Source organism: Coregonus clupeaformis, chromosome 1 (assembly GCF_020615455.1).
Source record: "Coregonus clupeaformis isolate EN_2021a chromosome 1, ASM2061545v1, whole genome shotgun sequence".
NCBI classification, from domain to species: domain Eukaryota; kingdom Metazoa; phylum Chordata; class Actinopteri; order Salmoniformes; family Salmonidae; genus Coregonus; species Coregonus clupeaformis.
Window position 1 is genome coordinate 33,699,513 of NC_059192.1, and position 144,179 is coordinate 33,843,691.

The 144,179-nt window shown below is 42.8% G+C and overlaps 3 protein-coding genes and 3 long non-coding RNA genes across 9 annotated transcripts; 2 read left to right on the top strand and 4 right to left on the bottom strand.

Moving 5' to 3' along the window:
* Positions 1–7,765: 7,765 nt before the first annotated feature.
* Positions 7,766–59,393, bottom strand: LOC121567117. Its single transcript, XM_045219978.1, has 28 exons — positions 59,313–59,393; positions 55,881–55,907; positions 55,365–55,565; positions 55,005–55,204; positions 48,883–48,922; positions 45,387–45,413; positions 44,870–45,071; positions 42,903–43,102; positions 42,205–42,244; positions 33,332–33,358; positions 32,816–33,016; positions 30,854–31,053; positions 30,156–30,195; positions 26,658–26,684; positions 26,139–26,339; positions 24,173–24,372; positions 23,475–23,514; positions 19,976–20,002; positions 19,460–19,660; positions 19,100–19,299; positions 18,519–18,593; positions 17,771–17,810; positions 14,256–14,282; positions 13,740–13,940; positions 13,380–13,579; positions 11,143–11,182; positions 9,404–9,466; positions 7,766–8,124 (listed from the first exon to the last, which is right to left on the bottom strand). The coding sequence occupies exons 7-27, from the start codon at positions 45,012–45,014 to the stop codon at positions 9,435–9,437; spliced, it is 2,364 nt and encodes a 787-aa protein (XP_045075913.1). The 5' UTR covers positions 45,015–45,071; positions 45,387–45,413; positions 48,883–48,922; positions 55,005–55,204; positions 55,365–55,565; positions 55,881–55,907; positions 59,313–59,393; the 3' UTR covers positions 7,766–8,124; positions 9,404–9,434.
* A 484-nt stretch (positions 59,394–59,877) lies between these two features.
* LOC123489334 lies at positions 59,878–61,109 on the top strand. Its single transcript, XR_006660532.1, has 4 exons — positions 59,878–59,963; positions 60,207–60,315; positions 60,446–60,620; positions 60,810–61,109. It is a non-coding gene; the product is annotated as an uncharacterized LOC123489334 (long non-coding RNA).
* Positions 61,110–72,155: 11,046 nt separating this feature from the next.
* LOC121567153 lies at positions 72,156–82,165 on the bottom strand. 2 transcript variants are annotated; one of them, XR_006001059.1, is made up of 3 exons: positions 81,729–82,165; positions 79,960–81,398; positions 72,156–72,668 (listed from the first exon to the last, which is right to left on the bottom strand). It is a non-coding gene; the product is annotated as an uncharacterized LOC121567153 (long non-coding RNA). The 2 variants fall into 2 exon arrangements; XR_006001060.1 differs by having other exon boundaries at positions 79,960–80,030; positions 80,244–82,165.
* On the bottom strand, positions 75,929–76,563 carry LOC123489635. The gene is made up of 3 exons (XR_006660580.1): positions 76,553–76,563; positions 76,212–76,370; positions 75,929–75,970 (listed from the first exon to the last, which is right to left on the bottom strand). It is a non-coding gene; the product is annotated as an uncharacterized LOC123489635 (long non-coding RNA).
* Positions 82,166–82,269: 104 nt separating the features above from the next.
* LOC121567133 lies at positions 82,270–86,293 on the bottom strand. Of its 3 annotated transcripts, none has more exons than XM_041877086.1 (10): positions 86,128–86,293; positions 85,904–85,930; positions 85,413–85,622; positions 85,124–85,323; positions 84,553–84,565; positions 84,255–84,464; positions 83,966–84,165; positions 83,396–83,411; positions 83,098–83,307; positions 82,270–83,008 (listed from the first exon to the last, which is right to left on the bottom strand). In XM_041877086.1, exons 2-10 carry the CDS (start codon positions 85,923–85,925, stop codon positions 82,803–82,805), a joined length of 1,287 nt encoding a protein of 428 aa, XP_041733020.1. In that variant the 5' UTR covers positions 85,926–85,930; positions 86,128–86,293; the 3' UTR covers positions 82,270–82,802. The 3 variants fall into 3 exon arrangements, with proteins under 3 accessions (XP_041733020.1, XP_041733015.1, XP_041733009.1); XM_041877081.1 differs by having other exon boundaries at positions 83,396–83,408; positions 84,553–84,568; XM_041877075.1 differs by having other exon boundaries at positions 84,553–84,568.
* A 17,330-nt stretch (positions 86,294–103,623) lies between these two features.
* LOC121582356 (heparan sulfate glucosamine 3-O-sulfotransferase 2-like) lies at positions 103,624–120,989 on the top strand. Its single transcript, XM_041898093.1, has 2 exons — positions 103,624–104,144; positions 120,146–120,989. Exons 1-2 carry the CDS (start codon positions 103,624–103,626, stop codon positions 120,762–120,764), a joined length of 1,140 nt encoding a protein of 379 aa, XP_041754027.1. The 3' UTR covers positions 120,765–120,989.
* The last annotated feature ends 23,190 nt before the right edge of the window (positions 120,990–144,179 follow it).

Consider the following 144,179-nt stretch of genomic DNA (forward strand, 5'->3'; position numbering starts at 1 on the left):
GATGTTTTGTATTTCATTTTGTGATACTGTTTTTACTGTTCTACTGTTTTTGTTTGTATGAGCTGCACTGATTCAAATTCCAATCAACTCTGTTGATATGGCAACTGCAAGATTTACAGTTATGTCAGTTGGTGTAAATTAAATTAAATAAATGTAATGTCTTGTATATTTCCATGCTTTATTTCTGTTAAGAACTTTATCCTTGAGTGTGATTATTTCAGTAACTGCTACTTTGCTTTTGCTCTGATCACCCAATAAATATGTAAGAATAAAGTTACAAATGAAAGTGCTATTTTTTGGATAACTTTGCTGCCCTTATTTCCTAGGGATATGTATACTCCCAACACATATCAATTCATTAAATTGGACAGCTGGCAAAGATGTTCACTGATTCATCAATTTACAGAACTCAATGAATTCACTAACAATTAATTTGTTTTATTGTAACATACAGTACCAGTGCCAAGAGTGTGTAAAGCTGTCATCAAGGCAAAGGGTGGCTACTTTGAAGAATCTCAAATATAACATATACAGTGGGGAAAAAAAGTATTTAGTCAGCCACCAATTGTGCAAGTTCTCCCACTTAAAAAGATGAGAGAGGCCTGTAATTTTCATCATAGGTACACGTCAACTATGACAGACAAAATTAGAAAAAAAATCCAGAAAATCACATTGTAGGATTTTTAATGAATTTATTTGCAAATTATGGTGGAAAATAAGTATTTGGTCAATAACAAAAGTTTCTCAATACTTTGTTATATACCCTTTGTTGGCAATGACACAGGTCAAACGTTTTCTGTAAGTCTTCACAAGGTTTTCACACACTGTTGCTGGTATTTTGGCCCATTCCTCCATGCAGATCTCCTCTAGAGTAGTGATGTTTTGGGGCTGTCGCTGGGCAACACGGACTTTCAACTCCCTCCAAAGATTTTCTATGGGGTTGAGATCTGGAGACTGGCTAGGCCACTCCAGGACCTTGAAATGCTTCTTACGAAGCCACTCCTTCGTTGCCCGGGCGGTGTGTTTGGGATCATTGTCATGCTGAAAGACCCAGCCACGTTTCATCTTCAATGCCCTTGCTGATGGAAGGAGGTTTTCACTCAAAATCTCACGATACATGGCCCCATTCATTCTTTCCTTTACACAGATCAGTCGTCCTGGTCCCTTTGCAGAAAAACAGCCCCAAAGCATGATGTTTCCACCCCCATGCTTCACAGTAGGTATGGTGTTCTTTGGATGCAACTCAGCATTCTTTGTCCTCCAAACACGACGAGTTGAGTTTTTACCAAAAAGTTATATTTTGGTTTCATCTGACCATATGACATCCCAATCCTCTTCTGGATCATCCAAATGCACTCTAGCAAACTTCAGACGGGCCTGGACATGTACTGGCTTAAGCAGGGGGACACGTCTGGCACTGCAGGATTTGAGTCCCTGGCGGCGTAGTGTGTTACTGATGGTAGGCTTTGTTACTTTGGTCCCAGCTCTCTACAGGTCATTCACTAGGTCCCCCCGTGTGGTTCTGGGATTTTTGCTCACCGTTCTTGTGTTCATTTTGACCCCACGGGGTGAGATCTTGCGTGGAGCCCCAGATCGAGGGAGATTATCAGTGGTCTTGTATGTCTTCCATTTCCTAATAATTGCTCCCACAGTTGATTTCTTCAAACCAAGCTGCTAACCTATTGCAGATTCAGTCTTCCCAGCCTGGTGCAGGTCTACAATTTTGTTTCTGGTGTCCTTTGACAGCTCTTTGGTCTTGGCCATAGTGGAGTTTGGAGTGTGACTGTTTGAGGTTGTGGACAGGTGTCTTTTATACTGATAACAAGTTCAAACAGGTGCCATTAATACAGGTAACGAGTGGAGGACAGAGGAGCCTCTTAAAGAAGAAGTTACAGGTCTGTGAGAGCCAGAAATCTTGCTTGTTTGTAGGTGACCAAATACTTATTTTCCACCATAATTTGCAAATAAATTCATAAAAAATCCTACAATGTGATTTTCTGGATTTTTTTTTCTCAATTTGTCTGTCATAGTTGACGTTTACAGGCCTCTCATCTTTTTAAGTGGGAGAACTTGCACAATTGGTGGCTGACTAAATACTTTTTTTCCCCCACTGTATTTGGATTTGTTTAACACTTTTTTGGTTACTACATGATTCCATATGTGTTATTTCATAGTTTTGATGTCTTCACTATTATTCTACAATGTAGAACATAGTACAAATAAAGAAAAACTCTGGAATGAGTAGGTGTGTCCAAACTTTTGACTGGTACTGTACTTAAGTATCAAAAGTAAATGTAATTGCTAAAATATACTTAAGTATCAAATGTAAAAGTATAAGTCACTTCAAATTCCTTATATTAAGCCAACCAGAAGGCACCATTTTCTTGTTTTTTAAATTTACGGATAGCCAGGGGCACACTCCAACACTCAGACATCATTTACAAACAAAGCATGTGTTTAGTGAGTCCACGAGATCAGAGGCAGTAGGGATGGCCAGGGATGTTCTCTTGATAAGTGTGTGAATTATACAATTTTCCTGTCCTTCTAAGCATTGAAAATGTAAAGAGTACAGGGAAAATGAATGGAGTAAAAAGTACATTCTTTTCTTTAGGAATGTAGTGAAGTAAAAGTAGTCCAAAACATAAATAGTAAAGTAAAGTACAGATACCACAAAAAACTACTTAAGTAGTACTTTAAAGTATTTTTACTTAAGTACTTTACACCACTGGAGGTGAGTGACCTCTGAACTTTCTCACTGACTGCCACACTGAAAGCAGTGTGTAGGTCACACTGTATTTTTTGTAATTTGCATTCAATTTAGCTGATAGTCCTTGCTCATCCAACAGGACATGTGTTACACACAGGTTTATCAGCATTAGAGACAACGACTATAGAAAGTACAGTACTTTGCTCCCTGTGGAGCATAATGCAGCAACAAGCCCTTCCATTGCCTGATGGTCCTTCGTAAAAAATGTTTAGCTTCCCCCCAAGACAGGCTAATGGTCTTTAATCCTTTGTGGTTGAATCAGAATTGCGGTTAAAGTTTAAAAGATATCAACACCATGTTGTCCTGACAAATTTGGTAAAGGCCAGTTAAAGGTAGGCTCAACAAAGTATTCCATTCAGAAACCAGATCATACAGACATAGCATTACTTTAATTTATACATTTATTCTTACAAATGTATGGGGTGATCACATCAGGGCAAAAGCAAAGTAGCAGTTACTGAAATGATCACACTCGAGGATAAAGTTCTTAACAGAAAGAGCATAGAAAATACACAAGACACATGAAATAATAAATTATATTTAATTCACACCAGCTGACACAACTGTAACTCTTGTGATTGCCATAGCAACATAGTTGATTGGGATTTGTTTCAGTGCAGCTCATACAAAAACATTAGACAGTAAAAACAATATGACAAAATAAAATACAAAAAAACATCCATTAAAGCATTCATATTTGATGATCGAAGGCCTCTGTACATACTAGTGACAAGTTGGAGGAAGCTACTAGACTATTGAGACGCAAGCACAGTGTTGGTCCTTAAGGTGAGGAGGTGTTGAAGGTGCCTCCCGGGGGTCGGCGGGAGGCGAAGGGAGAGAAGTCCTTGCGGGCGAACATGAAGACGTTGCTCGGTTTTCGTATTAACAGGAACTGCAAGAAGTCAGCCATCATGGCGTGGAGTTCCGGGTGCTGCCACAGGTACGAGGCATGCTCCGCCTTCAACTCCTCCTGTAACACACACACGTCAGTCAGGTCATGTTGGAAACTTAGGAGTTGGTGGTTTAAGGGTAAGGGGCTCCTCCCACACCAGACGCCTCTTCTCAAACACTGGCTTATCATCCCTCAACTCTGACACACAACACACAAACATGTAAATAGGGGAACATTCCTAATAGTGTGTGTGTGTGTGTGTGTGTGTGTATGTGTGTACCTGTGTGTATTTGGAGCGGGAGCAGCAGGGGCCTCATGTTGACATGAGAGCCCACCTGCACTCAGCTAACCAGGTGCCTAAACAGGAACAGGATATGACATCACGCAGGGAGAAAGAGATGGTGGGAGCAGTGGTGCCCTGTATGTCACAGGTTCCCTTGGTGTAGGCCGGGTTACTGTAAAAGCACTTTGTGACAACTGCTGATGTAAAAAAAAATTGCTTGATTGATTAAGTAGAAGTGATGTCCACTTACCTGTCAGGTAGGAAGTAGCAATGCCAACACTGCCAAGTGGCTGGGATGTCCTCCACTGAGTCCACCCTCCTCTCCTCTCCACCCCAAACACCTCCACTACTTCCACTCCCACCGTCTGCTGTCCGCCGTCTGCACCCCAGCTCCCTCTGACCACAGTTTGACGTGTTGGCCCACCAGACTCTTCGCACATTTGGGCGGAAGTGTCTGGGAACGAGATTAAATCAAACACAACTGACAGCACACATCAACTTCATAGAACAGTGAACACACTCGTATCTCTCACAAAAAACACACACTTTTGTGAGTATTATGAGTAGGACAAAAACAACGGAGACACACATGCACGCACAAACATTATGTGGAGGTTGAGATGTGTGTGTCCTGGTAAAAGGGGAGGAAGGTCATGTTTTTCAAGATGTTCTTCCTCAGAGGGAGCAGAAGCAGCAGGCTAGAGCCCTCACTCACTAACCCCTTCAGAGAGGACAGAGGGTACGACACAGTCTGCATCCTCACTTCCTACACACACACACACACACACACACACAGGCTAGAGCCTTCAGATACATACCCTCTAACAGAGCACATCGGGAAACACTCACTCTGCCCCCTTACCTCACACATACACACACCACACAGACACATGCACACACACACACCCAAACAAATATACAGAAATACTTCTCATAAGATTCTTGGTGCAGACTTTAAGCCTTTCTATGTGGAAATGATGACCGTGTGTGTGTGTACTCATCCATTCCTGTGTGTGTGTTCCCTGTAGGAAGTGGTCTAACTGCTGCAGCAGCTCCATGTCTATGGATGTTCTTCTCTACTGAACATGTGTAGGATGTGATTGTAAGGGACTGTAATCCTGCATCCAGCGTCTCTATGGAGAATAAAGATTCTACACACAGAGTCAAATACAAAGTCAATTTAGTTAATCGCACATAACACACTGTCCCTGTCCCTCTAAACAAAGAGGGAAATATGTCATTACATTCTAGTACAGTGGTATTCAACTCTTACCCTATGAGGTCCAGAGCCTGCTGGTTCTGTTCTACCTGATAATTAATTGCACCCACCTGGTGTCTCAGGTCCAAATCAGTCCCTGATTAGAAAGGAACAATGAAAAAAGGCAGTGGAACTGGCTTCCAGGTCCAGAGTATAGTTTGAGCGCTCTAGTATATACAAAGCCATACCATGCAAGGCAGGGAATGGCAGAAGTGTTGTGCCTGCCTATATGTGCAGGTGTAGTGGTGGCCATACGCAGGAATACGCAGTATGGCCACCTATTTCTCTACAGATAAACTCACCTATACTCACTAGTTACCATTGAGAATTATTGAAAGATTGAACGACCCATCTTAATTCCTTTCATCTCTGCCATTATTAGGTGGAGGGAATGACCACCTATAGATAGCTACCTACACCATATAGACAATTGTTGATAATTAAAGCTGCAACATGTAACTTTCTGAGCGACCCAACAAAATTCACATAAAAATGTGAGTTATAGATCTGTCATTCTCATTGAAAGCATCATCCCTGTGCCCAAGAAAGGGAAAGTAACTGAACTGAATGACTAGTAGCACTCACTTCCATCATCATGAAGTGCTTCGAGAGGCTAGTCAAAAGACCATATCACCTCTAAGCTCATTACAAAGTTCACGGCCCTGGGTCTGAACTCCTCTCTATGCAACTGGGTCCTGGACTTCCTGACGGGCCGCCCCCAGGTGGTGAAGGTAGGCAACATTACCTCGTCCACACTGATCCTCAACACGGGGGCCCCACAAGGGTGCGTCCTCAGTCCCCTCCTGTAGTCCCTGTATACCCACAACTGCGTGGACTTACACAGTTCCAACATTACGTTTGCTAACGACACGACAGTAGTAGTAGGCCTGATCACCAACAACGACGAGACGGCCTACAGGGAGGAGGTAGGCACTCTGACGGCGTGGTGCCAGGTAAACAACCTCTCCCTGAAAGTTAGCAAAACAAAGGAGCTGATTGTTTACTTCAGCAGGAACCAGGCTGTACACGCCCCCATCCTCATCAACGGGGACCGCCGTGGAGATGGTCAATAACTTCAAATTCCTTTGTCGTACACATCTTAGAGAAGCTGAAATGGTCTAACCACACGGACACCATAGTGAAGAAGGCACCACCGCTGCCTCTTCAGAGGGTGATGCGTGCAGCCGAACACACCATTGGGTGCACACTGTCTGCCCTACGAGACAGACCAACAGTTTCTACCCCCAGACCATCAGGCTGCTGAATAGCCACCACTAGTCAGCTATCTGCTCCCCCCTCCCCCTGCCACTCCCCCTATGGACACCCCCTCCCTCGCTACCCCCCATGGACATTTCCCCCACATCCTCACTTACCTTACCTGCTGCTCACCCTATGGACATCCCACCCCCTCAACAGTCTTTACTCTGCCTCCACACATATGGACATGTATTTATTCATCACTGCCACAGTTGCTGTTATGTATATATTGCTATTTATATTGTTGTTTTTTATTACCATTTGTATTATTTTATTTCACTTAGTCCTGCATGTTGGAGCTCGAAGCCTAAGATTTTCACTGTACCCTGAAATCACACCTGCAACCCTGTACATGTGACTATTAAACAATCAAGTCTAAGAAGCGGTGGATCTGTTCTATGTGCGCTATTTCTATGCTTCCTGTTTTTAAGTTGAGTTTTTGCTTCTTTTACTAACGGTTTTGTACACCAGCTTCAAACAGCTGAAAATACAATATTTTTGGTTATGGAAAATATATTTCACAGGAGTTTAGATGGTACACTGATTCTCTACACTATACTTGCTTGTTTTGTCACATAAACTGAAATTAGGCGAACTATTAGAATTTTAGCAACCAGGAAATGGCGGAGCATTTCTGCTTAGTGCATCTTTAATTCATACTCACCTGATGGCAGAGCAAGGGTGATGGTCAAAACTTGGTATGTCAAGCCGTGTTAGCTGGGGCTGGATAGTCTTGAACGATCCTTGTACAGTGTACAGATAAACAGACACGCACACACACCTGTTTGGTATGATAGCTAGCTAGCTTTAGCCTTTAGCTCGATGCTTGGTGGCTTTTAATATAAACTCCCTGTCTTGTCTGTCAGTAAAGTCACCAAGCATTGAAGGAAGGCAGTTAACTAGTTAACTAACTAACATTCCTTGTTAGTGGCACTTATTTATAACTAACCTGGCGAAAGCTAGCTAGCTGGAGCGATGGTCAAGTAGCATCAGAGAGAGTCACACAGCTTTTACTTTAAAAAGAGCTAGCACACCTATCCTGTTGCAGCCCCTCCTCTCTACACCCACACCGTCACTGTTCATTAATTCAAATCTTGTGGACGACATAAGAAAAATTTGTAAGGATATTGATTAAACGAACCGTACACTGATCAAATACTTAACTTTTAAGTACTTTAATACACATATACAGTAAGTGAATTGGTCCCAATACTTTTGGTCCCCTAAAATGGATGAAAATACACTCAAATTAAAGTCCTCAGACAATTTAATTTCATAATACATTTTATTTTCCAAAGACATGGCTGATTAGGCTCACGTGATAACATAATCTTTTAGATTTCAGTTCGTTCCTCATTGACATCAAGAGTATATGACACATTAGTGCAACTCTGATAAAAACAAAAGTTTACTGAACAACAATAAACGAATGAACCATTTACATCTTAAAATGATACAAGGCCACGACCATATTCACAATGTGATATATGTAACTGTAGAATATATCCTTTATGGGTAACACATTATTAAATGGGTATACATGAGAATTTATGACATCCGACATCAATGCTTATAGACACCTTCATGAGCGTTGAATTTACACCTGCATTCAGGATTCTTCTCCAAACTTTTCACTGATTATCTCGTGTAAGGCTAAGGATATGTTTCTGTGAAAGTTACAAAGAAACGATGACTATACAGACCATTCACCCATTTACTGTTTGATATACACTGAGTGTACAAAACATTAGGAACACCTGCTCTTTCCATGACATAGCTTTCACCTGGATTCACCTGGTCACTCTATGATCCCTTATTGATGTCACTTGTTAAATCCACTTCAATCAGTGTAGATGAAGGGGAGGAGACAGGTTAAATGATTTTTAAGCCTTGAGACATGGACTGTGTATGTGTGCCATTCAGAGGGTGAATGGGATAGACAAAAGATTGAAGTGCCTTTGAACGGGGTATGGTAGTAGGTGCCAGGCCCACCGGTTTGAGTATGTCAAGAACTGCTGCTCTGCTGGGTTTTTCATGCTCAACAGTTTCCCGTGTTTGTATCAAGAATGGTCCACCACCCAAAGGACATCCAGCCAACTTGACACAACTGTGGGAAGCACTGGAGTCAACATGGGCCAGCATCCCTGTGGAATGCTTTCGACACCTTGTAGAGTCCATGCCCCGACGAATTGAGGCTGTTCTGAGAGCAAAAGCGGGTGCAACTCAATATTAGGAAGGTGTTCTTAATGTTTTGTACACTCAGTGTATACAGTAGCTGATAACATCTGAAATTGTCAGGATATTACCATCTTATTGTATATAAGTGCAATTGTTTTGTTATAGAGTATAGGCCTACTTCATGTTTCATACTTAAGAGACAAACATGCACCACAAAATGTGTGACACCAAGCAAGAGGCTTTCAGAGAGCTGGATATGGAGCCCAGGGGTGTATTAATTATGCAGATAATTTTTTGTGGGGGCTGAGAGTTTCCTTTTGCGAGGGTGGAGACTTCGCAAACTGGAACTCCCAATTTCTAACAGGTGTGGACCCAGAACTTAATCACGCAGCTGACCAAATTAGCAAGATTTTACTTCTGGGTTAACTGAGATTAGACTGCTCTAAGGAGTGACTACAATCCACACAGTCACTGCCAAGAAACGCTTATGTTAGCATTTTCAAACTAAAACGTTATTTTGATCTGCATAAAGTGTCTGAAGTTTCACATCACAACAATGTGACTGTTTTGGAATAAAATGGTCAGTGTACAAAACATTAATAGACTGACCAGATGAATCCAGGTGAAAGCTTTGATCCCTTATTGATGTCACTTTTTAAAACCCCCCGCCCCTCCACATGCACAGAGCAGTCGAAGTTTAAGCACCACCTTCACCCAATCCTGTTACATACAAATAATCAGCGACGAAAACCCAAACAATGGACCTACTGCTGCTCTTTATCCTGTACATTCCATCCCGTCACAACCGATTCTTCGGTTTAGGTGCAGAATCTGTCCAGGAGAGATTAAGATCAGTCCATAGACCGCTTAGGATATCTCAGTACATTATTTTGCTGAACCCTCTCATTACGTATAAATGAAAGAGTTACTACTTTTAAAGGCCCAGTAAAGGTGGCGCAAAAACAAAGTAATGTGTGAAAATAGTCTGCGGTTAAAAGACTGAAGCACTTGAAGCATTTAAAGGTTATACATGTAACATTTCTACCTGCAAATCATACATGTAACATTTCTACCTCAATCACATATCAGTAGTAATGAAGGAATACAAATCTGCTCGAGGAAAACTGGGCGGTCCGGCCAGCTGTTGTGTGTAGGCTACATCTCCCTGTTTTATGATTAGTTTGCATTTGCGAGGTTGACAACATCAGTAAAACATTCATATTACAACTCTTCGTCAATTCCTTGCAACAGTTTTATTTACATCCTGTGTGGTCTGCTTATTCTATAACCATTGATATGTTCTAGGCTATTTTGAGACCTTAAGGAGCATCAGGTACTGCTGGAATGTCTACCAATGGCATGTCCATCCTTTTGTGAGAAATTACACACTGGTCACTCAAAACATTTATAAAGTATTTATAAAGTATAAATAGCGCACATTTTAGATGATGCAATGCAAAAAGACTTAACTAATTATTAGTAAATGGTTGATAAGGACCTACAGTATATTAAACATAATATGGATGGCATATTGATTAAAGAATTATGAATAAACGATTTACTAATTATAAAAGCTTTATACCACAGCATTATTGAATACTCATTTCTGATTGGCTAGAAGGTCATTCTAGAATGGACATTAAAACCAGATAACGGGTCAGTTGGAAAAGATATCGGGACACCTTGCAATCATGACGCAATATGCGCCTACACATGCAGACCGTACTGACAATAGTATCTTCTGGTCGGGGTAGATTTGTTAAAGGACTGGTTGCACGCACGATAGACTGTATACTGTATACTCAACAAAAATATAAACGCAACATGCAAAGTGTTGGTCCCATGTTTCATGAGCTGAAATAAAAGATCCCAGAAATTTTACATATGCCCAAAAATATTATTTCTCTCAAAGTTTGAGCACACATTTTTAAAGATCCCTCTTAAGTAGCATTTCTGCTTTACCAAGATAATCCATCCACCTGACAGGTGTGGCATATCATGAAGCTGATTAAACAGCATGATCATTACACCGTACTCTCTACAAAGTTACAGAAAGCTAAACCAACAACTACACAAACTGAAATTGCATACATTGTAAACGAAGGTCCAACGAAGCAAAACTTAGCTAGCTAGATAGCATTGATTTGTTAGGCTTCATCTATTACTATAGGCCTATGTGTGAAATTAGTTTTGATATAGTTTAGGTGTAGTTTCGATGGGCCATTGTCAGATGGCAGTAAACTGTTGGGTTGGGGAAAAGAGGAATGGGGAAAATTGACTTGCCCTCCCTCCTAAAACTGCTTATAACACAAACTCTGTTGGTGATATCAAGATTCTAACAACGACGGTGTGTTGAATAGACTTATTTAGGAAAAGACAAAGACGGGGGTGACATGACTTAAAAAATGGCAGAGTAATTAAAATGTTTAATTCATATGAAATCAAAAATGACTTACTTGTTTGTACTTGTTTGGAAAAAATCACTGAGATTTATAGATCAGACTCACCAGTCATCTTGCTTCTCCCTTCAGTCATCAGATCCTGTACCTGATGTTATGAGATGACAAAGGACATGCAAATTCTGTGTTGGGACATTAGGCGAAAATGCAAGGCAGCTGAGTTGATACTACATGTATGACATGGGGCAGCAGGTAGCTTAGTGCTTAAGAGCGTTGTGCCAGTAACCGAAAGGTTGCTGGTTCTAATCCCCGAGCCGACTAGGTGAAAAATCTGTCGATGTGCCCTTGAGCAAGGCACTTAACCCTGTAAGTCGCTCTGGATAAGAGCGTCTGATAAATGACTATAAATGTAAAAATGTAAAATGTATGATAGTACAGTATGAGAAATTCTGGAAATTCTTCTGTAACAGTGTTTATAATTAAAAAATGATTATGTGAATATTAAAAGTCTGTCTCACCAAGTTCAATGTTTTTATTTTTTGTAACCTCCATTTGTCTGTGACTTTGCTTTATCCGATTCTACTTCTCTTCTAGTACAGTGCATTGGGAAAGTATTCAGACCCCTTGACTTTTTTCACATTTTGTTACGTTACAGCCTTATTCTAAAAATGATTAAATAAACAATTGGCCTCATCAATCTGCACCCAATGCCCCATAATGACAAAGCAAAAACAGGATTTTAGAAATGTTTGCTAATTTATGAAAAAGAAAAAACAGATAAAAAAACTGCTGTTTCATTTTCTCATTAAGTTGTTTTGTGGCATCAAATACAGTAAAAAAAAACTAACATTTAACTAGCAACCATTACTCTAAGACTATCAGAACCCGGCACTTGGTGCGAGTGGCAGGAACAGGCCGGGCCGGGCTGGCGACGCGCACCGTAGGCTTGGTGCGAGGGGCAGGAACAGGCCGGGCTGGGCTGGCGACGCGCACCGTAGGCTTGGTGCGAAGAGCAGGAACAGGCCGGGCCGGGCTGGCGACGCGCACCGTAGGCTTGGTGCGAGGGGCAGGAACAGGCCGGGCTGGGCTGGCGACGCGCACCGTAGGCTTGGTGCGAGGAGCAGGAACAGGCCGGGCCGAGCTGGCGACGCGCACCGTAGGCTTGGTGCGAGGAGCAGGAACAGGCCGGGCCGGGCTGGCGACGCGCACCGTAGGCTTGGTGCGAGGGGCAGGAACAGGCCGGGCTGGGCTGGCGACGCGCACCGTAGGCTTGGTGCGAGGAGCAGGAACAGGCCGGGCCGAGCTGGCGACGCGCACCGTAGGCTTGGTGCGAGGAGCAGGAACAGGCCGGGCCGGGCTGGCGACGCGCACCGTAGGCTTGGTGCGAGGGGCAGGAACAGGCCGGGCCAGGCTGGCGAAGCGCACCATCAACTTAGTGCGGGGAGCAGGAACGGGCCGGACCGGACTGGTGACGCACACCACTTGCTTGGTGTGAGGAGCGGGACTGGGTTTCGTCATAACCCTCCGCTCCCTCAGCTGCCTACATAGATCCTCTCGCCGTGCCTCTACTCTCACCTTCTCCCTTATCGCCTCCAATAGCTCCACCCTCTGCACCATTAACTCCTGCTCCCTCTGCACCAATAGCCCCCTTAACCTGGTGGCCTCCTCACCTAACCTCCTAATACGCCCTGTAGCTGCCTCCTGCTGCCCCGTCGCCCATGCCGTGTGCCCCCCCCTAAAAATGTTTTGGGGTTGCCTCTCGTCCGTCCGACGACGACCCTGTTGACGCCGTTGCTCCTCTCTCCGTCGCGCCTCTACCGTCTCCCTCCATGGACGGCGATCCATCCCGGCCTGGATTTCCTCCCAGGTCCAGGACCCCTGCCCGTCCATTATCTGCTCCCACTTCCAGGCTGCCTGCTCCTGGACACGCTGCTTGGTCCTGGTATGGTGGGATCTTCTGTCACGATCGTCGAAGGGAGTAGACCAAGGCGCAGCGTGAGATTTGTACATCTTATTTAATTAAAGTGCACACACGAATAAACAAAACAACAAACGATACGTGAAGTCCACGGTACAAACACAAAACCAACTGGAACAAGATCCCACAACTATTGTGGGAAAACAGCCTGTATAAATATGGCTCCCAATCAGAGACAACCAGCTACAGCTGACACTCGTTGCCTCTGATTGGGAACCACTCTGGCCAACACAGAAATACAATACTAGACTGTGACATAGAACAAGAACACATAGAAACTACACACCCTGGCTCAACATATAGAGTCCCCAGAGCCAGGGTGTGACAGTACCCTTAGTACATGTAGGTTGTTGGTAGGGTAAATTACCTTTGGCTGTATGTTTAGACTCCTCCAAATCGTAGCGACTGCTTCTTTATTGCGAGGACAGTCCAGTAGTCCATGGTTCTCATGGAACAGACAGTCCACTGTTAGTATATCATGTCTGGTCACCAGTCTGCTACTGTTAGGTACTGTGCAGTCTGGGTTGAAGTAATGATGCAGCACCACCAGAACAACACGTTTACCAGCTGTTTAGAAAGTGACAATAAAATGTTTAGCATGAGAAAAAGCTAACAAATAAAGCATTCAGATAATTAGCCTCTTGCTAGATACATAGGTCAACACTGACATGGATTTGATATAAAACATTTCAGATACGCAGTATATGTCAATAACTTTGCTTCTTACTTGGTATCTCCTTCAGTGCTGCTTCAATATCAGTCCCAGCACGACTGACGATAGGACAGAAAGTCATGATGACATCACTCTCCTCCAGGGTCCTCACTTCAGTAAAGTCTCGTTGCATGGTGAGTTGTTTCAAAAAGTCCTTATGAGAAGCCAAGGTATTGCCACTAACAACAGTGAAGAATTTTCTCATCCTTGGATTACCTGCAACAGGATATTAAAGATGGAACCTTTATTGTTAATTCCATGACCTTCATCATTAGTGCAGCTGGTTTATGTAAAAAAGGTGGCGTATCAGCTCGGCTACTTTTTGTAACAACATACAACTTTATAACTGACATATTTTGATGAAATGTTAGACCACACATCGACCTTCATATGATGGGCACACTTACAGATATTTTGCTCACATTCTAAGTGTAAGCACTGCAAAAGCTCACTATGAAGGAGTTTTTGATCAAGTACATTTAAGCAAGAAAAAACCCCAATGGCATCTGAGAACGTAACATGTTGACTTACTATGAACACTGGACTCTGCCATTTTGCCTGTATAAAAAAAAGTTTGAAATCATTACTACACACATCATTAGGTTACTTAGTAGTATTATTTTTGTTCTATTTTCTCCTTCCCAGTAAAAATTGACTGTATTAAAATTAGAATGTTGTGTTTATTTTTGGAAATTGAAAGTAATACTTCTTGGGCTCTATTTTATGCATGCTCATTTGCAATTTCGACCTGTTAAAGCTGTCACTCTTCTGTTTTCAAACCCTAGCGCCAGGATTGGTAATTTACCTGTTTTATATGAGCTTGCTTGCGCTGAGGTGTGAGGGGTGGCATTATCTGACGTGTGTCCTTAAAAACGCTTGCATATGGAACAAGAGGGATGTGCTTTTTGTACCAGTAAAGCTTGTATTTAGAAACATAAAAAACTAAATGTTTTTGATAAAACATTTATTAAAAAACCAAGCATAGCCTCCACTCCTCTCAATAAAGGCTTTTTTTTTGGTCCTGCCCAATGCATTCGCCAAGTAGACAAGACTATCATAAAGGGTTTGGCACATCAGACCACTTTCAAATAAATCTTTATTAAAAGATCAAGTTTGGGGCCATCCTATTTTCATCTATCTAGGCTAATCTACATTATTTTAGCCAGATCCTGTTATTATTTTGAATGTGCGTAAAAACTCCTCCATGTAGGCTATATGCTCATCATGGAAGAAGAGATGAGACGATCCGGTGACACTCATATTTAAAAACAATTATGTTATTTTCCTGTAAGAATTGCTTGTATTCCGTTTCGATTGAGCCCTTGTAGGCTACCCTTACCCTACTATAACGAAAGCTAGTTTCAACAGCAATGCATCTGGTGTCTTTCTTATCCTGGCCATCCATTAGCCAAGTAGCCTATCCATAAAAGGTTTCTAAATGGTCTACTCGTGAAGCTTTTGTATTATTCACAATTCACACTGTAGGCCTACCTGCAGTGCATAGGATACTCCATTCGGCTTGTATCCATCCACATTTCAAAAGAGCGCCTCTTTTCTGGTTACCAAAGACACACTCCTCCAAACATATTGAAATTATTCAGTCTTCTAACACCATATCATCGGTAGGCTATATCTAGCCCATTCATAGACGCTAACTACCTTTAGCGCCTATTGACAATAGTATCCTCTGGTCGGGGTAGTTTTGTTAAAGGACTGGTTGCACGCACGATATACTGCACACTCAACAAAAATATAAACACAACATGTAAAGTGTTGGTCCCATGTTTCATGTGCTGAAATAAAAGATCCCAGAAATTTTACATATGCCCAGAAAGCTTATTTCTCTCAAAGTTTGAGCACACATTTTTTAAGATCCCTGTTTGGGAGCATTTCTGCTTTGCCAAGATAATCCATCCACCTGACAGGTGTGGTACAGTGGGGAGAACAAGTATTTCATACACTGCCGATTTTACAGGTTTTCCTACTTACAAAGCATGTAGAGGTCTGTCATTTTTATCATAGCTACACTTCAACTGTGAGAGACGGAATCCAAAACAAAAATCCAGAAAATCACATTGTATGATTTTTAATTATTTTGCATTTTATTGCATGACATAAGTATTTGATCACCTACCAACCAGTAAGAATTCCGGCTCTCACAGACCTGTTCGTTTTTCTTTAAGAAGCCCTCCTGTTCTTCACTCATTACCTGTATTAACTGCACCTGTTTGAACTCGTTACCTGTATAAAAGATACCTGTCCACACACTCAAACAGACTCCAACCTCTCCACAATGGCCAAGACCAGAGAGCTGTGTAAGGACATCAGGGATAAAATTGTAGACCTGCACAAGGTTGGGATGGGCTACAGGACAATAGGCAAGCAGCTTGGTGAGAAGGCAACAACTGTTGGTGCAATTATTAGAAAATGGAAGAAGTTCAAGATGACGGTCAATCACCCTCGGTCTGGGGCTCCATGCAAGATCTCACCTCGTGGGGCATCAATGATCATGAGGAAGGTGAGGGATGAGCCCAGAACTACACGGCAGGACCTGGTCAATGACCTGAAGAGAGCTGGGACCACAGTCTCAAAGAAAACCATTAGTAACACACTACGCCGTCATGGATTAAAATCCTGCAGCGCACGCAAGGTCCCCCTGCTCAAGCCAGCGCATGTCCAGGCCCGTCTGATGTTTGCCAATGACCATCTGGGTGATCCAGAGGAGGAATGGGAGAAGGTCTTGTGGTCTGATCAGATAAAAATTGAGCTTTTTGGTCTAAACTCCACTCGCCGTGTTTGGAGGAAGAAGAAGGATGAGTACAACCCCAAGAACACCATCCCAACCGTGAAGCATGGAGGTGGAAACATCATTCTTTGGGGATGCTTTTCTGCAAAGGGGACAGGACGACTGCACCGTATTGAGGGGAGGATGGATGGGGCCATGTATTGCGAGATCTTGGCCAACAACCTCCTTCCCTCAGTAAGAGCATTGAAGATGGGTCGTGGCTGGGTCTTCCAGCATGACAACGACCCGAAACACACAGCCAGGGCAACTAAGGAGTGGCTCCGTAAGAAGCATCTCAAGATCCTGGAGTGGCCTAGCCAGTCTCCAGACCTGAACCCAATAGAAAATCTTTGGAGGGGAGCTGAAAGTCCGTATTGCCCAGCGACAGCCCCGACACCTGAAGGATCTGGAGAAGGTCTGTATGGAGGAGTGGGCCAAAATCCCTGCTGCAGTGTGTGCAAACCTGGTCAAGACCTACAGGAAACATATGATCTCTGTAATTGCAAACAAAGGTTTCTGTACCAAATATTAAGTTCTGCTTTTCTGATGTATCAAATACTTATGTCATGCAATAAAATGAAAATTAATTACTTAAAAATCATACAATGTGATTTTCTAAATGTTTGTTTTAGATTCCGTCTCTCACAGTTGAAGTGTACCTATGATAAAAATTACAGACCTCTACATGCTTTGTAAGTAGGAAAACCTGCAAAATCGACAGTGTATCAAATACTTGTTCTCCCCACTGTATATCATGAAGCTGATTAAACAGCATGCTCATTACACCGTACTTTCTACAAAGTTACAGAAAGCTAAACCAACAACTACACAAACTGAAATAGCATACATTGTAAACGAAGGTCCAACGAAGCAAAACTTAGCTAGCTAGATAGCATTGATTTGTTAGGCTTCATCTATTACTATAGGCCTATGTGTGAAATTAGTTTTGATATAGTTTAGGTGTAGTTTCGATGGGCCATTGTCAGATGGCAGTAAACTGTTGGGTTGGGGAAAAGAGGAATGGGGGAAATTGACTTGCCCTCCTTCCTAAAACTGCTTATAACACAAACTCTGTTGGTGATATCAAGATTCTAACAACGATGGTGTGTTGAATATACTTATTTAGGAAAAGACAAACTACGGGGGTGACATGACTTAAAAAATGGCAGAGTAATTAAAATGTTTAATTCATATGAAATCAAAAATGACAGTCTCTGCACTTGTTTGGAAAAAATCACTGAGATTTATAGATCAGACTCACCAGTCATCTTGCTTCTCCATTCAGTCATCCGATCCTGTACCTGATGTTATGAGATGACAAAGGACATGCAAATTCTGTGTTGGGACATTAGGCGAAAATGCAAGGCAGCTGAGGTGATACTACATGTATGATAGTACAGTATGAGAAATTATGGAAATTCTACTGTAACAGTGTTTATAATTAAATAATGATTATGTGATTATTAAAAGTCTGTCTCACCATGTTCAATGTTTAAATTTTTTGTAACCTCCATTTATCTGTGACTTTGCTTTATCCGATTCTACTTCTCTTCTAGTACAGTGCATTGGGAAAGTATTCAGACCCCTTGACCTTTTTCACATTTTGTTACGTTACAGCCTTATTCTAAAATTTATTAAATAAATTCTACACACAATCTACACACAATGCCACATAATGACGAAGTAAAAACAGGTTTTTAGAAATTGTTGCTAATTTATAAAATATAAAAACAGATAAAAAACAGCGGTTTGATTTTCTCATTCAGTTGTTTTGTGGCATCAAATACAGTAAAAAAAACTAACATTTAACTAGCAACCATTACTCTAAGACTATCAGAAACCAACTAGTAAAATGTTTTTGGGAAATCAGTTCTTCTCCATATTTGTATACTGTATAGGTGATATGAAACATTTGAATGGGTCAATAAAAAAACATTACAAAAGCATGCGTGGGAAGTATGAGAGAAATGTACCCTCAGTACATGTAGGTTGTTGGTAGGGTAAATTACCTTTGACTGTATGTTTAGACTCCTCCAAATCGTAGCAACTGCTTCTTTATTCTGAGGAAAGTCCAGTAGTCTCTGCTTCTCATGGAACAGACAGTCCATTGTTAGTATATCATGTCTGGTCTAGTACAGTGCATTGGGAAAGTATTCAGACCCCTTGACCTTTTTCACATTTTGTTACGTTACAGCCTTATTCTAAAATTGATTAAATAAACAATTTTCCTCGTCAATCTGCACACAATGCCCGATAATGACAAAGCAAAAACAGGTTTTAGACATTTTTGCTAATTTATGAAAAAGAAAAAACAGATAAAAAACTGCTGTTTCATTTTCTCATTAAGTTGTTTTGTGGCATCAAATACAGTAAAAAAAACTAACATTTAACCAGCAACCATTACTCTAAGACTATCAGAACCCGACTAGTAAAATGTTTTTGGGAAATATGTGCTTCTTCATATTTGTATACTGTATAGGTGATTTGAAACATTTGAATGGGTCAATAAAAAAACATTACAAAAGTATGCATGGGGAGTATGAGAGAAATGTACCCTTAGTACATGTAGGTTGTTGGTAGGGTAAATTACCTTTGGCTGTATGTTTAGACTCCTCCAAATCGTAGCGACTGCTTCTTTATTGCGAGGACAGTCCAGTAGTCCATGGTTCTCATGGAACAGACAGTCCACTGTTAGTATATCATGTCTGGTCACCAGTCTGCTACTGTTAGGTACTGTGCAGTCTGGGTTGAAGGAATAATGCAGCACCACCAAAACAACACGTTTACCAGCTGTTTAGAAAGTGACAATAAAATGTTTAGCATGAGAAAAAGCTAACAAATAAAGCATTCAGATAATTAGCCTCTTGCTAGATACATAGGTCAACACTGACATGGATTTGATATAAAACATTTCAGATACGCAGTATATGTCAATAACTTTGCTTCTTACTTGGTATCTCCTGCAGTGCTGCTTCAATATCAGTCCCAGCATGACTGACGATAGGACAGAAAGTCATGATGACATCACTCTCCTCCAGGGTCCTCACTTCAGTAAAGTCTCGTTGCATAGTGAGTTGTTTCAAAAAGTCCTTATGAGAAGCCAAGGTATTGCCACTAACAACAGTGAAGAATTTTCTCATCCTTGGATTACCTGCAACAGGATATTAAAGATGGAACCTGTATTGTTAATTCCATGACCTTGATCATTAGTGCAGCTGGTTTATGTAAAAAAGGTGGCGTATCAGCTCGGCTACTTTTTGTAACAACATACAACTTTATAATTGACATATTTTGATGAAATGTTAGACCACACATCGACCTTCATATGATGGGCACAATCACAGATATTTTGCTCACATTCTAAGTGTAAGCACTTCAAAAGCTCACTATGAAGGAGTTTTTGATAAAGTACATTTAAGCAAGAAAAAAACCCAATGCCATCTGAGAAAGTAACATGTTGACTTACCATGAACACTGGACTCTGCCATTTTGCCTGTATAAAAAAAAGTTTGAAATCATTACTACACACATCATTAGGTTACTTAGTAGTATTATTTTTGTTATATTTTCTCCTTCCCAGTAAAAATTGTCTGTATTAAAATTGGAATGTTGTGTTTATTTTTGGAAATTGAAAGTAATACTTCTTGGGCTCTATTTTATGCATGCTCATTTGCAATTTCGAACTGTTAAAGCTGTCACTCTTCTGTTTTCAAACCCTAGCGCCAGGATTGGTGATTTACCTGTTTTATATGAGCTTGCTTGCGCTGAGGTGTGAGGGGTGGCAATATCTGACGTGTGTCCTTAAGAACGCTTGCATATGGAACAAGAGGGATGTGTTTTTTGTACCAGTAAAGCTTGTATTTAGAAACATAAAAAACTAAATGTTTTTGATAAAACATTTATTAAAAAACCAAGCATAGCCTCCACTCCTCTCAATAAAGGCGTTTTTTTTTGTCCTGCCCAATGCATTCGCCAAGTAGTCAAGACTATCATAAAGGGTTTGGCACATCAGGCCACTTTCAAATAAATCTTTATTAAAAGATCAAGTTTGGGGCCATCCTATTTTCATCTATCTAGGCTAATCTACATTATTTTAGCCAGATCCTGTTATTATTTTGAATGTGCGTAAAAACTCCTCCATGTAGGCTATATGCTCATCATGGAAGAAGAGATGAGATGATCCGGTGACACTCATATTTAAAAACAATTATGTTATTTTCCTGTAAGAATTGCTTGTATTCCGTTTCGATTGAGCCCTTGTAGGCTACCCTTACCCTACTATAACGAAAGCTAGTTTCAACAGCAATGCGTCTGGTGTCTTTCTTATCCTGGCCATCCATTAGCCAAGTAGCCTATCCATAAAATGTTTCTAAATGGTCTACTCGTGAGGCTTTTGTATTACTCACAATTCACACACTGTAGGCCTACCTGCAGTGCATAGGATACTCCATTCGGCTTGTATCCATCCCCATTTCAAAAGAGCACCTCTTGTCCGGTTACCAAAGACACACTCCTCCAAACATATTGAAATTATTCAGTCTTATAACACCATATCATCGGTAGGCTATATCTAGCCAATTCATAGACGCTAACTACCTTTAGCGCCTATTGACAATAGTATCCTCTGGTCGGGGTAGTTTTGTTAAAGGACTGGTTGCACGCACGATATACTGCACACTCAACAAAAACATAAACGCAACATGTAAAGTGTTGGTCCCATGTTTCATGAGCTGAAATAAAAGATCCCCGAAATTTTACATATGCCCAGAAAGCTTATTTCTTTCAAAGTTTGAGCACACATTTTTAAAGATCCCTGTTTGGGAGCATTTCTGCTTTGCCAAGATAATCCATCCACCTGACAGGTGTGGTACAGTGGGGAGAACAAGTATTTCATACACTGCCGATTTTACAGGTTTTCCTACTTACAAAGCATGTAGAGGTCTGTCATTTTTATCATAGCTACACTTCAACTGTGAGAGACGGAATCTAAAACAAAAATCCAGAAAATCACATTGTATGATTTTTAAGTAATTAATTTGCATTTTATTGCATGACATAAGTATTTGATCACCTACCAACCAGTAAGAATTCCGGCTCTCACAGACCTGTTCGTTTTTCTTTAAGAAGCCCTCCTGTTCTTCACTCATTACCTGTATTAACTGCACCTGTTCGAACTCGTTACCTGTATAAAAGATACCTGTCCACACACTCAATCAAACAGACTCCAACCTCTCCACAATGGCCAAGACCAGAGAGCTGTGTAAGGACATCAGGGATAAAATTGTAGACCTGCACAAGGTTGGGATGGGCTACAGGACAATAGGCAAGCAGCTTGGTGAGAAGGCAACAACTGTTGGTGCAATTATTAGAAAATGGAAGAAGTTCAAGATGACGGTCAATCACCCTCGGTCTGGGGCTCCATGCAAGATCTCACCTCGTGGGGCATTAATGATCATGAGGAAGGTGAGGGATATGCCCAGAACTACACGGCAGGACCTGGTCAATGACCTGAAGAGAGCTGGGACCACAGTCTCAAAGAAAACCATTAGTAACACACTACGCCGTCATGGATTAAAATCCTGCAGCGCACGCAAGGTCCCCCTGCTCAAGCCAGCGCATGTCCAGGCCCGTCTGATGTTTGCCAATGACCATCTGGATGATCCAGAGGAGGAATGGGAGAAGGTCTTGTGGTCTGATGAGACAAAAATTGAGCTTTTGGTCTAAACTCTACTCGCCGTGTTTGGAGGAAGAAGAAGGATGAGTACAACCCCAAGAACACCATCCCAACCGTGAAGCATGGAGGTGGAAACATCATTCTTTGGGGATGCTTTTCTGCAAAGGGGACAGGACGACTGCACCGTATTGAGGGGAGGATGGATGGGGCCATGTATTGCGAGATCTTGGCCAACAACTTCCTTCCCTCAGTAAGAGCATTGAAGATGGGTCGTGGCTGGGTCTTCCAGCATGACAACGACCCGAAACACACAGCCAGGGCAACTAAGGAGTGGCTCCGTAAGAAGCATCTCAAGATCCTGGAGTTTAGCTTTAAATCTTTGGAGGGAGCTGAAAGTCCGTATTGCCCAGCGACAGCCCCCGACACCTGAAGGATCTGGAGAAGGTCTGTATGGAGGAGTGGGCCAAAATCCCTGCTGCAGTGTGTGTGCAAACCTGGTCAAGACCTACAGGAAACATATGATCTCTGTAATTGCAAACAAAGGTTTCTGTACCAAATATTAAGTTCTGCTTTTCTGATGTATCAAACACTTATGTCATGCAATAAAATGCAAATTAATTACTTAAAAATCATACAATGTGATTTTCTAAATTTTTGTTTTAGATTCCGTCTCTCACAGTTGAAGTGTACCTATGATAAAAATTACAGACCTCTACATGCTTTGTAAGTAGGAAAACCTGCAAAATCGACAGTGTATCAAATACTTGTTCTCCCCACTGTATATCATGAAGCTGATTAAACAGCATGCTCATTACACCGTACTTTCTACAAAGTTACAGAAAGCTAAACCAACAACTACACAAACTGAAATAGCATACATTGTAAACAAAGGTCCAACGAAGAAAAACTTAGCTAGCTAGATAGTATTGATTTGTTAGGCTTCATCTATTACTATAGGCCTATGTGTGAAATTAGTTTTGATATAGTTTAGGTGTAGTTTCGATGGGCCATTGTCAGATGGCAGTAAACTGTTGGGTTGGGGAAAAGAGGAATGGGGGAAATTGACTTGCCCTCCCTCCTAAAACTGCTTATAACACAAACTCTGTTGGTGATATCAAGATTCTAACAACGATGGTGTGTTGAATAGACTTATTTAGGAAAAGACAAAGACGGGGGTGACATGACTTAAAAAATGGCAGAGTAATTAAAATGTTTAATTCATATGAAATCAAAAATGACAGTCTCTGCACTTGTTTGGAAAAAATCACTGAGATGTATAAATCAGACTCACCAGTCATCTTGCTTCTCCCTTCAGTCATCAGATCCTGTACCTGATGTTATGAGATGACAAAGGACATGCAAATTCTGTGTTGGGACATTAGGCGAAAATGCAAGGCAGCTGAGTTGATACTACATGTATGACATGGGGCGGCAGGTAGCTTAGTGGTTAAGAGCGTTGTGCCAGTAACCGAAAGGTCGCTGGTTCTAATCCCTAAGCCGACTAGGTGAAAAAATCTGTCGATGTGCCCTTGAGCAAGGCACTTAACCCTAATTGCTCCTGTAAGTCGCTCTGGATAAGAGCGTCTGCTAAATGACTATAAATGTAAAAATGTAAAATGTATTCAATTAAATAAAATACAATCTACACACAATGCCACATAATGACGAAGCAAAAACAAGTTTTTAGAAATTGTTGCTAATTTATAAAATATAAAAACAGATAAAAAACAGCGGTTTGATTTTCTCATTCAGTTGTATTGTGGCATCAAATACAGTAAAAACTAACATTTAACTAGCAACCATTACTCTAAGACTATCAGACTCTGACTAATAAAACATTTAGGTGAAATCTGTGCTCCATATTTGTATACTGTATAGGTGATATGAAACATTTGAATGGGTCAATAAAAAAACATTACAAAAGTATGCATGGGGAGTATGAGAGAAATGTACCCTTAGTACATGTAGGTTGTTGGTAGGGTAAATTACCTTTGGCTGTATGTTTAGACTCCTCCAAATCGTAGCGACTGCTTCTTTATTGCGAGGACAGTCCAGTAGTCCATGGTTCTCATGGAACAGACAGTCCACTGTTAGTATATCATGTCTGGTCACCAGTATGCTACTGTTAGTTACTGTGCAGTCTGGGTTGAAGGAATGATGCAGCACCACCAAAACAACACGTTTACCAGCTGTTTAGAAAGTGACAATAAAATGTTTAGCATGAGAAAAAGCTAACAAATAAAGCATTCAGATAATTAGCCTCTTGCTAGATACATACAGTGAGGGAAAAAAGTATTTGATCCCCTGCTGATTTTGTACGTTTGCCCACTGACAAAGAAATGATCAGTCTATAGTTTTAATGGTAGGTTTATTTGAACAGTGAGAGACAGAATAACAACAAAAAAATCCAGAAAAACGCATGTCAAAAATGTTATAAATTGATTTGCATTTTAATGAGGGAAATAAGTATTTGACCCCCTCTCAATCAGAAAGATTTCTGGCTCCCAGGTGTCTTTTATACAGGTAACAAGCTGAGATTAGGAGCACACTCTTAAAGGGAGTGCTCCTAATCTCAGCTTGTTACCTGTATAAAAGACACCTGTCCACAGAAGCAATCAATCAATCAGATTCCAAACTCTACACCATGGCCAAGACCAAAGAGCTCTCCAAGGATGTCAGGGACAAGATTGTAGACCCTACACAAGGCTGGAATGGGCTACAAGACCATCGCCAAGCAGCTTGGTGAGAAGGTGACAACAGTTGGTGCGATTATTCGCAAATGGAAGAAACACAAAAGAACTGTCAATCTCCCTCGGCCTGGGGCTCCATGCAAGTTCTCACCTCGTGGAGTTGCAATGATCATGAGAACGGTGAGGAATCAGCCCAGAACTACACGGGAGGATCTTGTCAGTAATCTCAAGACAGCTGGGACCATAGTCACCAAGAAAACAATTGGTAACACACTACGCCGTGAAGGACTGAAATCCTGCAGCGCCCGCAAGGTTCCCCTGCTCAAGAAAGCACATATACAGGCCCGTATGAAGTTTGCCAATGAACATCTGAATGATTCAGAGGAGAACTGGGTGAAAGTGTTGTGGTCAGATGAGACCAAAATCGAGCTCTTTGGCATCAACTCAACTCGCCGTGTTTGGAGGAGGAGGAATGCTGCCTATGACCCCAAGAACACCATCCCCACCGTCAAACATGGAGGTGGAAACATGCTTTGGGGGGGGGGTTCTGCTAAGGGGACAGGACAACTTCACCGCATCAAAGGGACGATGGACGGGGCCATGTACCGTCAAATCTTGGGTGAGAACCTCCTTCCCTCAGCCAGGGCATTGAAAATGGGTCGTGGATGGGTATTCCAGCATGACCATTACCCAAAACACACGGCCAAGGCAACAAAGGAGTGGCTCAGGAAGAAGCACATTAAGGCCCTGGAGTGGCCTAGCCAGTCTCCAGACCTTAATCCCATAGAAAATCTGTGGAGGGAGCTGAAGGTTAGAGTTGCCAAACGTCAGCCTCGAAACCTTAATGACTTGGAGAAGATCTGCAAAGAGGAGTGGGATAAAATCCCTCCTGAGATGTGTGCAAACCTGGTGGCCAAGTACAAGAAACGTCTGACCTCTGTGATTGCCAACAAGGGTTTTACAACCAAGTACTAAGTCATGTTTTGCAGAGGGGTCAAATACTTATTTCCCTCATTAAAATGCAAATCAATTTATAACATTTTTGACATGCATTTTTCTGGATTTTTTTGTTGTTATTCTGTCTCTCACTGTTCAAATAAACCTACCATTAAAATTATAGACTGATCATGTCTTTGTCAGTGGGCAAATGTACAAAATCAGCAGGGGATCAAATACTTTTTTCCCTCACTGTAGGTCAACACTGACATGGATTTGATATAAAACATTTCAGATACGCAGTATATGTCAATAACTTTGCTTCTTACTTGGTATCTCCTTCAGTGCTGCTTCAATATCAGTCCCAGCACGACTGACGATAGGACAGAAAGTCATGATGACATCACTCTCCTCCAGGGTCCTCACTTCAGTAAAGTCTTGTTGCATGGTGAGTTGTTTCAAAAAGTCCTCATGAGAAGCCAAGGTATTGCCACTAACAACAGTGAAGAATTTTCTCATCCTTGGATTACCTGCAACAGGATATTACAGATGGAACCTGTATTGTTAATTCCATGACCTTGATCATTAGTGCAGCTGGTTTATGTAAAAAAGGTGGCGTATCAGCTCGGCTACTTTTTTGTAACAACATACAACTTTATAACTGACATATTTTGATGAAATGTTAGACCACACATCGACCTTCATATGATGGGCACACTTACAGATATTTTGCTCACATTCTAAGTGTAAGCACTGCAAAAGCTCACTATGAAGGAGTTTTTGATCAAGTATATTTAAGCAAGAAAAAAACCCCCAATGGCATCTGAGAAAGTAACATGTTGACTTACTATGAAAACTGGACTCTGCCATTTTGCCTGTATAAAAAAAAAGTTTGAAATCATTACTACACACATCATTAGGTTACTTAGTAGTATTATTTTTGTTCTATTTTCTCCTTCCCAGTAAAAATTGACTGTATTAAAATTAGAATGTTGTGTTTATTTTTGGAAATTGAAAGTAATACTTCTTGGGCTCTATTTTATGCATGCTCATTTGCAATTTCGACCTGTTAATGCTGTCACTCTTCTGTTTTCAAACCCTAGCGCCAGGATTGGTAATTTACCTGTTTTATATGAGCTTGCTTGCGCTGAGGTGTGAGGAGTGGCATTATCTGACGTGTGTCCTTAAAAACGCTTGCATATGGAACAAGAGGGATGTGCTTTTTGTACCAGTAAAGCTCGTATTTAGAAACAAAAAAAACTAAATGTTTATGATAAAACATTTATTTAAAAAACAAGCATAGCCTCCACTCCTCTCAATAAAGGCGCTTTTTTTGTCCTGCCCAATGCATTCGCCAAGTAGACAAGACTATCATAAAGGGTTTGGCACATCAGACCACTTTCAAATAAATCTTTATTAAAAGATCAAGTTTGGGGCCATCCTATTTTCATCTATCTAGGCTAATCTACATTATTTTAGCCAGATCCTGTTATTATTTTGAATGTGCGTAAAAACTCCTCCATGTAGGCTATTTGCTCATCATGGAAGAAGAGATGAGATGATCCGGTGACACTCATATTTAAAAACAATTATGTTATTTTCCTGTAAGAATTGCTTGTATTCCATTTCGATTGAGCCCTTGTAGGCTACCCTTACCCTACTATAACGAAAGCTAGATTCAAAAGCAATGCGTCTGGTGTCTTTCTTATCCTGGCCATCCATTAGCCAAGTAGCGTATCCATAAAAGGTTTCTAAATGGTCTACTCGTGAGGCTTTTGTATTACTCACAATTCACACACTGTAGGCCTACCTGCAGTGCATAGGATACTCCATTCGGCTTGTATCCATCCCCATTTCAAAAGAGCACCTCTTGTCCGGTTACCAAAGACACACTCCTCCAAACATATTGAAATTATTCAGTCTTATAACACCATATCATCGGTAGGCTATATCTAGCCAATTCATAGACGCTAACTACCTTTAGCGCCTATTGACAATAGTATCCTCTGGTCGGGGTAGTTTTGTTAAAGGACTGGTTGCACGCACGATATACTGCACACTCAACAAAAAACATAAACGCAACATGTAAAGTGTTGGTCCCATGTTTCATGAGCTGAAATAAAAGATCCCCGAAATTTTACATATGCCCAGAAAGCTTATTTCTTTCAAAGTTTGAGCACACATTTTTAAAGATCCCTGTTTGGGAGCATTTCTGCTTTGCCAAGATAATCCATCCACCTGACAGGTGTGGTACAGTGGGGAGAACAAGTATTTCATACACTGCCGATTTTACAGGTTTTCCTACTTACAAAGCATGTAGAGGTCTGTCATTTTTATCATAGCTACACTTCAACTGTGAGAGACGGAATCTAAAACAAAAATCCAGAAAATCACATTGTATGATTTTTAAGTAATTAATTTGCATTTTATTGCATGACATAAGTATTTGATCACCTACCAACCAGTAAGAATTCCGGCTCTCACAGACCTGTTCGTTTTTCTTTAAGAAGCCCTCCTGTTCTTCACTCATTACCTGTATTAACTGCACCTGTTCGAACTCGTTACCTGTATAAAAGATACCTGTCCACACACTCAATCAAACAGACTCCAACCTCTCCACAATGGCCAAGACCAGAGAGCTGTGTAAGGACATCAGGGATAAAATTGTAGACCTGCACAAGGTTGGGATGGGCTACAGGACAATAGGCAAGCAGCTTGGTGAGAAGGCAACAACTGTTGGTGCAATTATTAGAAAATGGAAGAAGTTCAAGATGACGGTCAATCACCCTCGGTCTGGGGCTCCATGCAAGATCTCACCTCGTGGGGCATTAATGATCATGAGGAAGGTGAGGGATATGCCCAGAACTACACGGCAGGACCTGGTCAATGACCTGAAGAGAGCTGGGACCACAGTCTCAAAGAAAACCATTAGTAACACACTACGCCGTCATGGATTAAAATCCTGCAGCGCACGCAAGGTCCCCCTGCTCAAGCCAGCGCATGTCCAGGCCCGTCTGAAGTTTGCCAATGACCATCTGGATGATCCAGAGGAGGAATGGGAGAAGGTCTTGTGGTCTGATGAGACAAAAATTGAGCTTTTTGGTCTAAACTCTACTCGCCGTGTTTGGAGGAAGAAGAAGGATGAGTACAACCCCAAGAACACCATCCCAACCGTGAAGCATGGAGGTGGAAACATCATTCTTTGGGGATGCTTTTCTGCAAAGGGGACAGGACGACTGCACCGTATTGAGGGGAGGATGGATGGGGCCATGTATTGCGAGATCTTGGCCAACAACTTCCTTCCCTCAGTAAGAGCATTGAAGATGGGTCGTGGCTGGGTCTTCCAGCATGACAACGACCCGAAACACACAGCCAGGGCAACTAAGGAGTGGCTCCGTAAGAAGCATCTCAAGATCCTGGAGTTTAGCTTTAAATCTTTGGAGGGAGCTGAAAGTCCGTATTGCCCAGCGACAGCCCCGACACCTGAAGGATCTGGAGAAGGTCTGTATGGAGGAGTGGGCCAAAATCCCTGCTGCAGTGTGTGCAAACCTGGTCAAGACCTACAGGAAACATATGATCTCTGTAATTGCAAACAAAGGTTTCTGTACCAAATATTAAGTTCTGCTTTTCTGATGTATCAAACACTTATGTCATGCAATAAAATGCAAATTAATTACTTAAAAATCATACAATGTGATTTTCTAAATTTTTGTTTTAGATTCCGTCTCTCACAGTTGAAGTGTACCTATGATAAAAATTACAGACCTCTACATGCTTTGTAAGTAGGAAAACCTGCAAAATCGACAGTGTATCAAATACTTGTTCTCCCCACTGTATATCATGAAGCTGATTAAACAGCATGCTCATTACACCGTACTTTCTACAAAGTTACAGAAAGCTAAACCAACAACTACACAAACTGAAATAGCATACATTGTAAACAAAGGTCCAACGAAGAAAAACTTAGCTAGCTAGATAGTATTGATTTGTTAGGCTTCATCTATTACTATAGGCCTATGTGTGAAATTAGTTTTGATATAGTTTAGGTGTAGTTTCGATGGGCCATTGTCAGATGGCAGTAAACTGTTGGGTTGGGGAAAAGAGGAATGGGGGAAATTGACTTGCCCTCCCTCCTAAAACTGCTTATAACACAAACTCTGTTGGTGATATCAAGATTCTAACAACGATGGTGTGTTGAATAGACTTATTTAGGAAAAGACAAAGACGGGGGTGACATGACTTAAAAAATGGCAGAGTAATTAAAATGTTTAATTCATATGAAATCAAAAATGACAGTCTCTGCACTTGTTTGGAAAAAATCACTGAGATGTATAAATCAGACTCACCAGTCATCTTGCTTCTCCCTTCAGTCATCAGATCCTGTACCTGATGTTATGAGATGACAAAGGACATGCAAATTCTGTGTTGGGACATTAGGCGAAAATGCAAGGCAGCTGAGTTGATACTACATGTATGACATGGGGCGGCAGGTAGCTTAGTGGTTAAGAGCGTTGTGCCAGTAACCGAAAGGTCGCTGGTTCTAATCCCTAAGCCGACTAGGTGAAAAATCTGTCGATGTGCCCTTGAGCAAGGCACTTAACCCTAATTGCTCCTGTAAGTCGCTCTGGATAAGAGCGTCTGCTAAATGACTATAAATGTAAAAATGTAAAATGTATTCAATTAAATAAAATACAATCTACACACAATGCCACATAATGACGAAGCAAAAACAGGTTTTTAGAAATTGTTGCTAATTTATAAAATATAAAAACAGATAAAAAACAGCGGTTTGATTTTCTCATTCAGTTGTATTGTGGCATCAAATACAGTAAAAAACTAACATTTAACTAGCAACCATTACTCTAAGACTATCAGACTCTGACTAATAAAACATTTAGGTGAAATCTGTGCTCCATATTTGTATACTGTATAGGTGATATGAAACATTTGAATGGGTCAATAAAAAAACATTACAAAAGTATGCATGGGGAGTATGAGAGAAATGTACCCTTAGTACATGTAGGTTGTTGGTAGGGTAAATTACCTTTGGCTGTATGTTTAGACTCCTCCAAATCGTAGCGACTGCTTCTTTATTGCGAGGACAGTCCAGTAGTCCATGGTTCTCATGGAACAGACAGTCCACTGTTAGTATATCATGTCTGGTCACCAGTATGCTACTGTTAGTTACTGTGCAGTCTGGGTTGAAGGAATGATGCAGCACCACCAAAACAACACGTTTACCAGCTGTTTAGAAAGTGACAATAAAATGTTTAGCATGAGAAAAAGCTAACAAATAAAGCATTCAGATAATTAGCCTCTTGCTAGATACATACAGTGAGGGAAAAAAGTATTTGATCCCCTGCTGATTTTGTACGTTTGCCCACTGACAAAGAAATGATCAGTCTATAGTTTTAATGGTAGGTTTATTTGAACAGTGAGAGACAGAATAACAACAAAAAAATCCAGAAAAACGCATGTCAAAAATGTTATAAATTGATTTGCATTTTAATGAGGGAAATAAGTATTTGACCCCCTCTCAATCAGAAAGATTTCTGGCTCCCAGGTGTCTTTTATACAGGTAACAAGCTGAGATTAGGAGCACACTCTTAAAGGGAGTGCTCCTAATCTCAGCTTGTTACCTGTATAAAAGACACCTGTCCACAGAAGCAATCAATCAATCAGATTCCAAACTCTACACCATGGCCAAGACCAAAGAGCTCTCCAAGGATGTCAGGGACAAGATTGTAGACCTACACAAGGCTGGAATGGGCTACAAGACCATCGCCAAGCAGCTTGGTGAGAAGGTGACAACAGTTGGTGCGATTATTCGCAAATGGAAGAAACACAAAAGAACTGTCAATCTCCCTCGGCCTGGGGCTCCATGCAAGTTCTCACCTCGTGGAGTTGCAATGATCATGAGAACGGTGAGGAATCAGCCCAGAACTACACGGGAGGATCTTGTCAGTAATCTCAAGACAGCTGGGACCATAGTCACCAAGAAAACAATTGGTAACACACTACGCCGTGAAGGACTGAAATCCTGCAGCGCCCGCAAGGTTCCCCTGCTCAAGAAAGCACATATACAGGCCCGTATGAAGTTTGCCAATGAACATCTGAATGATTCAGAGGAGAACTGGGTGAAAGTGTTGTGGTCAGATGAGACCAAAATCGAGCTCTTTGGCATCAACTCAACTCGCCGTGTTTGGAGGAGGAGGAATGCTGCCTATGACCCCAAGAACACCATCCCCACCGTCAAACATGGAGGTGGAAACATGCTTTGGGGGGTTCTGCTAAGGGGACAGGACAACTTCACCGCATCAAAGGGACGATGGACGGGGCCATGTACCGTCAAATCTTGGGTGAGAACCTCCTTCCCTCAGCCAGGGCATTGAAAATGGGTCGTGGATGGGTATTCCAGCATGACCATTACCCAAAACACACGGCCAAGGCAACAAAGGAGTGGCTCAGGAAGAAGCACATTAAGGCCCTGGAGTGGCCTAGCCAGTCTCCAGACCTTAATCCCATAGAAAATCTGTGGAGGGAGCTGAAGGTTAGAGTTGCCAAAGCGTCAGCCTCGAAACCTTAATGACTTGGAGAAGATCTGCAAAGAGGAGTGGGATAAAATCCCTCCTGAGATGTGTGCAAACCTGGTGGCCAAGTACAAGAAACGTCTGACCTCTGTGATTGCCAACAAGGGTTTTACAACCAAGTACTAAGTCATGTTTTGCAGAGGGGTCAAATACTTATTTCCCTCATTAAAATGCAAATCAATTTATAACATTTTTGACATGCATTTTTCTGGATTTTTTTGTTGTTATTCTGTCTCTCACTGTTCAAATAAACCTACCATTAAAATTATAGACTGATCATGTCTTTGTCAGTGGGCAAATGTACAAAATCAGCAGGGGATCAAATACTTTTTTCCCTCACTGTAGGTCAACACTGACGTGGATTTGATATAAAACATTTCAGATACGCAGTATATGTCAATAACTTTGCTTCTTACTTGGTATCTCCTTCAGTGCTGCTTCAATATCAGTCCCAGCACGACTGAGGATAGGACAGAAAGTCATGATGACATCACTCTCCTCCAGGGTCCTCACTTCAGTAAAGTCTTGTTGCATGGTGAGTTGTTTCAAAAAGTCCTCATGAGAAGCCAAGGTATTGCCACTAACAACAGTGAAGAATTTTCTCATCCTTGGATTACCTGCAACAGGATATTACAGATGGAACCTGTATTGTTAATTCCATGACCTTGATCATTAGTGCAGCTGGTTTATGTAAAAAAGGTGGCGTATCAGCTCGGCTACTTTTTGTAACAACATACAACTTTATAACTGACATATTTTGATGAAATGTTAGACCACACATCGACCTTCATATGATGGGCACACTTACAGATATTTTGCTCACATTCTAAGTGTAAGCACTGCAAAAGCTCACTATGAAGGAGTTTTTGATCAAGTATATTTAAGCAAGAAAAAACCCCAATGGCATCTGAGAAAGTAACATGTTGACTTACTATGAAAACTGGACTCTGCCATTTTGCCTGTATAAAAAAAAAGTTTGAAATCATTACTACACACATCATTAGGTTACTTAGTAGTATTATTTTTGTTCTATTTTCTCCTTCCCAGTAAAAATTGACTGTATTAAAATTAGAATGTTGTGTTTATTTTTGGAAATTGAAAGTAATACTTCTTGGGCTCTATTTTATGCATGCTCATTTGCAATTTCGACCTGTTAATGCTGTCACTCTTCTGTTTTCAAACCCTAGCGCCAGGATTGGTAATTTACCTGTTTTATATGAGCTTGCTTGCGCTGAGGTGTGAGGAGTGGCATTATCTGACGTGTGTCCTTAAAAACGCTTGCATATGGAACAAGAGGGATGTGCTTTTTGTACCAGTAAAGCTCGTATTTAGAAACAAAAAAACTAAATGTTTATGATAAAACATTTATTTAAAAAACAAGCATAGCCTCCACTCCTCTCAATAAAGGCGCTTTTTTTGTCCTGCCCAATGCATTCGCCAAGTAGACAAGACTATCATAAAGGGTTTGGCACATCAGACCACTTTCAAATAAATCTTTATTAAAAGATCAAGTTTGGGGCCATCCTATTTTCATCTATCTAGGCTAATCTACATTATTTTAGCCAGATCCTGTTATTATTTTGAATGTGCGTAAAAACTCCTCCATGTAGGCTATTTGCTCATCATGGAAGAAGAGATGAGATGATCCGGTGACACTCATATTTAAAAACAATTATGTTATTTTCCTGTAAGAATTGCTTGTATTCCATTTCGATTGAGCCCTTGTAGGCTACCCCTTACCCTACTATAACGAAAGCTAGATTCAAAAGCAATGCGTCTGGTGTCTTTCTTATCCTGGCCATCCATTAGCCAAGTAGCGTATCCATAAAAGGTTTCTAAATGGTCTACTCGTGAGGCTTTTGTATTACTCACAATTCACACACTGTAGGCCTACCTGCAGTGCATAGGGATACTCCATTCGGCTTGTATCCATCCCCATTTCAAAAGAGCACCTCTTGTCCGGTTACCAAAGACACACTCCTCCAAACATATTGAAATTATTCAGTCTTATAACACCATATCATCGGTAGGCTATATCTAGCCAATTCATAGACGCTAACTACCTTTAGCGCCTATTGACAATAGTATCCTCTGGTCGGGGTAGTTTTGTTAAAGGACTGGTTGCACGCACGATATACTGCACACTCAACAAAAACATAAACGCAACATGTAAAGTGTTGGTCCCATGTTTCATGAGCTGAAATAAAAGATCCCCGAAATTTTACATATGCCCAGAAAGCTTATTTCTTTCAAAGTTTGAGCACACATTTTTAAAGATCCCTGTTTGGGAGCATTTCTGCTTTGCCAAGATAATCCATCCACCTGACAGGTGTGGTACAGTGGGGAGAACAAGTATTTCATACACTGCCGATTTTACAGGTTTTCCTACTTACAAAGCATGTAGAGGTCTGTCATTTTTATCATAGCTACACTTCAACTGTGAGAGACGGAATCTAAAACAAAAATCCAGAAAATCACATTGTATGATTTTTAAGTAATTAATTTGCATTTTATTGCATGACATAATGTAACGATCCCGGCTGTCTGAGTCGGGGTCTGGTCGTAATCTCCAGTTTCCCGAGGGTTCGGGAACGCTCCGGGGAGCGCTCTGGTTTCCGCACCTGCTTCCTATTAGCAATCTGCACACCTGGGCCTAATCAGCACCTTTCTTAGGCTCTGGCCCAACATCCAGTTCCTGCCGGATCGTTAGCCATGAACAGTAGGTGTATCTGTGTATCAGTTCAGAGTATCTAGCGTGAGTTTTGTTATTTTGTACTTTGTTGAGTTTTTGTGTCCTTACCTCCGTTTTTGTTCCACCTGCAGTCACACGTCCGGAACCTTCACCCCACCTCTGCCTGATGGTCGGCGGCTGCCGAGCCATCACTGGACCTATACTGCACCCCCAACTACTCATCCACGCCGCCCGCTCTGTCCCTGGATTATTCTGCACCTTTTGTTGTATCCGAATAAACCCTCACTTTCGTTCAACTCTCCTTGTCCTGGTCTGCTTCTGGGTTCTGGCTGAGGGAACTGTGACAGAACGATCCGGCCAAATATGAACCCAGCGGACCTGGACTCTGTTCGCCATGCCATTACCCAGCAGGAGAAGATGTTGGGCCATCATAGCATGGTACTACAGGAGATCGCGTTGTCAGTTCGGAACCTTTCTACCGGCCTGACGGAGGTCCAGAACCAACGCCAGTGTCCGGTGGAGGACCCACTACCGGTTTCACCCATCTCGCCTGCCGCTTCTGAAGTTGTGTCCCTCCGTGAGCCCAAGGTGCCGACGCCGGATAAGTATGAGGGGGAGCTGGGAAGATGCCGTTCCTTCCTTATGCAGTGTGGATTAGTGTTCGATCTACAGCCCTACTCTTATGCCACTGACAAGGCTAGGATAGCCTTTTTGATTGAGTTGCTGCGTGGTCGAGCGCTGGAGTGGGCTTCTGCCGTTTGGGAACGACAGGATCCCTGCATGGCTTCATACCAGGGGTTCACGGCCGAGATGAGGAAGCTCTTCGACCATTCCGTCCGAGGGAGGGACGCAGCTAGGCGTCTGTTTTCTCTTCACCAAGGAACTCGCAGCGTGGCCGACTTCGTGATCGAGTTCAAGACGTTGGCTGTGGAGAGTGGATGGAACGAGGAGTCTTTGCAAGCGGCCTTTTACCAGGGCCTGTCGGAGCAGCTCAAGGATGAGTTGATCTCCTATCCGGAGCCTAGTGACCTGGACAGCTTGGTAGCCTTGTCTATTCGGGTGGATAATCGAGTCCGAGAGCGAAGGAGGGAGAAGCAATGGGGTCCGTCCAATCGATCAGCTTCTCAGTTCCCAGTCGGGTCGGGTGGTGGACCAGAACACGTCGATCATTCTCCACCACAGAGGAGTAGTGGAGAGGACCTCTCTCCCGATTCTGAACCCATGCAAGTGGGGCGGCACGGGTTAACCAAGGAGGAGCGTCAACATAGACGTAGGACCAACTGCTGCCTCTACTGTGGTCGCTCGGGACATTACATCTCCACTTGCTCCCTGCGGTCGTCAAACTGCCCGGCTCGCTAAAGTTGGGAGGACTTTTAGCGAGCCAGTTTCAACCTCTCAGTACCTCTGTCAGACCCCGCTTCCCGGCTACCCTTGTGAACAGGAATCAGAGCTTAGCGCTTAACGCTTTTATCGATTCAGGTGCCGATGGAAGCTTTCTTGATGCCGAGTTGGTGGAACAGCTGGGGCTTTCCAAGGAGCAATTGCCGGAAGCCATTGAAGCGACCACTCTGAACGGCAGTAGTCTGGCACGTATCACGATGAGGACTGAACCGGTTAAGATGCGGTTGTCAGGGAATCATTCTGAGATGATTTCATTTTTCATTCTGCCGTCTTCCCATGTTCCTCTGGTCCTTGGATACCCCTGGCTGAAGGAACACAATCCCACGTTCGATTGGGTGACGGGCAAGGTAACGAGTTGGAGCCTGGATTGTCATGCTAACTGTCTCAAGACTGCCTGCCCCCATTCGGTTCCCAGTCAGGTGATTGAGGCTAAACCTCCAGATTTGTCCCTGGTTCCCGAGACATATCACGATTTGGGGGAAGTTTTCAGTAAGCAGAAGGCTCTGTCACTCCCTCCCCACCGACCATATGATTGTGCCATCAACCTGGTCCCTGGAGCTGTCTACCCCAAGGGAAGGTTATACAGTATCTCCCGACCTGAACGGGAGGCGTTGGAGACCTACATCAAGGAGTCCCTAGCTGCTGGTCTCGTTCGTCCCTCGTCATCACCCCCTGGGGGCAGGATTCTTCTTTGTGGGTAAGAAGGATGGCTCTCTTCGACCATGTATTGATTATCGGGGGTTGAATGACATCACGGTCAAGAACAAGTATCCCCTGCCCTTGATGAGTTCTGCCTTCGACTCCTTACAGGGTGCTACGGTGTTCACCAAGTTAGACCTACGCAATGCGTATCACCTGGTCCGGATCAGAGAGGGGGACGAGTGGTTGACGGGTTTCAATACACCGATGGGGCACTTCGAGTATCAGGTGATGCCGTTTGGACTGACCAATGCTCCCGCGGTATTCCAGAGTATGGTGAACGACGTCCTGAGAGATATGATCGGTCTCTTCGTGTTTGTTTACCTGGATGACATTCTGATCTTCTCGAAGGAACCTTCCGACCACGTCCAGCATGTCCGGCAGGTTCTGCAGCGATTATTGGAGAATCGCCTGTTCGTGAAGGCCGAGAAGTGCGAGTTTCACGCCCACACGACATCCTTTCTCGGGTACATCATCTCCAGGGGTGAGATTAGGATGGACCAGGAGAAGGTTAGAGCGGTTCTGGAATGGGCCCAGCCCGGTACGAGATTGCAGCTCCAGAGATTTTTGGGGTTTGCGAATTTCTACCGCAGATTCATCCGGGATTACAGCCGTGTGGCCGCTCCATTAACTGCCTTGACTTCCAGCATCAGGACCTTCAAGTGGAATCCGGAGGCGGATCGAGCGTTTCTGGATTTGAAGAGGCGATTCACCAACGCACCGATTCTCTCTCAACCGGACACGGCCCGTCAGTTCGTTGTTGAAGTGGACGCGTCTGATGTGGGAGTTGGCGCCATCCTGTCGCAGCGATGCTCCACGGACAGTAAACTCCATCCCTGCGCCTACTACTCGTCGCCTTTCACCTGCGGAGAGGAATTACGATGTGGGTAACCGGGAGCTTCTCGCGGTGAAACTTGCCTTGGAGGAGTGGCGCCACTGGTTGGAGGGGGCGGAGCAACCGTTTATTGTCTGGACTGACCACAAGAATCTTGCTTACGTGCAATCGGCTAAACGTCTCAACTCCCGTCAGGCCAGGTGGGCGTTGTTTTTCGGACGATTCAAGTTTGTCCTGACGTTCCGACCTGGATCTAAGAACGGCAAGGCGGACGCCTTGTCCCGGATGTTCTCCAAGACGGAGGAGAGTGGGTCCAAGACCGAGACTATTCTCCCCCGGAACTGCGTCGTGGGAGCAGTTATGTGGAAGATTGAGGAGGAGGTGCTGGCGGCCCTTCGGACTCAGCCCGGTCCCGGTAACGGTCCACCCGGTCGGTTGTTTGTGCCTGAGTCGGTTCGTCCTGCTGTCCTCAAATGGTCCCACGCCAGCAAGATGGCTTGTCACCCCGGCGTGGCTCGGACTATGGCGTTTCTTCGCAGACGTTTTTGGTGGCCTGCCATGGCCGAGGATACTCGGGGTTTTGTTGCTGCCTGTCCAGTGTGTGCGCAGAATAAGAGTACCAATCGGCCCAGCTCTGGACTACTTCATCCCCTTCCTATTCCCCGGGCGTCCATGGTCGCATCTGGCCCTGGACTTCGTCACGGGGTTGCCCGCTTCTGAGGGGAACACGGTCGTTCTGACTATCGTGGACAGATTCAGCAAGTTCGCCCACTTTGTGCCTATTGCCAAGCTTCCCTCTGCCTCGGAGACGTCCGAGATCCTGGTTAGGGAGGTTTTCAGGGTCCACGGTTTGCCCAGTGATATCGTTTCCGACCGTGGCCCTCAGTTTACCTCTGCTGTCTGGAAGTCCTTCTGTTTGGCCATTGGAGCTACAGTCAGTCTCACATCTGGTTTTCACCCCCAATCCAATGGTCAGGCGGAGAGAGCCAACCAGAAGATGGAATCCACGCTACGCTGTCTGGTCTCTTCCAACCCCACCTCCTGGGCCTCTCAGTTGCCTTGGGTTGAGTATGCCCACAATACTCTCCCTACATCTGCCACTGGGATGTCTCCCTTCCAGTGCCTGTATGGCTACCAACCTCCCCTGTTCCCTTCTCAGGAGAAGGAGCTCTCAGTGCCTTCTGTTCAGGCCCATATTCGGCGTTGCCACCGGACCTGGCATCGGGCCAGAAAGGCACTCCTTAGAGGTTCGGACCGGTATCAGCTCCAGGCGAATCGTCGCCGGATCCCCGCTCCCACCTATACCATCGGAGATAGGGTTTGGTTGGCCACACGGGATCTTCCGTTACGGACTGAGTCTAGGAAGTTGTTACCGAAGTTTATTGGTCCGTTTGTGGTGGAGAAGGTGATCAATCCAGTGGCAGTGCGACTCAAACTACCGAGGACGCTCAGAGTCCATCCCACCTTTCATGTCTCCTGCCTCAAGCCTGTCTTCCTCAGCCCTCTGTTGCCTCCTCCGCCTCCTCCTCCTCCTCCTCGGATGATCGGAGGTGGTCCTGCCTACACGGTGCGTCGCATTATGGATTCCAGACGGCGGGGCCGGGGTTTCCAGTATCTCGTGGACTGGGAGGGGTATGGTCCTGAAGAGAGGAGTTGGATTCGCGGCGACAGGTCCTAGATGCGGATCTCATCAGGGACTTTACCGCCTCCATCCTGGCGCTCCGGGAGTCCGCCCGGTGGCGTTCGTCCGGAGGGGGGTACTGTAACGATCCCGGCTGTCTGAGTCGGGGTCTGGTCGTAATCTCCAGTTTCCCGAGGGTTCGGGGAACGCTCCGGGGAGCGCTCTGGTTTCCGCACCTGCTTCCTATTAGCAATCTGCACACCTGGGCCTAATCAGCACCTTTCTTAGGCTCTGGCCCAACATCCAGTTCCTGCCGGATCGTTAGCCATGAACAGTAGGTGTATCTGTGTATCAGTTCAGAGTATCTAGCGTGAGTTTTGTTATTTTGTACTTTGTTGAGTTTTTGTGTCCTTACCTCCGTTTTTGTTCCACCTGCAGTCACACGTCCGGAACCTTCACCCCACCTCTGCCTGATGGTCGGCGGCTGCCGAGCCATCACTGGACCTATACTGCACCCCCAACTACTCATCCACGCCGCCCGCTCTGTCCCTGGATTATTCTGCACCTTTTGTTGTATCCGAATAAACCCTCACTTTCGTTCAACTCTCCTTGTCCTGGTCTGCTTCTGGGTTCTGGCTGAGGGAACTGTGACACATAAGTATTTGATCACCTACCAACCAGTAAGAATTCCGGCTCTCACAGACCTGTTCGTTTTTCTTTAAGAAGCCCTCCTGTTCTTCACTCATTACCTGTATTAACTGCACCTGTTCGAACTCGTTACCTGTATAAAAGATACCTGTCCACACACTCAATCAAACAGACTCCAACCTCTCCACAATGGCCAAGACCAGAGAGCTGTGTAAGGACATCAGGGATAAAATTGTAGACCTGCACAAGGTTGGGATGGGCTACAGGACAATAGGCAAGCAGCTTGGTGAGAAGGCAACAACTGTTGGTGCAATTATTAGAAAATGGAAGAAGTTCAAGATGACGGTCAATCACCCTCGGTCTGGGGCTCCATGCAAGATCTCACCTCGTGGGGCATTAATGATCATGAGGAAGGTGAGGGATATGCCCAGAACTACACGGCAGGACCTGGTCAATGACCTGAAGAGAGCTGGGACCACAGTCTCAAAGAAAACCATTAGTAACACACTACGCCGTCATGGATTAAAATCCTGCAGCGCACGCAAGGTCCCCCTGCTCAAGCCAGCGCATGTCCAGGCCCGTCTGAAGTTTGCCAATGACCATCTGGATGATCCAGAGGAGGAATGGGAGAAGGTCTTGTGGTCTGATGAGACAAAAATTGAGCTTTTTGGTCTAAACTCTACTCGCCGTGTTTGGAGGAAGAAGAAGGATGAGTACAACCCCAAGAACACCATCCCAACCGTGAAGCATGGAGGTGGAAACATCATTCTTTGGGGATGCTTTTCTGCAAAGGGGACAGGACGACTGCACCGTATTGAGGGGAGGATGGATGGGGCCATGTATTGCGAGATCTTGGCCAACAACTTCCTTCCCTCAGTAAGAGCATTGAAGATGGGTCGTGGCTGGGTCTTCCAGCATGACAACGACCCGAAACACACAGCCAGGGCAACTAAGGAGTGGCTCCGTAAGAAGCATCTCAAGATCCTGGAGTTTAGCTTTAAATCTTTGGAGGGAGCTGAAAGTCCGTATTGCCCAGCGACAGCCCCGACACCTGAAGGATCTGGAGAAGGTATGGAGGAGTGGGCCAAAATCCCTGCTGCAGTGTGTGCAAACCTGGTCAAGACCTACAGGAAACATATGATCTCTGTAATTGCAAACAAAGGTTTCTGTACCAAATATTAAGTTCTGCTTTTCTGATGTATCAAACACTTATGTCATGCAATAAAATGCAAATTAATTACTTAAAAATCATACAATGTGATTTTCTAAATTTTTGTTTTAGATTCCGTCTCTCACAGTTGAAGTGTACCTATGATAAAAATTACAGACCTCTACATGCTTTGTAAGTAGGAAAACCTGCAAAATCGACAGTGTATCAAATACTTGTTCTCCCCACTGTATATCATGAAGCTGATTAAACAGCATGCTCATTACACCGTACTTTCTACAAAGTTACAGAAAGCTAAACCAACAACTACACAAACTGAAATAGCATACATTGTAAACAAAGGTCCAACGAAGAAAAACTTAGCTAGCTAGATAGCATTGATTTGTTAGGCTTCATCTATTACTATAGGCCTATGTGTGAAATTAGTTTTGATATAGTTTAGGTGTAGTTTCGATGGGCCATTGTCAGATGGCAGTAAACTGTTGGGTTGGGGAAAAGAGGAATGGGGGAAATTGACTTGCCCTCCCTCCTAAAACTGCTTATAACACAAACTCTGTTGGTGATATCAAGATTCTAACAACGATGGTGTGTTGAATAGACTTATTTAGGAAAAGACAAAGACGGGGTGACATGACTTAAAAAATGGCAGAGTAATTAAAATGTTTAATTCATATGAAATCAAAAATGACAGTCTCTGCACTTGTTTGGAAAAAATCACTGAGATGTATAAATCAGACTCACCAGTCATCTTGCTTCTCCCTTCAGTCATCAGATCCTGTACCTGATGTTATGAGATGACAAAGGACATGCAAATTCTGTGTTGGGACATTAGGCGAAAATGCAAGGCAGCTGAGTTGATACTACATGTATGACATGGGGCGGCAGGTAGCTTAGTGGTTAAGAGCGTTGTGCCAGTAACCGAAAGGTCGCTGGTTCTAATCCCTAAGCCGACTAGGTGAAAAATCTGTCGATGTGCCCTTGAGCAAGGCACTTAACCCTAATTGCTCCTGTAAGTCGCTCTGGATAAGAGCGTCTGCTAAATGACTATAAATGTAAAAATGTAAAATGTATTCAATAAAATAAAATACAATCTACACACAATGCCACATAATGACGAAGCAAAAACAGGTTTTTAGAAATTGTTGCTAATTTATAAAATATAAAAACAGATAAAAAACAGCGGTTTGATTTTCTCATTCAGTTGTATTGTGGCATCAAATACAGTAAAAAACTAACATTTAACTAGCAACCATTACTCTAAGACTATCAGACTCTGACTAATAAAACATTTAGGTGAAATCTGTGCTCCATATTTGTATACTGTATAGGTGATATGAAACATTTGAATGGGTCAATAAAAAAACATTACAAAAGTATGCATGGGGAGTATGAGAGAAATGTACCCTTAGTACATGTAGGTTGTTGGTAGGGTAAATTACCTTTGGCTGTATGTTTAGACTCCTCCAAATCGTAGCGACTGCTTCTTTATTGCGAGGACAGTCCAGTAGTCCATGGTTCTCATGGAACAGACAGTCCACTGTTAGTATATCATGTCTGGTCACCAGTATGCTACTGTTAGGTACTGTGCAGTCTGGGTTGAAGGAATGATGCAGCACCACCAAAACAACACGTTTACCAGCTGTTTAGAAAGTGACAATAAAATGTTTAGCATGAGAAAAAGCTAACAAATAAAGCATTCAGATAATTAGCCTCTTGCTAGATACATACAGTGAGGGAAAAAAGTATTTGATCCCCTGCTGATTTTGTACGTTTGCCCACTGACAAAGAAATGATCAGTCTATAGTTTTAATGGTAGGTTTATTTGAACAGTGAGAGACAGAATAACAACAAAAAAATCCAGAAAAACGCATGTCAAAAATGTTATAAATTGATTTGCATTTTAATGAGGGAAATAAGTATTTGACCCCCTCTCAATCAGAAAGATTTCTGGCTCCCAGGTGTCTTTTATACAGGTAACAAGCTGAGATTAGGAGCACACTCTTAAAGGGAGTGCTCCTAATCTCAGCTTGTTACCTGTATAAAAGACACCTGTCCACAGAAGCAATCAATCAATCAGATTCCAAACTCTACACCATGGCCAAGACCAAAGAGCTCTCCAAGGATGTCAGGGACAAGATTGTAGACCTACACAAGGCTGGAATGGGCTACAAGACCATCGCCAAGCAGCTTGGTGAGAAGGTGACAACAGTTGGTGTGATTATTCGCAAATGGAAGAAACACAAAAGAACTGTCAATCTCCCTCGGCCTGGGGCTCCATGCAAGTTCTCACCTCGTGGAGTTGCAATGATCATGAGAACGGTGAGGAATCAGCCCAGAACTACACGGGAGGATCTTGTCAGTAATCTCAAGACAGCTGGGACCATAGTCACCAAGAAAACAATTGGTAACACACTACGCCGTGAAGGACTGAAATCCTGCAGCGCCCGCAAGGTTCCCCTGCTCAAGAAAGCACATATACAGGCCCGTATGAAGTTTGCCAATGAACATCTGAATGATTCAGAGGAGAACTGGGTGAAAGTGTTGTGGTCAGATGAGACCAAAATCGAGCTCTTTGGCATCAACTCAACTCGCCGTGTTTGGAGGAGGAGGAATGCTGCCTATGACCCCAAGAACACCATCCCCACCGTCAAACATGGAGGTGGAAACATGCTTTGGGGGGGGGGTTCTGCTAAGGGGACAGGACAACTTCACCGCATCAAAGGGACGATGGACGGGGCCATGTACCGTCAAATCTTGGGTGAGAACCTCCTTCCCTCAGCCAGGGTATTGAAAATGGGTCGTGGATGGGTATTCCAGCATGACAATTACCCAAAACACACGGCCAAGGCAACAACGGAGTGGCTCAGGAAGAAGCACATTAAGGCCCTGGAGTGGCCTAGCCAGTCTCCAGACCTTAATCCCATAGAAAATCTGTGGAGGGAGCTGAAGGTTAGAGTTGCCAAACGTCAGCCTCGAAACCTTAATGACTTGGAGAAGATCTGCAAAGAGGAGTGGGATAAAATCCCTCCTGAGATGTGTGCAAACCTGGTGGCCAAGTACAAGAAACGTCTGACCTCTGTGATTGCCAACAAGGGTTTTACAACCAAGTACTAAGTCATGTTTTGCAGAGGGGTCAAATACTTATTTCCCTCATTAAAATGCAAATCAATTTATAACATTTTTGACATGCATTTTTCTGGATTTTTTTGTTGTTATTCTGTCTCTCACTGTTCAAATAAACCTACCATTAAAATTATAGACTGATCATGTCTTTGTCAGTGGGCAAATGTACAAAATCAGCAGGGGATCAAATACTTTTTTTCCCCTCACTGTAGGTCAACACTGACATGGATTTGATATAAAACATTTCAGATACGCAGTATATGTCAATAACTTTGCTTCTTACTTGGTATCTCCTTCAGTGCTGCTTCAATATCAGTCCCAGCACGACTGACGATAGGACAGAAAGTCATGATGACATCACTCTCCTCCAGGGTCCTCACTTCAGTAAAGTCTTGTTGCATGGTGAGTTGTTTCAAAAAAGTCCTCATGAGAAGCCAAGGTATTGCCACTAACAACAGTGAAGAATTTTCTCATCCTTGGATTACCTGCAACAGGATATTACAGATGGAACCTGTATTGTTAATTCCATGACCTTGATCATTAGTGCAGCTGGTTTATGTAAAAAAGGTGGCGTATCAGCTCGGCTACTTTTTGTAACAACATACAACTTTATAACTGACATATTTTGATGAAATGTTAGACCACACATCGACCTTCATATGATGGGCACACTTACAGATATTTTGCTCACATTCTAAGTGTAAGCACTGCAAAAGCTCACTATGAAGGAGTTTTTGATCAAGTATATTTAAGCAAGAAAAAACCCCAATGGCATCTGAGAAAGTAACATGTTGACTTACTATGAAAACTGGACTCTGCCATTTTGCCTGTATAAAAAAAAGTTTGAAATCATTACTACACACATCATTAGGTTACTTAGTAGTATTATTTTTGTTCTATTTTCTCCTTCCCAGTAAAAATTGACTGTATTAAAATTAGAATGTTGTGTTTATTTTTGGAAATTGAAAGTAATACTTCTTGGGCTCTATTTTATGCATGCTCATTTGCAATTTCGACCTGTTAATGCTGTCACTCTTCTGTTTTCAAACCCTAGCGCCAGGATTGGTAATTTACCTGTTTTATATGAGCTTGCTTGCGCTGAGGTGTGAGGAGTGGCATTATCTGACGTGTGTCCTTAAAAACGCTTGCATATGGAACAAGAGGGATGTGCTTTTTGTACCAGTAAAGCTCGTATTTAGAAACAAAAAAACTAAATGTTTATGATAAAACATTTATTTAAAAAACAAGCATAGCCTCCACTCCTCTCAATAAAGGCGCTTTTTTTGTCCTGCCCAATGCATTCGCCAAGTAGACAAGACTATCATAAAGGGTTTGGCACATCAGACCACTTTCAAATAAATCTTTATTAAAAAGATCAAGTTTGGGGCCATCCTATTTTCATCTATCTAGGCTAATCTACATTATTTTAGCCAGATCCTGTTATTATTTTGAATGTGCGTAAAAACTCCTCCATGTAGGCTATTTGCTCATCATGGAAGAAGAGATGAGATGATCCGGTGACACTCATATTTAAAAACAATTATGTTATTTTCCTGTAAGAATTGCTTGTATTCCATTTCGATTGAGCCCTTGTAGGCTACCCTTACCCTACTATAACGAAAGCTAGATTCAAAAGCAATGCGTCTGGTGTCTTTCTTATCCTGGCCATCCATTAGCCAAGTAGCGTATCCATAAAAGGTTTCTAAATGGTCTACTCGTGAGGCTTTTGTATTACTCACAATTCACACACTGTAGGCCTACCTGCAGTGCATAGGATACTCCATTCGGCTTGTATCCATCCCCATTTCAAAAGAGCACCTCTTGTCCGGTTACCAAAGACACACTCCTCCAAACATATTGAAATTATTCAGTCTTATAACACCATATCATCGGTAGGCTATATCTAGCCCATTCATAGACGCTAACTACCTTTAGCGCCTATTGACAATAGTATCCTCTGGTCGGGGTAGTTTTGTTAAAGGACTGGTTGCACGCACGATATACTGCACACTCAACAAAAACATAAACGCAACATGTAAAGTGTTGGTCCCATGTTTCATGAGCTGAAATAAAAGATCCCCGAAATTTTACATATGCCCAGAAAGCTTATTTCTTTCAAAGTTTGAGCACACATTTTTAAAGATCCCTGTTTGGGAGCATTTCTGCTTTGCCAAGATAATCCATCCACCTGACAGGTGTGGTACAGTGGGGAGAACAAGTATTTCATACACTACTGATTTTACAGGTTTTCCTACTTACAAAGCATGTAGAGGTCTGTCATTTTTATCATAGCTACACTTCAACTGTGAGAGACGGAATCTAAAACAAAAATCCAGAAAATCACATTGTATGATTTTTAAGTAATTAATTTGCATTTTATTGCATGACATAAGTATTTGATCACCTACCAACCAGTAAGAATTCCGGCTCTCACAGACCTGTTCGTTTTTCTTTAAGAAGCCCTCCTGTTCTTCACTCATTACCTGTATTAACTGCACCTGTTCGAACTCGTTACCTGTATAAAAGATACCTGTCCACACACTCAATCAAACAGACTCCAACCTCTCCACAATGGCCAAGACCAGAGAGCTGTGTAAGGACATCAGGGATAAAATTGTAGACCTGCACAAGGTTGGGATGGGCTACAGGACAATAGGCAAGCAGCTTGGTGAGAAGGCAACAACTGTTGGTGCAATTATTAGAAAATGGAAGAAGTTCAAGATGACGGTCAATCACCCTCGGTCTGGGGCTCCATGCAAGATCTCACCTCGTGGGGCATCAATGATCATGAGGAAGGTGAGGGATATGCCCAGAACTACACGGCAGGACCTGGTCAATGACCTGAAGAGAGCTGGGACCACAGTCTCAAAGAAAACCATTAGTAACACACTACGCCGTCATGGATTAAAATCCTGCAGCGCATGCAAGGTCCCCCTGCTCAAGCCAGCGCATGTCCAGGCCCGTCTGAAGTTTGCCAATGACCATCTGGATGATCCAGAGGAGGAATGGGAGAAGGTCTTGTGGTCTGATGAGACAAAAATTGAGCTTTTTGGTCTAAACTCCACTCGCCGTGTTTGGAGGAAGAAGAAGGATGAGTACAACCCCAAGAACACCATCCCAACCGTGAAGCATGGAGGTGGAAACATCATTCTTTGGGGATGCTTTTCTGCAAAGGAGACAGGACGACTGCACCGTATTGAGGGGAGGATGGATGGGGCCATGTATTGCGAGATCTTGGCCAACAACCTCCTTCCCTCAGTAAGAGCATTGAAGATGGGTCGTGGCTGGGTCTTCCAGCATGACAACAACCCGAAACACACAGCCAGGGCAACTAAGGAGTGGCTCCGTAAGAAGCATCTCAAGATCCTGGAGTTTAGCTTTAAATCTTTGGAGGGAGCTGAAAGTCCGTATTGCCCAGCGACAGCCCCGACACCTGAAGGATCTGGAGAAGGTCTGTATGGAGGAGTGGGCCAAAATCCCTGCTGCAGTGTGTGCAAACCTGGTCAAGACCTACAGGAAACATATGATCTCTGTAATTGCAAACAAAGGTTTCTGTACCAAATATTAAGTTCTGCTTTTCTGATGTATCAAATACTTATGTCATGCAATAAAATGAAAATTAATTACTTAAAAATCATACAATGTGATTTTCTAAATTTTTGTTTTAGATTCCGTCTCTCACAGTTGAAGTGTACCTATGATAAAAATTACAGACCTCTACATGCTTTGTAAGTAGGAAAACCTGCAAAATCGACAGTGTATCAAATACTTGTTCTCCCCACTGTATATCATGAAGCTGATTAAACAGCATGCTCATTACACCGTACTTTCTACAAAGTTACAGAAAGCTAAACCAACAAGTACACAAACTGAAATAGCATACATTGTAAACGAAGGTCCAACGAAGAAAAACTTAGCTAGCTAGATAGCATTGATTTGTTAGGCTTCATCTATTACTATAGGCCTATGTGTGAAATTAGTTTTTATATAGTTTAGGTGTAGTTTCGATGGGCCATTGTCAGATGGCAGTAAACTGTTGGGTTGGGGAAAAGAGGAATGGGGGAAATTGACTTGCCCTCCCTCCTAAAACTGCTTATAACACAAACTCTGTTGGTGATATCAAGATTCTAACAACGATGGTGTGTTGAATAGACTTATTTAGGAAAAGACAAAGAGGGGGGTGACATGACTTAAAAAATGGCAGAGTAATTAAAATGTTTAATTCATATGAAATCAAAAATGACAGTCTCTGCACTTGTTTGGAAAAAATCACTGAGATTTATAGATCAGACTCACCAGTCATCTTGCTTCTCCCTTCAGTCATCAGATCCTGTACCTGATGTTATGAGATGACAAAGGACATGCAAATTCTGTGTTGGGACATTAGGCGAAAATGCAAGGCAGCTGAGGTGATACTACATGTATGATAGTAGAGTATGAGAAATTATGGAAATTCTACTGTAACAGTGTTTATAATTAAATAATGATTATGTGATTATTAAAAGTCTGTCTCACCATGTTCAATGTTTTAATTTTTTGTAACCTCCATTTATCTGTGACTTTGCTTTATCCGATTCTACTTCTCTTCTAGTACAGTGCATTGGGAAAGTATTCAGACCCCTTGACCTTTTTCACATTTTGTTACGTTACAGCCTTATTCTAAAATTGATTAAATAAATTCTACACACAATCTACACACAATGCCACATAATGACGAAGCAAAAACAGGTTTTTAGAAATTGTTGCTAATTTATAAAATATAAAAACAGATAAAAAACAGCGGTTTGATTTTCTCATTCAGTTGTTTTGTGGCATCAAATACAGTAAAAAAAACTAACATTTAACTAGCAACCATTACTCTAAGACTATCAGAAACCAACTAGTAAAATGTTTTTGGGAAATCAGTTCTTCTCCATATTTGTATACTGTATAGGTGATATGAAACATTTGAATGGGTCAATAAAAAAACATTACAAAAGCATGTGTGGGAAGTATGAGAGAAATGTACCCTCAGTACATGTAGGTTGTTGGTAGGGTAAATTACCTTTGGCTGTATGTTTAGACTCCTCCTAAACGTAGCGAATGCTTCATTATTCTGAGGAAAGTCCAGTAGTCTCCGCTTCTCATGGAACAGACAGTCAATTGTTAGTATATCATGTCTGGTCTAGTACAGTGCATTGGGAAAGTATTCAGACCCCTTGACCTTTTTCACATTTTGTTACGTTACAGCCTTATTCTAAAATTGATTAAATAAACAATTTTCCTCGTCAATCTGCACACAATGCCCGATAATGACAAAGCAAAAACAGGTTTTAGACATTTTTGCTCATTTATAACAAATAAAAAACAGAAATACCTTATTTACATAAGTATTCAGACCCTTTGCTATGAGACTCGAAATTGAGCTCAGGTGCATCCTGTTTCCAATGATAATCCTTGAGATGTTTCTACAACTTCATTGGAGTCCACCTGTGGTAAATTCAATTGATTGGACATGATTTGGAAAGGCACACACTCGTCTATATAAGGTCCCACAGTTGACAGTGCATGTCAGAGCAAAAACCAAGCCATGAGGTCGAAGGAATTGTCCATAGAGCTCTGAGGCAGGATTGTGTCGAGGCACAGATCTGGGGAAGGGTACCAACAAATATTTTGCAGCATTGAAGGTCCCCAAGAACGCAGTAGCCTCCATCATTCTTAAATGGAAGATGTTTCGAACCACCAAGACTCTTCCAAGAGCTGGCCGCCCGTCCAAACTGAGCAATCGGGAGAAAAGGGCCTTGGTCAGGGAGGTGAACAAAAACCTGATGGTCACTCTGACAGAGCTCCAGAGTTCCTCTGTGGAGATGGGAGAAGCTTCCAGATGGAGAACCATCAATGCAGCACTCCACCAATCAGGCCATTATGGTAGAGTGGCCAGACGGAAGCATCTCCTCAGTAAGAGGGACATGACAGACCGCTTGGAGTTTGCCAAAAGGCACCTAATGGACTCTCAGACCATGAGAAACAAGATTCTCTGGTCTGATGAAACCAAGATTGAACTCTTTGGCCTGAATACCAAGTGTCAGGTCTGGAGGAAACCTGGCACCATCCCTACGGTGAAGCATGGTGGTGGCAGCATCATGCTGTGGGGATGTTTTTCAGCGGCAGGGACTGGGAGACTAGTCAGGATCAAGAGAAAGATGAACAGAGCAAAGTACAGAGAGATCCTTGATCAAAACCTGCTTCAGCACGCTCAGGACCTCAGACTGGGGTGAAGGTTCACCTTCCAACAGGACAACGACCATAAGCACACAGCCAAGACAACGCAGGAGTGGCTTCGGGACATGTCTCTGAATGTCCTTGAGTGGCCCAGCCAGAGCCCGGACTTGGGACTTGAACCCGATCGAACATCTCTGGAGAGACCTGAAAATAGCTGTGCAGCGATGCTCCCCATCCAACCTGACAGAGCTTGAGAGGATCTGCAGAGAATAAATGGGATAAACTCCCCAAATACAGGTGTGCCAAGAATGTAGATTCATACCCAAGAAGACTTGAGGTTGTAATCGCTGCCAAAGGCGCTTCAACAAAGTACTGAGTAATAGGGTCTGAATGCTTATGTAAATGTCATATTTCATTATTTATTTTTATATAAAAATATAAAAAAATATAAAAAGCTGTAGTTTGTCTTTATCTTTTAGCTGTTCATGTTGTTTTCTGTTTAGTTCATCTATCTCCTTTAGTAGTGTTTCCTTATGTTCAACTTCCTGTTTGCTCTTTTCTAGGTCACAGTCTCTTTTCTGCAGTTGAACTCTGCACTTCTGTAGTTCTTTTTCCAGTGCCTCAACTTGCTTCTTACTATTCTCCAGCTCACTAGCAGTGCTTATGTCATCCAGTTTTGTGTCTTTGTCCCGAAGCTGTTTGAATTTCTCATTCAGGTGTTTTGTGGCATCAAATACAGTAAAAAACTCACATTTAACTAGCAACCATTACTCTAAGCCTATCAGACTCTGACTAATAAAACATTTTGGTGAAATCTGTGCTTCTCCATATTTGTATACTGTATAGGTGATATGAAACATTTGAATGGGTCAATAAAAAAACATTACTAAAGTATGCATGGGGAGTATGAGAGAAATGTACCCTCAGTACATGTAGGTTGTTGGTAGGGTAAATTACCTTTGGCTGTATGTTTAGACTCCTCCAAATCATAGCGACTGCTTCTTTATTGCGAGGACAGTCCAGTAGTCCATGGTTCTCATGGAACAGACAGTCCACTGTTAGTATATCATGTCTGGTCACCAGTCTGCTACTGTTAGGTACTGTGCAGTCTGGGTTGAAGGAATGATGCAGCACCACCAAAACAACACGTTTACCAGCTGTTTAGAAAGTGACAATAAAATGTTTAGCATGAGAAAAAGCTAACAAATAAAGCATTCAGATAATTAGCCTCTTGCTAGATACATAGGTCAACACTGACATGGATTTGATATAAAACATTTCAGATACGCAGTATATGTCAATAACTTTGCTTCTTACTTGGTATCTCCTGCAGTGCTGCTTCAATATCAGTCCCAGCATGACTGACGATAGGACAGAACGTCATGATGACATCACTCTCCTCCAGGGTCCTCACTTCAGTAAAGTCTTGTTGCATGGTGAGTTGTTTCAAAAAGTCCTTATGAGAAGCCAAGGTATTGCCACTAACAACAGTGAAGAATTTTCTCATCCTTGGATTACCTGCAACAGGATATTACATATGGAACCTGTATTGTTAATTCCATGACCTTGATCATTAGTGCAGCTGGTTTATGTTTGAAATCATTACTACACACATCATTAGGTTACTTAGTAGTATTATTTTTGTTCTATTTTCTCCTTCCCAGTAAAAATTGACTGTATTAAAATTAGAATGTTGTGTTTATTTTTGGAAATTGAAAGTAATACTTCTTGGGCTCTATTTTATGCATGCTCCTTTGCAATTTCGACCTGTTAAAGCTGTCACTCTTCTGTTTTCAAACCCTAGCGCCAGGATTGGTAATTTACCTGTTTTATATGAGCTTGCTTGCGCTGAGGTGTGAGGAGTGGCATTATCTGACGTGTGTCCTTAAAAACGCTTGCATATGGAACAAGAGGGATGTGCTTTTTGTACCAGTAAAGCTCGTATTTAGAAACAAAAAAAAACTAAATGTTTATGATAAAACATTTATTAAAAAACCAAGCATAGCCTCCACTCCTCTCAATAAAGGCGCTTTTTTTGTCCTGCCCAATGCATTCGCCAAGTAGACAAAACTATCATAAAGGGTTTGGCACATCAGACCACTTTCAAATAAATCTTTATTAAAAGATCAAGTTTGGGGCCATCCTATTTTCATCTATCTAGGCTAATCTACATTATTTTAGCCAGATCCTGTTATTATTATGAATGTGCGTAAAAACTTCTCCATGTAGGCTATATGCTCATCATGGAAGAAGAGATGAGATGATCCGGTGACACTCATATTTAAAAACAATTATGTTATTTTCCTGTAAGAATTGCTTGTATTCCGTTTCGATTGAGCCCTTGTAGGCTACCCTTACCCTACTATAACGAAAGCTAGTTTCAACAGCAATGCATCTGGTGTCTTTCTTATCCTGGCCATCCATTAGCCAAGTAGCCTATCCATAAAATGTTTCTAAATGGTCTACTTGTGAAGCCTTTGTATTGTTCACAATTCACACACTGTAGGCCTACCTGCAGTGCATAGGATACTCCATTAGGCTTGTATCCATCCCCATTTCAAAAGAGCGCCTCTTGTCCGGTTACCAAAGACACACTCCTCCAAACATATTGAAATTATTCAGTCTTATAACACCATATCATCGGTAGGCTATATCTAGCCCATTCATAGACGCTAACTACCTTTAGCGCCTATTGACAATAGTATCCTCTGGTCGGGGTAGTTTTGTTAAAGGACTGGTTGCACGCACGATATACTGCACACTCAACAAAAATACAAACACAACATGTAAAGTGTTGGTCCCATGTTTCATGAGCTGAAATAAAAGATCCCAGAAATTTTACATATGCCCAGAAAGCTTATTTCTCTCAAAGTTTGAGCACACATTTTTAAAGATCCCTGTTAGGGAGCATTTCTGCTTTGCCAAGATAATCCATCCACCTGACAGGTGTGGTATATCATGAAGCTGATTAAACAGCATGCTCATTACACCGTACTTTCTACAAAGTTACAGAAAGCTAAACCAACAACTACACAAACTGAAATAGCATACATTGTAAACGATGGTCCAACGAAGCAAAACTTAGCTAGCTAGATAGCATTGATTTGTTAGGCTTCATCTATTACTATAGGCCTATGTGTGAAATTAGTTTTGATATAGTTTAGGTGTAGTTTCGATGGGCCATTGTCAGATGGCAGTAAACTGTTGGGTTGGGGAAAAGAGGAATGGGGGAAATTGACTTGCCTTCCCTCCTAAAACTGCTTATAACACAAACTCTGTTGGTGATATCAAGATTCTAACAACGATGGTGTGTTGAATAGACTTATTTAGGAAAAGACAAAGAGGGGGGTGACATGACTTAAAAAATGGCAGAGTAATTAAAATGTTTAATTCATATGAAATCAAAAATGACAGTCTCTGACCTTGTTTGGAAAAAATCACTGAAATGTATAGATCAGACTCACCAGTCATCTTGCTTCTCAATTTAGTAATCAGATCCTGTACCTGATGTTATGAGATGACAAAGGACATGCAAATTCTGTGTTGGGACATTAGGCGAAAATGCAAGGCAGCTGAGGTGATACTACATGTATGATAGTAGAGTATGAGAAATTATGGAAATTCTACTGTAACAGTGTTTATAATTAAATAATGATTATGTGATTATTAAAAGTCTGTCTCACCATGTTCAATGTTTTAATTTTTTGTAACCTCCATTTATCTGTGACTTTGCTTTATCCGATTCTACTTCTCTTCTAGTACAGTGCATTGGGAAAGTATTCAGACCCCTTTACTTTTTTCACATTTTGTTACGTTACAGCCTTATTCTAAAATTGATTAAATAAACAATTTTCCTCATCAATCTGCACCCAATGCCCCATAATGACAAAGCAAAAACAGGATTTTAGACATGTTTGCTAATTTATAAAAAAGAAAAAACAGATAAAAACTGCTGTTTCATTTTCTCATTAAGTTGTTTTGTGGCATCAAATACAGTAAAAAAAAACTAACATTTAACTAGCAACCATTACTCTAAGACTATCAGACTCTGACTAATAAAACATTTTGGTGAAATCTGTGCTTCTCCATATTTGTATACTGTATAGGTGATATGAAACATTTGAATGGGTCAATAAAAAAACATTACAAAAGTATGCATGGGGAGTATGAGAGAAATGTACCCTCAGTACATGTAGGTTGTTGGTAGGGTAAATTACCTTTGGCTGTATGTTTAGACTCCTCCAAATCGTAGCGACTGCTTCTTTATTGCGAGGACAGTCCAGTAGTCCATGGTTCTCATGGAACAGACAGTCCACTGTTAGTATATCATGACTGGTCACCAGTCTGCTACTGTTAGGTACTGTGCAGTCTGGGTTGAAGGAATGATGCAGCACCACCAAAACAACACGTTTACCAGCTGTTTAGAAAGTGACAATAAAATGTTTAGCATGAGAAAAAGCTAACAAATAAAGCATTCAGATAATTAGCCTCTTGCTAGATACATAGGTCAACACTGACATGGATTTGATATAAAACATTTCAGATACGCAGTATATGTCAATAACTTTGCTTCTTACTTGGTATCTCCTTCAGTGCTGCTTCAATATCAATCCCAGCACGACTGACGATAGGACAGAAAGTCATGATGACATCACTCTCCTCCAGGGTCCTCACTTCAGTAAAGTCTTGTTGCATGGTGAGTTGTTTCAAAAAGTCCTTATGAGAATCCAAGGTAATGCCACTAACAACAGTGAAGAATTTTCTCATCCTTGGATTACCTGCAACAGGATATTACAGATGGAACCTGTATTGTTAATTCCATGACCTTGATCATTAGTGCAGCTGGTTTATGTAAAAAAGGTGGCGCATCAGCTCGGCTACTTTTTGTAACAACATACAACTTTATAATTGACATATTTTGATGAAATGTTAGACCACACATCGACCTTCATATGATGGGCACACTTACAGATATTTTGCTCACATTCTAAGTGTAAGCACTGCAAAAGATCACTATGAAGGAGTTTTTGATCAAGTACATTTAAGCAAGAAAAAACCCCAATGGCATCTGAGAAAGTAACATGTTGACTTACTATGAACACTGGACTCTGCCATTTTGCCTGTATAAAAAAAAGTTTGAAATCATTACTACACACATCATTAGGTTACTTAGTAGTATTATTTTTGTTCTATTTTCTCCTTCCCAGTAAAAATTGACTGTATTAAAATTAGAATGTTGTGTTTATTTTTGGAAATTGAAAGTAATACTTCTTGGGCTGTATTTTATGCATGCTCATTTGCAATTTCGACCTGTTAAAGCTGTCACTCTTCTGTTTTCAAACCCTAGCGCCAGGATTGGTAATTTACCTGTTTTATATGAGCTTGCTTGCGCTGAGGTGTGAGGGGTGGCATTATCTGACGTGTGTCCTTAAAAACGCTTGCATATGGAACAAGAGGGATGTGCATTTTGTACCAGTAAAGCTTGTATTTAGAAACATAAAAAACTAAATGTTTTTGATAAAACATTTATTAAAAAACCAAGCATAGCCTCCACTCCTCTCAATAAAGGCGTTTTTTTTGGTCCTGCCCAATGCATTCGCCAAGTAGTCAAGACTATCATAAAGGGTTTGGCACATCAGACCACTTTCAAATAAATCTTTATTAAAAGATCAAGTTTGGGGCCATCCTATTTTCATCTATCTAGGCTAATCTACATTATTTTAGCCAGATCCTGTTATTATTTTGAATGTGCGAAAAAATTCCTCCATGTAGGCTATATGCTCATCATGGAAGAAGAGATGAGATGATCAAGTGACACTCATATTTAAAAACAATTATGTTATTTTCCTGTAAGAATAGCTTGTATTCCGTTTCGATTGAGCCCTTGTAGGCTACCCTTACCCTACTATAACAAAAGCTAGTTTCAACAGCAATGCGTCTGGTGTCTTTCTTATCCTGGCCATCCATTAGCCAAGTAGCCTATCCATAAAAGGTTTCTAAATGGTCTACTCGTGAAGCTTTTGTATTATTCACAATTCACACACTGTAGGCCTACCTGCAGTGCATAGGATACTCCATTCGGCTTGTATCCATCCCCATTTCAAAAGAGCTCCTCTTGTCCGGTTACCAAAGACACATTCCTCCAAACATATTGAAATTATTCAGTCTTATAACACCATTTCATCGGTAGGCTATATCTAGCCCATTCATAGACGCTAACTACCTTTAGCGCCTATTGACAATAGTATCCTCTCGTCGGGGTAGTTTTGTTAAAGGACTGGTTGCACGCACGATATACTGCATACTCAACAAAAACATAAACGTAACATGTAAAGTGTTGGTCCCATGTTTCATGAGCTGAAATAAAAGATCCCCGAAATTTTCCATATGTCCAAAAAGCTTATTTCTCTCAATGTTTGAACACACATTTTTAAAGATCCCTGTTAGGGATCATTTCTGATTTGCCAAGATAATCCATCCACCTGACAGGTGTGGCATATCAAGAAGCTGAATAAACAGCATGATCATTACACAGGTACCCCCTGTGCTGGGGACAATAAAAGGCCACTTTAAAATGTGCAGTTTTGTCACACAACACAATGCCACAGATGTCTCATAAGCCGCCTCCAACGTCGTTTTAGAGAATTTGTCAGGGTAACCAGAAGTGGTCTTGTGATAATTGTTTGTGTTTCTGCTCGTCAGAGGGAGCAGGCGCTCCGCGTTAAAACGAATGTGGGCAAGAGATTATTTTGCGCTGGTGATTACTGGGATAGCAGTAAATGTAAAAGTTGACCAACTGAAGGGGAAGATTCCCGGTGTTTGTGATGCTCGTCGTTTGGTGCGAGGCAGACAGGGTGGCGTGAGTGGTGAAACAGAAGAGTCATTGTCTGTTCTTTTGAGTTTTGATGTTGAGTCTTTGCCCGACAAAGTGATGTTAGGATATATAAGTTATCCTGTAAGAGCTTTTGTGCCGAATACATTACGTTGTTACAGGTGGTGTCAAGCTTATGGGCATGTGGTAGCAGTGTGTAGGAGAAGTGTGCATAAGGGCATGAGACAAAGGAATGTGTATCATTGGGGAAAGTAGTTGAATGTGTTAATTGTAGGGGTGGCCATGCGGCTGGGGATCAGAAATATCCCATGCGAGACAGGCAGGTTGAGGTTTCCAGGGTAAGAGTAGTGAAGAAGTTGTCATATGCTGAGGCAGTGAAGAAAGTAGAGGAAGATGGGTCAAGGGGGAGTGGTGAGAGTAGTAGATATGCACCAGTACAGAGGGATAGGCCAACAAGTGATATATGTTTCAGTAAGATTGGATTTTTAGCATTTATAGCAATGGTTATTAATTGTACTGCAGGGATGGAATGTAAGCCAAAGAAAATGGAGGTTGTGGTGGCAGCTGCAAAGAGGTATTTGGGTTTGCGAGACTTGACATCAGAAGAGTTACAGGGAGAGTTAAGTGGTGATGTTCCATCATTTCAGGTTGAGGGCATGAGGTAGGAATGAATATATTTAAATAGTGGAGTAGGGTTGTGTTAATTATTAATAATATTTTTTGAATTTGTGAGTCTAGTGTTAGATGGTAGGGTATTTCTTTATTTTATTTTTACATTTACATTTTAGTCATTTAGCAGACGCTCTTATCCAGAGCGACTTACAGTTAGTGAATACATTTTTTTTTATACTGGCCCCCCGTGGGAATCGAACCCTCAACCCTGGCGTTGCAAACGCCATGCTCTATCAACTGAGCTACATCCCTGCCGGCCATTCCCTCCCCTACTCTGGACGACGCTGGGCCAATTGTGCGCCGCCCATGAGTCTCCCGGTCGCGGCCGGCTGCGACAGAGCCTGGATTCGAACCAGGATCTCTAGTGGCACAGTTAGCACTGCGATGCAGTGCCTTAGACCACCGCACCACTCAGGAGACTCTAAAAAAAAAAAATGTAAATGTAATTTTTCAAGCAACATATAAGGGAGTTGTACTCCAGTCTAGCAGGTGGCGGTAATGTAACAAATTGGATGCCAACCGCCGTTAAACCTCATTGAAGAAGAAGAATGCGGGTTGCCGACACCCCACAGGCAAATATTTTCAGCCGGTAGGCGGGTAGACACTGTAATAGGTTTCTGAGTGAGCATAGGCGCTTCTTTGCGTTTTTGGTGGGACTGGGAAAAAATGCCAGGACATGCTTTTAAAATAATGATTCTGTTCAGAAACAGTATAGATCACTTTCGTTCGCGGTTCTGATTCTGTTCCTCAAAATATCATTATTTTCCGGTTTTCGGTTCAGGGATGTTCGAGGGTTCGAACACAGGAATGTGAGATGAACGTACACCCCAATTAGGCTGATATAATTCCTCATTATTTCGGTTAATGATTTTCAATTTGAACGTCATTATTTCTATATAGCCTAAATTTTCTCGTTTAGAACTACTAACGCAAGTGGGACTGTACGGCTTCCGGACAATGACAAGAGCAGCTGCGCTAAGATTTACCATTGTGTTAGGTTTGTGAAAATAGAGACCCTTACCTTTAATGGTCTTCCACATCAGATTAAAAATAGCTGATTTATATCTACATCAATGTATGACAGTCATAGAAAACAACTATCCCTTCATAAGACAATATCTAAACCACCTTCATCCAAGGACAAGTCTGACCGAAACACACTTTTACTTTCGCTTTTCCACAAAACCTCAGCAGGCTAAACTGGTCCCTGTGCATATGCATATGAAAACCAAAACGAAAATTGGATAACAACTCGTTTCCTCGTTTATGGTTTCCAAATCTAGTAACAGATAACAAATAAAGACTAAATGTACCAAACATTTTTTGGGGGTTCATCCCTGGAAGTACACACACTCTAATATAATATTATTGGTGCATAGCGGGTGTGTGTCCAGTCTGGGTTAAACTGCAGTGTCGGCAGCACAGAGAAAGGATTAGACATTTGTGTGACAGGAAGCTAAAAATAGTAATGTTAGCTAAGATGCCTAATTTATCAATTAGCATGCCAATAGAACGAACTCAACAACAACTGAACAAAGTTGGCTTGCACTACCTGCTAGCTAGCATTAGCCGGCTAACGTTAAGTAACTGAATAGCTAACAAGCTGGCTAACTGACTAGCTAGCATCTGAGCAGATCATCATGAACTTCATCCAGTTACATCAGCCAATACAGTACGTTAAAATCAGCCTTTTTATTGGTGTGGGTATAATTTACAAACCTCTTTTCCTGCTTAATGAAAGGCAGATGTAGAAAAGGAATAATGATTAGGATACTTAATTAATTGCTATGACAATTGGCATACTTTTCTGAATGTATACTTACCACCTTTCAGGACGGCTGATGATCAATGATAAGGAGAAAGTCTGATATTACTGATTCCCCCCACACTCTCTCTCCCTCTCTCTCATTCACAGGACCATTCACATAGTCCAGTCACTCAGCCCTATCCAGAAGCTCTCAATGTACTACACTACTTCCTCCTACAATACCCTGATGAGAAGCAAAAAGCCTGGCCCCATGACTGTAAGTTTGCATATCTCTCTAATGTACCCTACCGTGCTGAGACAATCTGACTCTAGAACAGTATTACACTATTTTAAAACGGAATTCTCAACAGTGATTATTGATCTCTCTCTCTCTGCCACCCTCACAGTTCACTCACTCAGATGGTATGTAGGCTGGTTGATGGCACCTACAGGCCTGTTTTGAGGGACAACTGGACAGAACATAACAGAATGCTTGGACCTCAGCTGAAACCCTCCTCTCCTTCCCCATATTTCAAGGAAAGCCCCTTCTTTACACTTCCTGTTTGGCATAATGCTCTCAAGGTATGTCTCTTTCTCATGTTGTGTGGTATTACCTATCAATGACTCCTAGACACTTTCACATAGTTTGCCTCTGAATTGGTGTCCACGTCAGGCTATTTACTTGTTACCTGTGTGTTAGAATACTTTGTCCATTTCACATAATTTTAATGACCCCCTCCACTGCCACATGCTCTCTGTCTTTTTCTCCAGGATACATTAGGGGAAGTTGCTTTGCTGTTGGCACCAATCCCACGCTGCCAGGCTGTCGGACAACATCAACGACTTTATACCCCTCATCCTCAACGCAGTCATATTTTTAGACCTATTTTCAACTTTAGTATGCAAAATGTTCTGGCTGCTGCCATAGGATATAGTAATTACAAACGTGTACAGTGGTGTGAGTAGGGCTTAGGTATAAAAGCTCTCGTATGGTGTTTGTCATTAGAATTTTGGTGGGCACTATGCTGCTCAAAAGGTTCCATGGCCACAATAAAGCTAGATTAGGAATCAGAATGTCATGGGAATTTCCTACCACAATTAATTTAGCCAGGAAAACAGAGGACCTACTGCCTGATGCCTCTGGATCTACAGATAGATACAGAGAAGATATTGGCTCAACACTCACCTTCCAATCGGTGTTGGCAACTTGATAGCATTGGAAATGACACCCTTCAAGTACTGAGCAAATGTCCAAATTAATGAAATGCCTTTAATTTGCATTGCGAATCTTGCTTTGATGGTTGTTATCAATAGTACGAATGTATCAGTGGTAACGAATTACAGCAGCAGTATTTTCTGATCCAGCAGATGGCAGTAAGTTACCTTCAATAACTGAGCAGCCCAAATGAGTATGGGCAGGGTGTAGGAGGTTTAGGCTTGAGATCCAAAGGCCTTGAATTCACACAAAATGTGCCAATAATCCAGGGTTTCCCAAACTCAAGGGGTGCACATTTTGGTTTTTGCCCTAGCACTACACAGCTGATTCAAATAATCATCAAGCTTTGATCATTTGAATCAGCTTTGTAGTGTTAGGGCAAAAAACAAAATGTGCACCGAGTTTGGGAAACACTGCTACAAATCGAGCAGCTTGAGTGCCATTACTCAGTGTTGAAGTCATTAAACCCACATTTCTGAAACGATTTACTTGCTGTGCTCTGCTCACTATACTATCAACCTAAAGTGCAACACATCCTCTTGTTTCATAAAAATAAATATGAACACAGAGCAGTTTACAAGCTACATGTAAAATATAACATCAGAATTGAACACCTTCCCTTATATATACATTGTTTTTTTAAGTGACTATGCCAAATGAGAGAAAGAGCTCTAAACCTACGTTGGAAACACTTATGACATACAGTGGGGAGAACAAGTATTTGATACACTGCCGATTTTGCAGGTTTTCCTACTTACAGTTGGGGAAAAAAGTATTTAGTCAGCCACCAATTGTGCAAGTTCTCCCACTTAAAAAGATGAGAGAGGCCTGTAATTTTCATCATAGGTACACGTCAACTATGACAGACATTTACCAAATTATTCATTTACCAAATTATGGTGGAAAATAAGTATTTGGTCAATAACAAAAGTTTCTCAATACTTTGTTATATACCCTTTGTTGGCAATGACACAGGTCAAACGTTTTCTGTAAGTCTTCACAAGGTTTTCACACACTGTTGCTGGTATTTTGGCCCATTCCTCCATGCAGATCTCCTCTAGAGCAGTGATGTTTTGGGGCTGTCGCTGGGCAACACGGACTTTCAACTCCCTCCAAAGATTTTCTATGGGGTTGAGATCTGGAGACTGGCTAGGCCACTCCAGGACCTTGAAATGCTTCTTACGAAGCCACTCCTTCGATGCCCGGGCGGTGTGTATGGGATCATTGTCATGCTGAAAGACCCAGCCACGTTTCATCTTCAATGCCCTTGCTGATGGAAGGAGGTTTTCACTCAAAATCTCACGATACATGGCCCCATTCATTCTTTCCTTTGTATGGTGTTCTTTGGATGCAACTCAGCATTCTTTGTCCTCCAAACACGACGAGTTGAGTTTTTACCAAAAAGGTCTATTTTGGTTTCATCTGACCATATGACATTCTCCCAATCCTCTTCTGGATCATCCAAATGCACTCTAGCAAACTTCAGACGGGCCTGGACATGTACTTAAGCAGGGGGACACGTCTGGCACTGCAGGATTTGAGTCCCTGGCGGCGTAGTGTGTTACTGATGGTAGGCTTTGTTACTTTGGTCCCAGCTCTCTGCAGGTCATTCACTAGGTCCCGCCGTGTGGTTCTGGGATTTTTGCTCACCGTTCTTGTGATCATTTTGACCCCACGGGGTGAGATCTTGCGTGGAGCCCCAGATCGAGGGAGATTATCAGTGGTCTTGTATGTCTTCCATTTCCTAATAATTGCTCCCACAGTTGATTTCTTCAAACCAAGCTGCTTACCTATTGCAGATTCAGTCTTCCCAGCCTGGTGCAGGTCTACAATTTTGTTTCTGGTGTCCTTTGACAGCTCTTTGGTCTTGGCCATAGTGGAGTTTGGAGTGTGACTGTTTGAGGTTGTGGACAGGTGTCTTTTATACTGATAACAAGTTCAAACAGGTGCCATTAATACAGGTAACGAGTGGAGGACAGAGGAGCCTCTTAAAGAAGAAGTTACAGGTCTGTGAGAGCCAGAAATCTTGCTTGTTTGTAGGTGACCAAATACTTATTTTCCACCATAATTTGCAAATAAATTCATTAAAAATCCTACAATGTGATTTTCTGGATTTTTTTCCCTCAATGTGTCTGTCATAGTTGACGTGTACCTATGATGAAAATTACAGGCCTGTCTCATCTTTTTAAGTGGGAGAACTTGCACAATTGGTGGCTGACTAAATACTGTTTTTCCCCACTGTACAAAGCATGTAGAGGTCTGTAATTTTGATCATAGGTACACTTCAACTGTGAGAGACGGAATCTAAAACAAAAATCCAGAAAATCACATTGTATGATTTTAAGTAATTAATTTGCTTTTTATTGCATGACATAAGTATTTGATACACCAGAAAAGCAGAACTTAATATTTGGTACAGAAACCTTTGTTTGCAATTACAGAGATCATACGTTTCCTGTAGGTCTTGACCAGGTTTGCACACACTGCAGCAGGGATTTTGGCCCACTCCTCCATACAGACCTTCTCCAGATCCTTCAGGTTTCGGGGTTGTCACTGGGCAATACAGACTTTCAGCTCCCTCCAAATATTTTCTATTGGGTTCAGGTCTGGAGACTGGCTAGGCCACTCCAGGACCTTGAGATGCTTCTTACGGAGCCACTCCTTAGTTGCCCTGGCTGTGTGTTTCGGGTCGTTGTCATGCTGGACGACCCATCTTCAATGCTCTTACTGAGGGAAGGAGGTTGTTGGCCAAGATCTTGCGATACATGGCCCCATCCATCCTCCCCTCAATACGGTGCAGTCGTCCTGTCCCCTTTGCAGAAAAGCATCCCCAAAGAATGATGTTTCCACCTCCATGCTTCACGGTTGGGATGGTGTTCTTGGGGTTGTACTCATCCTTCTTTTTCCTCCAAACACGGCGAGTGGAGTTTAGACCAAAAAGCTCTATTTTTGTCTCATCAGACCACATGACCTTCTCCCATTCCTCCTCTGGATCATCCAAATGGTCATTGGCAAACTTCAGACGGGCCTGGACATGCGCTGGCTTGAGCAGGGGGACCTTGCGTGCGCTGCAGGATTTTAATCCATGACGGCGTAGTGTTACTAATGGTTTTCTTTGAGACTGTGGTCCCAGCTCTCTTCAGGTCATTGACCAGGTCCTGCCGTGTAGTTCTGGGCTGATCCCTCACCTTCCTCATGATCATTGATGCCCCACGAGGTGAGATCTTGCATGGGGCCCCAGACCGAGGGTGATTGACCGTCATCTTGAACTTCTTCCATTTTCTAATAATTGCGCCAACAGTTGTTGCCTTCTCACCAAGCTGCTTGCCTATTGTCCTGTAGCCCATCCCAGCCTTGTGCAGGTCTACAATTGTATCCCTGATGTCCTTACACAGCTCTCTGGTCTTGGCCATTGTGGAGAGGTTGGAGTCTGTTTGATTGAGTGTGTGGACAGGTGTCTTTTATACAGGTAACGAGTTCAAACAGGTTCAGTTAATACAGGTAATGAGTGGAGAACAGGAGGGCTTCTTAAAGAAAAACTAACAGGGCTGTGAGAGCCGGAATTCTTACTGGTTGGTAGGTGATCAAATACTTATGTCATGCAATAAAATGCAAATTAATTACTTAAAAATTATACAATGTGATTTTCTGGATTTTTGTTTTAGATTCCGTCTCTCACAGTTGAAGTGTACCTATGATAAAAATGACAGACCTCTACATGCTTTGTAAGTAGGAAAACCTACAAAATCGGCAGTGTATCAAATACTTGTTCTCCCCACTGTATGTATTAATCATAACAGATAATGGCAATGCACCATTCTACACATATCTACGAGTGATATCAATGCTATGACAATACATCTTGATATGGCCTATAGTGGTGACAGACTGTACTGTTAAACAACGCTGAGAGTGAAAGACTACTGTAGATGTAGCTTCAGCCAACTCACTGTAGTTAGCCAGTACATTAGTCTAGGTTACACTGTGCTGGCATTGTTTCAAAGCTTTTATGCTCTCTATTAACCTGATTTGAAGTTTAACTGTGGTACAATCATACACCGAGTCCACTCTGATATGGAATAAGGGTTTATTAGACACATACATGAGTAAGTCACTAGTAGTGTAGTAAGTCATACATGAGTAAGTAGCACACGCAAACTACAACTGTGCTCCCTGCTAGCTGTGCTGAAGCACCAATTTGAACTGCTCTCGGACTCACATATTGCTGTTCACTGGACCTTATGATCACTCAGCTGCACAGCTGATGCCTGCTGGACTGTTCCTTTACACGGTACCCTGTCCTGTTTAGTCTTAGCCCAAACGTTATCACTATTTCCAGTTGTGTCTTAGCTCTCTCTAATAACACCTGTGACTGCTTTATGCCTCTCTCCCATGTCAATTATGCCTTGCCTATTGCTGTTTGGGTTAGTTCTTATTATACAATTTCACTGTAGAACCCCTAGTCCCTCTCAAACTGCCTCATATAGTTCCTTTGTTCCTCCCCCCATACACGCCGAGACCGGCTCAATCGATGCCTCCAATGACGCTATCTCTTTCATTGTTACCCAACGCTTAGGGTTACCTGAACTGTACTCATATCCTTCCATATCCTTTTCTGTACATAATGCCCTGAATCTTTTCTACAACGCCCGGAGAACTGCCCCCTTTATTCTATGTACCCAACGCACTAGAAGACCAGTTCTTAAAGCCTTTAGTCGTATCCTTATTCTAGTCCTCCTCTGTTCCTCTGGTGATGTAGAGGCTAACCCAGGCCCTGCAGCCCCCAGTATCACTCCTACTCCCCAGGAGCTATCATTTGTTGACTTCTGTAACCGTAAAAGTCTTGGTTTTCTGCACATAAATATCAGAAGCCTCCTTCCTAAGTTTGAGTTATTCACTGCGTTAGCACACTCCGCCAACCCTGATGTTCTAGCAGTGTCTGAATCCTGGCTTAGGAAGGCCACCAAAAATTCTGAAATTTCCATCCCCAACTATAACATTTTCCGTCTAGATAGAACTGCCAAAGGGGGTGGAGTTGCAATCTACTGTAGAGATAGCCTGCAGAGCTCCATCATACTATCCAGGTCTGTGCCCAAACAGTTTGAGCTTCTACTTCTAAAAATCCACCTTTCCAGAAATACATCTCTCACTGTTGCCGCTTGCTACAGACCCCCCTCAGCCCCCAGCTGTGCCCTGGACACCATACCTACTGCTCTCTCCTCGTCTGACCATGTGTTCTCGCATACCCCGAGAGCATCTGGTCAGAGGGGTGGTGGCTCAGGAATCCTCATCTCTCCCAAGTGGTCATTCTCAATTTTTCCCCTAACCCATCTGTCTATCTCCTCATTTGAATTCCACGCTGTCACAGTCACTAGCCCATTTAAGCTTAATATCCTTGTCATCTATCGCCCTCCAGGTTCCCTTGGAGAGTTCATCAATGAGCTTGACGCCTTGATTAGTTCCTTTCCTGAGGATGGCTCACCCTTCACAGTTTTGGGGGATTTCAACCTCCCTACGTCTACATTTGACTCATTTCTCTCTGCCTCCTTCTTTCCACTCCTCTCCTCTTTTGACCTCACCCTCTCACCGTCCCCCCTACTCACAAGGCAGGCAATACGCTTGACTTCATCTTTACTAGATGTTGCTCTTCTACTAATCTCACTGCAACTCCCCTCCATGTCTCCGACCACTACTTTGTATCCTTTTCTCTCTCGCTCTCCTCCAACACTACTCACTCTGCCCCTACACAGATGGTAACGCGCCGCCGCAACCTTCGCTCTCTCTCTCCCACTACTCTCTCCTCTTCCATCCTATCATCTCTTCCCTCTGCTCAATCCTTCTCCCTCCAATCTCCTGATTCTGCCTCCTCAACCCTCCTCTCCTCCCTTTCTGCATCCTTTGACTCCCTGTGTCCCCTATCCTCCCGGCCGGCCTCGGTCCTCCCCTCCAGCTCCGTGGCTTGATGACTCATTGCGAGCTCACAGAACAGAGCTCCGGGCAGCTGAGCGGAAATGGAAGAAAACTAAACTCCCTGCCGACCTGGCATCTTTTCACTCCCTCCTCTCTACATTTTCTTCATCTGTTTCTGCTGCTAAGGCCACTTTCTACCACTCTAAATTCCAAGCATCTGCCTCTAACCCTAGGAAGCTCTTTGCCACATTCTCCTCATTGCTGAATCCCCCCCCACCTCCTCCCTCTCTGTGGATGACTTCGTCAACCACTTTGAAAAGAAGGTTGACGACATCCGATCCTCGTTTGTTAAGTCTAATGACACTGCTGGTCCTGCTCACACTGCCCTACCCTATGCTTTGACTTCTTTCTCCCCTCTCTCTCCAGATAAAATCTTGCGACTAGTGACTGCAGGCCGCCCAACAACCTGCCCGCTTGACCCCATCCCCTCCTCTCTTCTCCAGACCATCTCCGGTGACCTTCTCCCCTACCTCACCTCGCTGATCAACTCATCCTTGACCGCTGGCCATGTCCCTTCCGTCTTCAAGAGAGCGAGAGTTGCACCCCTTCTCAAAAAACCAACACTCGATCCCACTGATGTCAACAACTACAGACCAGTATCCCTTCTTTCTTTTCTTTCCAAAACTATTGAGCGTGCCGTCTTTAGCCAACTCTCTTGCTATCTCTCTCAGAATGACCTTCTTGATCCAAACCAGTCAGGTTTCAGGACTGGTCATTCAACTGAGACTGCTCTTCTCTGTGTCACGGAGGCTCTCCCGCACTGCTAAAGCTAACTCTCTCTCCTCTGCTCTTGTCCTTCTAGACCTGTCTGCTGCCTTTGATACTGTGAACCATCAGATCCTCCTCTCCACCCTCTCCGAGCTGGGCATCTCCGGCGCGGCTCACTCCTGGTTGCGTCCTACCTGACCGGTCGCTCCTACCAAGTGGCGTGGCGAGAAGCTGTCTCCGCACCACGTGCTCTCACCACTGGTGTCCCCCAGGGCTCAGTTCTAGGCCCTCTCCTTTTCTCCCTATACACCAAGTCACTTGGCTCTGTCATATCCTCACATGGCCTCTCCTATCATTGCTACGCTGACGATACACAACTAATCTTCTCCTTTCCCCCTTCTGATAACCAGGTGGCGAATCGCATCTCTGCATGTCTGGCCGACATATCAGTATGGATGACGGATCACCACCTCAAGCTGAACCCTGGCAAGACGGAGCTGCTCTTCCTCCCGGGGAAGGACTGCCCGTTCCATGATCTCGCCATCACGGTTGACAACTCCGTTGTGTCCTCCTCCCAGAGTGCGAAGAGCCTTGGCGTGACCCTGGACAACACCCTGTCGTTCTCCGCTAACATCAAGGCGGTGACCCGATCCTGCAGGTTCATGCTCTACAACATTCGGAGTACGACCCTGCCTTACACAGGAAGCGGCACAGGTCCTAATCCAGGCACTTGTCATCTCCCGTCTGGATTACTGCAACTCGCTGTTGGCTGGGCTCCCTGCCTGTGCCATTAAACCCCTACAACTCATCCAGAATGCCGCAGCCCGTCTGGTGTTCAACCTTCCCAAGTTCTCTCACGTCACCCCCCTCCTCCGCACACTCCACTGGCTTCCAGTTGAAGCTCGCATCCGTTACAAGACCATGGTGCTTGCCTATGGAGCAGTGAGGGGAACGGCACCTCCGTACCTTCAGGCTCTGATCAGTCCCTACACCCAACCGAGGGCATTGCGTTCATCCACCTCTGGCCTGCTGGCTCCCCTTCCTCTGCGGAAGCATAGTTCCCGCTCAGCCCAGTCAAAACTGTTCGCTGCTCTGGCACCCCAATGGTGGAACAAGCTCCCTCACGACGCCAGGACAGCGGAGTCACTCACCACCTTCCGGAGACATTTGAAACCCCACCTCTTTAAGGAATACCTGGGATAGGATGAAGTAATCCGTCTAGCCCCCCCCCCAAAAAAAAAAATAATATAAAAAAAAAAAAAAAAAAAAAAATGTCATTGTAAAGTGGTTAACCCACTGGCTATAGGGTGAATGCACCAATTTGTAAGTCGCTCTGGATAAGAGCGTCTGCTAAATGACTTAAATGTAAATGTAATATGTGAATTGATTGCCCCCCATCTATCCTCAGAGTTCGTACTGCTTGGTGACCTAAATTGGGATATGTTTAACACCCCGGCCATCCTACAATCTAAACTAGATGCCCTCAATCTCACACAAATTATCAACGAACCTACCAGGTACAACCCTAAATCCGTAAACATGGGTACCCTCATAGATATCATCCTGACTAACTTACCCTCTAAATACACCTCCGCTGTCTTCAACCAGGATCTCAGCGATCACTGCCTTATTGCCTGCGTCCGTAACGGGTCCGCGGTCAAACGACCACCCCTCATCACTGTCAAACGCTCCCAAAAACACTTCAGCGAGCAGGCCTTCCTAATTGACCTGGCCCAGGTATCCTGGAAGGATATAGATCTCATTCCGTCAGTAGAGGATGCCTGGTTGTTCTTTAAAAGTAATTTCCTCTCAATCTTAAATAGACATGCCCCATTCAAAAAATACAGAACTAAGAACAGATATAGCCCCTGGTTCTCCTCAGACTTGACTGCCCTTGACCAGCACAAAAACATCCTGTGGCGTACTGCATTAGCATCAAATAGCCCCCGCGATATGCAACTTTTCAGGGAAGTTAGGAACCAATATACACAAGCAGTTAGGAAAGCAAAGGCTAACTTTTTCAAACAGAAATTTGCATCCTGTAGCACTAACTCCAAAAAGTTTTGGGACACTGTAAAGTCCATGGAAAATAAGAGCACTTCCTCCCAGCTGCCCACTGCACTGAGGCTAGGAAACACTATCACCACCGATAAAGCTACAATAATCGAGAATTTCAACAAGCATTTTGCTACGGCTGGCCATGCTTTCCACCTGGCTACCACTACCCCGGCCACCAGCTCTGCACCCTCCGCTGCAACTTGCCCATGCCCCCCCCGTTTCTCCTTCACACAAATCCAGACAGCTGATGTTCTAAAAGAGCTGCAAAATCTGGACCCCTACAAATCATCTGGGCTAGACAATCTGGACCCTTTCTTTCTAAAACTAGCCGCCGAAATTGTCGCAACCCCTATTACTAGCCTGTTCAACCTCTCTTTCGTAACGTCTGAGATCCCCAGAGATTGGAAAGCTGCCGCGGTCATCCCCCTCTTCAAAGGGGGTGACACTCTAGATCCAAACTGTTACAGACCCATATCCATCCTGCCCTGCCTTTCAAAAGTTTTTGAAAGCCAAGTCAACAAACAGATCACCGACCATTTCGAATCCCACCGTACCTTCTCCGCTATGCAATCCGGTTTCCGAGCTGGTCATGGGTGCACTTCAGCCACGCTCAAGGTCCTAAACGATATTATAACCGCGATCGATAATAGACAGTACTGTGCAGCCGTTTTCATTGACCTGGCCAAGGCTTTCGACTCTGTCAACCACCGCATTCTTATTGGCAGACTAAATAGCCTTGGTTTCTCAAATGACTGCCTCGCCTGGTTCACCAACTACTTCTCAGATAGAGTTCAATGTGTCAAATCGGAGGGCCTGTTGTCTGGACCTATGGCAGTCTATATGGGGGTGCCACAGGGTTCAATTATTGGGCCGACTCTTTTCTCTGTGTATATCAATGACGTCGCTCTTGCTGCTGGTGACTCAGATCCACCTCTACGCAGACGACACCATTTTGTATACATCTGGCCCTTCATTGGACACTGTGTTAACAAACCTCCAAACGAGCTTCAATTCCATACAACACTCCTTCAGTTGCCTCCAACTGCTCTTAAAACACTAGTAAAACTAAATGCATGCTCTTCAACCGAACGCTGCTTGCACCCGCCCACCCGACTAGAATCACTACTCTCGACGGGTCTGACCTAGAGTATGTGGACAACTACAAATATCTAGGTGTCTGGTTAGACTGTAAACTCTCCTTCCAGACTCACATTAAGAATCTCCAATGCAAAGTTAAATCTAGAATCGGTTTCCTATTTCGCAACAAAGCCTCCTTCACTCATGCTGCCAAACATGCCCTCGTAAAACTGACTATCCTACCGATCCTTGACTTCGGCGATGTCATTTACAAAATAGCCTCCAACACTCTACTCAGCAAATTGGATGTTGTCTATCACAGTGCCATCCGTTTTGTCTCCAAAGCCCCATATAATACCCACCACTGTGACCTGTACGCTCTTGTTGGCTGGTCCTCACTACATATTCGTCGCCAAACCCACTGGCTCCAGGCCATCTATAAATCACTGCTAGGCAAATCCCCGCCTTATCTTAGCTCATTGGTCACCATAGCAACACCCACCCGTAGTCTGCGCTCCAGCGAGTATATCTCACTGGTCATCCCCAAAGCCAACACCTCCTTTGGCCGCAATTCCTTCCAGTTCTCTGCTGCCAATGACTGGAACAAATTGCAAAAATCTCTGAAGCTGGAGACACTTATCTCCCTCACTAACTTTAAGCATCAGTTGTCAGAGCACCTTACCGATCACTGCACCTGTACACAGCCCATCTGAAATTAGCCCGCCCAACTACCTCATCCCTATATTGTTATTTATTTTGCTCATTTGTACCCCAGTATCTCTATTTGCACATCATCTCTTGCACATCTATCATTACAGTGTTAATACTAATTGTAATTATTTTGCACTATAGCCTATTTTATTGCCTTACCTCCATAACTTGCTAAATTTGCACACTGTATATTATATGTATTTCTGTTGTATTTTTGACTTTGTTTTGTTTTACCCCATATGTAACTCTGTGTTGTTGTTTTTATCGCACTGCTTTGCTTTATCTTGGCCAGGTCGCAGTTGTAAATGAGAACTTGTTCTCAACTGGTTTACCTGGTTAAATAAAGGTGAAATAAATAAAAATAAAAAATAAAGTATTTGTCAGAGCTAACAAGCCACAACTGAATGACGTATGTCATTTTGTTTCTAAACTCAATGAAAACAACAAACAGGGCACTGGTCGATCTACACACATCTGCAAGTGATATCACTGAGCTGTGACAATGCATCTTGTTATGGCCTATAATGGAACATATTGACTACTGCCAAACAAATGTTGTTTTCTACTGTAGCTGTAGAACTGTAGCCTATTGTGTGATTAACTTTCAGAAACATTAACACTGGAAAAAATGGTTTAGAAAAATTTAAAGGTAGAAGATCCTTCATCACTGCCAGGGCTGCCCCCAGACCGACCACGCGCTGAGTTTCTGGTGGACCTTCTCCCTGGCACTTTAGGCACTGATGAGTTCTGTGCCCACTCTCTCCCACAGGCCTGGCAACCCTGGCCTGTGGGGCCAGTCATTGGGCCATACTTTTTGCTTCTCATCAGGGTGTTGTAGAAGGAAGTAGTATAGGACCTTGAGAGCTTCTGGATAGGGCTGAGTGACTGGACTGTGAATGAGAGAGAGGGAGTATGTGGGAAATCAGTAATCAAGTAATATCAGACTTTCGCTTTATGGAACGCTGTCTGGGTCTTTGCGTGTCAAAAAATACACTTTTAATTTGACACGTCAAATAATACAATTATATTATAGAATGTTGTGTGTGCTGAATTTGCATGTGCAAGCCAAGCGCCACCACTACGATCAGTAGCACTGTCAAACCTGTACAAAAAAAGTCAGCAAACAAGCACACACCGGCCACCAACCATGTTTACAATAGAGCGTTGGTAATAATGCATTATTTGTTCGACCGAATGGGAAAACGTCTGTGTGAGCATTTGAAATAAGATCAGGATCAAACGAGCAGGATCAAAAATGTTTGCAAATATCTTTGATACAGATGTTATTAGCAAATTCTGGGGTAGCTAGCTAGCTTTAGCTTGGTAACGTTACCTAGCTAGCACCAATGCAACTAACGTTAGCCTGAAAACAATTACCAATAGAAACTGCAGTCATTTTCAATATTCTTAGCAATGATTTAGGAATCCATGTAAGTATTAGCTAGGTAGCCACTTGAAATTGAACTTAAGTACATGAAAATAACTAGCTAGCCAGCTACTTAACCATGTTGCCCAAAGCTAACGTTAAAAGCAGCCAGTAAACTTCATCTGGCTGGTGAGGCTTGACCGGACCGGGTTATGTGTTGGGAAAATAGCCACAATAGTGGAATTTGCGGTTCCACAATAGTGGAATTTGCCTTCAAAATAAAAGTACCTCTTTGAAAGTGACGCAGAAGGTTACAATTGGTGAAATCATTCAATATTTAGACTAGATAATGTTAAACAAGGTTGGAATGTGGAGCAATGAAATGGGGTATCAGTCTACTCAGTGACACCCACAGAAGACAACTGTGAAGAGTTTATTCAAATATTAGCGTTGTAGCTCTTATCGCGGGACTGCGACTGTGTGAAACCACCTCACAGTCAGCCTATTGTGCGTATTGACATTCATATTGCACTGTGCAGCCTTACCTAAGGATTGGGGATAAATTAAATGGGATGTCTGTCTACTCAGTACCAAGATCTTTTTTCCCAATGTCCTCCTCAGAGTTATCAGACTCCCAAAACATCCAGGTTGTATCGTTTTCCCTCTGGAATATTGTTCAATATACATAGTAGGGTGACTGGTACAATAAATGTGGCTCAATTCACAGTGGTTTCAGAGTCCCGTAATAAGAGCTATGACGCTACTTTTCTCTGGGTGTCACTGAGTAGACTGATACCCCATGTCATTGATCCATAATCCATTGGTAAGGTTGTACAGTGAAATGCATATGCCCTCAATGCAATTCTAAAGTCTAATACATCCAGTGTGATTTCAACAGATTTTTGTCAAATTAACAAATCATTTTATTTTGTTGAATTTATATAACAATACAACCTCGGTTATCATGGCGTAATTCCACTATTTGTATTAATAGGCCCTTTTCACGTGACGTCAGACAACTTCCGTTCTGCCGCGATGCAGGTTATGTTTACATCCGGTGTCGCTTAGGAACGCTTAGCTAGTAGCACATCATTATGGAGTTCACCCAGTCCCTTTCACATCTGCCACCAATACGACTTAACGACGTAGAACGACTTGCTGACAAGTGGTCCCTTACTTCAAGATCGAAGCTTGATAAAGGCTACAAGTTCTTCGTTGAAGGTTACCTGTTTGATTATGAAGGTACGTGTTTATCTTTATTTAGCTTAAATTAGCCCTATGCTAGCGAAGGTTATGAGCTGACGAGTTTCTGTTTTGCAGCCTCTTTTTAATATTACTGCTGTTTGTATCGACCGTAAGATAAGAGTCAGTAATGTATTAATGGCTAATGCCGCGCCCTTTCTTAATTGTGTTATATACTGTATATCTATGTATTGAAATACAAATTTTGAAAAGGATTGCGATGTTGTAAATGCTCTTACCAAAATCAAAAAGGATTGGAAGCAGTTGCTTGCAAACATATATTTAATAGTTCCATCAGTGCCATGACACATAAGCACATAACATGGTTAATAGTTGGATATTTTTACAATATATCACATTAGGTTCATTAATAGCTATGAAAAAGTTATTACCCTTAACAAAAACATACAGTATAACATTAGATCAATTAAATTACCAACAAAGTTAATTCATATTTACATTTTTTTGTACATACAATACAGTAATATAAAAGTACTTCTATTTACAGCCCATCTAGCTTACTCAGGAAATATACAACTTCCAGTTGACAAAAACATCAGACTGGTTTGTCTCCTTTAATGTCAAGAGGTCCCTGATAGTTCGACATGAGGCAGCAGATGGCCCACAGCTGATTCACTGAACCCACTGTGGAAAGAGGAACAAGCCCATCCCAGATATGGTACTCCTTCACCCTCCGTATGGCCCTCTCGACTAAAATCCTCAGCCGGGCGATGGCCTGGGTCTTAAGAGTGTCCTCCCTGCTGAGCTGAGGAGATTTTTTCAGTGGAGGGATGACGAGTGTTGCCCCCACTTCTGACAACATCCTCTCGATCAGGAAACCCTTGTCCGCCATTAATTCATCTCCGGGCTGAAGTAAATGCAAGATCTGACATTTCCGTGTTATTTCCATGTCGGAGATGGAGCCTGTGTAGAGCTTTGATACAAATGTGATAACACCACATGGAGCTACACCAATCAGCCCTTTAAAGGTGGTGTGATTTTTGTAGCTCGAAAAGGTTTCTGACTGTAGTGAGAGGGAGGATGGTGTTTCACAGCGGATCTCGGTGCAGTCTACTATAACTCTCACCTGAGGGCAGTAGAGCTTGAACTTATCAGGCATTGTGGCCTGCACCTGCTCTCTTGTCATCCACACCGGCAGTGAGCCAAGAACCTGGTAAAGGTAGCTAGTCCATGTTAAAATGATGCGGCTAACTGTGGACAGGCTGACCTCAAAGATGGTAGACAAGGTTTTCTCCTGAAGCCCAGCTGCAACACGACACAGAAACATAAATAGTTCATCAATAAGTGGAAGTTTTCGGTGAGGGCTAGGTGTCACATGTGCCGTTTGCTGTGCCTTAGACCAGTATACAAGCCGTGAAGCAGAGGGATAAACAGAATCCCAAAACACAGTGAAGACCTCCTTTGAGCTGAATCGTGTGTAGTAGCGATAGTCCTCATCTGTGACACAAAAATTAAAAAGGAGTGGATGCTGCTTCTTAACTGTCAGGTGCTGGATCTCAATTTCTAGGGACAACACTTGCAGCTCCAACTCTCGAATTCTTTGAGTAGCACTGTCCAGTTTACCTTAAGGGGAAGAAAAAGCATACATGTTGGTAGGTTAGTTATTACTCATCTATCCCATCCCATTTTCAATAAATAAAACTGAAGAAGCTTCTAAGATGGATGAGGTTTAAAACGCCAAGTCTTTTCACAGAGAGACCAGTTACTCCAAATCGTAGTATAAAATAGTATTTTTACTTAACTGCCATATACTTTTACTTTTTTTCCAAAAAGATACATGGTTACTCTTATTTGTAATACTAACCAGGAGAAGGACGGCAGGCATAGTCGTGATCGTTTGTCACTGCAGGCAAAGCACCCTCTGTGCTGTCAGGCATCTCATGATCAGAATCATCCAGGACAGCAACACCAAGACGCTTTCTTGCTCGCTGGTAAACTGACTCCCGAGCTTGTGAGCCGCCTCCTATATGTGTGAAATTAACCATATGCTTGTCATGATACATTTTGGTAATCACTTTTCAGTCCCTAAAATGACAAAATGTAGCAGCTATATTGCATCAGGATTAAATTATTAAACATTTTGTACAAGTAATATATTATTGGATTACAGTAGTATTACGTTTAACGCTGTCTACCTATCCTTACCCCAATCATTCCAGTGGAATCTAGACGGCACTGATCCCTGTTTAATACGGATCCGTCCACTGGCCGATGTGTATCTATCCTCAGGGGGGAAAGTGCTGACTGCAAACAAAGGTGCTCCCACGAAGAATCTTAAAACTTGGTCCCTCATCTCTCCTGATCGCCCTCACCCAACGGGCACGTATTTCTCCATCAACAGGGAAATCGTGAAAACTCAGATACGGGAATTTCTGTTTGTTGTTTGAACAAAATGGTACACTGCAATAGCATCTTCTCGAAGATTGTGCCATGCTTCGGTGTTGGATGGGATACTGTTGCGATACAGACACCGAGAGAAAAGAAACAGCTAAATTAACATTCAGCTTTGACCAGGAATCAATATTTATCTAGCTATCATGCACAACAGTATTTGAATAGGTGAGTTACTATACATTCATGAATAAACTAACTGCCTAACAAAGGGTTAGATAGCTAGCTAAGTAAACTTGTTACATTACAGCCAGGCAGCAATGTAACGCTACCTTTAACGTTATCGGTATCTGGTACTAAGTTGTTGTTAGCTAACGTTAGCCCACTTTTAAGTAACTAAGGCAGTGAACAATTATGAATTAACAATAACGTTAGCAAGTTACAAACCATTGCATATACGTAAACATTATTACTCTTAACTTTACTAATTTAACTTAAACGTACCTTTTGGAATTTCTTCAAGTAGCTAGCTTGCTAGTTAGTGGTCAACAGTTGTATTTTCGTTGAGAAGTCTCAGGTTACGGGCGAACGGAAGTGAAGTTAACCTGCTACGCGGAAAGGCGGAAGTTAGATGACGTCATCGTGAAAAGGGCCTATTTGCGTCACTGTCAATGACATCATTTTATTTTGAAGGCTAACCGCAAATTCCACTATTGTGGCTAATCCTTATTGTGGCTAGCTTCACATAGATGGGTCCGGCCAGTGGCGGTTCTAGACACATTTTACTAGGGGGGCCAAGGAGGGGCCAGTGTTTAATCAGGGGGGCACACATAAAAAAACTGGCAACACATGATATTCAAAGATTATAAACTTTATTTTACTTTAAAATCATATGACATTTATTATAACACGTATTTTGTACAAGAGTGCAGATGCAAGAGAGATAGTGCCATAAAAATGAAAAAATAAAAAAATAAAAATAAAATAAAAAGTACAGGGTACAAATACAGGGTTCATATTCAATGTGAACAAAACTCCAGGATACAACAAAGGGTACAACAATGTGCCATTTCCTATTTATGGAAGCCCCACTACTGTGGACAGTTGATTCCACATTTTGTTTTAAGAAAGAAAACTTTCTGAGTGATTTATAAACAAAACACACTACCCTGTATCCATTTAGGTAAAATAAACCAAATCAGAAAAGAAATTCAATTCAAAGAGGCTTTACTAGCATGACCATATTGACATACAGTATTGCTAAAGCACATAAACAGGGAAACGTGTTACACATTAACATCCAGTAGTCCAATAGGATGCAGACAATAAACATTAAGTTAACATTCGTTTAAAAGCAACAATCATGTCAACACAATGTAGCAATATGAACAACACTGATGGATATCAGCAACAACATGAAAACAAGAATATTACAGGTGTCTGTGTGTGTGTGTGTGTGTGTCTGTGTCTTTGTGTACTTCACTGTCAGTTGATGAGCAGGTGTACAAAAAAGGCTTTACAACATATATGGGCAAGTCCATTTAGGACAGCACATTTCCACCATAGTTCACATTAGGAAAAAATGACAGCATGAATGCTCACTAAACAAACATATACTACATATACCTTTTTATACACATTTTTTTTCAGTAATTTTTTAAGAGTGAAAGGGAAGTAAGCAATCGCTCATCATAGGATCATACATATTTCAGTTACAATATTAGTTACAATATTAGTGTTAGTTAGATCATCATGTCAAAGCTGGACCTGCAAAGTCTGAACGACACAAGTGTGCAATGATTGGAGTGATTTTGTTTCTTTTTTTCTTGCTTTGCTTGTTTTCAAAAGGAAAAATCATAGTTGGTAAAAAATAAAATAAACTTTCGTTGAAAGGTATCACACTGTATAATTTACAAATATCTAAAGAGGTTTAGTGGATGCCATAAAACATCTGTGGAGCTTGAAGATTTGTAGTACATACATGTTTGGCAGAGATAATTCAAAAGAATAAAATCATAAACTCTATCTAACTTTTTTGTTTGCTGGGGCAAAAAAATGACTTTATGTCCCTTCCTCGTTTCATGATAACTATTAGAAGAAGAAAAAACGTAGGGGCATGCATTACATTTTGTTACCTAACCATCCCTCCCTACTTAACACTGGCAGATAACCTGTTGATTACTTTACTAAAAATGTATTTGTTATCGCGATGCAACAGCCAAGACGGATGAAGTTACGTGGTTAACATCACAACATTGTGTAGACCTAGCAAGGATAGCCTACTAACATTTGGATATTTGCTTCTGCTTCGATGAGTTTGCTTAGATATGATTACATTTCTAAACAAATCGAGACCAGACATTTAAAAACTTGATTTGATTTATGTGTGAGGAACAAAAGGAACATGTAGGCTATGTGCAAGAACAACAAGTCACTTATGATATTAAATCGTTTTGCTTACCTTCGACCTTCGGGTGCGCCACTCTAATTTACCCGTGTAGAACGTTGCCGTGTAGAGCGTTGCATTAGTTCCGCTTTTGGCGCTCGCGTGTAAAATAGTTATAAATTCATAATTTTTTATTTGGTCAGCACGGGGGGCCACAGGGGTGGCCAGGGACATTTCCAGGCCTCCCCCGGCCTCCGTGTAAAACCGCCACTGGGTCCGGCCATCATTAATCAAACAGTTTTATAAATTAGGGGTATTTTAGATGATGACACCTAGCTAGATAGTTAGCTAGCTAACTATAGCTACTGAAACAGATTGTCATTTAGCTATGTTTTTGGGGAAGAACATTGTTTGCATCAATCAGCTAACGTTAGCTAGCTTTTTTTATGACCAGCACTGTCCAGAGCTTGGGGAAGTGCCCGAGACAAAACTTTACCAGCGTCATAGCATACGTATCGATGAGTCGTTGTGACAAATGAAATACGAGTGATGGTGTAATCAATGTGTAATAACTGCGTAAAATAGTCAAATAGTGTTATTTGACGTGTATCTTTTTTGACACGCAAAGACCCAAACGGCGTTCCATATCTCTGTATCATTGATCATCAGCCCCCCTGAAAGGTGGTTGGTATACATTCAGAAAAGCAGGCCAATGGTCGTAGCAATTCATGTAGTAGTCTCACCATTATGCCTTTTCTACATCTGCCTTTCAGTTAGCAGGAAAGGAGGTTTGTGAATTATAGCCACACCAATAAAAAGGATGATTTTAACTTACTGTATTGGCTGATGTAACTGGATGAAGATCTGCTCAGATGTCATAGTGTGTCCTTCTCCTGCGGGCACATTCTGAACTCACACACACAAACACACAATATCAGCATTGACTGTAGCTTAACTGGACATTGTTGTATTGAGTGTGTAAGAAATTGCTATGTAAAGGGCCAGATATGTAACCATGTACAGTAACTGCAGTTAATTGTTAGCCTACTCAGTCAATAAGCACCAGCCAGACAGAAGATCTAGCTAAGTTAGCTACAGAAAGTAATGTACAAATCTCACCTTTCTGCAGCAGCTACCTCGCTTTGGCCGGGCCGCTTCATCTTGTAGCAGCAGGTTGAGGGACTAACGTTAACTTATTTCCACTAGCTAGCTACAACTACCTAGCATGAGGGAGTAACTTACTTCCACTAGCTAGCATGACTATAGCCATAGCCAGGTAGGGCTAGCTACTGTAGCTAGCAAGCCTGCTAGCTAGTCAGCACTAACACAGATAGAACAATGAGGTTTAGTTATAAAGATCTTTGGCAGTAACGTTAGCCGGCTAATGCTAGCTAGCCAGGTAGTGCAAGTCAACTTTGTTCAGTTGTTGTTGAGTTCGTTCTATTGGCATGCTAATAGATAAGTTAGGCATCTTAGCTAAAATTACTATTTTTAGTAATGTCTGATCCTTTCTCTGTGCTGCCGACACTGCAGCTCAACCCAGACTGTAAACACAACTGCTATGCATCTTTAATATTATATTACGGGGCGTGTACTTCCAGTTATGAACAAAAAATATGTAATAATAATTGGATACATTATCAGTCCTCATATTTTTGACCTATCTGAGGTTGTTTTAAGCGATTACACTTAATGCAGTAAAAACATGTATCCACCTGATGGCACTAAAGCTCTTACTGTGTAGCAAAGAAGGTGCAACGTTCCATTGGTGATTTTGTAATTGACTGTCAGTAAACATTGTGACTACAGTAAACACCCAGGGTCACACTCCACACGCCACACTCCACTTAGAGAGTTGGTGCTGAAAACTTGGACAGTGAATTTTCTCATAAATTCCTCATGAGAACCCAATTATTACTAGCCACAGTAGTGAAATGTACTATCCCTGGACTTTCAGAGAGATACATAGAATGTGAGTGTAGCAAAGCTAAGAGCGGGTCACACTCTTTAGCCTTGCTAACTCTGTCAGATCAGCTCACCCAGAAACAGAACCTAAAGAGGAATCTGATAAACCCTAATCTTATTTCACAATAACCACTTTGGGGTGGTTTCCCTGTGATCAATCTCAAAGTGAAAATCCTGCTTGATATATAGGATGTTGGAAATTATTCCAATATAGATTTGAATGAGTAATTGGCAGATGTGGTAATAACACCTGTAGGTAGACATAGTGCCTGCTTACACATATTTAAAGAGAGTTGAATGTTGACCCACCTGGATAAAAACACATGGAATGGACACTGTGTCAAAGTCATATTTCAACGTACCTCATGTAGAACATCAATGACATTTTTCTTTGTATCTGCAAAAAGTGTTCAACCCTGTTGCTCTGAGGTTTAAGGTTTGGGACGAGATATAAAAAGCGGGGAAAATACGTTGATTTTGTACTTTAGAAACAGGTGCGGTCTTCAAGTATCAATTTTAAGAAAAATTTTAAGAAAAAGTTAGACATGGTAGCACAGCGTAATGGTAAATTGAGCAATCTACAGCGGCCTTGTTGAAGATTTCTCATTCAAGACGCTAACCATAATCAACACTGCTTACCTTTAATAATTTGTTGTGATTGTTATCAGGGGTCCTACCATGGGATTGGAGAAGAAGGGATCTAAAACTAGATAGGGTGTTAATAACTTTTCAGAAAATAATCTACATTACAGTGCTCTTATTACTGTGTAAATACAGTGTAACAAGTAGCCTATTGTAATTACTCATTGTTACACTGTACTGACCCTGTATTTAGGCTTAGGGTAAAGGTTATCATCAGTGTTAGGGCTAGGTTTAGGTTTACTGCTGTAAGTATTACGATACTTGTTACACTGTACTTACAGCAGTAATTACACAGTAATAAGGGCACTGTAATGTAAAGTTTTGCCTTATCTTGCAAAATGTTTAACACCGCAAATGAAGATAATTGACCATAAGGCTGACCCAACAGCTTAGTGTTTTGAAGCGCCTAGATTGTTTAACAAAATCCTTGAGCTTTTCTGACCCATAGTAGATAATAATAATAATAATAATAATAATAATAATAATAATAATTCAAATAGTTACTTCACATTTTTTAAATTGTATTTGCAAGATGTCATCAGCATACTAAGATTTTATTTCAGATGACTTCAGGTTTCAATCAATACACATTCAACAGGGAAAACTTTTTGATTACTTTTACAATTGTTTTTGTTGTTATTGTTTATTGTTCAGTATATTCAACTCATGTCAGTTAAACTCAATACAATATCAATATACAATTCATTGCATCCCTTCAATAGTCATTTTGTTTTCCACAAGTTGATTGAAAGAAGTGCTTATACAATTCAATCAAACATTGAGCTGAATATAATTTTCCTGGGACTGTCTGGGAGTGGTCTGAGCGGGGAGGGGAAACTGAAAACTAGCTGTCATTGGCAGAGAAGTTTGAAACTCCCTTTCTTATTGGTCTATTAATTAATTTATGTCGCCAGGCAGGCCAAAACTTCATCCCACCCAAACAGGCGGAAATTTCAGGCAGTCTTTTCAAACAGTTCTTACACTAAAAGGGTATTATCATTTTTTACAAATTCTTAAATGGCGAGGGGCAAGTGCGGTGCTAAATAACTCAAAGTGGACTATACGTTGTAACTATACCTTTGGTTGTACGTTTAGCCTCTTCAGAATCATACCGACTGCTTCTTTATTGCGAGGACAGTCCAGAAGTCCTCTGTGATTAAATAGACAGTCCACTGTGAGTATTACCTCACCCCTGGTCACTAGTCTGCTGCTGTCAGGTATAGTGGAGTCTGGGTTGAATGTGTCATGCAGCACCACCAGAACGACAGGTTTACCAGCTGTCAAGAGAGTGAGGGATGAACAAAGTTAGTTTAAGAACTCTAACAAATAATGCATGTATTCAGGTAATTAGCCTCTTGATACATACCTAGGTATTCTGAGACCACCTCCAGTTGTATATCAAGATCAAGAGGTCCAAGGTGACTGACGATAGGACAGATCATCATGATGACATCACTCTCCGCTACTGACACTTCAGTACAGTTTCCTCGGACAATGAGTTGTCTTATCAAGTCCTTATCAGAATTGAAAGTATCACCTACGACACAGGTGCATAATTTCCCCATCCTTGGCTCACCTGCAAGAGGATATCTCTGTTTCGTTAAAAATGAAACCTTTGTTATTGTGCAATTCATCATATTAATTTTATTTAGAGCAGCATTTACCGTCTGTGAATTCCTGCTGCAACAGAGAGAGAGAAGTTAAGAAATTAATTATTAGTATAGTATTCGATTCTACATTGTGCTGAACATGGATTTCTAAACCGATATTTAACTAGGCAAGTCAGTTAAAGATCCAATGCAGCATTTGTTTTTTATCTCAATATCAAATAATTTCTGGGTAACAATTAAGTACCTTATTGTGATTGTTTTCAATTAAAATGGTCAAAAATAAACAAAAATAGCTTCTTAGCAAAGAGCTATTTCTCAAGCAAGAATTTTGCTAGGACTGTCTGGGAGTGGTCTGAGTGGGGAGGTGAAAACTGAAAACTAACTGTTATAGGCAGAGAGGTTTGGTACTCTCATTCTTATTGGTCTATTAACTACTTTACCACCTGGTGATGTCACCAGGCAAGCCAAAACTCCATCCCACCAAAACAGGCGGAAATTTCAGGCTGCCTTTTCAAACAGCTCTTACACTAAAAGGGCATTATCATAATTTTCACAAATTCTTAAATGGCGAGGGGCAAGTGCGGTGCTAAATAACTCAAAGTGGACTATACGTTGTAACTATACCTTTGGTTGTACGTTTAGCCTCTTCAGAATCATACCGACTGCTTCTTTATTGCGAGGACAGTCCAGAAGTCCTCTGTGATTAAATAGACAGTCCACTGTGAGTATTACCTCACCCCTGGTCACTAGTCTGCTGCTGTCAGGTATAGTGGAGTCTGGGTTGAAAGTGTCATGCAGCACCACCAGAACGACAGGTTTACCAGCTGTCAAGAGAGTGAGGGATGAACAAAGTTAGTTTAAGAACTCTAACAAATAAAGCATGTATTCAGGTAATTAGCCTCTTGATACATACCTAGGTATTCTGAGACCACCTCCAGTTGTATATCAAGATCAAGAGGTCCAAGGTGACTGACGATAGGACAGATCATCATGATGACATCACTCTCCGCTACTGACACTTCAGTACAGTTTCCTCGGACAATGAGTTGTCTTATCAAGTCCTTATCAGAATTGAAAGTATCACCTACGACACAGGTGCATAATTTCCCCATCCTTGGCTCACCTGCAAGAGGATATCTCTGTTTCGTTAAAAATGAAACCTTTGTTATTGTGCAATTCATCATATTAATTTTATTTAGAGCAGTATTTACCTTCTGTGAATTCCTGCTGCAACAGAGAGAGAGAAGTTAAGAAATTAATTATTAGTATAGTATTCGATTCTACATTGTGCTGAACATGGATTTCTAAACCGATATTTAACTAGGCAAGTCAGTTAAAGGTCCAATGCAGCAGTTGTTTTTTTATCTCAATATCAAATAATTTCTGGGTAACAATTAAGTACCTTATTGTGATTGTTTTCAATTAAAATGGTCAAAAATAAACAAAAATAGCTTCTTAGCAAAGAGCTATTTCTCAAGCAAGAATTTTGCTAGGACTGTCTGGGAGTGGTCTGAGTGGGGAGGTGAAAACTGAAAACTAACTGTTATAGGCAGAGAGGTTTGGTACTCTCATTCTTATTGGTCTATTAACTACTTTACCACCTGGTGATGTCACCAGGCAAGCCAAAACTCCATCCCACCAAAACAGGCGGAAATTTCAGGCTGCCTTTTCAAACAGCTCTTACACTAAAAGGGCATTATCATAATTTTCGCAAATTCTTAAATGGCGAAGGGCAAGTGCGGTGCTAAATAACTCAAAGTGGACTATACGTTGTAACTATACCTTTGGTTGTACGTTTAGCCTCTTCAGAATCATACCGACTGCTTCTTTATTGCGAGGACAGTCCAGAAGTCCTCTGTGATTAAATAGACAGTCCACTGTGAGTATTACCTCACCCCTGGTCACTAGTCTGCTGCTGTCAGGTATAGTGGAGTCTGGGTTGAAAGTGTCATGCAGCACCACCAGAACGACAGGTTTACCAGCTGTCAAGAGAGTGAGGGATGAACAAAGTTAGTTTAAGAACTCTAACAAATAAAGCATGTATTCAGGTAATTAGCCTCTTGATACATACCTAGGTATTCTGAGACCACCTCCAGTTGTATATCAAGATCAAGAGGTCCAAGGTGACTGACGATAGGACAGATCATCATGATGACATCACTCTCCGCTACTGACACTTCAGTACAGTTTCCTCGGACAATGAGTTGTCTTATCAAGTCCTTATCAGAATTGAAAGTATCACCTATGACACAGGTGCATAATTTCCCCATCCTTGACTTACCTGCAAGAGGATATCTGTTTTATTAAACAATTATTTTTTACTTCATGACCTTGCTTTTTGGCGCTGACAGAGTTGACTATATGTGAAGGTGTGTCCTGTTGGGCTCCATTTTTACAGGAAACTATGTTATTTAACAGTTTGAGACTCAACAACAATCCCATGTCTGCTCCAAATCTATAAGCCTATGACATAGATCTACTGACTAAACTGTGGTTTGTATATACGACATTAATACAAGAAAAGCAACCAATAACTCCTGAGAAAGTAACGTGTTGACTTACTATGAACACTGGACTCTGCCATTTTGCCTGCATAAAAAAAGTTGGAAACCATAACTACACACATCATTAAGCTACTTTTCTATTAATCATATTCTCTATTTCTCTCAAGTGCAAAAACACATACTGTGTATATCCTGTGTATCTCTCTCTTCAGTACTCTTTGTTTTATGATATAAATGTTTGTTTATTTTGGGAAAGTTAAAGTGTCAGATATACCGTCTTACCTTACTCGTCAAAACTGCCACTTCAGATAAAAAAATATCAGATAAATTAATATCAATAGCAATGCGTAATAGTCATTAAAAACACACAAACTTCTCTCCAGATGTGCCGTATGACTATACAGAAAATATGTTTTTCACTTTCATTTCACAAAACCTCAGGGCTTAACTCCGCCCCTTCTTTCTCTCTTAGAAGGGGACTGTACATGACGTGTTTGCACTCAACATTTTTTATTATGTCTTCAAAATAAAAGTACCACCCTTTCCCTACTTGGAGTAAACTAGCGACCAACAATGCTTAGGCCTCTACTTCCAGCTTATACCTACTATCTACATTTTATGGACACAGTCAATTTTACAATAATTATATTTTGTTTGTTTTTTCTCCTGAACTTCCTCTACTCTCAACCTCTCCGATCATTTTCATGATGTCCATCCGGTTCGCTTTTATATGCCATATCCATAACTGTCACGCCCTGGCTCTGGGGAGGCTTGTATGTTGAGCCAGGGTGTGAGTGTTCTTTGTGTTTCTAGTTCATGTATGTCTATGTTGGCCAGAGTGGTTCTCAATCAGAGGCAACGAGTGTCAGCTGTTGCTGGTTGTCTCTGATTGGGAACCATATTTAGACAGGCTGTGTTCCCACAGTGTTTGTGGGATCTTGTTCCTATTAGGTTTGTGTTTAAACCGAGGACGTCACGTTATCGTTTTGTTCGTGTGATTACTCATATAATAAAAATATGTTCACCTTCCACGCTGCGCCTTGGTCCTCTGTTCCCGACGATCGTGACAGAAGATCCCACCAAAACTGGACCAAGCAGCGTGTCCAGGGGCCATCGCCAGGGGATCTCAGCGGATCTCCTGTGCCACCTCGACTGGGTCAAGCTGTGTAGGAGGAGAGAGGCTGGAGTTGGAAGCAGAAGAGCGAAGTTGGGCGAGAACTATGGAGGCCTGGTCCACGAGGAGGAGAGACACCCAGAAATTTTTTTAGGGGGGCTCACGCCGTGGGACGACGGGCAGCAGGAGGCCGCGATGGAGCGGTTAGTAGAGGAGGCCGCCAGGTTACGGGGGCCACTGGTCACAAAAGGGGAGGAAAGTGTAGAGGCACGGCGAGAGGTACTGGGGTGTGTTACCAGTCCAGTCCGGCCCGTTCCTGATCCCCGCGTAGGGGCCAGTGGTGTGTGTCCCTAGTACGGTCCGGCCTGTTCCTGTCCCTCGCACCGAGCCTGTGGTGCGCGTTGCCAGCCCGGTTCGGCCCGTCCCTGCTCCCCGCACCAAGGCAATGGTGCGCGTCGTCAGCCCGGTCCGGCCTGTTCCTGCTCCCCAAACCAAGCCAATGGTGCGCGTCGCCAGCCCGGCCCGGCCTGTTCCTGCTCCCCGCACCAAGCCAATGGTGCGCGTCGCCAGCCCGGCCCGGCCTGTTCCTGCTCCCCGCACCAAGCCTATGGTGCGCGTCGCCGGCCCGGCCTGTTCCTGCTCCCCGCACCAAGCCAATGGTGCGCGTCGCCAGCCCGGCCCGGCCTGTTCCTGCTCCCCGCACCAAGCCTATGGTGCGCGTCGCAAGCCCGGCCCGGCCTGTTCCTGCTCCCCGCAACAGGCCAATGGTGCGCGTCGCCAGCCCGGTCCGGCCCGCTCCTGCTCCCCGCACCAAGCCAATGGTGCGCGTCGCCAGCCCGGTCCGGCCCGCTCCTGCTCCCTGCACCAAGCCTATGGTGAGCGTCGCCAGCCCGGTCCGGCCCGTTCCTGCTCCCCACACCAAGCCAGTGGTGTGCGTCGTCCAGTCCGGCACGGCCCGTGCCTGTTCCACCGGTGCCTGGTCCGGCACCGGTCAGCTGCTTCACGCCGGAGCTAGAGCAATCCGCTCCACCAGTGTGCAGTCCAGCTCCGGCCAGCGGGGCCAGACCGGACCAGGGGTACTTTGGGGGGTTGGAGAGGGAGTGGGGATCAGGCCCGGAGCCGGATCCGCCGCCAAGGCGGAGTGCCCACCCGGTCCCTCCCCTGTGGTGTTTGGTTGGCGCGGCCGGAGTCCGCGCCTTTGGGGAGTACTGTCACGCCCTGGCTCTGGGGACTCTAGTATGTTGAGCCAGGGTGTGAGTTTTCATTTGTGTTCGTTCTAGTATTGTGTTTCTATGTTGGCCAGTGTGGTTCTCAATCAGAGGCAACGTGAATCAGCTGTTGCTTGTTGTCTCTGATTGGGAACCATACTTAGTCAGCCTGTTTCCCACAGTATGGTGTGGGATCTTGTTCCTTTTGGTTTGTGTTTGTACCGTAGGACTTCACGTATCGTTTGTTGTTTTGTTCGTGTAACATTAATAAAAAGCATGTTCACCTTCCACGCTGCGCCTTGGTCCTCCTCTGTATACGACGATCGTGACAATAACTGTGCTCTTTCACAAAAGCTCCCAACCTACAACCTATATATGTCACGGATTCAGCCGAGGCTGCTCCTCCTCCTTGCTCGGGCAGGCTTCGGCGTTCGTCGTCCCCGGAGTACTAGCTGCTGCCGATCGACGTTTCGGTGTTTGTCTTCTTTGGTCTTTATTGTTTACACCTGTTTCCCATTATGTTGGATTGTATTCCCTATATTAACCCCTGTCTCTCATTTGGTTATTTTGTGTGTGGTTGTTCGGTTGTCATTCGGGCAGTTTCTCGTATGTACGGGTCTTTGTGTTTTCCTCCCTGTTTTGGAGTTTTGTTGTGTAGTGTATGGAGATTATGACTTTGCTAATGTTTTTAAGTGGAACCTGAGAGGATGTTTATTCAGTTTCAGAGGGAGTTGTTTTAGAGTGACGCCCCATAGAACAGAGGGAGTCTGTGTGTTGTAGACAGGGGATTGGACAGTAGAGGGAGCCACCCATATTTTGGAAAAAATTATAAGTACTGGGTTTAAACAGACAGCGACTTGTATTTAAAACACTGCTCTCCGGGTGATCATGACATCTGTAAACTTATGCTGAAATCTTGTGATATGAATAAAACTTATGATCAAAGTTCAGTATAAGCGGACTCCTTTGTTTAACAGCATAATTAGCAACATTGACTCGACACTACAGTTGTTTTGTATGTTTATTTTACTGTGTTCAGTAAAGAACGTTGCCAGCCGCTCTGTGTCCTGCATTTGACTTCGCTAACCGCATACACGTCGCTTGACAATATACTTATTATGGACACAGTATGCTTACATTATTAGTTATCTTGTTATTATTTGTTGTTAGTTGTTATTAGTCCCATCCTTCAATTCCATTCAACATCACCCATCTATCTTTTAACACCATCCATATAGGATTTATATTTGCCATATATATTTCAACTGTACTGTGATGTCTTACAAAAGTCCTGAACCTTTCCATTCTCATTGTTTCTACAGATTGTGAATTGAAAATATATTTTTTTGCTATAAGTATTACTATGTTATTGATCGATTGACTATGACTTTTCAGATCACCCAGTAATGCTATCTGCAAGGTTAGCTCCAGGTAAATATTGCAATCCTTTAGCCATTCCTGGACCTGTGTCCAAAAACAAGCTACAAATGGACAGAAGATTGTATCCCCCATATAAATAACATTCTATTGGTAGCAAGAATTTTATATAATATTTTAAATTGAAAGATTCTAAGTTTTGAATCCGGTGTCATTTTGCGTATCAGTTCATAAACACTATGCCATGGGATCGGTACGTCAAAAATCTCTTCCCAACTATTTTGCAATCTATATGGGACGGCTGTCAATCCTTTGGTCCTTAAATGAAACGGATATACTTTTTTATTGATCACAGTTTTCCTTAACCAATTATGTTCTTTAATGCAAGGCTGACAGACAAGTTCCTTACTTTCTCCCCCTTCCACTTTCCTCTTCCATTTTTGCGGTAAGGCTGCAATTATTTGGTTGTAATTTTGGGTAGAGCAGACATTTCCATATGTTTTTGTTAGCTGCATGTGCGACATAACTCCACCAGTCCTACCGATGATATCATTTACGAAGATTATACCTTTTTTAAACATTTTGTCAAAAAAATAAGTTGTTTTGTCAATTAGTATATTTGAGTTCAACCACAATATTTGTTGCATTATTTGTTCTGTCGTTTCTGGAGGATTAAATTGAAATTGCAACCAACTTTCTATGGCTTGTTTTAGAAATAGTGATATTTGGGAGATTATTTCATTTTCAAATAACTGAAAGTGAGTGGTTGTAATCTGAATAAAGGAAAAAAGGCCATTCTTGAACATTGGGTGAGACAATCTTACTAATTTGCTAGAGAACCAGTTCGGATTTAAGTATAACTTTTGTATGACTGAAGCTTTTAGTGATAAGTCTAATGCTTTAATATTTAATAATTTCTGTCCTCTGAATTCATATTCATTATACAAATAGGCCCGTTTAATTTTGTCAGGCTTGCCGTTCAAAATAAAATGGAATATTTTTTTCTCATATAATTTAAAAAACTGTTCGCTAGGCGTAGGCAAGACCATAAGCAAATAGGTAAACTGGGATAATACTAAAGAGTTAATCAGGGTGATTTTTCCACAAATTGACAGGTATTTACCTTTCCATGGTAGCAAGATCTATTTTTGCTAACTTTCTATTAAAATGTATTGAAGTGAGATCATTTATTTCCTTTGGGACATGTATTCTGAGTATATCCACATCACCATCAGACCATTTTATTGGTAAACTACATGGTAATGTAAAAATTGTATTTTTTAGTGATCCAATACGTAATATAGTACATTTGTCATAATTTGGTTGTAATCCAGAGAAGTTAGAAAATGTATCTAGATCCTCTATGAGGCTGTGGAGGGATTCTAGTTGTGGATTTAAAAGAAAACATGAATCATCAGCGTACAATGACACCAGCATACAATGACACCTTTAAGCCCTGGATTTCTAATCCCCTGATATTATTGTTGGATCTGATTTTAATAGCTAACATCTCGATGGCCACAATAAATAGATATGCCGATAGTGGACAACCTTGTTTCACTCCTCTTGACAGTTTAAAACTTTCTGAGAAATAGCCATTATTTACTATTTTACACCATTTTATAAGAGATTCATTTTATAAGAGATTCTCCTAAATTGAAATGCTCCAGGCATTTATATATAAACCCCAGTCGTACTTTATCAAATGCCTTTTCGAAGTCTGCAATGAATAGCAGGCCTGGTTTCCCAGATTTTCCACAATGTCCTATTGTTTCCAATACTTGCCTTATATTATCTCCAATGTATCTTCCATGTAAAAAACCTGTCTGATTAGAATGAATAATATCCGACAATACCTTTTTAATTCTATGTGCTGTACATTTTGCTAGAATCTTTGCATCACAGCACTGAAGTGTAAGGGGCCTCCAATTTTTCAAATGGACTTGATCCCTATATGTTCCACTTGTATCCTGTTTCAGTAATAATGAGATCATTCCTTCTTCTTGAGATAATATACCATTTACATAGGAGTGGTTAAAACATTCTAATAACGGTCCTCTTAGTATATCAAAAAAGGTTTGGTATACCTCGACTGGTATGCCATCCAACCCTGGAGTTTTCCCGGACTTAAAGTCTTTAATTGCATCCAGAGGTTCCTCCTCTGTAATTTCACCTTCACATGAGTCTTTCTATATGGCTGTTAATTTTACATTATCAATAAAAAAAAATCTCTACAATTAGCTTCAGTTAGAGGAGATGGAAGCGACTGAAACGAAAACATATGCTTAAAGTACTTTGTTTCCCCCTTCAAAATATAATTTGGTGAATCATGGGTTACTCCGTCAATTGTCAATTGTGCATCAGGTGCATCTTGCTAGCTGTCACTCATTTAGCGAGGGGCTGAAGCTCATTTTTCTGGAAAATGGCGCAGCACCGCTTCAAGAAATAGTCGCTTTCAATCTAGGAATTTCGTGGCTAATTGAGGTAAAACAGTAATTCTTCTCATAGATTATGTAAGTATGAACTACACATTGACACATCCAGCTCAAAGCGGGAGGTTGAAAAAATACTCAAAAGTTACGGCGCATGTCTTTAACCAACTATGAGGAAGAATCTTTTACTACCCAAGTTTCATCTTTAGGGAACAGAAACCCACCTTGTGATTAGACTTTGTAAACATAATAGTTTAACATTCATTCACAAGTTCTAGGCCCATTTATAGGAAACAATGGGGAGGCAGATATAAAACAAACAAGCAACGTTTAAATGAATAAAGGTTTAGATTTGCTTGCTTGAAACAGGCTACAGTAAAACACATCGACACAAATTACTTTCACTGGATGCCGCTAGTGATAGTGTTTTCACAAAGACAACTTAATTGACAGAGTTCACGAAAATGAACAAAAACAGTGACTTTGCAAACTTCTAAATGAAAGGAAGAGAAAACAGTTTGCCATTGCATTTACAAATAAACAGTGATTATTAATAGAAATACTAATTAATATACTTCAAGACAATCATCTTAAGGGGGGGCTTTCAAAGTCAAATCACAAACACAAACCAACTGGAAACAATTGAAAACAAAATGGCATTACTGTAGTGGCATAATTTTACAAAAACATTTGAAATGTTGTCAAATTTTAAGAAAACAAGCACTGATACAAATCAACAAACATACCTTCAATACATTATTGACCATGCTCCAAATATTTATTCTCAAATAGACTGCATGGTCCCCAAAAGGTTTGCCCTCACATAAACAATAGAATTGCACTGCAACGACTCAGCACAGACTACACTGGACCTTCAGGAGATCATGGCTAGAAGGCATCCAGCTTTTGTCAAATTAACGTCAGATTTGACTTCTCGTAGCAGGTTAGGAGAACTTACGTAGCAGGTTAGTAGAACTTACGTAGCAGGTTAGGATAATTAACATAGCAGGTTAGGAGAGTTAGGTTAAGGTTAGGAAAAGGGTTAGAGTTAGCTAAAAAGCAAAAACGTTCAACTTTTGACATTTATTTGACAAAAGCTGGATCCCTTCTAGCCATGACCCCTTGGAACAAAGCTCTCACAAGGGTTATTTTAACCACTTTTACATATTCACCACTAATTAGGGTCCCCTGGGAAACTAAGGTCCTTACGCAGTCACACTAGCCCTGATGAGTAGGCCTTAGTCCACCTGCAAATAGTGCATAACACTCAGAGGACCGGAGTAGCTCTGTGGCGGCTGTAGACTCTTCTACAATGACAAATAAAGCAGCAGCCTGTAGGGACAATTATCTGCAGATACCGTTCTCATTTGGATCAGGCAGAATTTCAATTACAAAACCATTCAGTCTGAACTAGGATCAGCCAGCCACTACTAGACACACTGCTCTATACCCCTGAGATTGCAATATTTGTAAAGTCAAATTGTATGTTTTCTATTTCACTTAATTTAGTCATTAATATTCAAATACTTACTTAAATAGTTCATTTGACTGACACATTGTATGAAACCCCTTTAGATTCAAATTCAAGTATTTTTTATAATACAATCATATTTTGTCAGGGTATTTAAGGGCTAAGTGTCTGATCAGATTTGGTGGAGTGATCAGATACTGCCTCCAGGCTGACCTTAGTATGATAAACGTGTGAGGTGATGTTGAATGAATCCTCAGACTACAAATATATTGATAAAGTAGATTGATAGAATCGTCATGTTTCAGCATATCTATAATGTAAACATTGCGTCAGTGTATTTATAAGTGCTGAGTGTCTGATCAGATTTGGGAGGGGGTAATCAAATAGACGCTGCCCCCCAGGCTGACTGTTAGTCTGATAAATGGGCGGTTGTGACACAACACAGTGCACGCTCAGCAGCGGTGATTATAACATTTAATCACCAGCCCGTATCGCCACGCTGACACAGTCCAGACAGGCTTCTCGCGCTGAGGGTATGATTTACACGCCTCTGCCTGGGAGAAAAACTCATTCAGGAGACGGATTGCTGAGCGAGCCTCTCCGACCGGGCCTATAAATCATTCTTTAATCAAAGAGCCCTGAGATTGGGCGGCGTGGACACCTACGGGAGCACAGTTGACACCTCAACTCCTCCCTGCTCTGGAGCAGCTCTCCCCTGATCGTTTGCTTTTCTCCTCTGGTTTCTTATCTGGCTATATGTATCAGTCATCTGGGGAGAAGACTGACCAGGATGTGGATGATGTGGATGTGGTGCCCCCCACTCACTAACCTCCAGAGGGATGTCCGGGAACAGTGTGTGGGTGAGGTCACTTCAAATCAAATCAAATGTTATTTGTCACATACACATGTTTAGCAGATGTTATTGCGGGTGTAGCGAAATGCTTGTGTTTCTAGTTCCAACAGTGCAGTATATCTAACAATTCACAACAATACACACAATACACACAATCTAAAAGTAAAAGAATGGAATTAAGAAATATATAAATATAGGATGAGCAATATCGGAGTGGCATAGACTAAAATAAAGTAGAATAGAATACAGTATATCCATATGAGATGAGTAAAGCAAAAATATGTAAACATTATTAGAGAGACTAGTGTTCCATTATTAAAGTGGCCAGTGATTTCAAGTCTATGTATATGGGACAGCAGCCTCTGAGGTGCAGGGTTACGTAAGCGGGTGGAAGCCGCCTAGTGATGGCTATTTAACAGTCTGATGGCCTTGAGATTGAAGCTGTTTTTCAGTCTCTCGGTCCCAGCTTTGATGCACCTGTACTGACCTCGCCTTCTGGATGATAGCGGTGTGAACAGGCAGTGGCTCGGGTGATTGTTGTCCTTGATTATCTTTTTGGCCTTCCTGTGACATCGGGTGCTGTAGGTGTCCTGGAGGGCAGGTAGTTTGCCCCCGGTGATGCGTTGAGCAGACCGCACCACCATCTGGAGAGCCCTGCGGTTGCAGGCGGTGCAGTTGCCGTACCAAGCGGTGATACAGCCCGACAGGATGCTCTCAATCTGTAAAGGTTTGTGAGGGTTTTACAGTTGGTACTATGCATTCGGGCAGGTAGCGTTCTCCTTGAATCCACCAAATCCCAGAAGACGGTATCCCGGAGGAGGTCTCCTGGAGGAGACCTATTCTTTTCTCTTTGTTTATTATTTAAATAAACACGCGTTTCCACTGCTCCAGAGTCCAATGGCGGTGAGCTTTACACCACTCAAGCCGACGCTTGGCATTGCAGGCTTGTGTTCGGCTACTCTGCCATGGATACCCATTTCATGAAGCTCCCGACGAACAGTTATTGTGCTGACGTTTGGAACTCAACGATTTGTACACGCTACGCGCTTCAGCACTTGGCGGTCCCGTTCTGTGAGCTTGTGTGGCCTACCACTTTGCGACTGAGCCGTTGTTGCTCCTAGACATTTCCACTTCACAAGAACAGCACTTACAGTTGACCTGGGCAGCTCTATCAGGGCAGAAATTTGACAAACTGACTTGTTGGAAAGGTGGCATCCTATGACGGTGCCACGTTGAAAGTCAATGAGCTCTTCAGTAAGCCCATTCTACTGACAATGTTTACCTATGGAGATTGCATGGCGGTGTGCTCGATTTTATTTACCTGTCAGCTGAAATAGCCGAATCCACTAATTTGAAGGGGTATCCACATACTTTAGTATATATAGTGGTATATATTGTGGCACACCAGGGGGTTTGGTCAAGACGTTTACACAGATCAGACACGGACAGAATTGTATTAGCTCGGTTTCAAGGGTGTTTATTTAAATAATAAACATAGAGAAAAGGTATCCTCCGGATACCGTCTTCTGGGCTCTGGGGTCTTGCTGTCTCCTGTGGGGAACAAAACTGAGCTCCCTCCGTTATCTCTGGTACAGAGCCCGAAAATACAGGAGTAACCTCTCTTCCCCAGTCCCCACTCCCGTGTGCTGCCCTTCTGGCAGCTTTATGGGACTCGTCCAGCTGGTAAGCAATCAGCCCCTTGATTACTCACCAACCACAATCAGCCCCAATTAGTCCTGGCTGGAGAGCCTGTCGAGACCTGGCACGTCCAGCAGAGGGAACCATCGGCGTGTGATGTAGACTCCGTCTGTCACCAGGCCTCTGAGGCTCCCCCTGGTGGCTAACCTGCTGTACGCCCCCCCAACCCCTTAGCTCTGTCGGGGAGGGGGCGGTCGTCAGTGCAACGTATGTCTCCCTTCTCGATAGGGCATCCGCGTTCTTATGCTTTGCCCCTGACCTGTGCACAACAGAAAAAGAGAAGCGTTGAAGGGACAAGAACCACCTGGTGACCCGATCGTTTGTGTACCTTCCCCTTTTTTCTCTGAGTATCAGCTTTCGGCTTATGTACATGATGGGGTGCTCCTCCCCATCGTGTACCTGGGACAGGTAGGCCCCTAGTCCCGTGTCGCATGCGTCCGTCTGGACCAACATCGGTACCTGGAAATAAGGCTTTACGAGAATCAGATGGGAGCACAGCGCTTCCTTCAGGCACCTGAACACCGCTTCAGTCTCACCCGTCCATTTCACTGTTTTCGGGAGGCGGGCCCAGGTTAGATCGGTAAGGGGAGAGGCTATAGCTGCAAAGTTGGGGATAAACCGGCTGTAGTATCCTGCCAGTCCCAGGAAGGACTTGACCTGTGTCTTGGAGCATAGAACGGGCCAGTCACGTACCACGTGGACCTACCTCTCCTGGGGCTTGACGTTCCCCCGTCCGATCAAATACCCCAGGTACTCCACCTCCTCGAACCCTAGCTTGCATTTCTTGGGGTTCGCTGTCAACCCGGCTTGCCTGAGCACGTCCAGCACCGCCTGGTGGCATGTCAGGTGCTCTTCCCAACCTTGGCTGTGGATGATGATATCATCCAAATAGGCCATTGTGTACTCTTGGTGGGGTCGGAGGACTCGGTCCATCAGGCGCTGGAACATGGGTGGGGCTCCGTGGAGACCGAATGGGAGCACCCGGTACGGATATAAGCCGTCCGGTGTCGAAAACGCCGTCTTCTCCCGGGAGGAGGCTGCCAACGGTACCTGCCAATATCCTTTGGTCAGGCTGAGGGTGCTGATGTACCGGGCCTTTCCCAATCGGTTGATGAGCTCGTCCACCCTCGGCATGGGGTAGGCGTCGAACAAGCTGATTTCGTTCACACCCCAGAAGTCATTACAGAAACGCAGGCTACCGTCCGGTTTGGGCACCAACACGATGGTGCTGCACCATGCGCTGTGGGACTCTTCGATGACCCCCATCCTCAGCATAGCCTCCACTTCCTGCTTCACGGCCTTCCTTCTGGCCTCTGGGATCCGGTATGGCCTCTTTCGTACCGTTTACCCGTGTCGGATGTGGACGTAGTGTTCAATGAGGGTCATGTGGCCCGGCTTCTCGGAGAACACCAGCGTGTTCCAATCGACGAGCTCCCAGAGTGTTTGCTTCTGGGCCGGGTTGAGGTCCTCATTGCTCGGGACCACCACTGGTACCGTTGGTGTCCTGGGTCATGACACGGCCAAGGCTGTCCCCTCGTGCCACCTCTTCAATAGGTAAATCGTGGTAAATCTGTTGGGGTTTCCGTCTCCACGGCTGCCGTACGCGGTAATTGACGGGTCCCAGCTTCTCTATCACCTCGTACAGCCCATGCCATGTTGCCAGGAACGTACTTTCTGCCGTGGGGATTAAGACCAGCACCTTGTCTCACACCTGGAATTCTCGGGGCTGGGTTCCCCAATTGTAGACCTGGGCTTGGGTACATTGGGCCTTCTCCGTATGTTCCCTTACCACTGGCCATATGGCTGTCATCCACTCCCTCATCAACTCCATGTGTTCTACCACGCTGCGTAAGGGGGTGAGCTGGGCATCCCACACCTCCTTGGTGAGGTCCAGTAGGCCGCGTGGCCTCCTCCCATAGAGGAGTTCGAAAGGGGAAAACCTGGTGAATGACTGGGGCACTTCACGGACCGAGAACATTAGGTGGGGTAGTAACTGGTCCCAGTTCTTCCTGTCCTGCTCGATGACCTGCCACAGCATTTGTTTGAGCGTTTTATTGAACCGCTTGATGAGCCCATCCGTCCGCGGGTGAAAGACGGAGGTCCGGATCTGCTTGATCTGCAGGAGAGCACACAAATCTTTCATTAGGTGGGACATGAACTCGGTACCTTGGTCCGTTAGGATCTCGTTCGGTATGCCCACCCGGCTAAAGAGGTGGAACAGCTCCTGGGCGATTCCCTTGGAGACCGCCGCCCGTAGGAGAATGGCCTCGGGATACCGGGTGGCATAATCTGCTATTACAAGGATGTACCGGTGTCCTCGTGCCGTTTTTACCAGGGGCCCCACTATGTCCATTGCGATGCGTTCAAAGGGCACCCCGATGATCGGGGGACCAGCGAGTTTCGGAAGTGTGCTGTTGGAGCAGTGATTTGACAGAGGTCAGGCTGACCGAGACTCCCAGACGTTCCATGAACGCCTTCCAGACTTTTGACGTGAACTGGGGACCTCGGTCAGATACTATATCTTCTGGTACCCCGTAGTGCCGGAAGAGTTGTGTAAACAGGGCCTCCGCAGTTTGCAGATCCGTGGGGAGACCGGGCAGAGGAAGGAGGCGGCAGGCCTTCGAAAGCGGTCCACAACTACCAGGATGGTGGTGTTCCCTTGAGAGAGAGGCAGATCAGTTAAAAAGTCAACACTCAAATGAGACCATGGTCGTTGTGGAACTGGTAAAGGTTTTAACTTACCCGCTGGGAGGTGCCTAGGTGCCTTACTCTGGGCGCACACTGAGCAGGAGGAGACATACACCCTCAAATCCTTAGCCAAGGTAGGCCACAAGTACTTTTCGGTCAGGCAGCGCACTGTACAACCGATACCTGGGTGACCAGAGGAGGGTGACGTGTGTGCCCAGTAGATCAGACGATCACGGATAAGCGCAGGCACGTACTGCAGCCCAGCTGGACACTGCGGTGGAGATGGATCTGTGCGTAAATGGGCTATATCCGCGTCCATCGCCCATACTACCGGCGCCACAATGCAGGAGTCTGGCAGTATGGCGTTATTGTCTCTGGGCCTTTCCTCTGTATCATACAGCCGGGACAGTGCGTCTGCCTTCACGTTCTTCGTACCTGGAATGTATGACAGTGTGAAATCAAACCGGGTGAAGAATAGGGCCCACCTGGCCTGGCGAGGGTTCAGCCTCCTCGCTGCCAGGATGTACTCCAGGTTACGGTGGTCCGTCCAGACGAGGAATGGGTGTTTCGCCCCCTCGAGCCAATGTCTCCACACTGTCAGAGCTCGGACAACAGCCAACAGCTCCCGATCACCAACGCCGTAGTTCTGCCCCGCCGGGCTGAGCTTCTTTGAGAAGAACGCACAGGGGCAGAGCTTGGGTGGCGTGCCCGAGCGTTGAGACAGGACTGCTCCCATCCCAACCTCGAATGCATCCACCTCCACTACGAACGGTAGTGATGGATCGGGGTGGGCCAGTACCGGGGCCGAGGTGAACAGTTCCCTCAGGTTACTGAAGGCCCTGTCAGCCTCAGCAGACCAGCGGAGCCGGGACGGCCCACCCTTCAACAGAGATATAATGGGAGCTGCGACCTTGCCAAAGCCCCGGATAAACCTCCGATAATAGATGGTGAAGCCAAGGAACGCTGCAACTCCTTTACCGTGATTGGAGTCTGCCAATTACGCACGGCTGCAATGCATTCACCCTCCATCTCCTCACCTGTGGTAGAAATGCGGTATCCGAGGAAGGAGACGGACTGCTGGAAAAACGTACACTTTTCTGCCTTAGCATAAAGGTCATTTTCCAACAGTCGGGCCAGTACTTTGCGAACCAGGGACACACCAAGATGTCGTCGATGTAGACCACTACACCGCGACCAAGCATGTCCCGAAACACCTCATTCACAAAGGACTGGAAGACTGAGATTCATCAAACCATAGGGTATTCATAATGCCCATGGTTGTGCTGAATGCTGTCTTCCCTCATCTCCCTCTCGGATATGCACCAGGTTGTACGCACTCCTGAGATCTAATTTAGTGAAGAAGCGCGCTCCATGCAATGACTCAACCACTGACGGAATGAGGGGGAGAGGATAACTAAATCTAATCGTCTCCTTGTTCAGTGGTTGATAGTCAATGCACGGGCGCAGACCGCCGTCTTTCTTCTTCACAAAAAATAAACTTGAGAAGGCGGGTGAAGTGGAGGGATGTATGTACCCCTGGCGCAGGGACTCGGTGACGTATGTCTCCATAGCCTCCATCTCCACCTGTGACAGGGGATACACATGACTCCTGGGAGGTACAGCGTCTACCCGAAGGTTTATTGCGCAATCCCCCGCCCGATGAGGTGGTAATTTAGTCGCTTTATTTTCAGAGAAGACTTGTGCCAGATCATGGTATTCGGGGGGAATGCGCACAGTGGAGGCACCGTCTGGACTTTCCACCGTGGTTGCACCAACAGAAACACCCATACACCTACCCTGACACTCTCGCGACCACCCCGTGAGAACCCTCTGCGGCCATGAGAAAGTGGGGTTGTGGAGTGCTAGCCATGGAATACCTAACACCACAGGGAAAGCAGGAGACTCAATGATGGAGAAAGTGACCTGCTCACAATGCGTCTCCTGTGTGATCATGGTGACTGGTACCGTGACTTCCTTTATCAACCCGGACCCTAATGGTCGACTATCAAGTGCTCTGATGGGGCGTGGAATGGATAGGGGAACTAATGAAATGCCCTGGCGACAGAAAGTTTTGTCCATAAAGTTCCCAGCTGCCCTGAATCGACTTCGCACACTGGCTCTCTGTCAGGAAAGTATATGGGTATAGTACAGTGCTCAGTAGAGGGCTCTGAACAAAGTGGTGCTCAATCCTCGAGTCGTGGTGTGAATGTCCCTTCGTGCCCTCCTGGCGCGCGTCGTGCCGTACCACCCAGCTCCATGAGCTCTGGATCCGCGTTGGTCGGGAACGGGCAGACCTCCTCCAGGACATCCTCTGGTTGCCAGCAGGTTATCCAGACGAATGGCCATGTCCACCAGTTCGGTAAAAGACAAACTGGTGTCACGGCAGGCTAGCTCCCATCGGACGTCATCCCGTAGATGGCACCGGAACTGGTTGATCAAGGCCCGCTCGTTCCACCCGGACCCTGCTGCCAGGATCCGGAACTCCAGCACGAACTCCTGTACTGTCCTCGTCCCCTGCCTCAAGTGGACCAGCTGCTCACCCGCCTCTCGACCCTCGGGCGGGTGATCGAAAACCGCCTGAGATAGGCGGAAGAACTCCCTGTAGTCCTCCAACGCGGCTCCTCCTTCTCTCCAAACCGTGTTAGCCCACTCCAGGGCTTTCCCCGAGAGGCAGGAAATGAGGACGGACACCTGTTCTCGATCTGATGGCGCCGGCCTGACACTGGAGCAGTACAGCTCCAGTCCCATCGAACGCCCGAGGTCGGGATATCTGGATCCCTCCGGGTGCTGTGATGTAGGTGGCTGGATCCGGTTGGCCAGCTGGTCTCGACAGATCGGTTCCTCTTCTCTCCAGGCATTGGACGACCTGAAGAACCCGATCCATCGCTTCCCCCAAGCTGGCCAGCATCGTGGAATGCTCCTGGACCCTTGCCACAATTCCAGGTGTGCGCTCTTCTCCCGCTGACTCCATAGCTGGTGAGTGATTCTGTGATGAGGTGTGACACCGAAATCAAGAGTTTATTCAGTGTACAATAATGTAGCACATATAGCAACAGAACGAAACTAGCACAAGGGAAAACCAACCTTGGCTGCATACAAGTAAAGAGTAGCTCAACCGAGCTACTCACTCTCACAACGAACAATCACTCACAAAGGACAAGTAGGGCAGAGGGAACACTTATACACAGACTAATGAGGGAATGTGTACCAGGTGTGTGTGATTGACAAGACAAGACAAGACAAGACAAATGGAGTGATGATAAATGGAGCGTTAGTGGCTAGTAAGCCGGTGACGACGAACGCCGAAACCTGCCCGAGCAAGGAGGAGGGGCAGCCTCGGCTGAATTTGTGACAAATATAAAATATATTTTGATTTGATTAACACTTTTTTGGTTACTACAGGATTCCATATGTGTTATTTCATAGTTTTGATGCCTTCACTATTATTCTACAATGTAGAAAATAAAGAAAAACCCTGGAACGAGTAGTGGTGTCCAAACCTTTGACTGGTACTGTGTATATATCTCCCTTATTGATGTCACCTGTTAAATCCACTTCAATCAGCGTAGATGAAGGGGATGAGACAGGTTAAATAAGGATTTTTAAGCCTTGAGACAATTGAGACATGGATTGTGTATGTGTGCCATTCAGAGTGTGAATGGGCAAACAAAATATTTAAATGCCTTTGAAAGGGGTATGGTAGTAGGTGCCAGGCGCACAAGTTTGAGTGTGTCAAGAAGTACAATGCTGCTGGGTTTTTCACGCTCAACAGTTTTCTGTGTGTATCAACAATTGTCCACCACCCAAAGGACATCCAGCCAACTTGACACAACTGTGGGAAGCATTGGAGTCAACGTGGGCCAGTATCCCTGTGGAAAGCTTTCGACACCTTGTAGTCCATGCCGGGATGAATTGAGGCTGTTCTGAGGGCAAAGGGGAGTATAACTCAATATTAGGAAGGTGTTCCTAATGTTTTGTACACTTATGTGTGTATATATATATATATATATATATATATATATATATATATATATATTGAATGACATGTAAGCTCGTAATTATTGTCATAATTTATATAATGATAGATATGCTATAGTCAAAGATTAACCCTTCCAGACATCGATTTACATGGCTGGCATAAGCATTGGTTCAGCAGGTCTGATGACCAAATACAATACATATTCTAATACATTACAGTGGACTAGCAGCAATAAATCAATGAAAGCCTATTGCACAATTCAAATATTATGATAAACCAGGGTGTCATGAAGAAGATGAAGGATGCACTTGCGTCAGTTTAAGATTTGGGTAGGCTAGAGGAACCTACAGATTTTTTCTCCAAAAAAGAAACGATGATAACTGACGTCAGACGCACCTTTAATAATGTATATTTTGCTCTTGTGTGCTTGTGTTGGCACTGGCAGTCTTGTCAAGGAGACGGAGCAGAGTGAACTGCGCCGCACGCTCACAGCTTTCGAGCTATTGCGCTAATTAGGAGTAAGAAATACAAGGATTTTACATTAGGATGTGTTCAAGATTTCAACATCATAACGGAAAGGAAGAGTTTTTTAACTGAGAGAATAAGTAAAACATACTATAGTAGGCTACTATTTCCTGACGCAAGCACACACCTGAGTGATTTTGGTGGCTCGATCCAGGATGAAGTTAAATGTGTCGCAATAGTGAAATAATTCGGATATCTGAAACAAGCTTGAATGGAATACCCTGACTGCTATTTGTAATGTGGGCTTTTAGCCACCACTTAAACTGTTCCCACGGCAGTTTCTGTGGAATGGAGATTTTAGTCAGCGCTGCGTAATGGGTTTAAATGCCCGTGGATATGGGCTACGTTTCGTCTTCTCTCTTTTAGCGACAACGCAGATGCTAAGTGAATAATCAATCCCCCAAAAACATGCACCATATAAATCCATTGAGATATGGCATGCATTCTCCTCTATAGCCGAGTTGCGCCGTCTTCATATAGGCATACAAGGACATGCATTTGCTTATTCTCCCTATCTCTATCACTATCATATTTATGCTACTGTCTCTTATTTTCTTCTGATGCCATCATGCAAAAACCAAGTGATCCAACGCAGAACTGCCTGCGCCTCAGGAGTGATGGGGGCAATAAACTTAAGCAAAAATCTCCGTACTGCACTTTGCCATTGGACGCGAGAGGAACAAGGGAAATATCTCTCCATGAAGCGAACCAAAGCAAAGCCTCTGTTCATCTCAACACAGTTCGCAATAACACATCAGACCGTACTACCACTAACAAGATGGGCAGTGGAAAGTTCGGGAATAAGAAGTTGCCAAATGCCATCATTGTCGGTGTTAAAAAGGGCGGCACAAGAGCGGTCTTGGAGTTTATAAGAATCCATCCGGACGTACGGGCGGTCGGTACAGAAACGCATTTTTTCGACAGGAACTATGACCGTGGACTAGACTGGTACAGGTAAGACATTAACTAATTTTACACCTGCACCGGTGTCGACCTAGGGGGCACATCGACGGAAGCCAACCGTCAGGCCAACAGCTGTGTTGCGTTCGAATTCATCATGCATTGGATTTTAGCTAAATGAGCTCTTGCTGTTAGTCCTGACTTTTGTAAAGACGCATTTTGTAAAAAGGTCAATTTTGTGAAAATTATCCTCTTGTGGAAGGCTCAATACCACAACTTGTATTAATCTTGCTGTAATTTCTTGCCATTCCCCAGAAACCCAATTAACCTAATAATTCCCCGCACATGTCTCCCTCTCTCCTCTAACTTAGTTTTTTGCAATCATAATTAATTGTAGCCTACTAGTCTCTCTGTTGAACGAGACAATGCAATCATCAGTGGAGAGGAGCGTTGAATCATTGAATCACGTGACTAGTGTGTAGCCCGGAGAATATAGCCTCCTCCTACCTGTTCATCTGTTCAAAGGCATTGTCAGAGAATCAATTACAAACAACAGTTTCATGTCATGTTGACAGTGGTCAGTGGAGGATGACAATAATTGCAAGACATTTTGTGCCACATCAACTCAGATGTTTTTGTCATCCATCAAAAGACTAACTTGAGCATTTACTTTCTAAATAAATATGTTTTCTTTTTCAGAACTTGTCTTCAGAAGATTGATACATGATGTGTCAATTTGTCAACAGTAGGCTAAAAGCTGATGATTCCTTGCAACTGTATTTTTAGCCATTGTTTGAAACTGTTTTGTTTTCTTCTCAATTAATATGATACCCCTTCATTAAATTAAATCAAACAGAACTATGAGTGAGTTTTAGAACATGAAGTGACCAAAAATAATCGGTGTACCTGACAGAAAACAACCGAAAGTTTGGTGGCCTACTTGTTTGACCCAGTTATGACCCAGAGAGTCACTTTCCTCTGTCCAATCTACATTACATCTCACAGGTGATTTATTACTGCTGAACCTGGGACTGAGCTAGATACAGTATATGAGAAAGATAGCGAGATCTTTCCCAGACAAGTCTCTTGTGGCAACAGCCTTTTGTGACATTGGTAAAGCGTCCTTATTGTTTTTGCGTCTCACTGGAAACAGGACCATAGCCAGACTGGACCTCCCTTGATGTCTATGGCAATAACGTACTAATATACTTTCCATACTAAGTTAGTATACAATTACTAAATATACTGTAGGTATAGGATAAATAATTGTATGTTAGACTAGTGTACCTTTTACTGAATCATGTAAATCATAGACAATGTGCTCAACACATTTCACTGCACCTATCCAGTGGATGTGACAATAAAACATATAGCACATATGGATTCATGTAGGAACCAAAAAAGTGTTAAACAAATCAAAATATATTTTATATTTGAGATTCTTCAAAGTAGCCACACTTTGCCTTGATGACAGCTTTGCACACTATTGGCATTATCTCAACCAGATTCATGAGGTAGTCACCTGAAATGCATTTCAATTAACAGGTGTGCCTTGTTAAAAGTTAATTTGCAGAATTAGTCAAACCTGCACCTTAGAGGCTGCTGCCCTATGTACATAGACATGGAATCACTGGTCACTTTAATAATGGAACACTAGTCACTTTAATAATGTTTACATACTGCTTTACTCATTTCATATGTACAGTGCATTCGGAAAGTATTCAGACCCCTTTCCTTTTTCCACATGTTGTTACGTTACTGCCTTATTCTAAAATGGATTACAGTGAGGGAAAAAAGTATTTAGTCAGCCACCAATTGTGCAAGTTCTCCGACTTAAAAAGATGAGAGAGGCCTGTAATTTTCATCATAGGTACACGTCAACTATGACAGACAAAATGAGGGAAAAAAATCCTGAAAATCACATTGTAGGATTTTTAATGAATTTATTTGCAAATTATGTTGGAAAATAAGTATTTGGTCAATAACAAAAGTTTCTCAATACTTTGTTATATACCCTTTGTTGGCAATGACACAGGTCAAACGTTTTCTGTAAGTCTTCACAAGGTTTTCACACACTGTTGCTGGTATTTTGGCCCATTCCTCCATGCAGATCTCCTCTAGAGCAGTGATGTTTTGGGGCTGTCGCTGGGCAACACAGACTTTCAACTCACTCCAAACATTTTCTATGGGGTTGAGATCTGGAGACTGGCTAGGCCACTCCAGGACCTTGAAATGCTTCTACGAAGCCACTCCTTCGTTGCCCGGGCGGTGTGTTTGGGATCATTGTCATGCTGAAAGACCCAGCCACGTTTCATCTTCAATGCCCTTGCTGATGGAAGGAGGTTTTCACTCAAAATCTCACGATACATGGCCCTCATTAATTCTTTCCTTTACACGGATCAGTCGTCCCTGGTCCCTTTGCAGAAAAACAGCCCCAAAGCATGATGTTTCCACCCCCATGCTTCACAGTAGGTATGGTGTTCTTTGGATGCAACTCAGCATTCTTTGTCCTCCAAACACGACGAGTTGAGTTTTTACCAAAAGTTATATTTTGGTTTCATCTGACCATATGACATTCTCCCAATCCTCTTCTGGATCATCCAAATGCACTCTAGCAAACTTCAGACGGGCCTGGACATGTACTGGCTTAAGCAGGGGGACACGTCTGGCACTGCAGGATTTGAGTCCCTGGCGGCGTAGTGTGTTACTGATGGTAGGCTTTGTTACTTTGGTCCCAGCTCTCTGCAGGTCATTCACTAGGTCCCCCCGTGTGGTTCTGGGATTTTTGCTCACCGTTCTTGTGATCATTTTGACCCCACGGGGTGAGATCTTGCGTGGAGCCCCCAGATCGAGGGAGATTATCAGTGGTCTTGTATGTCTTCCATTTCCTAATAATTGCTCCCACAGTTGATTTCTTCAAACCAAGCTGCTTACCTATTGCAGATTCAGTCTTCCCAGCCTGGTGCAGGTCTACAATTTTGTTTCAGGTGTCCTTTGACAGCTCTTTGGTCTTGGCCATAGTGGAGTTTGGAGTGTGACTGTTTGAGGTTGTGGACAGGTGTCTTTTATACTGATTACAAGTTCAAACAGGTGCCATTAATTCAGGTAATGAGTGGAGGACAGAGGAGCCTCTTAAAGAAGAAGTTACAGGTCTGTGAGAGCCAGAAATCTTGCTTGTTTGTAGGTGACCAAATACTTATTTTCCACCATAATTTGCAAATAAATTCATTAAAAATCCTACAATGTGATTTTCTGGAGAAAAGAAATCTAAATTTGTCTGTCATAGTTGACGTGTACCTATGATGAAAATTACAGGCCTCTCTCATCTTTTTAAGTGGGAGAACATGTACAATTGGTGGCTGACTAAATACTTTTTTCCCCCACTAGATTGATGAGCCATAAATGTTTTGCCTCATCAATCTACACACAATACCCCATAATGACAAAGCGAAAACATATTTTTTGAAATGTATTAAAAATTAAAAAACAGAAATAACTTATTTACATAAGTATTTAGACCCTTTGCTATGAGACACGAAATTGAGCTCAGGTGTATCCTGTTTCTATTGATCATCCTTGAGATGTTTATACAATTTGATTGGAGTCCACCTGTGATAAATTCAATTGATTGGACATGATTTGGAAAGGCACACACTTGTCTATATAAGGACCCACAGTTGACAGTGCATGTCGAGTATGTCTACCTCTGCTAAACTTCCCAGTAAAGCAAGAAAATAATCAAGCATCCCAGAAAAGTGTTAAAAATAGCCCACGTTAACATATGTAGCTTAAGAAACAAGGTTCATGAAATCAATAATTTGCTAGTAACAGATGACATTCATATTCTGACAATCTCTGAAACTCACTTAGATAATACCTTTGATGATACAGTGGTAGCAATACGAGGTTATAACATTTACAGAAAATACAGAAATGCCAACGGGGGCGGTGTTGCGGTCTATATTCAGAACCACATTCCTTTAAAGCTTAGAGAGGATCTCATGTTAAATACTGTTGAAGTAATATGGCTACAGGTTCACCTGCCTCACCTAAAGCCCATTCTGGTGGGAAGCTGCTATAGACCACCAAGTGCTAACAGTCAGTATCTGGATAACATGTGTGAAATGCTTGATAATATATATGATATCAATAGAGAGGTATACTTTCTGGGTGATTTTAAATATTGACTGGCTTTCATCAGGCTGCTCAAGAGAAAGCTTCAAACTGTAACTAGTGCCTGCAACCTGGTTCAGGTTATCGATCAACCTACCAGGGTAGTTACAAACAGTACAGGAATGAAATCATCAACATGTATTGATCATATCTTTACTAATGCTGCAGAAATTACTTTGAAAGCAGTATCCAAATCCATCGGATGTAGTGATCACAAAATAGTACCGTATCTAGGAAAACCAAAGTTCCAAAGGCTGGGCCTAATATTGTGCATAAGAGGTCATACAATACGTTTTGTAGTGATTCCTATGTTGTTGATGTGAAGAATATTTGTTGGTCTGTGGTGTGTAATGACGAACAACCAGACGCTGCACTTAACACATTTATGAAATTGCTTATCCCAGTTACTAATAAGCATGCAACCATTAAGAAAATGACTGTAAAAACTGTTAAATCCCTGTGGATTGATGAGGAATTGAACATTTGTATGGCTGAGAAGGTTGAGGCAAAAGAGATGTCAAATAGGTCTGGCTGTACAACTGATTAGCAAACGTAATGCAAATTGTGAAAACATGTGACTACACTGAATAAAAAGAAGAAGAAACTACACTATGAAACAAAGATAAATGACATAAAGAATGATAGTAAAAAGCTTTGGAGCACCTTAAATTACATTTTGGGCAAAAGGCAAACTCCGCTCCATAATTCATTGAATCAGATGGCTCATTCATCACAAAACCCACTGATATTGCAAACTAATTTTTTCATTGGCAAGATTAGCAAACTTAGGCATGAAATGCCAGCAACAAATGCTGACACTACAAATCCAAGTATATCTGACCAAATTATGAAAGACAAACATTGTAATTTTGAATTCCATAAAGTAAGTGTGGAAGAGGTGAAAAAATTATTATTGTCGATCAACAATGACAAGCCACCGGGGTCTGACACCTTGGATGGAAAATTACTGAGGATAATAGCGGACGATATTGCTATTCCTATTTGCCATATGTTCAATTTAAGCCTACTAGAAAGTGTGCGCCCTGAGGCCTGGAGGGACGCAAAAGTTATTCCCCTACCTAAGAATAGTAAAGCCCCCTTAACTGGCTCAAATAGCTGACCAATCAGCCTTTTACCAACCCTTAGTAAACTTTTGGAAAAAATGGTGTTTGACCAGATAAAATGATATTTTACAGTAAACAAACTGACAACAGACTTTCAGCACGCTTATAGGGAAGGACATTCAACAAGCACAGCACTGACACAAATGACTGATGATTGGCTGAGAGAAATTGATGATACAAATATTGTGGGTTTGTGTTTTGTTAGACTTCAGTGAGGCTTTTGACAATATTGATCATAGTCTGTTGCTGGAAAAACATATGTGTTATGGCTTTACACCCCCTGCTATATTGTGGATAAAGAGTTACCTGTCTAACAGAAAACAGAGGGTGTTCTTTAATGGAAGCCTCTCCAACAAAATCCAGGTAGAATCAGGAATTCCCCAGGGCAGCTGTCTAGGCCCCTTACTTTTTTCAATCTTTACTAACGACATGCCACTGGCTTTGAGTAAAGCTAGTGTGTCTATGTATGCGGATGACTCAACACTATACATGTCAGCTACCACAATGACTGAAATGACAGCAACACTTAACAAAGAGCTGCAGTTAGTTTCAGAATGGGTGGCAAGGAATAATTTAGTCCTAAATATTTCAAAAAAGCATTGTATTTGGGACAAATCATTTACTAAACCCTAAACCTCAACTAAATCTTGTAATGAATAATGTGGAAATTGTACAAGTTGAGGAGACTAAATTGCTTGGAGTAACCCTGGATTGTAAACTGTCATGGTCAAAACATATTGATACAACAGTAGCTAGGATGGGGAGAAGTCTGTCTATAATAAAGCGCTGCTCTGCATTCTTAATAGCACTATCAACAAGGCAGGTTCTAGTTTTGTCACACCTGGACTACTGTTCAGTCGTGTGGTCAGGTGCCACAAAGAGGTACTTAGGAAAATTGCAATTGGCTCAGAACAGGGCAGCACGGTTGGCCCTTTGATGTACACAGAGAGCTAACATTAACATGTCAATCTCTCCTGGCTCAAAGTGGAGGAGAGATTGACTTCATCACTACTTGTATTTGTGAGAGGTATTGGCATGTTGAATGAACCAAGCTGTCTGTTTGAACTACTGTCACCCATGCATACCCCACAAGACATGCCACCAGAGGTCTCTTCACAGTCTCCAAGTCAAGAACAGACGATGGGAGGCAGCAGCTAATGAGGATGCATAATAAATACAAATGTCAGAGCAAAAACCAAGCCTTGAGGTCAAAGGAATTGTCCGTAGAGCTCCGAGAGCATTGTGTCGAGGCACAGATCTGAGGAAGGGTACCAAAACATTTCGGCAGCATTGAAGGTCCCCAAGAACACAGTGAATTCCACAGGAAGCCACTCCTCAGTAAAAGGCACATGACAGCCCACTTGGAGTTTGCCAAAAGGCACCTAAAGGACTCACAGACCATGAGAAACAAGATTCTCTAGTCTGATGAAACCAAGATTGAACTCTTTGACCTGAAAGCCAAGCGTCACGTCTGGAGGAAACCTGGCACTATCCCTACGGTGAAGCATGGTGGTGGCAGCATCATGCAGTGGGGATGTTTTTCAGCAGCAGAGACTGGGAGACTAGTCAGGGGGGAAAGATTAATGGAGCAAGGTACAAAGAGATCCTTGATGAAAACCTGCTCCAGAGTGCTCAGGACCTCAGACTGGGGCGAAGGTTCACCTTCCAACAGGACAACGACCCTAAGCACACAGCCAAGACAACGAAGGTGTGGCTTCGGGACAAGTCTCTGAATGTCCTTGAGTGGCCCAGCCAGAGCCCGGACTTGAACCCGATTTAACATCTCTGGAGAGACCTGAAAATAGCTGTGCAGCGACACTCCCCATCCAACCTGACAGAGCTTGAGAGGATCTGCAGAAAATAATGGGAGAAACTCCCCAAGTCAAATCAAATCAAATCAAATGTTATTGGCCACATGCGCCGAACACAACAGGTGCAGACATTACAGTGAAATGCTTACTTACAGCCCTTAACCAACAGTGCATTTATTTTTAATAAAAATGTAAAATAAAACAACAACAAAAAAGTGTTGAGAAGAAACGATCAGAAGTAAAATAAAATAACAGTAGGGAGGCTATATATACAGGGGGGTACCGGGGCAGAGTCAATGTGCGGGGGCACCGGCTAGTTGAGGTAGTTGAAGTAATATGTACATGTGGGTAGAGTTAAAGTGACTATGTATAAATAATTAACAGAGTAGCAGCAGCGTAAAAAGATGGGGTGGGGGGTGGGGGTGGGGGGCAGTGCAAATAGTCCGGGTGGCCATAATTAGCTGTTCAAGAGTCTTATGGCATGGGGGTAGAAGCTGTTGAGAAGTCTTTTGGACCTAGACGTGGCACTCCGGTACCGCTTGCCGTGCGGTAGCAGAGAGAACAGTCTATGACTAGGGTAGCTGGAGTCTTTTACAATTTTGAGGGCCTTCCTCTGACACCGCCTGGTATAGAGGTCCTGGATGGCAGGAAGCTTGGCCCCAGTGATGTACTGGGCCGTACGCACTACCCTCTGTAGTGCCTTGCGGTCGGAGGCCGAGCAGTTGCCATACCAGGCGGTGATGCAACCAGTCAGGATGCTCTCGATGGTGCAGCTGTAGAATTTTTTGAGGATATGAGGACCCATGCCAAATCTTTTCAGTCTCCTGAGGGGGAATAGGCTTTGTCGTGCCCTCTTCACGACTGTCTTGGTGTGTTTGGACCATGATAGTTTGTTGGTGATGTGGACACCAAGGAACTTGAAGCTCTCAACCTGTTCCACTACAGCCCCGTCGATGAGAATGGGGGCGTGCTCAGTCCTCTTTTTTTTCCTGTAGTCCACAATCATCTCCTTTGTCTTGGTCACGTTGAGGGAGAGGTTGTTATCCTGGCACCACACGGCCAGGTCTCTGACCTCCTCCCTATAGGCTGTCTCATCGTTGTCGGTGATCTGGCCTACCACTGTTGTGTTGACGGCAAACTTAATGATGGTATTGGAGTCGTGCCTGGCCATGCAGTCATGGGTGAACAGGGACTACAGGAGGGGACTGAGCACGCACCCCTGAGGGGCCCCTGTTTTGAGGATCAGTGTGGTATATGTGTTGTTACCTACCCTTACCACCTGGGGGCGGCCCGTCAGGAAGTCCAGGATCCAGTTGCAGAGGGAGATGTTTAGTCCCAGGATCCTTAGCTTAGTGATGAGCTTTGAGGGCACTATGGTGTTGAATGCTAAGCTGTAGTCAATGAATAGCATTCTCACGTAGGTGTTCCTCTTGTCCAGGTGGGAAAGGGCAGTGTGGAGTGCAATAGAGATTGCATCATCTGTGGATCTGTTGGGGTGGTATGCAAATTGGAGTGGGTCTAGGGTTTCTGGGATAATGGTGTTGATGTGAGCCATGACCAGCCTTTCAAAGCACTTCATGGCTACAGACGTCAGTGCTACGGGTCGGTAGTCATTTAGGCAGGTTATCTTAGTGTCCTTGGGCACGGGGACTATGGTGGTCTGCTTGAAACATGTTGGTATTACAGACTCAGTCAGGGACATGTTGAAAATGTCAGTGAAGACACTTGCCAGTTGGTCAGCACATGCTCGGAGTACACGTCCTGGTAATCCGTCTGGCCCTGCGGCCTTGTGAATGTTGACCTGCTTAAAAGTCTTACTCACATCGGCTACGGAGAGCGTGAATACATAGTCATCCGGAACAGCTGGTGCTCTCATGCATGCTTCAGTGTTGCTTGCCTCGAAGCGAGCATAGAAGTGGTTTAGCTCGTCTGGAAGTCTTGTGTCACTGGGCAGCTCGCGGCTATGCTTCCTTTTGTAGTCTGTAATAGTTTTCAAGCCCTGCCACATCCGACGAGCGTCAGAGCCGGTGTAGTATGATTCAATCTTAGTCCCGTATTGACTCTTTGCCTGTTTGATGGTTTGTCGGAGGGCATAGTGGGATTTCTTATAAGCGTTCGGGTTAGAGTCCCGCTCCTTGAAAGCGGCAGCTCTACCCTTTAGCTCAGTGCGGATGTTTCCTGTAATCCATGGCTTCTGGTTGGGGTATGTACGTACGGTCACTGTGGGGATGACATTATCGATGCACTTATTGATAAAGCCAGTGACTGATGTGGTCTACTCCTGTCCTGTCCCCTTAGCAGAAAAACACCCCCAAAGCATAATGTTTCCACCTCCATGTTTGACGGTGGGGATGGTGTTCTTGGGGTCATAGGCAGCATTCCTCCTCCTCCAAACACGGCGAGTTGAGTTGATGCCAAAGACCTCCATTTTGGTCTCATCTGACCACAACACTTTCACCCAGTTCTCCTCTGAATCATTCAGATGTTCATTGGCAAACTTCAGACGGGCATGTATATGTGCTTTCTTGAGCAGGGGGACCTTGCGGGCGCTGCAGGATTTCTGTCCTTCACGGCGTAGTGTGTTACCAATCGTTTTCTTGGTGACTATGGTCCCAGCTGCCTTGAGATCATTGACAAGATCCTCCCGTGTAGTTCTGGGCTGATTCCTCACCGTTCTCATGATCATTGCAACTCCACGAGGTGAGATCTTGCATGGAGCCCCAGGCCGAGGGAGATTGACAGTTATTTTGTGATTCTTCCATTTGCGAATAATCGCACCAACTGTTGTCACCTTCTCACCATGCATGCTTGGCGATGGTCTTGTAGCCCATTCCAGCCTTGTGTAGGTCTACAATCTTGTCCCTGACATCCTTTGAGAGCTCTTTGGTCTTGGCCATGGTGGAGAGTTTGGAATCTGATTGATTGATTGCTTCTGTGGACAGGTGTCTTTTATACAGGTAACAAACTGAGATTAGGAGCACTCCCTTTAAGAGTGTGCTCCTAATCTCAGCTCGTTACCTGTATAAAAGACACCTGGGAGCCAGAAATCTTTCTGATTGAGAGGGGGTCAAATACTTATTTCCCTCATTAAAATGCAAATCAATTTATAACATTTCTGACATGCGTTTTTCTGGATTTTGTTGTTGTTATTCTGTCTCTCACTGTTCAAATAAACCTACCATAAAAATTATAGACTGATCATTTCTTTGTCAGTGGGCAAACGTACAAAATCAGCAGGGGATCAAATACTTTTTTCCCTCACTGTATATACAGCTGTGGAAAAAATTAAGAGACCACTGCAAAATGTTCTTAAATCAGCATCTCTACATGTATGACAGCCATTCCATTCCAGTGTCTGTTGAATTCCAACACAGGCACACCTCATTCTACTGAATTAGGTACTGATTAGGTGATCACATGAACCAAATCTTATTTAACGAGGAAAAGTATAAAAACCACTGCTGTGGTCATCACTATCCTCTTGCAATAGGACCAGCTGGATGGCAAAAACAGTGCTAATAGTACCTCAAAAGTTATATTAATCAAAAAATAACTATTGACCATGCCAAAAGAGTTGGAAAGGAAAGTTTTGAGTGAGGAAAAGAAGGGTTCAATTCTGGCTTTACTGGCAAAGGGATACAGTGAATGTCAGGTTGCTTCCATCCTTAAAATGTCAGAGACGGCGGTTCATAAGAACAAGGTCAAGCAGCAGACATTGGAGACAACAAAGCTACAGACCGGCAGAGGGCAAAAACGACTCTCTACTGACCGGGATGACCGCCAACTCATTCGAATGTCACTCAACAACCGTAGGATGACATCAAGTGACCTACAAAAAGAATGGCAAACGGCAGCTGGGGTGAAGTGCACGGCGAGGACGGTTCGAAACAGGCTCCTAGGGGCAGGGCTGAAGTCGTGCAAAGCTAGAAAAAAGCCCTTCATCAATGAGAAGCAAAGAAGAGCCAGGCTGAGGTTTGCAAAAGACCATAAGGATTGGACCGTAGAGGACTGGAGTAAGGTCATCTTCTCTGACGAGTCCAATTTTCAGCTTTGCCCAACACCTGGTCATCTAATGGTTAGACGGAGACCTGGAGAGGCCTACAAGCCACAGTGTCTCGCACCCACCATTTTGTGGAGGATCGGTGATGATCTGGGGGTGCTTCAGCAAGGCTGGAAATGGGCAGATTTGTCTTTGTGAAGGACGCATGAATCAAGCCACGTACAAGGTTGTCCTGGAAGAAAACTTGCTTCCTTTTGCTCTGACATTGTTCCCCAACTCTGAGGATTGGTTTTTCCAGCAGGACAATACGCCATGCCACACAGCCAGGTCAATCAAGATGTGGATGGAGGACCACCAGATCAAGACCCTGTCATGGCCAGCCCAATCTCCAGACCTGAACCCCATTGAAAACTTCTGGAATGTGATCAAGAGGAAGATGGATGGTCACAAGCCATCAAACAAAGCCGAGCTGCTTGAACTTTTGCGCCAGGAGTGGCATAAAGTCACCCAACATCAATGTGAAAGACTGGTGGAGAGCATGCCAAGACGCATGAAAGCTGTGATTGAAAAATCAGGGTTATTCCACCAAATATTTATTTTGAACTCTTCCTAAGTTAAAACATTACTATTGTGTTGTTTAAAAATTAACATGAACTTATTTTCTTTGCATTATTCGAGGTCTGACAACACTGCATCTTTTTTGTTATTTTGACCAGTTGTCATTTTCTGCAAATACAGTGGGGGAAAAAAGTATTTAGTCAGCCACCAATTGTGCAAGTTCTCCCACTTAAAAAGATGAGAGAGGCCTGTAATTTTCATCATAGGTACACGTCAACTATGACAGACAAAAAAAATCCTGAAAAAAATCCTGAAAATCACATTGTAGGATTTTTTATGAATTTATTTGCAAATTATGGTGGAAAATAAGTATTTGGTCAATAACAAAAGTTTCTCAATACTTTGTTATATACCCTTTGTTGGCAATGGCACAGGTCAAACGTTTTCTGTAAGTCTTCACAAGGTTTTCACACACTGTTGCTGGTATTTTGGCCCATTCCTCCATGTCATTATGTTCTCCAGCAGCTCATTTCTGTGGCCTGTTGAGCACACACTGGTGAACTTTTTCCAACAGGCAGTGTGAAAGGCAGCTCCATGTACAGTACACATGGGTCCTAATTAGGCTTGGGGACTGGAGAGGAGCGATCCCAGAACACACATCAGCTACACTCTGATTAGACTTTCACAGTAAAAAGCCCCTCTGGAGACTGCCTGGAGGTCAAGAATCTCTCTCTCTCTCTCTCTCTCTCTCTCTCTCTCTCTCTCTCTCTCTCTCTCTCTCTCTCTCTCTCTCTCTCTCTCTCTCTCTCTCTCTCTCTCTCTCTCTCTCTCTCTCTCTCTCTCTCTCTCTCTCTCTCTCTCTCTCTCTCTCTCTCTCTCTCTCTCTCTCTCGCTTTATGGGAGAGTATACAGTGGGGGAAAATGTATTTAGTCAGCCACCAATTGTGCAAGTTCTCCCACTTAAAAAGATGAGAGAGGCCTGTAATTTTCATCATAGGTACACGTCAACTATGACAGACAAAATGAGAAAATAAATTCCAGAAAATCACATTGTAGGATTTTTAATGAATTGATTTGCAAATTATGGTGGAAAATAAGTATTTGGTCAATAACAAAAGTTTCTCAATACTTTGTTATATACCCTTTGTTGGCAATGACACAGGTCAAACGTTTTCTGTAAGTCTTCACAAGGTTTTCACACACTGTTGCTGGTATTTTGGCCCATTCCTCCATGCAGATCTCCTCTAGAGCAGTGATGTTTTGGGGCTGTCGCTGGGCAACACAGACTTTCAACTCCCTCCAAAGATTTTTTTATGGGGTTGAGATCTGGAGACTGGCTAGGCCACTCCAGGACCTTGAAATGCTTCTTACGAAGCCACTCCTTCGTTGCCCGGGCGGGGTGTTTGGGATCATTGTCATGCTGAAAGACCCAGCCACTTTTCATCTTCAATGCCCTTGCTGATGGACGGAGGTTTTCACTCAAAATCTCACGATACATGGCCCCATTCATTCTTTCCTTTACACGGATCAGTCGTCCTGGTCCCTTTGCAGAAAACAGCCCCAAAGCATGATGTTTCCACCCCCATGCTTCACAGTAGGTATGGTGTTCTTTGGATGCAACTCAGCATTCTTTGTCCTCCAAACACGACGAGTTGAGTTTTTACCAAAAAGTTCTATTTTGGTTTCATCTGACCATATGACATTCTCCCAATCCTCTTCTGGATCATCCAAATGCACTCTAGCAAACTTCAGACGGGCCTGGACATGTACTGGCTTAAGCAGGGGGCACTGCAGGATTTGAGTCCCTGGCGGCGTAGTGTGTTACTGATGGTAGGCTTTGTTACTTTGGTCCCAGCTCTCTGCAGGTCATTCACTAGGTCCCCCCGTGTGGTTCTGGGATTTTTGCTCACCGTTCTTGTGATCATTTTGACCCACAGGGGTGAGATCTTGCGTGGAGCCCCAGATCGAGGGAGATTATCAGTGGTCTTGTATGTCTTCCATTTCCTAATAATTGCTCCCACAGTTGATTTCTTCAAACCAAGCTGCTTACCTATTGCAGATTCAGTCTTCCCAGCCTGGTGCAGGTCTACAATTTTGTTTCTGGTGTCCTTTGACAGCTCTTTCGTCTTGGCCATAGTGGAGTTTGGAGTGTGACTGTTTGAGGTTGTGGACAGGTGTCTTTTATACTGATAACAAGTTCAAACAGGTGCCATTAATACAGGTAACGAGTGGAGGACAGAGGATCCTCTTAAAGAAGAAATTTACAGGTCTGTGAGAGCCAGAAATCTTGCTTGTTTGTAGGTGACCAAATACTTATTTTCCACCATAATTTGCAAATAAATTCATAAAAAATCCTACAATGTGATTTTCTGGATTTTTTTTCTAAATTTCTCTGTCATAGTTGACGTGTATCTATGATGAAAATTACAGGCCTCTCTCATCTTTTTAAGTGGGAGAACTTGCACAATTGGTGGCTGACTAAATACTTTTTTTCCCCACTGTAAATGCTCTAAATGACAATATCTTTATTTGGAATTTGGGAGAAATGTTGTCAGTAGTTTATAAAATAAAACAAAAATGTTACTTTTACCCAAACACATACCTATAAATAGTAAAACCAGAGAAACTGTTAATTTTGTAGTGGTCTCTTAATTTTTTCCGCAGCTGTATATACACTACCATGCAAAAGTTTGGGGTCACTTAGAAATGTCCTTGTTTTCAAAAGAAAAGCAATTATTTTGTCCATTAAAATAAAATAAAATAGATCAGAAATATAGTGTAGACATTGTTAATGTTGTAAATGGCTATTGTAGCTGGAAATGGCTGATTTTTAATGGAAAATCTACATAGGCGTACAGAGGCCCATTATCAGCAACCATCAGTCGTGTGTTCCAATGGCACGTTATGTTTGCTAATCCAAGTTTATCATTCTAAAAGGCTAATTGATAATTAGAAAACCCTTTTGCAATTATGTTTGCACAGCTGAAAACTGTTGTGCTGATTAAAGAAGCAATAAAACTGGCCTTCTTGAGACAAGTTGAGTATCTGGAGCATCAGCAATTGTGGGTTCGATTACAGGATCAAAATTGCCAGAAACAAATAACTTTCTTCTGAAACTCGTCAGTCTATTCTTGTTCTGAGAAATGAAGGTTATTCCATGCGAGAAATTGCCAAGAAACTGAAGATCTCGACCAACGCTGTGTACTACTCCCTTCACAGAACAGCGCAAACTGGCTCTAACCAGAATAGAAAGAGGAGTGGGAGGTCCCGGTGCACAACTGAGCAAAAGGACAAATACATTAGAGTATCTAGTTTGAGAAACAGATGCCTCACAGGTCCTCAACTGGCAGCTTCATTTAATAGTACCCGCAAACACCAGTCTCAACGTCAACAGTGACGAGGTGACTCCGGGATGCTGACCTTCTAGGCAGAGTTGCAAAGAAAAAGCCATATCTCAGACTGGCCAATAAAAATAAAATATTAAGATGGGCATAAGAACACAGACACTGGACAGAGGAAGATTGGAAAAAAGTGTTATGGACAGACAAATTGAAGTTTGAGGTGTTCGGACCACAAAGAAGAACATTTGTGAGACGCAGACCAAATTAAAAGATGCTGGAGGAGTGCTTGATGCCATCTGTCAAGCATGGTGGACGCAATGTGATTGTCTGGGGGTGCTTTGGTGGTGGTAAAGTGGGAGATTTGTACAGGGTAAAAGGGATATTGAAGAAGGAAGGCTATCACTCCATTTTGCAATGCTATGCCATACCCTGTGGACAGCGCTTGATTGGAGCCAATTTCCTCCTACAACAGGACAATGACCCAAAGCACAGCTCCAAACTATGCAATCACTATTTAGGGAAGAAGCAGTCAGCTGGTATTCTGTCTATAAAGGAGTGGCCAGCACAGTCACCGGATCTCAACCCTATTGAGCTGTTGTGGGAGCAGCTTGACCGTATGGTATGTAAGAAGTGCCCATCAAGCCAATCCAACTTGTGGTAGGTGCTTCAGGAAGCATGTTGTGAAATCTCTTCAGATTACCTCAACAAATTGACAACTAGAATGCCAAAGGTCTGCAAGGCTGTAATTGCTGCAAATGGAGGATTCTTTGACGAAAGCAAAGTTTGAAGGACACAATTATTATTTATATTAAAAATCATTATTTCTAACCTTGTCAATGACTACATTTCCTATGCATTTTGCTATATTTCCTATTCAAACTAATTTCATGTATGTTTTCATGGAAAACAAAGACATTTCTAAGTGACCCCAAACTTTTGAACGGTAGTATATATATATATATATATATATATATATATATATATATATATGTGCTGACCTATTCCTCATAATCATGTATTAATTGTCTGTCTCTTCCTCCTCATTCAGATGCCTGATGCCACGGACTATGGAGAGCCAGATCACCATGGAGAAGACGCCCAGTTACTTTGTGACGAGGGAGGCGCCTCGCCGGATCTCCGCCATGTCCCGGGACACCAAGCTGATCGTGGTGGTGCGCGACCCTGTCACCCGGGCCATCTCTGACTACACGCAGACCCTGTCCAAGACACCTAACCTTCCCAGCTTCCAGGAGCTGGCCTTCCTGAACCAGAGCTTAGGATTGGTTGACACATCTTGGAATGCCATCCGCATCGGCATGTATGCTCTGCACCTGGAAAACTGGCTCCGCTACTTCCCCCTGTCCCAGATCCACTTCGTCAACGGGGAGCGGCTCATCACGGATCCAGCTGGAGAACTGGCGCGGGTGCAGGACTTCCTGGGTCTGAAACGTATCGTCACGGACAAACATTTCTACTTCAACAGGACCAAAGGTTTCCCCTGCCTGAAGAAACCGGAGAGCAGCAGCTCACCCCGCTGCCTGGGAAAGTCTAAAGGTAGAACCCACATTCAGATAGATCGGGACACTATCGAGCAGCTACGAGACTTCTACAGGCCATACAATGTCAAGTTTTACGAAATGGTGGGTCATGATTTTCGATGGGAATAGAGATTTGTGGGGATGTCCACAGTTTACAAGTGGAACAAGGAGAGACAAGATGTCATCCATGAATGTACACACAGTTTAAACGTTTTTTTTGTGTGGTTATATGGACCTCCTGTTTGGCTGTTGGTATGAGTGTGGGGCTAGCTAAAGTCATGGGTTCAAGTCCCACAGGGATCACATACACATATTTAAACAGTGCATTCAGAAAGTATTCTGAGCGCTTGACTTTTCCATATTTTGTTATGTTAGCCTTATTCTAAAATGTATTAAATACATGTTTTTCCTCATCAATCTACACACAATACCCCATAATGTTTATTTTTTTTCGTAAATGCTTAGGTGCATCCTGTTTCCATTGATCATCCTTGAGATGTTTCTACAACTTGATTGGAGTCCACCTGTGGTAAATTCAATTGATTGGACATGATTTGGAAAGGCACACACCTGTCTATATAAGGTCCCACCGTTGACAGTGCATGTCAGAGCAAAAACCAAGCCATGAGGTCGAAGGAATTGTCTGTAGAGCTCCAAGATAGGATTGTGTCGAGGCACAGATCTGGCGAAGGGTACCAAAACATTTCTGCAGCATTGAAGGTCCCGAGGAACACAGTGGCCTCCATCATTCTTAAATGGAAGAAGTTTGGAACCACCAAGACTCTTCCTAGAGCTGGCCGCCCAGCCAAACTGAGCAATCGGGGGAGAAGGGCCTTGGTCAGTGAGGTGACCAAGAACACGATGGTCACTCTGACAGAGCTCCAGAGTTCCTGTGGAGATGGGAGAACCTTCCAGAAGGACAACCATCTCTGCAGCACTCCACCAATCAGGCCTTTATGGTAGAGTGGCCAGATGGAAGCCACTCCTCAGTAAAAGGCACATGACAGCCCATTTGGAGTTTGCCAAAAGACACCTAAAGACTCTCAGACCATGAGAAACAAGATTCTCTGGTCTGATGAAACCAAGATTGAACTCTTTGGCCTGAATGTGTCACGTCTGGAGGAAACCTGGCACCATCAGTGGCAGAGACTGATACAACTCCCCAAATACAGGTGTGCCAAGCTTGTAGCTTCATACCCAAGAAGACTTGAGGCTGTAATCACTCCAAAGGTGCTTCAACAAAGTACTGAGTAAAGGGTCTGAATACTTATGTAAATGTGATATTTCCGTTTTTTATGTTTAATAAATAAACAACATTTTCTCAAAACCTGTTTTTGCTTTGTCATTATGGGGTATAGTGTGTTGATTGATGAGGGAAAAAAGCAATTTCATCCATTTTAGAATAAGGCTATTACGTAACAAAATGTGGAAAAAGTCAAGGGGTCTGAATACTTTCCGAATGCACTGTACTTACTGTCCTGTTAGCCGCTTTAGATAAAATCTCTTGGCCTTTTCCTGCTGACTAGCTTTCTTCTGTTGCTGACTAATGTATAAAATGAGCAAATGTCATGGGATAGATGTAACTCCCCTCACTAATCTCACTTCCAAGACCATGGAAAATGTGAGCATCATCTTCAGAGAGGGATATCATTGTAAAAGAGAAATAGCACTCTGGGCTTGAACTAAAACTGAAGTGGGAGCTGGGAAGCCTCTGTCGAATCATGTATACACTGTAAAACTTCTTGTTGTTTTGACAGTATTATACAATAAAACTAACAGTAAAGTACTATATTAATTATTTACAGTAAATTGCCATAAATGGCAATGCACTCTGGGTGATTTTAGGCGTAAACAGTAAATTATACTTTAAATTCCGAAGAAACTTTGCTTTAACAGTACATTACTGTAACCACACAGCATTGTAGGTCTGGAGTGAACGAACCAAATAAGATGTGTACTACATTTATATGATTTACTAAATTAAGTACACCGACTATTACACTGTAATGACATTTTTTTATTTATGCGGTAAATGTGTACGTTTATCAAGAGTAAAATACTGTGAAGCATTATACTGCAGCAGACTGTAAATTATGGTGCATTGTGAGAAAATGTTGTGGGCAAGGTTTTTGGCTCTCCAAAATTACGGTACAGTTTACTGTGTTTCGAATGGTACTGTAAATTTGGAGCGCCAAAAACCTTTTGACAACTAGTGCTTGCATGGTATTGTTGTTTCTGGCTCATTAATATATTTTGAGGCGTGCCTTTTAAGAAGGATCGATTGGAGTGGCAGCTAGTCTCAAAACTTTCATGGTTGAGTATTTGCCATGTCTTTTGGTGTAACGAAGACGCTGTGAGTCAAGAAGCAGGTGCAGGTGAAACGTTTAATAAAACAACAAACATGGAATGAGACCACATAACAGTAGCGTCTACGCATAACCACAGGAACAGAATCAATAACGCCTAGGGAAGGAACCAAAGGGAGTGATATATATATATATATATGGGAGGAAATCAGGAAGGTGATTGAGTCCAGGTGAGTCTCATAATACCGCGTAACGATGGTGGCAGGTGGGCGTAATGAACAGTCAACTGGCGACCTCGAGCGCCGGAGAGGGGGAGCGGGAATAGACGTGACAGAGCCTGTTGAGTCGCCTGAGGCATGGTAGCCTGACGAGCCGGCTGAGGCATGGGAGCCTGTCGAGTCGGCTGAGGCATGGGAACCTGTCGAGCCGGCTGAGGCACGGGAGCCTGATGAGCCGGCTGAGGCACGGGAGCCTGACGAGCCGGCTGAGGCACGGGAGCCTGACGAGCCGGCTGAGGCATGGGAGCCTGACGAGCCGACTGAGGCATGGGAGGTTGCTTCGGCTGTGGCTTTCGGACCCAACGTCACCAAACAATTAATAAAATAAATACACTCCCTGATGCTCCCCTTTGGTGAGGCGTTATTCTGTAACGTGTACGCTGGGAGTCGGGAAGCAAGTACAGGGAGTGAATTGAATAATAAATGGAACAAAACAAGAAACCCGATTAGCGTGCAGACATGAAACACAGGAACAGAATCAATAACGCCTAGGGAAGGAACCAAAGGGAGTGATATATATATAGGGGAGGTAATCAGGAAGGTGATTGAGTCCAGGTGAGTCTCATAATACCGCGATGGTGGCAGGTGGGCGTAATGAACAGTCAACTGGCGACCTCGAGCGCTGGAGAGGGGGAGCGGGAATAGACGTGACATTTGGTCTGTTTTGCCCTGTAGTCGCTGCCAGTTTGGAAGCCTTTGTTAAGGACTCTAAAAGTGCAAGTGATATAAAATACAAAAATGTTGTGTTTTATATCACTTGCACTTCTAGAGGCCTCAACAAAGATTTCCAAACTGGCATTCATTGATATGCTGTAATATGTAAACACATTACCTAGCAGCCAACCTGCTTGCACCAATCCCATGCAATTACTGTAAAATACTGTAAAATACAAACCCCATCTCCCCTCAATGAATTTAATACATTCATTCATGAATTGATTCATTACAATTACAGTAAAAAGATTACAGCAATGCACTGTAAGTTACCATAAAAACAGTGGTAAAAGATTACAGTAACATACTATACCTTTTTTTACGGTAACCTGTAAGATTTTCCAGTGTATAGTAAAGCTCACAATGTGACTGCAATAACACAAAAACATAATATTTCGAAATCAATTTAAGCTGTGGACTAAATTAGCAATTAACCAGTTTCATTTCATGGATAAGAATGATGTAACATGTAACACTTTACTCCTGCTTTTGATGATGCAAGGTCCCTTTTCATGTTTCAATAAAACATAACTGAAGAAATATAATAAATAAATATAATCCCCCCCCCCATCCCCGCAAGTAAGATCAAATCAGATAAAGACTTTATGAGCCCCTCTTTGTTAGTGAAGGTCACCTCTAATACAGTGGCCTCACTTCCTTTTGAATTTAGACATTTCACCCTTTTCCCAAGGTAACCCACAAATGCTTTTATCTCTTGCCTTTTACGATCTTACTCACATCAATCTCCTCTAAATCAAAGGTTGGTGTCACAATTGAAAACTGAAGTGTGTGGCCGTAACATCACAGCTACACAGGTACTCCATTTGGATAGATCATTTCAGCTCATCAGACTATAGAATATTTTTTATTGGCCTTTTTTCGCGAATTCCGTGAATAGCTTTCTTATTATTTATGACTCTTTGCTATCATAGAATTTGCACAAATTGTTGAGTTGTCTTTAGTAGTGATGGAATAGCCTTGTTGGGGACGGAATTCCAATAGCTTTTCAAAGACAAAGGAGAGAGCACCTAGTTGTGGCAGGTTGTCAAATTGATTTGGGGTCCACTTGGATTCCACTTGTCACATGATTGCATTGAAGAAGTTTGGATTTGGATGCATGCTTGGAATGTTGAAACTAGGCTTCCTTGACGTGTGCCTCAGGCTTACAAAACGAGTGTCAAAATTCTGGAGTGAAGAAATGAGTTGGCAGTATTTTTGATAGAAACATTAACAGCACTTATTTAATGGGGCAATACACGTTTTACAATTAGGATAGATTATTCTAGACTAGAGGAAATACAGTATGTACATATACTTTTGCTGTATCTGTTGGTCATGACTCATGACTCATGAAACAGCATTAAATGTGTAACGGATTCATGTTATATTATATCATGTTATGTTCAGATATTATACAATATCCGCATGCAATGAAAGCCTTACCTACCAACATTTGCGCATTAAAAGTGAAACTTAGACCATACAAATGGAATCAAGAGAAAGCCTGAGTTCTACCAAATGTAGCGGTTCTCATTTCTTTGTGTGACAGAGACACGGTAGCTCGTATTTACTCAAAGAACTTAAAGAATAGCAGAGAGGAATTTAGAACACATGTTCATGTCCATAGGAGTGTATGGAACACCAGTTCCCTCGTCCCATCCAGTTACCTTGTAGCTCTACTGTTATTTAACAATTACAGAGGCTTCAAACCAAGGATCCTACTCATTTACATTCATTCATTAACCATGACTCTCTCTCTCTGTCTCTTCCAGACATACTAGTGAGTCATGGGTAATTTCGAGAGTTGTAAGTAACCACTCAGTAAAAACAGAGAAGGACCATCATAAATGTGTTAACACTAGACTAGAAAGCACAGAGGAGAATGGTTGAAGAAAGACTACTTGTTCTCTACACCTTCTCTGTTCTCTCTCTTTCTATTTCGCTTTCTCTTCCTCTCTCTCCCAAATCCGAACAAGCTGTACTGTCTTGACAGAAGTGATTAAATGTTGCCAAAGCCACACACACACTTTCTCTCTCTCTCTCTCCCTTCAATTGTTCTCTCTGTCTGGCTTGCTCTGCTGGCATTCATTAAACTGAAAGGACCTCCTGGTTTGGGGGACTTCCTCTACCTCTGCTGCCCCTGCTTGTCATTATGTTCTCCAGCAGCTCATTTCTGTGGCCTGTTGAGCACACACTGGTGAACTTTTTCCAACAGGCAGTGTGAAAGGCAGCTCCATGTACAGTACACATGGGTCCTAATTAGGCCTGGGGACTGGAGAGGAGCGATCCCAGAACACACATCAGCTACACTCTGATTAGACTTTCACAGTAAAAAGCCCCTCTGGAGACTGCCTGGAGGTCAAGAATCTCTCTCTCTCTCTCTCTCTCTCTCTCTCTCTCTCTCTCTCTCTCTCTCTCTCTCTCTCTCTCTCTCTCTCTCTCTCTCTCTCTCTCTCTCTCTCTCTCTCTCTCTCTCTCTCTCTCTCTCTCTCTCTCTCTCTCTCTCTCTCTCTCTCTCTCTCTCTCTCTCTCTCTCTCTCTCTCTCTCTCTCTCTCTCTCTCTCTCTCTCTCTCTCTCTCTCTCTCTCTCTCTCTCTCTCTCTAGCTTTATGGGAGAGTATACAGTGGGGGAAAATGTATTTAGTCAGCCACCAATTGTGCAAGTTCTCCCACTTAAAAAGATGAGAGAGGCCTGTAATTTTCATCATAGGTACACGTCAACTATGACAGACAAAATGAGAAAATAAATTCCAGAAAATCACATTGTAGGATTTTTAATGAATTGATTTGCAAATTATGGTGGAAAATAAGTATTTGGTCTATAACAAAAGTTTCTCAATACTTTGTTATATACCCTTTGTTGGCAATGACACAGGTCAAACGTTTTCTGTAAGTCTTCACAAGGTTTTCACACACTGTTGCTGGTATTTTGGCCCATTCCTCCATGCAGATCTCCTCTAGAGCAGTGATGTTTTGGGGCTGTCGCTGGGCAACACAGACTTTCAACTCCCTCCAAATATTTTTTTATGGGGTTGAGATCTGGAGACTGGCTAGGCCACTCCAGGACCTTGAAATGCTTCTTACGAAGCCACTCCTTCGTTGCCCGGGCGGTGTGTTTGGGATCATTGTCATGCTGAAAGACCCAGCCACGTTTCATCTTCAATGCCCTTGCTGATGGAAGGAGGTTTTCACTCAAAATCTCACGATACATGGCCCCATTCATTCTTTCCTTTACACGGATCAGTCGTCCTGGTCCCTTTGCAGAAAAACAGCCCCAAAGCATGATGTTTCCACCCCCATGCTTCACAGTAGGTATGGTGTTCTTTGGATGCAACTCAGCATTCCTCCAAACACGACGAGTTGAGTTTTTACCAAAAAGTTATATTTTGGTTTCATCTGACCATATGACATTCTCCCAATCCTCTTCTGGATCATCCAAATGCACTCTAGCAAACTTCAGACGGGCCTGGACATGTACTGGCTTAAGCAGGGGGACACGTCTTGCACTGCAAGATTTGAGTCCCTGGCGGCGTAGTGTGTTACTGATGGTAGGCTTTGTTACTTTGGTCCCAGCTCTCTGCAGGTCATTCACTAGGTCCCCCCCGTGTGGTTCTGGGATTTTTTGCTCACCGTTCTTGTGATCATTTTGACCCCACGGGGTGAGATCTTGCGTGGAGCCCCAGATCGAGGGAGATTATCAGTGGTCTTGTATGTCTTCCATTTCCTAATAATTGCTCCCACAGTTGATTTCTTCAAACCAAGCTGCTTACCTATTGCAGATTCAGTCTTCCCAGCCTGGTGCAGGTCTACAATTTTGTTTCTGGTGTCCTTTGACAGCTCTTTCGTCTTGGCCATAGTGGAGTTTGGATTGTGACTGTTTGAGGTTGTGGACAGGTGTCTTTTATACTGATAACAAGTTCAAACAGGTGCCATTAATACAGGTAACGAGTGGAGGACAGAGGAGCCTCTTAAAGAAAAAGTTACAGGTCTGTGAGAGCCAGAAATCTTGCTTGTTTGTAGGTGACCAAATACTTATTTTCCACCATAATTTGCAAATAAATTCATTAAAAATCCTACAATGTGATTTTCTGGATTTTTTTCTTCTCAATTTGTCTGTCATAGTTGACGTGTACCTATGATGAAAATTACAGGCCTCTCTCATCTTTTTAAGTGGGAGAACTTGCACAATTGGTGGCTGACTAAATACTTTTTTCCCCCACTGTATGTGGATATGGATCCTCTTAGGTAAGAAACCATGCAAATTATGCGACCTCATGAATGTAGGAACTGTGGATGTAGGAATGTACTGTTCTTGTTTTTGATATGAAGGCAATGATATGTGCAAGGCTCCCAATGCATAAAACACATTGTAATACTGAAAGACTGGATTAATTAAAGTGTTATGAGGTATGACACTACAATTTACTGTTACCGTTTTAAACAAACTTATCTAAAGTGCTGATATCCTGATGATATCCTCACTATCTCATCAAATATAACTTTGAGCTCCAACTCTAGTGGATATATATTCTCTTTTGAACCTTTAAAACATTTATTACTAAGCTATTTGAAGGCTTAATCATAATTATCTGGGATAATTTGCAATAATGAAACCCAGAGCGATAACTTTAACCTTGAAAGGGCATTTCAGTGCATTGTTCTCTTCGTGCATTCATGTCTTGAATGCCTCCTATGGTATTTCATTCTTATCTCACAGTCTCTGGTAATTACCATTAAATACCCAGGGAACTTTAAAAGGAAACTGCTTATGCCTCTGTGTACTGCTGATGGCATTATAAACAGTTATTACTGCAGAAACAGTCATGTGTACAAACTCAGATAAGACTTCAAGGACAACCCTGAGAAGCGTTGTTGTCTTTTCCCTGGGCAAAACAAAATGTCTCGAGTTTAAGTGGGTCTAGGAGACATGTACTGTGCTTTTGTTACATACAAGGACTTTAGACCAATTTATAAGTTATCTTGATTCAGGATGCTCAGACAAGATTGAATAAGGTACTTTGGTATCAAGATGAGACATATACCAGCTGACATTGCAGCTCTATGGAACCATGTCTACCTCCATCCAAACACTTCAAAATAGTTTAACTGCTGCAGAGGACAGGAAATCCACGTGGTCAAAGCCACTAGTGGCTTTCGAGCCAAATTAAAATGAAGTGCTGACAACTGTAGCACACTCCCCAGCAGCTAATGACACAAGAGACATGTCCTGTACTTCTGCCTTCCAACATCAGCCAAACCTGAAAAACACCTGGAGAGATCTGTTCACTGACTGTGTGAGCACACTGCAGTCAGATAAGTGGATAAAAAAGGTGAGGCAGCCGAGGATCAGCATTCATACAAACTGATCCGGAATCAGCCCAAGATGGTACTGTATACAGTGAATGAGAACAACAGCTTGCAGACAGGGTCACCTCAATGTATGTCACTTGATATATAAAGAAACATACTCAAGTCCTTATAGGCCCCTAGCCTCCAATATAATCCTTTATTGTCCGAGTGTGAATTCCTGAGATGAAATGCTGTAAATAGAATAGGAGCTGAAAATATGTATACTATGCGCCACTTCTATTTCTGATGGTCATCTGAAGGACGATGAAACACATAGAAAACCCATTCACTTTCACCTCGTCCATTCCAATCATCACATCTACGCCACAAATCAACCAGCGGTCAACATTCCCCCTATTTCAACTCCAACAGAGGGAGAAACAAAGATGAAACGAGATAGAATGCAAGTCCCCCATTGTCACACAGCCCTCAGAAAATCTGAAAAAAATCCAATTTAGAAGCAGTTGTTCTATGCCATTGCCTTGTTGTTTTATCAATTTGTCAGATTGCTGAGAGTCTGTTCTATCTGCGTTTCTGTGGAGGAGATAAAGTGAGTTGAAGGACTGATTAAAACTGTGAATCTGCCAGACCTCGGCGGTCCTCTCACCAGGAGATGTGTTCTAATTACACAGGATGGTTGACGTCTTACTGAGGAGAATAACAAACCGAGGCCCCATCCCGAGACCTCCTCCCCATGAACTTAGCTGTTAAGTCTGACGCAAATCAAAATATCAGCCTGATGTATTAACAGAACCCAGGCTGGATACGTGCACCTGTAGTGGTTAGCTAATAATAGATAGCAACACAGTATACTATACATGAGGCCTGCATTTAACTTCAGTGCACAATGAGTATTGCTGTACATTACATGACATTTGACATAATTTGACTCAAGAAAATCATGATATAAATGTGTTATCCTTAGCTATAATGTTAGTTTAATGATGTAAGCAACGTGAAAGTGACACAAAGTTATTACTGGTATTGTTGTAGCACAAGGCATATGACACGTCAACTTATGTGGGTGTCAACAACACAACATAATTATCTACAGCAGGTTTCACCAAATGCAAGGAATCCTATCCTAGCTACAATCAATTAGGAAACACAATTTAAGCCACGACGGAGGGTCAAAACATGCAGTCTCATGGTGATTATTCTTTGACAGTAGGGAAATTACTGCAAATCCTGTGAGACTTGGCCAGAATTCCAACGTCTTAGGAATGCTCTAGCCCTTTTAAAGATATTGAGATAGAGTTCACTGCAACCAGAAAACAAACATCTCTCATACACGTGCACACACTCGCACACACACACACACACACACACACACACACACTATAGAGAGCGCTCCACCTCCCCGTGCGGCTTGTTTCAGATTGGATGTCAGGTGCTGTAGACAGCTGCACTCATCACAGCTCTTATGAATACATAAGCTTTTATGTTCATCCAAACACTAATTCATCTTCCTCAAAAAATCGAACAGGACAGAGATGCACCCACCTTCAGTTCTGGAGTTTTCACTTGGAAATGTTTCACTTGATGAGACAAATGAGACTAATTCTCATCTGTGGTCATGCGTGCATTTGTGTGTGTGCGTGCATTCGTGTGTGTGCGTGCATGTGCGCGTGCGTGCGTGCATATGTCTAGAGAGAGCTGAAATATTTCCTTACATGATACTCCGCAAGATCAAAGAGTTGGCCCACACTTCCCCAACAACGGAAGGTTTTTATCCATCTCATTTCTTGCATCCCAGTATTACTGCACCATACCTAAAAGCAAAATCAAAAGCATCACCTACCTTGAGAGGAAAAAATAACCTCTGAAGACACATGATACAACATACACTGAGAGTACAAAACATTAGGAACACCTGCTCTTTCCATGACATAGACTGAACAAGTGAATCCAGGTGAAATCTCCCTTGTTGCTCCCACCTGTTAACTCCACTTCAATCAGAGTAGATGAAGGGGAGGAGACAGGTTAAAGAATGGTTTTTAAGCCTAGGATTTTTAAGCCAATTGAGACATGGATTTTGTATGTGTCTCATTCAGAGGGTTAATTGTAAAGACAAAAGATTTAAGTGCTTTTGAATGGGGTATGGAAGTAGGTGCCAGGCTCACTGGTTTGAAGGTCAAGAACTGCAACGCTGCTGGGTATTTGACGCTCAACAGTTTCCCATGTGTATCAAGAATGGTCCACCACCCAAAGGACATCCAGTCAACTGTGGGAAGCATTGGAGTCAACATGGGCCAGCATCCCTGTGGAACGCTTTCGACACCTTGTAGTCCATCCCCCCGACAAATTGAGGCTGTTCTGAGGGCAAAATGTTGTGCAACTCAATATTAGGAAGGCGCTCCTAATGTTTTGTACACTCGGTGTAGAAAGGGGTGATGAGCCAAAAAGAATTTGAAAAAAAATAGAAAAAAAAATACACATTTTTGGAAGGCAGTGGAGGATTAACAAGCAACAACAATTCACTTTGATTGACATCTCTGGATCTCTTTAATATTCCTGTGATGTTTGTCAATACATGCAGGTGCCAGAAACTGATGGCCTTACACTTTGGCTGATGCAGCAATCTGGTGCGCTGCGCTTCTTTGCTTGCCAGCCACCTGGCTCGAAGACGCATAATCAACATCTCTGTCAATCACTTCTCAAACGGCCTATAGACTACAAGTGTCAGTGGGAGTAGGATAGACACGTGTTGGCTGTATCTTGGACTGAAACGCTTCACTGCCTTCTCACTCACATCACACAGACTTGCTAATTGACAAGGGAATGTCAGACATTCAGTGAGTGGGTTGGGATTCGTTGGACACTGCACAACATAGCCGAGGTCTTATGCAGCATGTAGGTTTAGTGTGGCTACTCGTCTTGTGTATTTATTAGTTGTCCATGGTTTTCAACATGCTCCACCTTTTGTGGTGGATTCTGGGGGTACTGTTGCAGTAGAATAAGAAAAAGAAATGATAGTGTTCAAACAAGCTGATGACATAGTACACAACATCAATGAACTCAAGATCTAGAAAGATGAACATGTGGTGTACAGTAAATGGCCAAGGAAGACTGCCCTGGCTAGTTCTCTAAAGACCTAAATTACATGGAACAGGTAACAATCCAAGATGGCTCCAGATATGTATCAGCAAACATAAGGGACAGTTCGAAATTTACTTGGATGGGGGGGCTGGTCCAAAATAGGGGAGTGTTGTCTAACTTTTTTTGGTGTTTTGGGGAGGGTTGTGTGCTTTTTTATTGAGAACAGGGGAGGGTAGTGTGTTTTGTCCCTGATTTACATTCACCATTTTGCAGGTTTTACTGTATAATGTCCTCATCTGCTTGCTTGTACCTCCCCTATCAAAGTGTTTTGTTACTTCACTTAAGGCGTCCGCATGCTTCCCCAATAGTTTGGAACAGTTTGTGCACATATTATGAGGACATTTTGTGACGATTTTGTTCGTTTTGGTCTCTTTTTTCCTGATGTTTCAAGTTTTAAATGTCAGTGAAATGCCTTTCTTGCAAGTTCCAAACCCAACAACGCAGTAATCAATATCAATGTAGCACTAAAAATAACATAAGGTAGAACAAAAACACACAATAAATAAAAATAAGAAGAACACAAGAAAGTAAGAAGCTATATACAGGGTCAGTTCCAACTCTATATTTCCAATGTGAAGGCATACTGGAGTGATATAGGTAGATATATATAGTGGTAAGGTGACTAGGCATCAGGGTCAACTCAGATAGTCTGTGTAGCAATTCTGTTAGCTATTTAGCAGGCTTGGAGATAGAAGCTGTTCAGGAGCCTGTTGGTGTCAGACCTGATGCACCAGTACCTCTTGCAACCGGTGTGAAATGGCTAGCTAGTTAGCGGTGTGTGCAAGTAGCTTTTCAATCGGTGATGTGACTCGCTGTTTACGCACTCGAAGTCTTCGCACCTTTGTCGGTGATTGGTCAACAGTAGGGATTCTTCAATGAAGTGTTTATTGTCATTCAACAAGAGATGACTCGTTTTCATGCAAATGTGAGGCACACTTTGCCTAGCCGAGTTCTTACTATACCACATGTCAATATAGTCTACCAGTCAACTGTCTATCCTGCCCTCTCTCCATAGAGGGCAGGTAGCCTAGCGGTTAAGACATTTCAGCTTTTCATTTTTTATTAATTTGTTAAAAATTCTAAAAACATAATTTTGACATTATGGGCTATTGTGTGTAGGCCAGCGACACAAAATCTCAATTTCATCCATTTTAAATTCAGGCTGTAACACAACAAAATGGTGTGTGAATACTTTCTGAAGGCACTGTAGGGTGGCCACATAGGTCTATGCTCCCAGCAGGCCCAGTTATTCAGGAACACTTCACATGGTTCTGCCTCCTTTCTGATCTGAGGGGTTATTACTCTACCTATAACCAAGGTGTGAATTATGGGGGAGCCAGGGGGGCTCAGCTCCCCTGAATGAGACTTTAGTTCCCCTAATGCAAGGTCACTAAATAATGCTAATTTAACCATTCTTCTAAATGTAGTGGTAAATATGTTTTACAGTGGTAAATATTAAGAAGAAAAAAAGCTTCAAAATGAAATTAATACCCCCACTTCTCTGTCATGGTTTAAACCATTTATTTCTGTATGGAGGCACTGTCCACTCAGTAGTGCTGAATTTCAGCCTCAGCTGAGCTCCTTTATGCATAGATTTTCCATTGTACTTCCTCATTGTCGCCATTTGTTTGCCATGCGTCCTTGATAAAGGACGCAATTGTGAGGGGAACGGCACCTCCTTACCTTCAGGCTCTGATCAGACCCTACACCCAAACGAGGGCACTACGTTCATCCACCTCTGGCCTGCTAGCTCCTGTCGTGTATGAAGATTATGACTATTCTAGAGGAACAAAGCGTGGATGTTTATCTTAGTTCAAAAGTAGCCAGTTGTGGGGTGACGCCCCAGGGGAGACAGGTGATTGGACAGCAGAGGGAGCAACCCATATTTTGCCATTGTTTATAAGTATGGGCTAGACAAAGAGGGGGTCAGAAACAGACAGATTATCTTTGGGACGCTGTTTCTCCAGACACTGCGGGTCTGTAAACTTATGCTGACATCTTGTGATATGAATAAAACTTCTAATCAAAGTGCAGCCTAAGCAGACTCTTTGTTTGACAGCAATAACCACCAGCACACGACGCGACACGACACTCCCCTACCTCTACAGAAGCACAGTTCCCCCTCAGCCCAGTCAAAGCTATTTGCTGCTCTGGCACCCCAATGGTGGAACAAGCTCCCCCACGACGCCATGACAGCAGAGTCACTGACCACCTTCCGGAGACACTTGAAACCCTACCTCTTTAAGGAATACCTGGAATAGTATAAAGTAATCCTTCTACCCCCTCCCCCACCCCCCCATAAAAAGAAGAAAAAAAAAGAAGAAAAAAAAAAGTGGTTGTCCCACTTGATATCATAAGTTGAATGCACCAATTTGTAAGTCGCTCTGGATAAGAGCGTCTGCTAAATGATGTAAATGTAAATGTAATAAAAATTGTCTATACCTTTATTCCAATGCATTAGATTTATCAGTTGATTTATCATCGTTTGCTTTTGTCAGTCAGCTGTTTAGAGCTCTCATTGTTCTCTGTGCCATCTGAGGCCAGAAGTAGTAGACCATTTATTTAGCTTGATTCTTTTCGATCAATATATGTTTTCTTTCCTGGATTAGCTGATGATGATCGACAATATCACTAGACAACTAGCCTAGAGCTAGACACCAATGCGCATCCAATCCATCCAAAAAGTAGACTATACGTTATTGACAGTAGGCCTATAACATGACTCTTTCAGTTAGAAGAGGATAAATGATTAATGTTCGGTTAGAAACCTTCGATTTTGCAATGGCATAGACCTACATTATTTTGGATTTGTGTGCCCATAAGAAATGTTTTCACGGCGAAACATAACGAAATGTTAAGCAGGCATAGTTACACTTACAGTGTAGTTCTCCAAGATCCATGATTCGTACAGGGTTTAAGTTCAATGTTCTAATTCAATTATTAAACGCTTAATAATTACAAATAACACTGTCATAAATGTTATTAATGTAAGGAAAGAAAGGTAGTGTTTTATTTCACACGATCTGTGAAGACTCCAAGCATTAACGCATAAAATATGGACAACTCATGAACTAGGGTGTAAAACATGTTTTGATTCAACTCATGTATTATATTGAATTTAACCTTTATTTAACTAGGTAAGTCAGTTAAGAACAAATACTTATTTACAATGACGGCTTACCAAAAGACAAAAGGCCTCCTGCGGGGACGGGGGCTGGGATTAAAAAATATATATATACAGTACCAGTAAAAAGTTTGGACACACCTACTCTTTCAAGGGTTTTTCTTCATTTTCACTATTTCCTACATTGTAGAATAATAGTGAATATATCAAAACTATGAAATAACACATATGGAATCAATTAGTAACCAAAATAGTGTAAAACAAATCAAAATATATTTTATATTTGAGATTCTCCAAGTAGCCACCCTTTGCCTTGATGACAGCTTTGCACACTCTTGGCATTCTCTCAACCAGCTTCATGAAGAAGTCACCTGGAATGCATTTCAATTAACAGGTGTGCCTTCTTAAAACTTAATTTGTGGAATTTCTTTCCTTCTTAATGCGTTTGAGCCAATCAGTTGTGTTGTGACAAGGTAGGGGCGGTATACAGAAGATAGCCCTATTTGGTAAAAGACCAAGTCCATATTATGGCAAGAACAGCTCAAACAAGCAAAGAGAAACGACAGTCCATCATTACTTCAAGACATGAAGGTCAGTCAATACGGAACATTTCAAGAACTTTTAAAGTTTCTTCAAGTGCAGTCGCAAAAACCATCATGTGCTATAATGAAACTGGCTCTCATGAGGACAGCCACAGGAATGGAAGACCCAGAGTTACCTCTGCTGCAAAGGATAAGTTCATTCGAGTTACCAGCCTCAGAAATTGCAGCATAAATAAATGCTTCACAGAGTTCAAGTCACAGACACATCTCAACATCAACTGTTCAGAGGGGACTGTGTGAATCAGGCCATGGTCGAATTGCTGCAAAGAAACCACTACTAAAGGACACCAATAATAAGAAGAGACCTGCTTGGGCCAAGAAACACGAGCAATGGACATTAGACCGGTCGAAATTTGTCCTTTAGTCTGGTCCAAATTGGAGAATTTTGGTGTCTTTGTGAGAACGGATGATCTCCGCGTGTGTATTTCCCACCGTAAAGCATGGAGGAGGAGGTGTTATGGTGTGGAGGTGGTTTGCTGGTGACATTGTCTGGGATTTATTTAGAATTCAAGGCACACTTAACCAGCATGGCTACCACAGCATTCTGCAGCGATATGAAATCCCATCTAGTTTGGGCTTAGTGGGACTATCATTTGTTTTTCTACAGGACAATGACCCAACACACCTCCAGGCTGTGTAAGGGCTATTTTACCAAGAAGGAGAGTAATGGAGTGCTGCATCAGATGACCTGGCCTCCACAATCCTCCAACCTCAACCCAATTGAGATGGGTTGGGATGAGTCGGACTGCAGAGTGAAGGAAAAGCAGCCAACAAGTGCTCAACATATGTGGGAACTCCTTCAAGACTGTTGGAAAAGCATTCCAGGTGAAGCTGGTTGAGAGAATGCCAAGAGTGTGCAAAGCTGTCATCAAGGCAAAGGGTGGCTATTTGAAGAATATAAAATATAAAATATATTTTGATTAGTTTAACACTTTTTTGGTTACTACATGATTCCATATGTGTTATTTCATAGTTTTGATGTCTTCACTATTATTATACAACGTAGAAAATAGTAAAAATAAAGAAAACCCTTGAATGAGTTGGTGTGTCCAAACCTTTGACTGGTACTGTATATATACTACTCAAAAAAATAAAGGGAACACTTAAACAACACAATGTAACTCCAAGTCAATCACACTTCTGTGAAATCAAACTGTCCACTTAGGAAGCAACACTGATTGACAATAAATGTCACATGCTGTTGTGCAAATGGAATAGACAACAGGTGGAAATTATAGGCAATTAGCAAGACACCCCCCAATAAAGGACTGGTTTTGCAGGTGGTGACCACAGACCACTTCTCAGTTCTTATGCTTCCTGGCTGATGTTTTGGTCACTTTTGAATGCTGGCGGTGCTTTCACTCTAGTGGTAGCATGAGACGGAGTCTACAACCCACACAAGTGGCTCAGGTAGTGCAGCTCATCCAGGATGGCACATCAATGCGAGCTGTGGCAAGAAGGTTTGCTGTGTCAGTCAGCCTAGTGTCCAGAGAATGGAGGCGCTACCAGGAGACAGGCCAGTACATCAGGAGACGTAGAGGAGGCCGTAGGAGGGCAACAACCCAGCAGCAGGACTGCTACCTCCGCCTTTGTGCAAGGAGGAGCAGGAGGAGCACTGCCAGACCCCTGCAAAATGACCTCCAGCAGGACACAAATGTGCATGTGTCTGCTCAAATGGTCAGAAACAGACTCCATGAGGGTGGTATGAGGGCCCGACGTCCACAGGTGAGGGTTGTGCTTACAGCCTAACACCGTGCAGGACGTTTGGCATTTGCCAGAGAACACCAAGATTGGCAAATTCGCCACTGGCGCCCTGTGCTCTTCACAGATGAAAGCAGGTTCACACTGAGCACATGTGACAGATGTGACAGAGTCTGGAGACGCCGTGGAGAACGTTCTGCTGCCTGCAACATCCTCCAGCATGACCAGTTTGGCGGTGGGTCATGGTGTGGGGTGGCATTTCTTTGGGGGGCCACACAGCCCTCCATGTGCTCGCCAGAGGTAGCCTGACTGCCATTAGGTACCGAGATGAGATCCTCAGACCCCTTGTGAGACCATATGCTGGTGTGGTTGGCCCTGGGTTCCTCCTAATGCAAGACAATGCTAGACCTCATGTGGCTGGAGTGTGTCAGCAGTTCCTGCAAGAGGAAGGCATTGATGCTATGGACCGCCCGTTCCCCAGACCTGAATCCAATTGAGCACATCTGGGACATCATGTCTCGCTCCATCCACCAACGCCACGTCGCACCACAGACTGTTCAGGAGTTGGCGGATGCTTTAGTCCAGGTCTGGGAGGAGATCCCTCAGGAGACCATCCGCCACCTCATCAGGAGCATGCCCAGGCATTGTAGGGAGGTCATACAGGCACGTGGAGGCCACACACACTAATGAGCCTCATTTTTACTTGTTTTAAGGACATTACATCAAAGTTGGATCAGTCTGTAGTGTGGTTTTCCACTTTAATTTTGAGGGTGACTCCAAATCCAGACCTCCATGGGTTGATAAATTTGATTTCCATTGATAATTTTTGTGTGATTTTGTTGTCAGCACATTCAACTATGTAAAGAAAAAAGTATTTAATACGATTATTTCATTCATTCAGATCTAGGATGTGTTGTTTAAGTGTTCCCTTAATTTTTTTGAGCAGTGTATATAAATATAGGACCAAACACACATCACAACAAGAAAGACAACACAACACTGCATAAAGAGAGACCTAAGACAACAACATAGCATGGCAGCAGCACACGACAACACAGCAAGGTAGCAACCCAACATGAACACAACATGGTAGCAGCACAATACATGGTACAAACATTATTGGGCACAAACAACAGCACAAAGGGCAAGAAAGTAGAGACAACAATACATCACGCGAAGCAGCCACAACTGTCAATAAGAGTGTCCATAATTGAGTCTTTGAATGAAGAGATGGAGATAAAACTGTCCAGTTTTAGTGTTTTTTGCAGCTCGTTCCAGTCACTAGCTGCAGCAAACTGGAAAGAGGAGCGACCCAGGGATTTGTGTGCTTTGGGGACCTTTAACAGAATGTGACTGGCAGAACGGGTGTTGTATGTGGAGGATGAGGGCTGCAGTAGGTATCTCAGATAGGGGGGAGTGAGGCCTAAGAAGGTTTTGTAAATAAGCATCAACCATTGGGTCTTGCGACGGGTATACAGAGATGACCAGTTTACAGAGGAGTATAGAGTGCAGTGATGTGTCCTATAAGGAGCATTGGTGTGTAGGCTACCTGTTCTGCGTGTGTTCATGTGTGTAAAATTGCATCGGCTGACAGGGTAGGCTACCGGCAATGGTGTAGGCCTAGTCGAGGGTAAACACAAGTAAACGCTGTTTACCCACCTTTTTCAGAAAAATGCATTGAAAGCATAGGGAGTGAGACTTTTTTTTCTCTTTTTTTTTTGACCGGCTATCAGAGTTTAGCCACCTATTTTTTTACCACTTGAAGGTCATGGTAATACACATTGTAGCCTAGTCTAGTAAGTTGACCATGTGCGTTAGGGTGACCATCCCACTTTTCACAGGACAGTTTCAGCCCCATTTCAGGTGTCCCAACTTTTCAGGCTACAAAAAAGGTTGATTGGTTAGCAAGACGCATCAATTCATGTAGGCCTAATCAATGGCAATCGCTGAATGTCATTAGGTACACTTTTTGGTGCTTTGTAACAGATGCCTATTTCCATTAATCAAATGCCGTGAGTATACATGCAGTTTGGTTGCTGGAATTATTTTGGAATGGACCAACATGCACAGGTATCCTACTTTTGACAATCAGATCAAAATATCATGACTGGTTGTGTTCATGCCACATTAAAAGGTAATAAATGTTTACAGTTTAAATTATGTCTTTATTATTAGGCCAGTAAAGAAATATAGAGAGAGACTCTGCCTATAACCTAACGCTTCAATACAGTGGGGGAAAAAAAGTATTTAGTCAGCCACCAATTGTGCAAGTTCTCCCACTTAAAAAGATGAGAGAGGCCTGTCATTTTCATCATAGGTACACATCAACTATGACAGCCAAATTGAGAAAAATAAATCCAGAAAATCACATTGTAGGATTTTTAATGAATTTATTTGCAAATTATGGTGGAAAATAAGTATTTGGTCACCTACAAACAAGCAAGATTTCTGGCTCTCACAGACCTGTAACTTCTTCTTTATGATGCTCCTCTGTCCTCCACTCGTTACCTGTATTAATGGCACCTGTTTGAACTTGTTATCAGTATAAAAGACACCTGTCCACAACCTCAAACAGTCACACTCCAAACTCCACTATGGCCAAGACCAAAGAGCTGTCAAAGGACACCAGAAACAAAATTGTAGACCTGCACCAGGCTGGGAAGACTGAATCTGCAATAGGTAAGCAGCTTGGTTTGAAGAAATCAACTGTGGGAGCAATTATTCTGAAATGGAAGACATACAAGACCACTGATAATCTCCCTTGATCTGGGGCTCCACGCAAGATCTCACCCCGTGGGGTCAAAATGATCACAAGAACGGTGAGCAAAAATCCCAGAACCACACGGGGGGGACCTAGTGAATGACCTGCAGAGAGCTGGGACCAAAGTAACAAAGCCTACCATCAGTAACACACTACGCCGCCAGGGACTCAAATCCTGCAGTGCCAGACGTGTCCCCCTGCTTAAGCCAGTACATGTCCAGGCCCGTCTGAAGTTTGCTAGAGTGCATTTGGATGATCCAGAAGAGGATTGGGAGAATGTCATATGGACAGATGAAACCAAAATATAACTTTTTGGTAAAAACTGAACTCGTGGTGTTTGGAGGACAAAGAATGCTGAGTTGCATCCAAAGAACACCATACCTACTGTGAAGCATGGGGGTGGAAACATCATGCTTTGGGGCTGTTTTTCTGCAAAGGGACCAGGACGACTGATCCGTGTAAAGGAAAGAATGAATGGGGCCATGTATCGTGAGATTTTGAGTGAAAACCTCCTTCCATCAGCAAGGGCATTGAAGATGAAACGTGGCTGGGTCTTCCAGCATGACAATGATCCCAAACACACCGCCCAGGCAACGAAGGAGTGGCTTCGTAAGAAGCATTTCAAGGTCCTGGAGTGGCCTAGCCAGTCTCCAGATCTCAACCCCATAGAAAATCTTTGGAGGGAGTTGAAAGTCCGTGTTGCCCAGCGACAGCCCCAAAACATCCCTGCTCTAGAGGAGATCTGCATGGAGGAATGGGCCAAAATACCAGCAACAGTGTGTGAAAACCTTGTGAAGACTTACAGAAAACGTTTAACCTGTGTCATTGCCAACAAAGGGTATATAACAAAGTATTGAGAAACTTTTGTTATTGACCAAATACTTATTTTCCACCATAATTTGCAAATAAATTCATTAAAAATCCTACAATGTGATTTTCTGGATTTTTTTTCCTCATTTTGTCTGTCATAGTTGACGTGTACCTATGATGAAAATTACAGGCCTCTCTCATCTTTTTAAGTGGGAGAACTTGCACAATTGGTGGCTGACTAAATACTTTTTTTCCCCACTGTATAGCGTGGTAAACATAACTCAGACAAAATACATAACACAAGGTTCAATTTTGTGTCGGTACTGTTCAGTTTATATGTTATATATGTTACTTGGCAGCGTTATCAGAAAGCACATTGATTTTCACTGCTACGCAGACGATACACAACTTTACATTTCTGTATCACCAGCGGATTTTAGCTCCACGGATAAATGATTAGACTGTATTAGTGATTTAAATACTTGGATGGCTCACAACTTCCTCCAGCTAAATCAAGACAAGACAGAGGTACTTATTGTTGGAGCCGCGCATTTTAATTCATGGACAATAAAGATAAAACACCAGGTAAAAAACCTAGGTGTTATTTTAGATTCTGAACTCAATTTCAAATCACACATTAGGAATGTAACCAAAATACTGTAGCTTTTTACCACCGGAGCAACCAAGGTGTATCCGTTTCTCTCTCAGATTGATACAGAGAGATTCATCAATGATTTTATTACAAGCAGGCTTGACTACTGTAATGCTCTCCTGTCTGGTCTACCCAAGAAAGTCATTGGTCCACTGCAAAACATACTGAATGCTGCAGCACTGACCAAGCCAGACGGAGGGCACACATTACACTGGCTTTAAGGTCTCTCCACTGGCTACCTGTGAGTTTTAGAATGATTGTTTTTTAAATCAATCCACGATTGTGCACCCCAATACATGTCAGACATGCTTTTAAGTTATGTACCCAGTAGGTCCCTCAGTTCCTCTGGCACTGGCCTTTTAACTATCACAAAGCATAGAACCAAGAGGCATTGAGAGGCACCCTTTAGTTACTATGCCCTCAGCCTCTGGAATAGCCTGCCAGAGAACCTGAAGGGGGCTGAAACTGTGGACATTTTAAAAAGAGATCTTAAAACACACCTTTTTAGCTTTGCTTTTCCTTAGGGTGCTTTTATTCGTTAAGTTTTTATTGTAATTATTTAGTTTTGTATCCTCTTATGTTTGTTGTGTAGTAAATATTTCATTTTTCATTTTATTTTCCTTGCTTTTATTAGTTTTTTCTTGTGAAGTACATTTTGTTGCATTCCATGTATAAATACAGCTTGATTTGATAAGTTACTGCAAAAGTCTCCTGTAGAATACCTGCGCATGTTCATCCACTCCACTCAAATACAATTCCAGCATCCAAACTGCGCAAAGGCCATTCGAATAATGGAACGAGACATCTGTTACAAAACACCAAAACGTTTAATGACATATGGAGAATGTCAAACCAAGCCTTCGATGCTGAGTAGGGATGGATGTATTTTCTGTTTATTGAGATTAACATACTCAACTTGACTGTGGTGTTGAAATTGCAAACCATGATGATAAGTGCACGAAGTCGGTAATTGGTATGAAGTTATGCGTTGCTTATTGGTTGTGTGTGATGCATTGGCACAGAAACCTGTTGGTGGAAAATTTGTTGCATATATTTAATATAATTATAAATATACCATCAAATTGTTCAAAATCTGATTTCTCCCTAGCTGATCATTGTCTGCAGCCGACTCTGATCGTAGTGTAATGAAACGGGCAGGGAGCGTGAGCTCGTCCGTGGTGGTCGGCGAACCCTCAACCTTCTGGCCCGTTAGCCCTGTGTGGCATCGACTGTGCCACAAAACCATGCTGAAGTGCTAAAGTCAATATCCACGTTTATAAACACAGGGTTGCTACAGTTATTGTTATTTATGGTGGTAATCATAATGTCTTTGTACATTTTATGAGGGGGGAGGATGTGCAATTGTTTTTAGAGTAGAAGGGGAGGGTCATGTGAAAATATTTTTTACGTTGGGGAGGGGGGAGGTGATTTTTTTTTTATGACACAAGTTGGACCATTCACATTTACATTTTAGTCATTTAGCAGACGCTCTTATCCAGAGCGACTTACAATTAGACCAGACAGTATATTTTGAAATGTCCCTAATAAGATGCCTCTAAGAAATAGTAATAACTTCCGCAAGCCACTGGTCAGTCAGAAATGTGAATAGATGGGCAATGCCCGGCCAGTTGTCACTTAGGGCTATATGGTTAAAATAACACAGAGACGTTGCACGTGCTTAGCCTAGCTGGGAATGCGCTTAACACTGCGGAGGAGCTATCCATGGTCCTTATCCTGATACACCACTGCAGCTTATTCAAGTTCTGAAGTTGTTTTCCGAGCAATGCTCACAGCCTCGGGTTATATAATTCAGCGGTGGTTGTCCCATTTGGCATCACATCATTCATATTGCATCAGCTAAAAAGCCAATCTAGCAGGGCTACACTCAGACCTGCTAGATTTTTTATCTCCAATTAAAAAGAAATTAAAGTGTTGCATCATTGGACTCGAGAGAAGAGGAATAATTGACGTACTCTCTCTTCATCTAAGTGAATTATTGACTGTGTTTTTCATTCGCTGCAAAAATGCACTCACAATGGAATTCCTCTGATCTCTGGAGAAGCTGCAGATGAGTATGTTGGTAAAATCATGAGCACCAACATAGGAGGGAAGAGGATGAAGGGAAGACGGATAAAAATATATACTTTT

What these genes read in the sequence shown, in the direction of transcription:
- LOC121567117 (XM_045219978.1), bottom strand. Translation starts at nt 45,014, where the DNA reads ATGAGGACTTTTTTGAAACAACTCACCATGCAACAAGACTTTACTGAA. An exon ending in AGGGAGAAGCAAGATGACTG is followed by an intron (nt 33,359 to 42,204) that starts GTGAGTCTGATT and finishes TTTTTTATACAG; the next exon opens with GCAAAATGGCAGAGTCCAGT. An exon ending in AGCACTGAAGGAGATACCAA is followed by an intron (nt 13,580 to 13,739) that starts GTAAGAAGCAAA and finishes CTTTCTAAACAG; the next exon opens with CTGGTAAACGTGTTGTTCTG.
- LOC121567133 (XM_041877075.1), bottom strand. Translation starts at nt 85,925, where the DNA reads ATGGCAGAGTCCAGTGTTCATA. An exon ending in GGTGGTCTCAGAATACCTAG is followed by an intron (nt 85,324 to 85,412) that starts GTATGTATCAAG and finishes CTCTCTTGACAG; the next exon opens with CTGGTAAACCTGTCGTTCTG. An exon ending in GGTGGTCTCAGAATACCTAG is followed by an intron (nt 83,009 to 83,097) that starts GTATGTATCAAG and finishes CTCTCTTGACAG; the next exon opens with CTGGTAAACCTGTCGTTCTG.
- LOC121582356 (XM_041898093.1), top strand. Translation starts at nt 103,624, where the DNA reads ATGGCATGCATTCTCCTCTATAGCCGAGTTGCGCCGTCTTCATATAGG. An exon ending in CGTGGACTAGACTGGTACAG is followed by an intron (nt 104,145 to 120,145) that starts GTAAGACATTAA and finishes CTCCTCATTCAG; the next exon opens with ATGCCTGATGCCACGGACTA.